This window comes from Hemitrygon akajei, chromosome 5 (assembly GCF_048418815.1).
Source record: "Hemitrygon akajei chromosome 5, sHemAka1.3, whole genome shotgun sequence".
NCBI classification, from domain to species: domain Eukaryota; kingdom Metazoa; phylum Chordata; class Chondrichthyes; order Myliobatiformes; family Dasyatidae; genus Hemitrygon; species Hemitrygon akajei.
In genome coordinates, this window is record NC_133128.1 from 46,752,964 (window position 1) to 46,897,142 (window position 144,179).

General features: G+C 42.7%; 1 protein-coding gene across 1 annotated transcript; it reads right to left on the reverse strand.

Annotated features, from left to right (window-relative positions):
• Positions 1–41,840: 41,840 nt before the first annotated feature.
• On the reverse strand, positions 41,841–103,561 carry LOC140727736 (immunoglobulin superfamily member 3-like). Its single transcript, XM_073045440.1, has 9 exons — positions 103,129–103,561; positions 74,734–75,111; positions 68,489–68,896; positions 65,680–66,060; positions 63,720–64,124; positions 61,952–62,353; positions 60,780–61,190; positions 59,697–60,110; positions 41,841–44,662 (listed from the first exon to the last, which is right to left on the reverse strand). Exons 1-9 carry the CDS (start codon positions 103,196–103,198, stop codon positions 44,445–44,447), a joined length of 3,087 nt encoding a protein of 1,028 aa, XP_072901541.1. The 5' UTR covers positions 103,199–103,561; the 3' UTR covers positions 41,841–44,444.
• Between the last annotated feature and the right edge of the window lie 40,618 nt (positions 103,562–144,179).

Here is a 144,179-nt window from a genome sequence, read left to right on the forward strand (position 1 = left end):
AATAAAGACATTGTTAGTCTTTATTAGGAGAGGCTTTGATTACAGAAGTAGGGAAGTTTAAGGATGCATGGTGAAACGATACCTTGAGTATCATGTACAGATTTGGTTACTTTATCAGAGAAGGAGTAATTACCATCAGGATAGTGTTGGGTAGATTCACCAGACGGATTTCAGGGATGACAGCTTCGCAATGTCACGGAGAACCTGAGCAGAGTGGAACTGTATCCTTTAGATTTTAAAGGAATGAGAAGAAATCTCATTGTAGCTTACAAAATTCTTAAAGGACTTAACTGGCTAGATGTGGAGAGGATATGTCCCAGACTGAAGATCTCGGATTGGGCTTGCATTAGTTTAAGAATAAGGAGAAGTTTGTGTTGGAATGAGACGAGGAGAAATCCTTCACTCAGAAAGTGGCTGATGGCAGAGGGGAAGAAACTGTTCCTAAAATGTTGAGTTTGTCTCTTCAGACTCCTATACCTCTTCCTTGATGGTAGCAATAAGAAGATGGCATACCCTGAGTGATGGGGGTCATTAAGGATGGATTCCACCTTTCTGAGGCATCTCCTTTTGAAGGCGTTTTGATGCTGGGGGAGACTAGTGCTCATGATGGAGCTGGCTGAGTTTACAACTTACTGCAGCATTTTCTGATCCTGTGCAGTGCCTCTCCATACCAGGTGGTGATGCAACCAGTTAGAATGCTCTCCATGGGACATCTGTAGAAATTTGCGAGAGTCTTTGATGACACGCCAGGTCTCCTCAAGCTAATTAAAAATAGCTGCTGTCGTGCCTTCTTTGTAATTTGGAACTCTCTATTCCAGAATGTTGCACAGCACCAGAGCAGGGCTTTCAGCCCATGATGTAAGTGGCAACCATATAAATCCAACCTAATCCAAGTTGTTGGTACATCGTCTAGCTCCCTGACTGCTGAAATATCTGCCTAAAAGTCTCTTAAAGGTTGCTATTGTATCTAATTCCACCACTTCCCCTGGCAGCATGTTCCAGGCACCTATCACTGTCTATCTAATAAATTTGCCTCGCAAATCTCCTGTAAATAGTCCCTCTCTTATGTTCAACTCATATCCATCAGTATTTTTGATACATCCACTTTGAGAAAAAGGCTCTGCTTATGTCTCTCATAGTTTTATATTCTTCCATCAGGACACTCCAAAATCTCCAATGGTCCAGAGAAAATATTCCAAGATTGTCCAAACTCTCCTTATAGTGAATGCTCAAGCCCATGTGATTTACTTACCTTAACGCTCTTGAAGGTTTTGGATACAAGGACTCCACTTGGTTCAGAATGCTGTTGTTGTTGTTGCTCAGTTCTATCATTTGCACGATTTGTTTTGTTTTTTTCTCTTTCTCTGTGGGAACTGGGGTTCATCTTATTTTGTTTCATTGGGTTCTTTTGGGTTCCTTGCCTTGCAACTGCCTGTAAGCAAAAAAATCTCAAGGTTATATAATTTATACATTCTTTGATAATAAATGCACTTTGAATCTTTGCATCCCATTTGCCTGAAGTAAGTCCAATCCTTCAATAGCTTGTCTTCAGTTGTTAATAGCCAAAACCTTAGAAGTCTTTCAAACCGACATCAGACCGCTTTCTGGGATCTATAACTCATCTTGTATTTGTTATGGTTTCTGTGATTTGCTTATGCTTCAATTTCATGCAATTTATATTGGTTCAGTTTTATCTTTTTCTGAATTTATCTCTCTGGCTTTCAACTCACTGCTTTACAATATGCCTGTAAAATAATCTCTCTTCACTTCTTTGTGTACTGCTGCAAATTCCTAAGGTGCATGAAGTGCAAAATCCAGCAGCAGTAAGTTCATTGTTTGGACAATACTTGACCAACTTGTGTCTGTGCAGACACGTGATCAATGCCTTTGAATGCTTACAATAGGAATGTGGTAAATGCCATTTTATAAGCACACTGGTGCATCTGAGATCCTCACGGGCTGAAGTAGACAAACTCTAATGTCTTTGAGCACTCGGTGATGGTTTACCGCTCAGCGCTGCATGTTCAATGGAGCAGAGGCCACATAACCTGATCTTCATTGTTAAAGGAATATCAATTATGTGCTAGCTTGTTTCAGATTGATTTCAAGTGTTTGAGACACCAAGATTCAAATTCCTGCAAAAAAAAAATCTATATAGACAATAGGTGCAGAAGTAGATAATTCGGCCCTTCAAGCCTGCACCGCCATTCTGAGATCATGGCTGATCATCTACTATCAATACCCGGTTCCTGCCTTGTCCCCATATCCCTTGATTCCCCTATCCATAAGATACCTATCTAGCTCCTTCTTGAAAGCATCCAGAGAATTGGCCTCCACTGCCTTCTGAGGCAGTGCATTCCAGACCCCCACAACTCTCTGGGAGAAGAAGTTTTTCCTTAACTCTGTCCTAAATGACCTACCCCTTATTCTCAAACCATGCCCTCTGGTACTGGACTCTCCCAGCATCTGGAACATATTTCCTGACTCTATCTTGTCCAATCCCTTAATAATCTTATATGTTGCAATCAGATCCCCTCTCAATCTCCTTAATTCCAGCATGTACAAGCCCAGTCTCTCTAACCTCTCCGCGTAAGACAGTCCGGACATCCCAGGAATTAACCTTGTGAATCTAAGCTGCACTTCCTCTACAGCCAGGATGTCCTTCCTTAACCCTGGAGACTAAAACTGTACACAATACTCCAGGTATGGTCTCACCAGGGCCCTGTACAAATGCAAAAGGATTTCCTTGCTCTGGTACTCAATTCCCTTTGTAATAAAGGCCAATATTCCATTAGCCTTCTTCACTGCCTGCTGCACTTGCTCATTCACCTTCAATGACTGATGAACAAGGACTCCTAGATCTCTTTGTATTTCTCCCTTACCTAACTCTACACCATTCAGATAATAATCTGCCTTCCTGTTCTTACTCCCAAAGTGGATAACCTCACACTTATTCACATTAAACGTCATCTGCCAAGTATCTGCCCACTCTCCCAGCCTATCCAAGTCACCCTGAATTCTCCTAACATCCTCATCACATGTCACACTGCCACCCAGCTTAGTATCATCAGAAAACTTGCTGATGTTATTCTCAATGCCTTCATCTAAATCGTTGATGTAAATCGTAAACAGCTGTGGTCCCAATACCGCGTCCTGTGGCACCCCACTAGTCACCACCTGCCATTCCGAGAAACACCCATTCACTGCTACCCTTTGCTTTCTATCTGCCAACCAGTTTTCTATCCATGTCAATATCTTCCCCCCAATGCCATGAGCTCTGATTTTACCCACCAATCTCCTATGTGGGACCTTATCAAATGCCTTCTGAAAATTGAGGTACACTACATCCACTGGATCTCCCTTGTCTAACTTCCTGGTTACATCCTTGAAAAAACTCCAATAGATTAGTCATGCATGATTTGCCCTTGGTAAATCCATGCTGGCTCGGCCCAATCCTATCACTGCTATCCAGATATGCCACTATTTCATCTTTAATAATGGACTCTAGCATCTTCCCCACTACTGATGTTAGGCTGACAGGATGATAGTTCTCTGTTTTCTCCCTCCCTCCTTTAAAAAGTGGGATAACATTAGCCATTCTCCAATCCTCAGGAACTGATCCTGAATCTAAGGAACATTGGAAAATGATTACCAATGCATCCGCAATTTCCAGAGCCACCTCCTTTAGTACCCTAGGATGCAGACTATCTGGACCTGGGGATTTGTTAGCCTTCAATCCCATCAGTCTACTCATTACCGTTTCCTTCCTAATGTCAATCTGTTTCATTTCCTCTGTTACCCTATGTCCTTGGCCCATCCATACATCTGGGAGATTGCTTGTGTCTTCCCTAGTGAAGACAGATCTAAAGTACTTATTAAATTCTTCTGCCATTTCTCTGTTTCCCATAACAATTTCACCCAATTCATTCTTCAAGGGCCCAACATTGTTCTTAGCTATCTTCTTTCTCTTCACATACCTAAAAAAGCTTTTGCTATCCTCCTTTATATTCCTGGCTAGCTTGCGTTCGTACCTCATTTTTTCTACCCGTATTGCCTTTTTAGTTAAGTTCTGTTGTTCCTTAAAAATTTCCCAATCATCTGTCCTCCCACTCACCTTAGATCTGTCATACCTTTTTTTTTTTAATGCTATGCAATCTCTGACTTCCTTTGTCAACCACTGTGGCCCCTTTCCCCCCTTTGAATCCTTCCTTCTCCGGGGGATGAATTGATTTTGCACCTTGTGCATTATTCCCAAGAATACCTGCCATTGCTGTTCCACTGTCTTTTCTGCTAGGATATCCATCCATTTAACTTTGGCCAGCTCCTCCCTTATGGCTCCATAGTCTCCTTTGTTCAACTGCAACACTGACACCTCCGATCTGCCCTTATCCTTCTCAAATTGCAGATAAAAACTTATCATATTATGGTCACTACCTCCTAATGGCTCCTTTACTTTAAGATCGCTTATCAAATCCTATTCATTACATAACACTAAATCCAGAATAGCCTTGTCCCTGGTCGGCTCTCGTACAAGCTGTTCCAAGAATGCATCCCGTAGGCACTCTACAAACTCCCTATCCTGGGGTCCAGCACCAACCTGATTCTCCCAGTTCACCTGCATGTTGAAATCCCCCATAACTACAGCGACATTACCTTTGCCACATGCCAATGTTAACTCTATTCAACTTGCACCCAATATCCATGCTACTGTTTGGGGGCCTGTAGACAACACCCATTCTATCCACACAGACTCTACTTCTCCTGATCCTATGTCCCCCCTTGCAAAGGACTGAATCTCATTCCTCACCAACAGGGCCACCCCACCCCCTCTGCCCACATTTCTGTCCCTATGATAGCACGTATACCCTTGTACATTCATTTCCCAGGTCTGATCTCCCTGCAGCCATGTCTCTGTTATCCCAACAACATCATAATTACCCATTCGCACCTGAGCTTCAAGCTCATCCGCCTTATTTCTGACACTTCGTGCATTCAGATATAGAATTTTTAGCCCATTTCTCCTCTCTCTGTTTAAATCGCTGCCTATTGTGCTTAACCCAGCTCCCCGAACTCCCATCGGGCTATACGCCCCTTGAATTTTGTTGTCCTTTCTAAATTTACTTATTCTTTCTGCACATTTAACTCCATGTTCCATCAGACCATCCCTCTGTACATGTGTCCTCCTTATCACTTGTTCCGCCTCACCTTTCTCTACTACACACTTAATATTCAGGAACCGTGTAGTCCCCACCTGTCCTTTATTCTTCATCTTGCTATCCCCTCTCACATTCTGGATCCCTGTCCCCTGCAAATTTAGTTTAAACCCCCCCGAGAAGCACTAGCGAACTTTCCTGCAAGAATGTTAGTACCGCTCCAGTTCAGGTGTAAACCGTCCCGTCGGAACAGATCCCACCTTTCCTGGAACAAAGCCCAATTATCTAAAAACCTGAAGCCCTCCCTCCTGCACCATCCTCTCAGCCACGTAATAATCTGTATAATCCTTCTGTTCCTTGGCTCACTCGCACGTGGCACCCTGGTCAGACCCCTCTTGGAGTACTATGCTGAGTTCTGGTCGCCTCACTACAGGAAGGATGTGGAAACCATAGAAAGTGTGCAGAGGAGATTTACAAGGATGTTGCCTGGATTGGGGAGCATGCCTTATGAGAATAGGTTGAGTGAACTCGGCCTTTTCTCCTTGGAGCAACAGAGGATAGGAGGTGACCTGATAGAGGTGTATAAGATGATGAGAGGCATTGATCGTGTGGATAGTCAGAGGCTTTTTCCAAGGCTAAAATGAATGCCACAAGAGGACACAGGTTTAAGGTGCTGGGGAGTAGGTACAGGGGAGACGTCAGGGAAAAGTTTTTTTTTTAAAACACAGAGTGGTGAGTACATGGAATGGGCTGCCAGTGGCAGTGGTGGAGGCGGATATGATAGGGTCTTTTAAGAGACTTTTAGATAGGTACATGGAGCTTAGAAAAATAGAAGGCTAAAGGTAAGCCTAGTAATTTCTAAGGTAGGGACATGTTCGGCACAGCTTCATGGGCCGAAGGGCCTGTATTGTGCTGTAGGTTTTCTATGTTTCTTTCTATGTTTCAAGGTAGTATATGGCAACATATACATATTTTGATAATACATGAGAATATATCCATACTCCGAACAATTTCTTTTGAGTTTGTAGGGTATGCAGGTGCAGATGGAAACTGTCTGTAATTTTTGCAGCTCTTCCCAGACATTAGTGCTTTAATAGGCATTCTTCTCCCCATGGAGATAGTATGGTGAATGAGGAGAGGACATACGAGCAGAACAAGTGAGACAGAGGAGGAGAGAAGGCTGCAAGCAGTAGTCCACATCTACTATAGGTCTTCCACTGACTATTCATCTGGGTTCGTCTCTATAAGCAACAGACCAGTCTATGTTCTGGTGTGAATGTGCTCACTTTAAGTCTCATGCTGCAGAGTCAAGGGAGGAAGTGTTTGCCAGCAATTGTTAAAGTCAGTAGGCATGGACTGTCACTTGCTGGCCACTGTCCTCTCTGGAACAGGAGTTACAGTGGCATGCAAAAGTTTGGGCACCCTATTACTGCGAATAGCTAAGTGAGTATAAGGTGACCTGATTTCCAAAAGGCATAAAGTTAAAGATGACACATTTCTTTAATATTTTAAGCAAAAAATAACTTTTCCTCCTTTTACAGTTTCAAAATAACAAAAAAGGAAAAGGGCCCAAAGCAAAAGTTTGGGCACCCTGCATGGTCAGTACTTAGTAACATCCCCTTTGGCAAGTACCACAGCTTGTAAACGCTTTCTGTAGCCAGCTAAGAGTCTTTCAATTCTTGTTTGGGGGATTTTCACCCATTCTTCCTTGCAAAGGGCTTCTAGTTCTGTGAGATTCTTGGGCCATTTTGCATGCACTGCTCTGTTGAGGTCTATCCACAGATTTTCAATGATGTTTAGGTTGGGGGACTGTGAGGGCGTGGCAAAGCCTTCAGCTTGCGCCTATTGAGGTAGTCCATTGTGGATTTTGAGGTGTGTGTAGGATCATTATCCTGTTGTAGAAGCCATCCTCTTTTCATCTTCAGATTTTTTTAAAAAAATAGATGGTGTGATGTTTGCTTCCAGAATTTGCTGGTATTTAATTGAATTCATTCTTCCCTCTACCAGTGAAATGTTCCCCGTGCCACTGGCTGCAACACAAGCCCAAAGCATGATCAATCCACCCCTGTGCTTAACAGTTGGAGATGTGCTCTTCTCATGAAATTCTGCACCCTTTTTTCTCCAAACGTACCTTTGCTCATTGCGACCAAGAAGTTCTATTTTAACTTCATCAGTCCACAGGACTTTTTCTGAAATGCATCAGGCTTGTTTAGACATTCCTTTGCAAACTTCTGACGCTGAATTTTGTGGTGAGAATGCAGGAAAGGTTTTCTTCTGATTACTCTTCCATGAAGGTCATATTTGTGCAGGTGTCGCTGCACAGTACATAGAACATAGAATAGTACAGCTCATTACAGGCCCTTTGACCCACAATGTTGTGCTGACCCTCAAACCCTGCCTCACATATGAACCCCCCCCACCTTAAATTCCTCCATATACCTGTCTAGTAGTCTCTTAAACTTCACTAGTGTCTGCCTCCACCACTGACTCAGGCAGAGCATTCCATGCACCAACCACTGAGTGAAAAACCTTCCTCTAATATCCCCCTTGAACTTCCCTCCCCTTATCTTAAAGCCATGTCCTCTTGTACTGAGCAGTGGTGCCCTGGGGAAGAGGCGCTGGCTGTCCACTCTGTCTATTCCTCTTAATATCTTGTACACCTCTATCATGTCTCCTCTCATCCTCCTTCTCTCCAAAGAGTAAAGCCCTAGCTCCCTTAATCTCTGATCATAATCCATACTCTCTAAACCAAGCAGAATCCTGCTAAATTTCCTCTGTACCCTTTCCAATGCTTCCACATCCTTCCTATAGTGACGCGACCAGAACTGGATACTGTACTCCAAGTGTGGCCTAACTAGAGTTTTATAGAGCTGCATCATTACATCGCTTCTCTTAAACTCTATCCCATGACTTATGAAAGCTAACACCCCATAAGCTTTCTTAACTATCCTATCTACCTGTGAGGCAACTTTCAGGGATCTGTGGACATGTACCCCCAGATCCCTCTGCTCCTCCACACTACCAAGTATCCTGCCATTTACTTTGTACTCTGCCTTGGAGTTTGTCCTTCCAAAGTGTACCATCTTACACTTCTCCGGGTTGAACTCCAACTGCCACTTCTCAGCCCACTTCTGCATCCTATCAATGTCTCTCTGCAATCTTTGACAATCCTCTACACTATCTACAACACTAACAATCTTTGTGTCATCTGCAAACTTGCCAACCCACCCTTCTACCCCCACATCCAGGTCGTTAATAAAAATCACAAAAAGTAGAAGTCCCAGAACAGATCCTTGTCACCACTAGTCACAACCCTCCAATCTGAATGTACTTCCTCCACCACGACCCTCTGCCTTCTGCAGGCAAGCCAATTCTGAATCCACCTGGCCAAACTTCCCTGGATCCCATGCCTTCTGACTTTCTGAATAAGCCTACCATGTGGAACCTTGTCAAATGCCTTACTAAAATCCATGTAGATCACATCCACTGCACTACCCTCATCTATATGCCTGGTCACCTCCTCAAAGAACTCTATCAGGCTTGTTAGGCAGGATCTGCCCTTCACAAAGCCATGCTGACTGTCCCTGATCAGACCACGATTCTCTAAATTCTAATGGATCCTATCTCTAAGAATCTTTTCCAACAGCTTTCCCACCACAGACGCAAGGCTCACTGGTCTATAATTACCTGGACTATCCCTTTTTTGAACAAGGGGACAACATTCACCTCCCTCCAATCTTCAGGTACCATTCCTGTGGACAACGAGATCCGAGCCAGAGGCTCAGCAATCTCTTCCCTTGCCTCATGGAGCAGCCTGGGGAATATTCCGTCAGGCCCCGGGGGCTTATCCATCCTAATGTATTTTAACAACTCCAACACCTCCTCTCCCTCAATATCAACATGCTCCAGAACATCAACCTCACTCATATTGTCCTCACCATCATCAAGTTCCCTCTCATTGGTGAATACTGAAGAGAAGTATTCATTGAGGACCTCACTCACTTACACAGCCTCCAGGCACATCTTCCCACTTTTATCTCTAATTGGTCCTACCTCTACTCCTGTCATCCTTTTGTTCTTCACATAATTGAAGCATGCCTTGGGGTTTTCCTTTACCCTACTCGCCAAGGCCTTCTTCTCATGCCCCCTTCTTGCTCTCCTCAGCTCCTTCTTAAGCTCCTTTCTTGCTACCCTATATTCCTTAATAGACCCATCTGATCCTTGCTTCCTAAACCTCATGTATGCTGCCTTCTTCCACCTGATTAGATTTTTCACTTCACTTGTCACCCATGGCTCCTTCATCCTACCATTCTTTATCTTCCTCACCAGGACAAATTTATCCCTAACATCCTGCAAAAGATCCTTAATCATCGACCACATGTCCATAGTACATTTCCCTGCAAAAACATCATCCCAATTCACACCCGCAAGTTCCAGCCTTATAGCCTCATAATTTGCCCTTCCCCAATTAAAAATTTTCCTGTCCACTCTGATTCTATCCTTTTCCATGATATTCCTAAAGGTCAGGGAGCGGTGATCACTGTCCCCCAGATGCTCACCCACTGACAGATCTGTGACCTGACCCAATTTGTTACCTAATACTAGATCTAGTATGGCATTCCCCCTAGTCGGCCTGTCAACATACTGTGACAGGAATCCATCCTGGACACACTTAACAAACTCTGCCTCATCTAAACCATTGGAACTAATCAAGTGCCAATCAATATTAGGGAAGTTAAAGTCACCCATGATAACAACCCTGTTATTTTTGCACCTTTCAAAAAAAAACTGCCTCCCAGTCTGCTCCTCGGTATCTCTGCTGCTACCAAGGGGCCTATAGAATACCCACAGTAGAGTAACTGCTCCATTCCTGTTCCTGACTTCTACCCATACTGACTCAAAAAGAGGATCCTGCTACATTATCTACCCTTTCTGCAGCTGTGATGCACCATCAGTAACTCACTGAGACGTAAGAAGCGAGGTATCGGCTTTTATTGGCTGGAAGAATGAACAACACTACATCCTGGAGAATGAGGCTGGGCATCAGGCCTCAATCGCCTTTATACAGGGGTCTGTGGGAGGAGCCACAGGAGCAGTCCAGACAGGTATATGTAGTTCACCACAAGCTGTAATAGTATCCCTGACTAGTAATGCCACCCCTCCTCCCCTTTCCCCCCCTCTCTATCCCTTTTAAAGCACTGAAATCCAGGAATATTGAGAATCCATTCCTGCCCTGGTGCCAGCCAAGTCTCCGTAATGGCCACTACATCATAATTCCATGTATGTATCCAAGCTCTCAGTTCATCACCTTTGTTCCTGATGCTTCTAGCATTGAAGTACACACACTTTAGCCCTTCTACCTTACTACCTTTACATCCTTTATTCTGCTTCTTTTTCATCAAAGCCTCTCTATATGTTACATCTGGCTTTACTCCATGCACTTCTTTCACTGCTCTATCGCTCTGGGTCCCATCCCCCTTACAAATTAGTTTAAACCGTCCCAAAACATGCTAGCAAACCTACCTGCAAGGATATTGCTCCCCCTCGAGTTCAGGTGCAACCCATCCAATCTGTACAGGTCCCACCTTCCCCAGAAGAGATCCCAATGATCCAAAAATCTAAAATCCTGCACCAACTCCTCAGCCACACATTCAACTGCCATCTCCTCCAATTCTTACCATCACTATCACGTAGTACTGGCAGCAATCCTGAGAAAGCCACCCTTGAGGTCCTGTTCGTCAGCCTTCTGCTTAGTTCAGTAGAACAGTGCACCACCACTCCAGAGTCTGCTAAATCTTTCTGAAGGTCTTTTGCAGTCAAATGGGGGTTTTGATTTGCCTTTCTAGCAAATCTACGAGCAGTTCTCTTGGAAAGTTTTCTCAACTTGACATCCACTGTTCCTGTTAACTGCCATTTCTTAATTACATTATGAACTGAGGAAACGGCTACCTGAAAACACTTTGCTATCTTCTTATAGCCTTCTCCTGCTTTATGGGCATCATTTATTTTAATTTTCAGAGTGCTAGACAGCTGCTAATTGTTGGGACAAAGTTTGAGGAGTCAGGGTATTTATAAAGCTTTGAAATTTGCATCACCTGCCCTTTCCTAACGATGACTGTAAACAAGCCCTAACAAGCTAATTAAGGTCTGAGACCTTGGTAAAAGTTATCTGAGAGCTCAAATTTCTTGGGGTGCCCAAACTTTTGCATGGTGCTCCTTTCCTTTTTTCACTCTAAAATTGTACAAAGCAAAAATAATACACTAATCTTGCTTAAAATGTTTAAAGATAAAATATTCTTTCACTTTATGACTTTTGGAGATCAGTTCATCTTCTACTCACCTAACTATTCACAGTAACAGAAATTTTGACCAGGGGTGCCCAAACTTTTGCATGCCACTGTACATGTGACTGGTCCTGGTTTACCGTGCACTCTTACATGATAGAGTTCAAGAATGGTCTTATTCTGGCAGAGCTGCTCACATATTCTCCCTTGTAAAAGCAGCAGACGGAAACACTTCATGAAAGGAAGAGTTGGACACTTGACGTCAGGGAGTGCATAAAAAGAGCTAGCATTCAATCAGGATGGTGATCGAGATTTTAAAGGCAGAGCTTCTGGACAGTTCCTCTGGGTTGAGGAGCGACCAATCAACAGGAGGCAGGGTGTAAAAAGAGCTACCTTTCAGTCAGGCCCGCGTTCAAGATTTAATAAGCAGAGCTTTGTGGCAGGTTTCTCTAAGTTGGATATCAACGTCAGGGAGCGTGTGGAAGGAGTTACCTTTCTATCAGGAAGGTGATTGAAATATTAAAGACAGAGCTTCAAGACAGTTTTTCCTGAGTTTAGGAATGACCAATCAGCAAGAAGGCTTTATTAAAAAGGACCAATAAAAATAACACAGGTGCAAGTGGAGTGGCCATTCTTGTCAGTGTGCTAGGGTTTAGAGTGGCTTTGGGTCATCAGGCTTGGGTGAGGTAAAGTATTTGGTAAGTTTCTCTTTCTATTCTTCTTTGTTCATTCCTCATCTGCTAGGGTACAATAGTTTAGTGAGAATGGCTCTGGGGCAGTGTTTTGTACTCTGTGTGGGATGTGGGAAGTAATGATAACTTAACGCACCTCATGACCCCTAACACTGGAACTTTCTCCAAACTGCTAGTGTCTTCCATAGTGAATACGGATGCAAAATACTTAATCAGTTTGTCCACCGTTTCCTTGTCCTCCATTACCACCTCTCCAGCATCATTTTCCAGCAGTCTGATATCCAATCTCATGTCTCATTTACACTATGTATCTGAAGGAACTTTTGGTATCCTCTTTAATATTATTGGCTAGCTTACTTTCATATTCCATCTTTACCTTCTTCATGACTTCTTTAGTTGCCTTCTGTTAGTTTTTAATAGCTTGCCAAACCTCTAATTTATCATTATTTTTTGTTCTATTATATGCTTTCTCTGGCTTTTATGTTGGCTTTGACTTTTCTTGTTAGCCATGGTTGTGTCATCTTACCTTTAGAATACATCTTCCTCTTCAGGATGTATACATCTTGTGTCTTCGGATTGCTTCCAGATATTCCAGCCATTTGTTGCTCTGCCATCATCCCTGACAGTGTTCTTTTCCAATCAATTCTGGCCAACTCCTCTCTCATGCCTCTGTAATTCCCTTTACTTCACTGTAATACTGACACATCTGACTTTAGCTTCTTCTCAAATTTCAGGGTGAATTCAATCATATTATGATCACTTACCCTCAAGGGTTCTTTTATCTTAAGCTCTCTAATCAATTCCTGCTCATTCCAGAATAGCTGATACTCTAGTGAGCTCAACTGTGAGCTGCTCAAAAAAGCCATTCTAGAAATTTCCTGTCTTGCACCAATCTAATTTTCTCAATCTACTTGCATATTGAAGTTGCCATTGACTATTATAACATTGTCCTTTTGGCATGCATTTTCTATCTTCCATTGTAATTTGTAGACCACATCTTTACTACACTTTGGGGTCTGCATGCAACTCCCAGCATGGTCTTTTTCCCTTGCAGTTCCTTAGCTCTACCCACAATGATTCAACACCTTCTGATGTCACTTCTTTCTAATGATTTGATTTGATTTTTTTTTACTAACAGAGCCACATCACCCCCTCTGCCTTCCTGCCTGTCCTTTTGATACAATGTGTATCCTTGGACATTAAGCTCGCAGCTATAATCTTCTTTCAGTCATGATTCAGTGACGCCTACAACATCATACCTGCCAAACTGTAACTGTGTGACAAGTTCATCTGCCTTATTACGTAATCTGCGTGCATTCAAATATAACACCTTCAGTCCTGTATTCACCCTTTTCAATTTTACCTGCCTTTACATTGCAACTCATCCCATTGACTGCAATTTTGCCCTGTCATCAATCTCTCCTCACTGCACGTTGCCTCTGTTTGTAAATCAGCTACCTCATCTTCAGCACTATCTCTCCAGTTCTCATCCCCCCCCCCAGCCAAATTAGCTTAAACCCTCCCAAACAACTCTAACCAACCTGCCTGCAAGGATATTGGACCCCCCGTGGTTCAGGTGTAATTCGTCCCTTTTGTACAGGTTGTACCTTCCCCAGAAGAGATCCCAATGATCCATAAATCTCAACCCCTGCCCCTACACCATTTCCTCAGCCATGCCTTCGCCTGCCATATCATCCCATTCCTACCCTCACAGGCACATGGCACAGGTAGCAATCCTTTCTCAGCTTTTTATCTAGCTCCCTAAAAATCTCTCTTCAGTACCACCTCAGCTTTTTACCAGGACTTCTGGCTGCTCATCCTCACCTTCGAGAATGCCATGGACCTGATCCAAGAAATCCCTGATCCTGGCATCAAGGAAGCAACCTACCACCCAGGTGTCTGTATCACACCCACAGAGCCTCGTCTCTGTCCCTCTGACTGGGGAAACTACAGTCAACACTACAGTCCTCTTCATCTCTCTGCTGTTCTGGGCCACATCACCAGACTCAGTGCCAGAGACCCGGTCACTGTGGCTCTCCCCTAATAGGTCATCCCCCTCAATCATATCTAAAGTTGTATCATTATCATTGAGTGGAGTGGTTACAGGTGCCGCGAGAATTCGCAAACGTCATTGTGGTGAATGTGTATGTCCCACCGCGTGCCGACGCAACGGTAGCGTGTGACGTCATCAGCTCCACTGTTGCTAGGCTTCAGACACAGCACCCTGAGGCACTGGTGATAATTACAGGGGACTTCAACCATGTGACTTTGGACAAGACACTACCTGCTTTCTCCCAGTACGTGGATTGCTACACCAGGGGTAATAGGACTATTGACCTACTGTATGCAAACGTAGAGGAGGCATATAGTGCATCCCCACTGCCTTCATTGGGGAAAGCTGATCACAACCTGGTTTTGTTACAGCCCAGATATAAATCAATTGTGATGAGGCATCCCACTACCACACGCTCTTTTAGGAAGTGGACTCCTGAAGCTGAACAGGCCCTGAGAGACTGCTTCGGTACTACTAACTGGGATGTACTGCAAGGGGGGCTCTGTGGGGGCGTTGAGGAGGTCACTGAATGCACAACGGACTATATTAACTTTTGTGTGGATGCAGTTGTCCCTGTTAGAACTGTTCGCTACTATCCCAATAATAAGCCCTGGATCACTAGTCACATCAAAGGCCTCCTAAACCAGAAGAAGAGGGCCTTTAAAGATGGTGATCGGTTGGAGCTTAAAAGAGTTCAGAAGGAACTCAGAGTACAGATAAGGGGGGGCAAAGGAGCAGTATAGGAGGAAGCTAGAACAAAAGCTGCAGAAAAAAAGCATGAAGGAGGTGTGGGATGGGATGAAGATCATCACCGGATGCGGTGCAAAGCGGGGGGCGAACATAAGTGGAGATGTGGAGAAAGCGAACCAGCTGAACAACTTCTTCAACAGGTTCGACAGCTCAATCTCATCCTTACCGCAGAAATCCACACCAGGCTTACTTCCCTCACAGGAAAATAGCCACTCACAGGAGACCTTGCCCACGTCCAGGATTACGGCTGCACAGGTGGAAGGTCAACTGAGGAAGATCTGTACCAGCAAGGCGGCTGGACCGGATGGAGTTTCCCCACGATTACTGAGGGCCTGTGCGACTGAGCTGGGAGAACCACTGCAGCGCATCTTCAACATGAGCCTGGAGCAGAGAAGAGTACCCAGACAGTGGAAAACATCCTGTATTGTCCCGGTACCGAAGAAACCACAACCAAAGGAGTTGAATGACTTCAGACCTGTTGCTTTGACGTCGCACGTGATGAAGACCATGGAGCGGCTGATAATACAGAATCTGAGGCCACAAACCAGGCACGCCCAGGATCCTCTTCAGTTTGCGTATAAGGAGAAGGTGGGAGTGGAGGATGCTATCATGTATTTGCTGCACAAATCACTCTCTCACCTAGATGGGGTCAGTTGTGCTGTGAGGATTACATTCCTTGACTTCTCTAGTGCCTTTAACACCATCCAGCCCAAGATCTTAAGGCACAAACTAACGGAGATGGGAGTAGACTCTCACATGGCGGATTGGATAGTGGACTACTTGACAGATAGACCTCAGTATGTGCGGTTGGGAGACTGTAGGTCTGACACGGTGGTCAGCAGCACAGGAGCGCCGCAGGGAACCGTACTCTCTCCGGTCCTGTTCACCCTGTACACATCAGACTTCCAATATAACTCGGAGTCCTGCCATGTGCAGAAGTTTGCTGATGACACGGCCATAGTGGGGTGTGTCAGGAATGGACAGGAGGAGGAGTATAGGAAACTGATACAGGACTTTGTGATATGGTGCAACTCAAACTACCTGCGTCTCAATATCACCAAGACCAAGGAGATGGTGGTGGACTTCAGGAGATCTAGGCCTCATATGGAGCCAGTGATCATTAATGGAGAATGTGTGGAGCAGGTTAAGACCTACAAGTATCTGGGAGTACAGTTAGACGAGAAGCTAGACTGGACTGCCAACACAGATGCCTTGTGCAGGAAGGCACAGAGTCGACTGAATGACGCCAACCTTCTAAGGAAGTACAATGTCTGTAGTGAGATGCTGAAGATGTTCTATAGGTCAGTTGTGGAGAGCGCCCTCTTCTTTGTGGTGGCGTGTTGGGGAGGAAGCATTAAGAAGAGGGACGCCTCACGTCTTAATAAGCTGGTAAGGAAGGCGGGCTCTGTTGTGGGCAAAGTACTGGAGAGTTTAACATCGGTAGCTGAGCGAAGGGCGCTGAGTAGGCTACGGTCAATTATGGATAACTCTGAACATCCTCTACATAGCACCATCCAGAGACAGAGAAGCAGTTTCAGCGACAGGTTACTATCGATGCAATGCTCCTCAGACAGGATGAAGAGGTCAATACTCCCCAATGCCATTAGGCTTTACAATTCTACCGCCAGGACTTAAGAACTTTTTAAAAGCTATTATTAATGCTTTTTGAGATAGTGATTTAGATGTATATCATATTTTTTACTGAGTTAAGTATTGTATGTAATTAGTTTTGCTACAACAAGTGTATGGGACATTGGAAAAAAAAGTTGAATTTCCCCATGGGGATGAATAAAGTATCTATCTATCTATCTATCTACTCTCACACTGACTGCCCATTTCCCTTCCTTCTGCTGACAGTCACCCTGTTAACTGCCTCCCCCAACCTTGGCGTGTCTACCTCCTTGTAGCATCTCTTGATGCTTACCTGGCAGAGAATCTCACCTTGTCCCTCAACACCAGCTCCGTAGCAAAGAAAGCCCAGCAGCATCTCTACTTTCTGCGAAGGCTGAGGAATGTCCATCTCCCACCCCTCTTCATCCTCATCGCATTCTACAGGGGTTGTACCGAGAGCATCCTGAGCAGCTGCATCACTGCCTGGTTCAGAAATTGCACCATCTCGGATTTCAAGACCCTGCAGAGGATGGTGAGGTCAGCTGAAATCATCGGGGTCTCTCTTCCCGCCATCATGGACATTTACACTACACGCTGCATCCGCAAAGCAAACAGCATTATGAAGGACCCCACGCACCCCTCATACAATCTTTTCTCCCTCCTGCTGTCTGGGAAAAGGCACTGAAGCATTCAGGCTCTCACGATCAATGTAAAAGTTTCTTCCCCCAAGTCATCAGAGTCCTCAATACCCAGAGGCTAAATTGACCCCAACTTACTGCCCTCTACTGTGCCTATTGTCTTGTTTATTATTTATTGTAATGCCTGCACTGTTTTGTGCACTTTATGCAGTCCGGGGTAGGTCTGTAGTCTAGTGTAGTTTTCTCTGTGTTGTTTTTTTACGTAGTTCAGTCTAGTTTTTGTACTGTCATGTAACACCATGGTCCTGAAAAACGTTGTCTCGTTTTTACTGTGTACTGTACCAGCAGTTATGGTCAAAATGACAATAAAAAGTGACTTGACTATCTATCACCTCCTCATTCCCCCGTATGAGCTGAAGGTCATTGAGCTGCAGCTCCAGTTCCTAAATACGTTCCCGGAGGAGCTGCAGCTCAGAGCACCTGGAAAGGAAGGGGAAAGGCACCAGAATAAAAAGGTGAGGGAAAGGGAAAGAGGATAGCTAGAAGGTGATAGGTGAAGCCAGTTGGGTGGAAAAGGGAAAGATCTGGAGAAAAGGAATCTGATAGGACAGGAGAGTGGACCATAGGAGAAAGGGAAGGAGGAGGGGCACTGGGGGAGGTGCTAGGCAGGTGAGAAGAGGTAAAAGGGCAGAGTGGGGAATTGAAGAAGGGGGGGGGGAGGGAAGTTCCGCTTTTGGCAGATGGACTAGAGGTGAGCAACACAGTGGTCCCCCAACTTATGAATGGTCTCACCAGTGTAGATGAGGCCACATTGGGAGCACTGGATAAAACAGATAACCCCAGCAGATTCACAGGTGAAGTGCTGCATCACTGTTTGGAGTCCTGAATGGAAATTTTTAAAAACTCTTTCCTTTAGTAACTGTTTTCTGTCTATTAATCATCCCTGCTTACATTCCCTTTAACTTTGCAAGCCTTTATTATTCTGATGAGTCTTTCATGTCACTCCGCTAAACATCCAAATATCCATATTGCTTTCAATGTAGCACCTGCTTAGCTCCCCCCCATCCCCCAGTCAGGGTCATGTGAAGCCATGGGAGAAGGTGGTGGATGGTCGTATGAGTAGCTGGTGTACATCACAAATCCTGGTTATACAAGCACTGACATACTCTGAAGAGAATTGACAGTGGCTGGTGTCAAGTGTCCTGTAAAAACACTGCCCAGAAGAAGGCAACACTAAACCATTTCTGTAGAAAAATTGCCAAGAACAGTCATGGAAAGACCATGATTGGGTATGTCAGATGACACAGCACATAATGAACTGAATGATTGTGGGTTCTAAACAAGTAACTTTCCAGTTTTAGGTTCCAAGTTCAGGGAAAATAAACGGCAGATGGAATACAGTGCTGGGAAAGGTACGGCCATGCACTTTAGTAGAAGAAATGAAAGGGTTGACTATTTTCTAGATGGAGAGAAAATACAAAGAAGTGAGGAACAAAGGGATTTGGGAATGCTTGTGCAGGATTCCCTAAAGGTTAATTTGCAGGTTGAGTCTATGTTGAGGAAGGCAAATGTATTGTTAGCATTCATTTCATCATGACTAGAATATAAAAGCAAGGATGTAATGTTGAGACTTTATAAAGCATTGGTGAGGCCTCACTTGGAGAAGTGTGAGCAAGTTTGTGCCCCCTATCTTTGAAAGGAAATGCTGAAACTGGAGAGGTTCAAAGGAGACTCACGAAAATGATTCCAGATTTGAATGGCTTGTCATATGAAGAGTGTTTGATGGCTTTGGGCCTGTACTCACTAGAATTCTGAAGAATGAGGGGTGACTAATTGAAACCTATTGAATTGTGAAAGGCCTTGATAGAGTGGATGTGGTGAGGATGTCTCCTATGGTGGGAGAGTCTAAGACTAGAGGACAAAATCTCAGATTAGAGGGACATCCTTTTCAAAGATGAGGAATTTCTTTAGCCAGAGTGTGGTGAATCTGTGGAATTCTTTGCCACAGGCAGCTGTGGAGGCCAAGTCTTTATGTATATTTAAGGCAGAGGTCAACAGATTCTTGATTGGTCAGGACATGAAGGGATATGGGGAGAAGGCCGAGAGGAAAAACGGATCAGCCATGATGAAATGCCCGAACAGACTCAATGGGCCAAATGGCCTGGCCTAATTCTGCTCCGATATCTTGTGTCTTATGGCCTTACAAGGATTCCGAGCTTCTCGTGGACGTAGCTTGGCTCTGACTGCGGTCATATCACACAGAACCCAGAATCTAAATTCAGAATGTGCCACAAGCAGCAGGGATTACTCTGCCTCGTGTCCATCTGGTGTGGCTGTACATGACACTGCTCAGGACTTGCTATGTAAACTGCATTCATGTTTCATTTTGTGATGATCCTCTGTAGCAGTGATATTTGAGAATCTGTAACAATCCTAGCAGCAGCCTGGAGACGCCATGGAAACTCCCTGGACCCCATGTACACATAGGCAGCATGCCTCCTTCAAGGCCTGGCAATGTTACTGTGTAAGCCTTTGGGCTTAAACAAATATACTGGACCAGGTCTTGGTCTGTCGATTCACTGTCATGAAGGCTCTACCCTTATCACAGAAAGAGATAAAATAAGTGGATGTCTTTTAGACAGGCCACTCATGACCAACTAATCCAACTAACCAGGAAATCCCCAGCCATTAACAGCTCTGATATTCCTCTTCCCTCACTCTGTTGTGACAGTCAGATCTATTTGGCCACAAAAACTACCACAGAATAAAAATTTAAATTAAAGCCCAAAATAACCCTGTACATTAAAGCATCTCTTTGTGCCTGTTTTTCTTTAATTTCAAAAATAGACTCTATTCGTGATTTTAAAAATATATTCAAAATGCAGAGTGCAAAAACCTTTACGTTCTAGGTCAGTACAGTACATACTGAAAACTTTGAAAAGAAGCAAAGAACTTGTCAAATATAACACCTTTTCTATGATGTGGCCTCCTGAGATGGTACCCCACTCATTGTTTGAGGGATTTACTCCATAACAGTAGCAGAAGTAGCCTATACTGTTGTCTGCGTGCCTTTTCATGTGTAAGAATTTAGCTCAGAGTTACCATAAGGCCACAAGACATAGGAGCTATTCAGCCCATCAAGTCTGCTCTGTTATTCCATCATGGCTGATTTACTATCCCTCTCAGTACCATTCTCCTGCCTTATGCCCATAACCTTTGACATCATTACTAATCAAGAACCTATCAATCTCCACTTTAAATATACCCAAAGATTTGGCCTCCACAGCTGCCTGTGGCAATGAATTCCATATATTCACCACCCTCTAGCTTGAGAAATTCTTTCTCATTGCTGTCCAAAATAATCATTGGGGTGTTTCAGTGCTCTGATGTCTGTTGTGATGGAAAATAACTGGTTCTTTGAGTCTCAACAGTAGAGGCCTGGACACACACAGTTTTAATAATAAGGAATTTATTTACAAGGGGAAGTCAGGTCAACACAAGCAACTACAATACACAGGGAGCAGTGTGGGGACAGGGTACAGTTACACAAACAAAGAACAAGGGAAAAGCACTACGACAGCTATCCCCCTTGACCTTGGATAGCTACGGCTCCCTTACCAGGACAAACGATAGACCTTCTCAAACATAAATCAATGCACTTACCTTCAATGTGGTGGTCTGTAAGAGAGGGCAAGCCAGGGCCAAGTCTCACCTTTTATAGCATGGGGCTGGGCGAGATAATCCAATTAAGGTGACCAATAATTTAGGTGTGCATTGATTATTTGGGAGGGACCAAATGTTGATTGGCGTGTGGTGTGTCCTCCGACCAGCCAGGTGGCAGTGCATCTGTCACGTGGCCGGTATCTCTGGGGTACAAACCAATGTTCAACTCCATTTTGCCAGTGAAGAGTTTGGGCCGATGGTATGATGCTAAGCTTGAGGACACCGAGCAGTTTAAACAACTGAAAAAAGATACCATCACGTACATAGCTCACATCAACAAGACCTTGCTGCCAGGAAAACTCAAGCTGTGGTGCTTCCAGTTCGGCATACTCCCAAGACTCATGTGGCCTTTAACAGTGTATGAAATCCCCATCAACAAGGTGGAAAAGCTTGAAAGAATGATCAGCACGCACATGTGAAACAGTGGCTTGGATTTCTACGATGCTTAACTCCTGTTGGACTGTGCGGGAACGGCAAATTGGAATTACCAATTACAAGTCTTATGGAAGAATACAAATGCACCAAAGCAAGGTTGGTCATGACCCTCACTGAATCTGAAGATACTGTTATTCGAACAGCGCCCCCCGTGTGGCAACAGGGAGGAAGTGGACCCCATCTGAAGCCATTCAGAGTGCTAGGTCTGCTCTTCACTTCAGGGATGTGGTTGGCCAAGTCCAACTTGGGAGAGCCGGGCTCGGGCTCATCCCAAAGGCTCCTCAATGGCACAAGGCAACATCAGTGCACAAGAGACGGCTCATGGTGGAGGAGGTGAGAAGACAGGAGGAGGCAGAGCGACATGCCAGGGCCATTTCAATGGCCAAGCAGGGCCAATGGACTAATTGGGAGAGCCTGGAAAAGAGGAAACTCAGCTGGCGTGACATCTGGGAGACGGAGGGATCTCGGCTAAGTTTTGTCATCAGAGCCACTTATGACCTCCTACCCACACCCCAGAACCTGAACCAGCGGTGGGGAGAAGACCCTGCTTGCTCTCTTTGTCAAGCACCTGGGTCACTAAGACACATTTTAACAGGATGCACCATGAGCCTCAGCCAGGAGTGGTCTACTTGGTGGCATAATCAAGTTCTCAGACAGCTGGCATCAACCTAGGAACACAGGCGAAGCACCACAAATGTTCTCCCAGAAACATCGGCAAGAAATGTTCACATCACACGATTTGTACCAGCAGGCCAACCTCCAGAGCACCATATAACATCAAGAGAGGTAAGCATTCTTGGTTACTCGGGACTGGAAAATGGACGTAGACTTAGGGAAAAAACCTTGTGTTTCCCCCAGACATTGCGGCTACAACACTCCGGTCAGACATAGTCCTGTGGTCCACAACAGCCAAGCTGGCATATGTTGTGGAATTGACAGTACCATGGGAAGATGGCGTTGAAGAAGCTTATGAAAGGAAGAAGATCAAGTACTCTGAACTGGCAACTGAAGCTGCCCAGAACAGCTGGAAGACCAAGATTTTCCCTGTAGAAGTGGGATGCAGGGGATTCGTGGCTCTACGACCAGTCTATTGAAGAAGATGGGGGTGAGGGGTTATTCATTCCAACAAGCAATCAAGTCCTTGTCAAAAGCAGCAGAAGAAAGCAGTACTGGATTTGGATTAAAAGGGAAGACAACAACTGGGCTGCAAGATTAAGACAGGAGGGTACGGAACTGAGGGGGGTGTATCTGGGATGCCAGGTAGCACCGTTGAGCCCTCTGGAGACATTGTGGGCTTATCAATGAAACGTCAAAGAAGGAGGGTGCCCACCTGATGACTCCGATGAGGTACCTACCCTCCTTGTCACCATTTGGAGCCCACTGCCAACATCGAGAGTGCTGACTTATAGGGATTGAAACATCAAGTCCTATTAGCTCCACTGATCTTCTGGGGAAAACCAGTGACTCCTGTGAAAGTGCAGCTGATGACAAGGGAAAGACCGTGTTTCAGCTGGAACGACAGCTGACAGGAGGAAATAGACCCCAACGGGGCTGTTATGGGCTAGCTACCCATAACAGCAGGCTCCATCACCTTATCAGGGCACAAGAGCCACCTTCACTTGGCTACAGAAAGTTTAAAGAGAAGTATACCCCCAGAGTCTGCGAGAGTGGGGGCACAAGAAGACTCTCTGACTGACCTCCTGGTAACGAACCTTGGCATGGACACGACAATGAATCAAGAAGGTGGCAATACTCTGGAGAAACCAGCAGCTGGACAGGTTCTTCAGACCTGTAGTTGTGGCTGGACTAAAGTAACATCAACTCGTGGTCTTAAAATTCATCAAGGACGGAAGAAATGCCTGAAAATCTCCAACCCAGGGCCCCGCATTGACCAGATTCTGTTAAGAGGAAGGTCAAATCAGTGTGATGAAACTCAGCGGCAGGAAGAAACCCACAGTCCGCAGAGTATCAGCACCCTATGGGATGTTGAAGAAGTTTCAGGCACAAGCAGCAGTCCAAGTCACAGCCAGGCACATCGTAAAGTGGAGAACGTGCAAGGACGTAAGCCGTTGGTGAAATGGCCAAAGTCTAACAGCAGGGAGTGGGAAACCATCAATGCAGACGTGAACCTGATCTTAAGTGGCATCAAGGGATCAGCAGAAACGAAATTGAAGAAGATGGGCGACCTGACCTACAGCTACAGAAAGGAAAAATTTGTAGTGAAGGAACAAGTCAGCAGGAAAGATATGCCTCCTCCCCCCAAATCCCGTCGTCTCCAGGAAATCCAACAACTTGTTAAAGAAAGAAGAGACCTGAGGAAGTCGTGGAAAAAAGCAACAGCAGAAGAAAGGGAGGGCATCAACCTCCTTCAAAGGACCTAAAACAGAGGCTCTCGAAGCTGCATTGAGCAGACAATTTAAGGAAATGTCACACAGAGAAGGAAAAAGCAAGAACAGACTTCTACAAAGACCCCTTTAAATATGTGAAAGGCATTTTCACAAAAGAGAAAAGCGGACCCTTGAAAGTATCAAAAGAAGAGGTAGAAAGGCATCTCGGAACTATCCACACTGATGAGCTAAAAGATGAACCGATACTTGTCCCAGCTGACATTCCACCAATCTCACCCTCACAACATCAATTTAACATCGACCCTCCCAAGCTGAGTGAGGTGAAAGGGGCAGTGAAGAAGGCAAAGTCGGCCTCAGCGCCAGGCCCTAATGGTGTTCCATATTGTCTAAAAGTACGCCCCGGATGTTCTGAAATTTACCCAGGTTTTCTGTGTTTTGGATATGGACTTGACTATAGACTATTTTTCAGCCTAATAGCTTTTTATATTGTGTGTTTTTCATCCGATCTTTCTCAATTTTTGTGTGTGGATGAGGGGGATTTGGTGGTTGATGTGCCCGTTCCATTTCTGTTCAGTTTTTTTTGTGTAGGGAGAAGGGATCTGGGGGTCGATGATCGTGCTGCCATTCTTTGCTTAATTTCCTGGCTACCTGGAGAAGAAGAATTTCAGAGTTGTATACCGTACTTTGATAATAAGTGAACCTTTGGACCTTTTGAGCCTTAAATGGATGTCCCTCTATCTGAGGCTGTGCTCTTTGGTCCTCAACTCTCCCACTTTTGGAAACATCCTCCACACATCAACTTAATATTGGATAAGTTTCATCAAGTCTAACTTGCTGCTGCAGAATGCCTGGTGAAGTGCTGGCACGTTACGGTGGTGGACACTGCAGATGACCTCAAGCTGTTCTGCTTCAAGAAGGCCCTGTTTCAGACCGCACCGCTCGGTGTGAACGGCAGCACTTTGGACTGGCTGACTGACAGCTAACATTAAGGTCAATGATCAAGTCACATCTTGCTTACTGGTATTTGCACAGGTAGGGCGAGGTATGGATACAATGAAAAACCTTGTTTAAGTAGTATCTTTGGCTCATAGGTACGTAAATTATATTGTGCAGTGAAAAAAGGTATGGAATGACAGGAATTTAGTGCAATAACTAGAACGCCACAATGGAAGATGGGTCCATGGTAGTGAAAAGGGAGGTCTCTGGTGCTCCATGGCTCAGGTAAGCTCAGAGTTGTGCAGGTAGGTGGACTTACAGTAGCTGGATCAAGAAAGTTATCACCGTGAGAAAAGACAGGAGATTCATGGAACAATGGAAACTCGCAGCACAGAAGATCTTTAATCTGCTCTTCCCGATGGAACATTTGTACTCCTCAGCAACACTCGTGCAGTTGATGGCACAGGAGTTCTTGTAATCTGGTGGAACATGCCAACACCCCTATGTCTGTAATGTAGACTGCAATCTGAGCTTCCACTCCAGCCACTGTGGTGACTGCATGAATGGCAATGGAAACAGGTACATCAGTTATCAGCCTGGATCTACCAGGATGCTCATGTAGTTAGTGGCCCAGCACTTGCATGCTTGAAGGGATGACTCCAAATTTCCACAAAGCCCTCTGCTGGACAGTTCTGACATTGCACACAGACATGCTTGCACTTCTGCTCATCTTAAAAATCAAAATAAACCATTCATAATGAGAATTATTTGCAAGAGTAAACTGTGCAATGTTACATTCACAGTCAATGCATTTAGTACTCTTCTATTACACACCTTAAAACCAAAGGGACTGTTACCACTCATTGGTCCCCTCTACCATACTCTACCCCCTCTACCATACCATACTCTACCATACTGTTCGAGCTAGATGCTCCTCCTACTCTTCACCAGGTCATCACAGGCATCAAACAGCTAAAACCCAACAAAGCACCAGGGCCTGACGGTATCACGGCTGAGATCTACCTGTATGGTGGTAACACATTGACATCATGCCTGCACCAGCTGTTCACAAAGTTGTGGGGAGCTGCAGAACTACCACAAGACTTCAAAGACGCATCAATTGTGACCATCTACAAGAACAAGGGAGACAAGAGACTGCAATAATTACCGTGGCATCTCTCTTCTTTCAGTTGCGGGAAAATGCCTCACGAAGATCATCCTTAGATGCTTGGTGTCCAACATCAGTTACAACATCCTTCCAGAAAGCCAGTGTGGTTTTCGAACAGGCCGTAGTACAGTGGACATGATCTTCTCACTAAGGCAGCTCCAAGAGAAATGTATTGAGTAGCAGAGAGGTCTCTATATCACATTTGTTGATCTAACCAAAGTGTTTGACACTGTTGGTAGAGATGGCCTATGGAAGCTCCTACCAAAATTCAGTTGCCCCCCATGGCTAACCAACATCATCGGTCAGTTCCACGAAGGCATGGAAGGCCACATCAACATGTGTGGTGAGTTGTCAGAACCATTTCCCATCAGCAACCGTGTAAAACAGGGCTGTGTTTTGGCTCCTACTCTGGACTATTCTTCGCTGCTGTTCTTCAGGATGCCACATCAGACCTGAAGTCAGGAGTCTTCCTACAAACGAGGGCTGATGGTGGGCTCCTCAACCTCGCAAGACTGAGAGCAGAAACAAAAGTCAGGGACATTGTGGCGCATGAGCTACAGTTTGCTGATGACTGTGCACTGGTTGCCCACTCTCTCGAAAACTTACAGGAGATCACCAGTCGCTTTGCCAGTGCAGCCAAAAGCTTCGGACTGACAATCAGCCTGAAAAAGACATTAGTTTTGTACCAACTGGACCTGGCTCAAGCTACAAAGAACCAACTATCCTCATTGATGACACTCGTCTCAATGCTGTCAACAAGTTTTGCTACCTGGGCAGCATAATAACATTGTCAGCTTCTCTGGATGTAGAGATTGAGTGAAGAACCAGTAAAGCCTGTTTTGCCTTTGGTCAGTTGAAAGATCGAGTTTGGTGACAGAACATCAGGTTGACCACCAAGTGCAAGGTATACAGGGCCGTTGTCATATCAGCCTTGCTATACGGATCTGAGACGTGGTGCCCATATCAGAGTCACTTACGCCAGCTTGACCAACTGCAACAGCGTCACCTACGTCCTCTGATGAAGATCACCTGGTGAGGCAAGGTCTCCAATACAGAGGTCCTCTCTCGAGCCGGAATGCCAGCAGTTCCAACCTTGGTGATGTCAGCCCAACTGCACTGGACAGTACGTGTTTTCAGAATGCCTGACGGAAGACTGCCCAAGTGTGGTAAACTATGTATGCCTGTCTGGACATGCCCCTCTGCTGACTGCTCCTGTGGCTCCTCCCACAGACCCCTGTATAAAGGCGATTGGAGGCACTGCTCCTCCCTCAGTCTCCGAGATGTCATGCTCCCTTTTTGCTGCTAATAAAAGCCTATCGTTCACTTCCAGTCTCCGAGAGTTATTGATGGTGCATCAATTTTATTAGCAGCAATTTTAAAACATGGAGAGCATTTTACTACCCGACAGATTGGATCTCGACCCACAATCCCAGGAAGCTGGCGACGCTTTCGAACTGTAGATAGCATGTTTCGAATCGTACCTGGAGGAGATTCATGTGACCGACCCTGCCACGATGCGCAGGGTTCTCCTCTCCAGAGTCAGTGCAAGGGTCTACTCCATGATTAGGGACCAAACGGACTACCGGGGTGCGATGGATGCCCTCAAAAGACAATACCAGCGGCCGGTGAACACTGTCTACGCAAGACATCGCTTAGCGACACGATGGCAGCGGGCCGGAGAGTCGAGCGCTGGGTTTGTCTGGGCCCGACAGACACTCGTGAGGGCCTGCGACTGCAGGGGACTGACGGCGGAACAGCATGCGGAGCTCCTGGTACGAGACGCCTTCGTTACGGGGATCAGGTCAGTGTACGTGCGCCAGCGGCTGATGGAACGCGCTGATCTTACCTTACATTCGGCGATCGAGCTGGCCGACACGCTGGAGGCCGCTCTGCACAACACTGATGCTGTCCAGGCGCGCGATCTCCCACTGGCCTCATGGACGCTGCAGACCCCGCAACCCACTGGCGAGTCAACCACGGCTGCTGCCAGTCGCAAGTCCGCGCAGTGTTACTTCTGCGGACTCGAGAAACACCCCCGAAAACGCTGCCCGGCCCAAGAAGCTACCTGCTCCAGCTGCAGGAAGAAGGGCCACTTCGCCAAGGCCTGTAAGTCCAAACCACGAGCGGGGTCAAGCAGCGCCGTGTGCAAGGCATGGAGGTCGCCATCTTGGTCACCGCCATCTTGCCTGCCCGCCGCGTGCGAGGCATGGGGGTGACCATCTTTGTTGGCGCCACCTCGCCCCACCTCTGACCCACGGGTGCTTACTGTGCACCAAGACGGCGATGCAACTCTGGCCTCCGTGACCCTCGACCAAAGCACTCCACACCAGCTCGCAAGGTCAATGATGGACATCCTGGTGGAGGGGCACAGGACTAGCTGCCTGTTTGACTCGGGCAGCACTGAGAGTTTTATTCACCCGGACACGGTGCAACGCTGTGGACTTGTGACACAGCCGGTAAGCCAGAAGGTCACCATGGCTTCTGGGTCGCATTCCACAGACATCCGGGGGGGTTGTGTAGCAACATTGGTGGGGCAGGGCACAGAATATCGGGACTTTACATTACTGGTCATGCCTCAACTGTGTGCCACTGTGCTATTGGGGCTCGACTTCCAGAGCCACCTGAAAAGTGTGACAATGGAGTATGATGGGTCCCTCCCACCAATCACTGTCAGAAATCCTCAGTTCTGTGGGACTCTGCTACTGACCACACACACACACACACCAACCCTCACATCCCACCCAACACCAAGCCTACAGCCGCGCTATAGTCACTACTTGCAGCCTCTCCACCCTCAAGATCCCTCCCCCACCAATGTTCGCCAACCTGACCCCCGACTGTAAATCTGTGGCAACTAAAAGCAGGAGGTACAGCGTGGGGGACAGGGCCTTTATTCAGTCAGAGGTGCAGCGGCTGCTCGGGGAGGGGATCATTGAGCCAAGCACAAGTCCTTGGAGGGCCCAGGTGGTTGTTGTTCGGACTGGGCAGAAAAATAGGATGGTCGTGGACTATAGTCAAACCATCAATAGGTTCACGCAGCTTGACGCGTACCCCATACCCCGCATCGCGGATATGGTCAATCAGATAGCTCAGTACAAGGTGTACTCGACCATAGACCTGAAATCCGCTTACCATCAGCTCCCCATCCGCCCGGAGGACCGCCCCTACACCGCCTTTGAGGTGGGCAGCAGGCTCTATCACTTCCTGCGCGTCCCCTTCGGTGTCACAAATGGTGTCTCTGTCTTCCAGAGGGAAATGGACTGGATGGTGGACCAGTGCCAACTGAAGGCCACGTTCCCATATCTGGATAACATCACCATCTGCGGTCACGACTGGCCGGATCACAACACCAACCTCCAACGATTTTTCCAAGCGGCCAAAGCTCTTAACCTTACCTATAACAGGGACAAGTGTGTGTTTGGAACCACCCGACTTGCTATCCTTGGGTATGTCGTGGAGAACGGGGTCATTGGCCCTGACCCCGACCGTATGCGCCCCCTGTTGGAACTCCCTCTTCCCACCACCCTCAGAGCCCTCAAACGGTGCCTGGGCTTCTTTTCCTATTACGCCCAATGGGTCCCTCACTACGCGGACAAGGCCCACTCCCCGGTCAAGTCCACCACTTTTCCCCTCTCTGCTGAGGCCTGCACGGCCTTCAGCTGCATTAAAGGGGACATTGCCAAAGCAATGATGCATGCGGTGGACGAGACCATTCCCTTCCAAGTAGAGAGTGACGCCTCCGACTTCGCGCCGGCTGCTACCTTCAATCAGGAAGGAAGGCCGGTAGCATTCTTCTCTCGTACCCTTCAAGGCCCTGAAATTCGGCACTCCGCGGTGGAGAAAGAAGCCCAGGCCATAGTGGAAGCTATTAGGCACTGGGGGCACTATCTCGCCAGCAAAAGGTTCATCTTGCTGACCGACCAGCGCTCAGTTGCATTCATGTTCAGTAACCAACAGCGGGGCAAAATCAAAAATGATAAAATTTTGAGGTGGAGAATAGAACTCTCCACTTACAACTATGATATCCTGTACCGGCCTGGAAGGCTCAATGGCTCAATGCCTTATCCCGGGGAACATGTGCCAGCGCGCAGCTCAACTGGCTATACACCCTCCATGCAGATCTTTGCCACCCGGGGGTCACCCGACTTTACCATTTCGTGAAAGCCCCGGAACCTGCCTTACTCCCTTGAGGAAATCAGGACGATGACCAGGGACTGTCAAGTCTGCGCTGAGTGCAAACCACACTTCTACCGTCCTGAAAAGGCACAACTTATCAAGGCCACCCGCCCCTTTGAGTGACTGAGTGTTGACATTAAGGGCCCCCTTCCCTCCACTGACTGCAATATCTACTTTCTCAACATAATCGACAATTACTCGCGGTTCCCCTTTGCCATCCCCTGCCCCGATACCACTGCCACGCCCGTCATAAAAGCCCTGCGCCAGCTCTTCACTCTGTTCGGATATCCCTGCTATATCCACAGTGATAGAGGGTCCTCCTTTATGAGTGACGAGCTGTGCCAATACCTGCTGGCTAGGGGCATTGCTACTAGTCGGACCACGAGCTATAATCCCCGGGGAAATGGACAGGTGGAGAGGGAGAATGCCACAGTGTGGAAGGCCACACTTTTAGCCCTTAGGTCAAAGGGATTGCCGGTCTCTCGCTGGCAGGAGGTCCTCCCCGAGGCACTCCACTCTATCCGCTCCCTGTTATGCACGTCCATCAATGCCACCCCCCATGAGCGACTCTTTTCCCAGGAAGTCTGCCACTGGGACCACCCTACCGGCTTGGCTGACGTCCCCAGGGCCAGTGATGCTCCGGAAACATGCGAGGAGCAATAAATACTCCCCGCTGGTCGAGAGGGTTGACCAACTTCATGGGAACCCCCAGTATGCCTACGTGGTCTTATGTGATGGGCGGGAGGACACGGTCTCCGTCTGCAACCCGTTGCCTGCAGGAGCACCAGACCCCTACCCCAAACACTCCACGGTGACTATGAACCCCGTACCCACCAATGTATATACCCACGAGACACCGCACACGCCAAGCCCTACACAGACTCCTCACGACATTCCCATACCGGGCGCCACGCACACGCATGACGGGTTACTGACGCCTAACGGGCTGGCACCTCCAGTCAGGCCGGAGCCAGCACAACCACCGTCACCGGTGCTACGTAGATCGCAGTGACAGACTCGACCGCCTGATAGACTTGACCTGTAAATGTACCTGTCAGAAACTTCGCCCCGTGGGGACTCCCTTTTAAAACAAAGGAGGGGTGAATGTAGTAAACTATGTAAACCTGTCTGGACACACCCCGCTGCTAACTGCTCCTGTGGCTCCTCCCACAGACCCCTGTGTAAAGGCGATTGGAGGCACTGCTCCTCCCTCAGTCTCCGAAATGTCGTGCTCCCCTTTTGCTGCTAATAAAAGCCTATCGTTCACTTCCAGTCTCCGAGAGTTATTGATGGTGCATCACCAAGGACATCTTGTACGGCCAACTGTCCAGTGGCACCCGAAAACGAGGAGGCCAGCGACTACGGTACAAGGACGCTCTGCACGGGAGCCTCAAGAAAGCTGACATTGCCCCATCAACATGGGAGGATCTGGCTCAAGATCGCTCAAGTGGAGAGACGCCATCAGAAAAGGTGTGGACGCTGCTGAGAACAAGCTCATAGAGGCAACAGAGGAAAGGCACAGGAAGTGCCACAACAGAGCTTCTGCCCCTGTTGCCCCTCCAGGCCTCAGCTGCCAAGTATGTAGCAAGCGGTGCCTGTCAAGGATCGGTCTGTACAGCCACTCCAGGACGCACATATCAAACCCCACTGACTGACTGAAAGGAACCATCATCATCCTATGGGATGGATAGACTACAATAAATTTAGGGGCTTCCTTATGCAACCCGGCCCCTCGCTCACCGGTAGTAGAAGAACCCTACACTGTGGTCCTTCCTCACTGAGCTCTTGTGGTGGCTGCACCAAGCAGTGCTTCGCTCAGCGCATGCTCCTCCAGCCTGGAATGTTCCAGTTTGCAATATTTGTCCACAGATCTCTCAATGTGCGGGCAGACGAGTGGGTCTAGGTCAGACCAAAGGGTATCTTTCACTGCAGGTAGCACCTGATGTCCATGTCTGGGAGCGGCCCATAGATCGGCGGGACCTTAGTCAGGTAGCTGCTGGGGATGAATGTGACACAGGTCCTCTCCGCACCCTCTTCACAAGCCCAGTCTGAAAAGGGGCAAGCAGCTGATTTGTCCCCATTATAGTCAGCCTGTGGGCAGCGTGCTTTGGCAATGATAGCCCGGGCATGCAGGAAGGATCTGATTGGTAGTGCCCCTCTCACCGCCAGCCAAGCAAGGTCTTGTTGCCTATTTGTGAGTCCTGTCAATGAGGCACAGCTCACTAACGTTCTGCAAGATGGTCTGGACAGTCTGCACAATGAGCCACCCCACTGTGCTCATCAAGTTCTTCTCCTGCAAGGTCTGCAGGCTTTTCCATAGTGACGACTGCCTGATGGAATTGTGGGTCAAAGGTGTTGGTCGGGAAGAACTTTGCAATGAAGGACAGGTAGTGCGGCAATGTCCAATTGTGCAGCAATGGGGCCAGACCTATTCCTCACAACACTGGGAACAGATAGAACCTCAGCACCTAGGTACGTTCACGTACTTGGCTTCCACACACAGTTTGATGCAGCCACACAGCTTCCTTAATTGCCCACATTCACCTATTTGAAGAGCTAAGCAAGCTAATTTTCTTCTCAAAAGTGCATTTGCTTATTTTTTAAAGTTAATATTATGCTGATACAGTCTTCTGAACCCTTGTTTAATGGTATTGTTCCATGGCATAAGACTGGCCATAGGGGTGAGATAAATCTAACTTGGTGGCCATTTCACCATATAAGTACTGAGAAGCAGGTGGAGAGCACTGTTTAGCCACTCTATTAAGGATCAGTATAAAACCTCTGCAAAACCATTGGTCTTAGACAGCACCATCTTGCTTTGTTAAGCATTCACCATTAACTTCTCACTCCAATTTGTGCAGTGCAGTGTTTCTTTTATTTTAAGTGATTACAAAACCATTCTGGGTTTAAAGTAGACTAGATTGGCATTTTCGAGGGAATCTGCAGATGCTGGAAATTCAAACAACACACACAAAATGCTGGTGGAACACAGCAGGCCAGGCAGCATCTATAAGGAGAAGCACTGTCGACGTTTCGGGCCGAGACCCTTCGTCAGGACTAACACTTCGTTAGTGCTTCTCCTTATAGATGCTGCCTGGCCTGCTGTGTTCCACGAGCATTCTGTGTGTGTAGATTGGCATTTTGTTGAATACATGGATTAGCTTAATCCCTGTTATGGCCTGCATGAGAATCCTTAAACATACCTCTTCATAGTGTTACAGAATCTTCTTTAAATATGATTATGCCGTATTCAAGGTAAACTGCGTTTTTACAATCTATCCTCAGGTCTTACATCTGTACAAAAATATGGATTGGGAGAAAGTATACAGCACATGGTCCCTTAAGCACAATCCACCATTCAATCAGGTTGTGACCTAAGTAATGCATCATCCTTTTTAAAAAATCAAGAATCTACCAATCTCTGTTTTAAAAATATTCAAAAATTCTGCTTCCACCATCCATCAAGGATGAAAGTAGAAAAACTTTTGACTTCTGAGAGAGGGGAAAAAAAGTACTTCAATGGGTCTTAATCAAGGCAGCTTAGTTCTAGATCCCAGAGGCTCTGCCACTGATCCCCATAGATCAGTGTTACATCAGAAAAAAGACACATTTATGCCTACTTTGTTTTCTGTTAGATAGTCAATCTTCTCACCGCACTAATATTTACTTCCTATATCATGAACTTCTATTCCCCGATATGGTGCCTTGTCATATGCTTTCTGGAATAGTAACTACAGCACATCCAAAGGTTCACATTTATCTACCAGACATGTTCCGTATTTACAGAACTCCAAATGAGTGGTTAAACATGATTTCCTTTTCATAAAACCCATTTGGACAATTACCTGAATGTTCCTGCGTGCTCGTTCTAACCTATTTAATAATAACTTCTTTATTTCCCTTTAATAGACGTTAAGAAAACTGACCTGCAGCTTCCTGCTTTCAGTCTTCCGTTTTGAATGAAGAAGTTAGATTTTATTAGCCAAAAAGTTCCCCAGATCAGGAGATTCTGAAAAATTAAAGTAAAAACATCATTTATCTCACAAACCACCTTCTGAAAGATCATAGGATGAAGTCCATTGCATTCCAGAGAGCCCCACAACTCTCATGTCCAACAATTTGTCCAACATCTTCTGTGGCAATTGTAATCTTCCCGAGTTCCTCCCTCCCTTCTGGTTCCTGGCACATCCATTTCTGGGGTGTTAGTCATTCAAGACAAATAAAGATAAATAAGTATTTGATTTAACTGTCAAATCATTATTTCCCATTCTTAATTTCCAGGACTCAAGTTTCTAGGGGGCCAGTGCTCAGTTAGTTAACATTTGATCCAGTTTGATTGCCTTTGATTCTCTTCTCAATCACTGGACTAGACACTTGAATTATTGTATGTGCTTTTTCATTTAGTTTGACATCTTGAATTTTTTTAGTTAGCCATGTGAGTCCTTGTGTATCTAACCTGTACACTGTAAGACCCACCCTCCCTCCCCTCCTGCAAACTGACCTTTGTATCTCAGGAGACTGATTCAGGGCATAATATTTGCATGGCGTTCTGCATAGGTATGTTCTATTAAGGCAGGAAAAGGATGGTAGGGTAAAAGAACCATGCTGTACAAAGGATGGAGAAAATCTAGTTAAGAAGAAAAACTTATGAAAGGTTCAAGAAACTAAGTACTGTTAGAGCTCCAGAAAATTACAAGGGTGCCAGGAAGGAGCTTAAGAATGAAATTAGGAGAGGTAGAAGGGGCCATGAGATGGCCTTGGTGAGCAGAGTTAAGGAAAATCCCAAGGCATTATACAAGCAAGAGGATGAGCCATGTGAGAATAGGACCAATCAGGTGCAACAGTGGAAATGTGTGCATGGAGGCTGAGGAGGTAGTGGAGGTACTTAATAAATACTTTGCTTCAATATTCACCAGGGAAAAGGACCTTGGCAACTGTGGGGATGACTTACAACAGACTGAAATGCTTGAGCATATAGACATTAAGAAAGAGGATGTGCTGGAGCTTTTGAAAAGCATTAAGTTAGATAAGTCACCAGGTCCGGACTAGATATACCCTAGGCTACAGTAGGAAGCAAGGGAGGAGATTACTGAGCCTCTGATGATGATCTTTGCATCATCAGTAGGGACAGGAGAAATACCAGAGGATTGGAGGGTTAAAAAATGTTGTTCCCTTGTTCAAGGAAGGGAGTAGAGATAACCCAGGAAATTATAGAGTAGTGAGTCTTACTTCAGTAGTGGGCAAGTTGTTGAAGATCCTGAGAGGCAGGATTTATGAGCATTTGGAGGGATATAATCTGATTAGGGATAATCAACATCACTTTGTCAGGTGGAGGTCCTACCTTACAAGCCTAATTGAATTCTTTGATGTAATAAAACACATTGATGAAGGTAGAGCAGTGGATGTAGTGTATATGGATTTCAGTATGGCATTTGATAAAGTTCTCCATACAAGGCTCATTCAGAAAATAAGGAGGCATGGGATCCAACGAGAACTTGCTTTGTGGATCCAGAATTGGCTTGCCCACAGAAGGCAAAGGGTGGTTGTAGATGGTTTGTATTCTGCATGGAGGTCAGTTACCAGTGGTGTTCCACAGGGACCTTTTCTGGAACCCGTCCTCTTTGTGATTTTTATAAATGACCTGGATGAGGAAGTAGAACGGTGGGTTAGTAAATTTGCTGATAACTCAAAAGTAGGGAGTGTTGTGGATAGTCGAGGGTTGTCAGAGTTTACAGCGGGATATCGATAGGATGCAGAACTGGGCTGAGAAGTGGCAAATGAAGTTCAACCCAGATAAGTGTGAAGTGGTTCATTTTGGTAGGTCAAATTTGAAGACAGAATATAATATTAATGTTAAGACTCTTTAGGCAGTGTGGAGGATCAGAGAGATCTTAGGGTTGGTGTCTATAGGACACTCAAAGCTGCTGCACAGGTTGGCTTTCATCAGCTGTGGGATTGCATTCAAGACTGTGAGGTAGTGTTACATCTATATATAAGACCTTTGTCAGACCCCACTTGGAGTACTGTGTTCAGTTCTGGAACATCACTACAGGAAGGATGTGGATACTATAGAGAGAATTCAAGGGAGATTTACAAGGATGTTACCTGGATTGGAGAGTGTACCTTATGAGAACAGGTTGAGTGAACTTGGCCTTTTTTCCTTGGAGCCATGGAGGATGAGAGGTGACCTGATTGAGGTGTATAGATGATGAGGGGCATTGATTATATGGATAGCCAGAGGCTTTTACCCAAGGCTGAAATGGCTAACAGAAGGAAGCATAGTTTTAAGGTGCTTAGATGTAGTTACAGGGGAGATGTCAGAGGTAACTTTTTCACACAGAGTGGTGAGTGCATGGAATGCACTGCCAGCAATGGTGATGGAGTCGGATACAATAGGGTCTTTAAGAGTCTCTTGGATAGGTACATGGAGCTTAGAAAAATTGAGGGCTATGCAGTAGGGAAATTCTAGGCAGTTTCTAGAGTAGTTTACATGGCCGGCACAACTTTATGGGTTGAAGGGCCTGTAATGTGCTGTAGATTTCTATGTTAATTGATAGAAGCATAGAATCACAGAATGGTATAACACAAAACAAGCTTCTTCAACCCATCTTATCCATTCCTACCTCTGCTAATCTCATTTTACGACATCAGACCCACACCAACTTGCTCCTCTCTTATCAAGTACCTATCCAGTGCCTTTTAAATAATGTAATAGGGAATGCCTCCACTATCACCTCTGGCAGCCCATTCCAGATATTCACCCCTTTCTTTGTAAAAACTTTGCCCTTCAGATGGCCTTTAACTTTTTTCCCTTTTCATCTAAACCTGTGCTCTTTAGCTCTGAACGTCAGCTCCTCTGTGTAAAAGATTTTAACTATCTATCCTATCCTAGCCATCTATCATGCCCATCTTAATTTGTAAGCCTCTGCAAACTTCAGTTTTCTACGTTCTAGTGGAATTAAATCCAGCCAATCCATCTGTCTTTTTAAGTACAGTGTTCCATTCCAGGAAACATCCTGGTGAACCTCCTCTGCACTCTTTCTAATGCCATTACCGGCATGTCCCGCCTACATTATGGCAAGTAGAACTGTACATAATACTTTATGTGCAGTCTCAACAATGCTTCTACAACTGCAACACTATTTCCCAAATCTTCTACTCAATGCCTGGGGCTGTTAAGGTAAACATACCAGATGCCAATTTCTTTAGCCGGTTCTCTTACGTTGCCACTTTCAGGGAGCTGTAGACTTACATTCAAATCCCACTGTATGAAAGATTTCCATGGCCTTTGCCATTTACTCCATTTGTTCCACCAAATTTGACTTCCTGAAGTGAATGAGAACATTGAACAGTACTGGCCCCTCAGCTGATGCTGTCGTGCCAACCTTTTAACCTATTCCAAGATCAACCTAACATTCCTTCCCTCTTACATAGTCCTAAATTTTTTTTTCTTTCTTTCTTTCATCCATATGCCTACCCAAGAGCTGCTTAAATGTCACAAATGTATTTGTTTCTACCGCTACTCCCGGCAGTACATTCCATGCAGTTACTACTGTCTTTCTGAAAAAACAACCTCTGCCATACCCCTGTACTTCCTTCCAATCACCTTAAAAGTATGTCCTGTCACTGGTGATTACCATCCTGTGAAAAAGCCTCTTATCTTCATATATACCTCCATCGGGTTGACTTTCATCCTACATTTCAAAGAGGAAAAACTCAAAGCTCACTCAGCTAAGATATATTCTCCAATTTAGACAACATCCTGGTAAATGTCCTCTGCACTCTCTCAAGCTTTCAAAATGAGGTGACCAGAACTGAATGCTATACTCCAGGTGTGGTCCAAGCAGAATTTTATAGAGCTGTAACATTAACTAGTGGCTCTTTAACTCGTTCCCCTGACTAACAAAGGCCAACACACTTCAAATTACCACTAGTCACCGACTTCCAGGTAGAATGCACTTTATCTTCTACCACCCTTTGCCTTCTGTAAGCAATCCATTTCCAAATCTATGCTGTCATGTTCCCTGGCTTTCTGTATGAGAACTATGGAGAACCTTGTCAGACGCTTTGCTAAAATCCATATAAACCATATACACTGCACTATCTTCATAAATGTGCTTTGTCACTTCCTCAAAGTCCATCAGGCTCATAAAGCAAGACCTGCCCCTCACAAAGCCATACTGACCATCCCTAATCAGACTAATCCTGTCTCTAAGAATCCTCTTCAATAGTTTACCCTCCACTGATAAAAGACTCACTGGTCTATAATTCTCAGCTTTCTCCCTAACACCTTTCTTGAACAAAGGAATAAAATCTGCCATCCTTCAATCTGTGGTACTTCTCCGGTGGCCAGTGAGGACACAAAGATTGTCACCAACAGTGTAGCAATCTCTTTCTTCACTTCTCATGGTAATCTGGGTGTATCCCATCTGCCCCCTGGGAATAATCAATTCTAATGATTTTTCAAAGGTTCCAACACTGCCTTTTTCTTAACCTCAGCATATTCCAGTGCATTAGCCTGTTCTATGCTGGCCTCACATTTGTCAAGGTCCTTCTCACTGAACACTGAAGTATTCATTAAGGATCTCCCATTACCACACACTTGCCTGGATTAAATTCCATCTCCACTGCTCTGCCCAACTTTTCAGTTCACTGTCTATGACCCCACCGATTTCTGTGTCACTTATATATGCTACATTCTCAATTTCATTTGTATTACATATAACAAATGTCCCAGTAGCAAAATCTGTAGTACACTGTTTATTACAGATTTCCAGTCAGAAAATAATCTATCTAGTACTATTCTGTCTCCTATCACCTAAGCAAATTTGGATCGGTAGAGCCACCCCCCTCCGTCTTTTACTAGCATCAAGGTCTTCCTACTCTTCAATATTCTGATCTCAATCTGAACTTATTTTGCAGCCATATCTCGATCATGGTTACCAAATCATATTTACTCTGAAGTTCAAATGCTTTATGCTGCGTCGATTTAGATAAAGTCTTCAGTTGTACTGTGATGCTGTTTTGTAACCTCTTGGTGTCCCTTGAGTTGGGTTTAATCATACAATCACTCACTTGAATCTTGATTTTTATTCATTATGGAGGACCACGCATCCTATTTGTCCCTATGTTCTTAGAGACTCACATTTCAGGAGTTTCTTGTTAATGGCATTCTACTTTTTGTCACATGTATCCTTTTTCAGAACGCCTGGGTCAATTTTCATATTAATGTCTTGTCTTTAACTTTGGACCTCCAAGAGGACCACAGCTTTTTCATGGTTTGGAGGCTAGTGTCTCAATGATCCAGAGAACTATTTCATCTGGAGTCAGGGCTTTATGCTTTAGCTCTTGGTCGAATCACCCACAAAACTGGTCAAAGGGTAGAGGTCAGACTAAGAGTGGTCCACCAGTCCTCCAGGTTCAGGATTCAGCTCAGGACTAACAACGCTGACTGGTAAAACAAAATTGTTACGGAAAAAGCAATGAAGAATCCCTTTACGTCTGAGAGGTTGACAGACAGAAATGGGGACCTTCATTGCTGCCCTAAATGTCTGGCATAACGGGCAGTAAGTAAGTGACTTTAACTTGGACTTCTTTTATTCAATCTCTACTGCTTTTGTGCTAATTAAAGTAAACTCTTTGCATTTCTCAGCCAGCTCAGCTATGTAAACCACACTTCTATATTTTTTTAAATTATCATTATTTATCTTTCATTAGAGCATGATTTCCACAACCAGGGTCTTAGAATGACTACAGTTTCAAACATATAACCTTTCACAAACTCCAATGACACTGAGTTGCAGCATTTCTATGACTTCATTAAATGAGATTTTGATCATCCTATGGGACATAATTATGTCAGTCAATACCTGGCTCGATTTCTACTAATAGGATCATCCCTTGTGTATGGCCTTTTTCCTTGCCCCCACCCTCTAACAACATTATTGGCCCCGAACAGGGCCGAAAGTGACCTAAACTTTCTTAACTGTGTTGGCAGTACTGTAAATATAGCATCAGCCATTTTCTTATGGGCACTTCCAGTCAGCCCATAGTAGCTTACCTTCATCTCTGGTTCTAAAGAGACATTTCCAGCTGAACCTGCCTGGGAATAGGTTCCCATTTTGAACTCTCATCCAGGCTGACAGTTACTTGGTTTGCCTCTATCAGTTCTTGTCACATAGCTGTCTTTGGAAATGGCCAAATAAATTCATTCAGTCCAAGCAGCCATAACAGACGGACAATTCATGCTGTTTTACTAACAACATCCACATTCTGTGAAGGGATAAATAAAAGCTAGCAGATGAAATTCAGTTGTCTGATGCATTAAATTTTGAGCTGATTATATTAATGCTGCTTACATTTCTGGTGACAGAAAGCAGTTGTCTGGTGGAGGTAAGAATGTTGAAGAGGTCGCAGGAGTGCTTATGGAGTGTTGCTAGTAGGATGCTTTGAGCTGTTCTCTGAAAGCACTGCCAGCCGGGGATACAGAAATTCTTCTGCTTCATTTCCTGGTGCCTTGTTGGCAATGGGGATTAGCCCCTCATTATTCCAAAGTTTGGGTACATGTAACAGACAACCTCTAACCTGGATTCCTGCAAAAATCCCCAGCAATGTTTCAGGTAGTCAGACAGTCACTTGAGCGCATCTTTTGTTCATTAACTGATGTTCCTGATGGTAGTTCGCTCTGCCAAAAAAAACATGGCAGCTGTGCTCAAGTTCCTATCAAGGCTGATTACCTACACTTTGACACCCAGAGGTTAACCTGACATCATAGGTAAAGCCCTTCCCACCATTCAGCACATCCACAAGGAATGCCGATGCAGGCAGCATCCATCATCAAGGATCCCCATCACGCTACACAGGTGCTTAAAAAAAAGGCACACTTGCTGGAGATCTGGGGCAGTGGACCACTTGACTTGTTCATCTGTTTTTGAAGTTAATCTGTGTATGGCCAGCCATCTCAATTTTAAGATGTGTTTTCCCATCCTGTTTTATGTCATCACAGACAAAAAATACTGTAGATTGCTGCTTACTGCTGGAGGCTCTTCACCACACTGAAGGCAGAGAACCACAAATGCATCTGCACAGTTTCACAACCTCTTTTACAGCATTGCCTTGTGCAGAAATTGTGTGATCTCCTCTCAGTAAATGGGAAGTTAGAAAAGCAGACGTAGATTGTATTCACCAGCTTCTCCGCAAAAGGACAGTTTTAGTCTGAACTGAATACAAGGCGCCCAAATTATGTTGCATTAATAATCTCCAATAGCGATAATGGCCTCTCAGTGGGTGGAAAGAGGTCAGCACTGATGTGAAGCATTCTTTCTTCCTTTGTTAATTATTTCTACCTCTCGATTTAAAAAATAGATATATCGAATGAAGCACCACAATAATGAGCCAGAATGAAGAACTGGCCTTTTCAGGTTTAAAGCTCATTGCAGATCCCCTGCTTTTCCGGTATGTGATAGGAGACCTACCCTGGCTTCCACCTATCTGCATTGTAAATAGGGGGATTAAAAAAAAATCAGCCATGGTGGGGTAAATTCAATGGGCCAAATGGCTTAATTCTGCTCCTATGTCTGAGGGGGTTGATATTACAAAAGGACCATCATGAAGGGTTATTTGCTATTGCATTCCATTGCCTCACTCTGTTATGTTAAAGAGGTCTTTGTGTTACAGCAATGCAGATTAGATGCAGAGCCTCAGATATTCTGCTTGAGTTTGGATGTTCATTTTGAGTTCACAGTTATTTCCTTTGTCCAATGCATTATATCATAAGTGCATATGTTTTATGTTCATTCCCACATTTCATCATTCACTTGCCTTCCATCAGTTAAAATAATGCCATTCTCTCTAAAATAAGTGACAGAATCAAATTTATTTTATTTACTTTATTTTTGTAAGATTAAATTTTACAGCAGTATATCCTTGAAAACATAAGAATTACAAATTTTAAATTAAAAGGAACATAAAATAAATTGTTTTACTTTGAAAGTCACAGAAGAAGCCCATATATATCAAGTACTGCAGACATATAAAATCAGATGCTAGTCGCAATGGCTGGAGTTCATTTAATATTCTCCTGTAAAAGCAATTTATCTTTCTTCTTGTACATTCTAAAATTATAGACCTACACATTCTGGTCAAAAAGAGGTGCATTAAAGCAGCACCTCCAAGGATGGTGGTGTGAGGTGGGAACACACCAGGGTTAGTACAAGGACATCTAGCACAAATTTCTATTTAATAGCATAGTCAAGTCCACAATTGGATATTCAATATGCACATTGGTAGAGTTCAAAAGTGTGGACAAAATTGGCCTACAGTCTTACTGACTGTTGGAAGTGAAAGAAATATCTTTTAGGTTGCTGGCAGCTTCTGTGACAATGCAGCTTATAGACAGATGTGGAGGACCAAGAACATTGAAACTACATGATGCATAATCACAGGACCCAGGCAAATTTGACAATCTTTCTTAAAAATTAATTATTACTTGGATGAGTTTGCTCATAGACATTTTCTGTGTTTGCTTTGCACCCCACCCCCATCTCTACAACTTATAACATGCTCACTTTTTCCACATTTCCAGTTCTGATGAAGATCTCGACACAAAATGTTGTGACTGTTCCTCTCCCCGTGGATGCTGCCTGACCTGTTGAATGTTTTCATATTTTTATTTGTATCTCTGGAGAATTCTATAGTTTTGTTGCTCCTGAGATAAACTATAACAAAATGCTTGTTTTTTCTCTACACATAATATTTGACAGGTTGCATACCTGCACCAACAACCCTGATCTCTTTAGTGCCAAGAAGACTGGCAAAAACACTAAGAACGTCCCCATAATAAGAGCGGGAAATGTTATCTTTTTCAAATCCCTTTGAGGGTTTCTTTGCACTTAACACTTTTCCTTTGGGCTCAACTAACGGGCAGACAGAGCATTGTTCTCCAATGGGAATTGCCCAAGATACCATTTGTACTTGGTAAAGTCTGCTTAATTACCCGTTTCCATATTTATCACTCTTTCATGTTTAAAGCAATGGGCTAAAAAAAAAGCCAAAGATATCTTAAAAGTAAAAGTGACATTTCTCTATAAAAATACAAAAATACTTAAAAGTAATAAACCTATGTAACTAAAAAAATGTTTAATACAATCCAAGATTTTTGTTTGACCCATTAAGTTCTTCATCCACTCCACTTAAAGTATCTCTCAGCCTGTCATCACAAAGTCATCAACTAAATACAAATGATATTTTCCCATCTAGATCCCTCCTTCTCCAAGTTTTAACTTGTGTCGAATTACACAAGGGTTCATTTTGAATACTGACACAGTGCCTCCGGGACTCTGTGCACTGAATCTGAATTTGTCATTTATCAATTGGAATTTCTTTCTTCTGCTTCCCTTGAACATGAAGGGAATAAAGGGATTGGAAAACTGAGAGGTCTAGGATGTTCAAGCTACAGGATAGGATCTTATGGAATGGTGTGAGTAAGTTCCAGGGACCACATGGGCTATTCCTGCTGGGCTTTTGCCTGGATTGGATTTACCATATTCTATAGGTCTCTTTTCTATATTTCTTCCTGTGTTTTATACATCAAAAATAACATTATCTAGAATATCATCCACCAAGTTATTCTCTATATTTAGAAATATAATTCATGAGTTAACTGTAACTATATGTAATCTATGTGGTTTTGTGTAGGTCTTGTAGCTTTAGTTTTGTCTGATAGGTTTGTAGTTCCTTTCCGGGGAACGTGCTAAGACAGTAGCGCGATATTGATACGCAGCAGCCTCTCCAGACTCTGGATTGGGGATTACCAAACGTTATGTGGTTTTTCTTGTGTGGTCTGTTTTGTGCTTTTTCATGATATCATTCCGGGGAACGTTGCCTCATTTTTTAACTGCATTGTATTTGTGGTTTATAAATGACAATAAATTGAATCTGAATCTGAATAAGCTGAATAAGTCCAGTTATGACATATTGTTTTTCAATTGCTCACCCAACCCAGTACTCCGATTATCTAAAGATGTTTTATTGCCTGAAACTCTAGATTTAGGGCAACGGGGACAAGAATTTCAAAACATGAGAAGGACTGAAAAAAAATTTGCAAAAACATGGCATACACTTCAATTTTAGGAAGGGAAACATGCAAGTAGAAGAACACTTAATACTGGCAATAATAAAATAAACTCAATTAAACAACAGAAGTCCAAGAATCAAAAGTGAAGCTGAACTTTCAAGTCTATTCTGACAATCTGTAAAGTTGTGTTTATACACCTTGCATATGGTAAGAGGTGCTAATGCCAATTAAAAAATAAACATAACTAATAAGAAAACTGGATAGTTTCAGATTTCTTGTTTGTTTTAATGTTCCTTTAGGTTTGGCACTTGTGTGAACTTTTCACTAGCACACATTATTTTGCTGCTATTTGTGACATGATTTCTCCAGCAAAAATGGCATGTTATTAAAATAATTCTATACATCATATTACACTTGCATCTGCTTCATTTTTGGGATCTCTAATGATTGTTTCAATTGGTGTCCATAGACTATTTTGCTGAGGAGTTTTCTGCGGCTTCCTTGGATTCCAGTAAAAATATGCAGCAAGAATTATAAGAGCCACGAAGATTATAAATGGGTAGACAAATAGGAAGTAGAAGAATGATGGTGACGCACAGGCCTTTGAGTAGAGAGTAGGAGCTAGAAATAAAAGAACACAAAATTAGAAATTACATTCTTTAAAACAATAAACCATATAACTTAAAATACTTCCCTTTTACGTTTGTAGTTCCTGAATATATATTTTTATAAGACACATTTTCTACTTAGGATCAGAATTAGTCATTCAGTATTTGGATATTGTACCACTTTCAAAGATTCAAGAACTTTATTGTCATTCTAACCGTACATCAGCTCTGCAAGGCAGAATGAGACAGCGTTTCCCAGGGGCAGTGCAATCATAACATAACAAATGCAACACTAAATAATAAACACAACAATAAATAGTAAAACACAACAGCCACATGTCAGTTAAAATCAAGTTATAAGTGACTAGTGCAAGTTAAAAGTGTCCAAAGCAGAGTCAGGTAGAGCAGCTATTTAGCAGTCTGACTGCCTGTGGGAGGAAGCTGTTTAGTAACCTTGTGGTTTTTATTTTAATGCTCCTGTAATGTTTACCTGATGGCAGAAGAACAAACAGTTTATGGAGAGAGTGTGAGGGGTCTTTAATGATGTACCGTGTCTTCTGGAGGCATCGACTCTGAAAGGGGTCTTGGACAGAAGGTAGGGAGACCCCAATAACCTCTGCTCCCCTAACCACCCTCTGCAAGGCTTTTTTGTCGGCAGCACTGCAGCTGGAGTACCAGGTTGTGATGCAAAAGGTCAGCACTCTCTCAACCACACCTCTGTAGAATGTAGTCAAGATGTTAGTGGGGAGTGATGCTTGTTTAAGCTACCTCAGAAAGTGCAGTCTCTGCTGGGCCCATTTCACAATCCCAGTGGTGTTCCTGGACCAGGTGAGATTGTCCAAGATCTGCACCCCAAGGAACTTGATGTTTTTCACTCTCTCCACTGTGGAGCCGCTGATGCTGAGGGGTGTGTGCTCAGGCTGAGACAGTCTAAAATCGATGATCATCTCCTTGGTTTTGGTGACATTAAGTATCAAGTTGTTGTCACTGCACCAGCTCTCTAGGTGTTTGACCTCCTCCCTGTACATTGTTTCATCATTTTTGCAGATGAGCCCCACCACTGTGGTATCATCAGCAAATTTAATGATCAGGTTCTCCTTGAATCTGGCTGCACAGTCATGTGTTAGCAGTGTAAACAGCAATGGGCTAAGCACACAGCCTTGAGGGGATCCAGTGCTCAGTGTGATGGAGTCAGAGATGTTCCTGCCAGCACGGACTGACTGTGGTTTAACAGTATAGCCCCACACCAGTTTTGAATTGTGCACCTGTCTGAAGTATATCAAACTGTGGGTAAATGCAGACAGTCAATATAATCTTTGAATTGACGGACTGAAGAGAGGAAAGTCACACAAGCACAGCAGTGGTTCAGAGAAGCTGACTGTATGAGAGAGAGGGAGAGGGAGAGGGAGAGGGGGAGGGGGAGAGAGAGAGAGAGAGAGAGAGAGAGAGAGAGAGAGAGAGAGAGAGAGAGAGAGAGAGAGAGAGAGAGAGAGAGAGAGAGAGAGAGAGAGACTGTGTGTGTAAGGCATCCCATCAGATGGAGGCAGAGGAAGAAAGAGGATTAGAAAGCAACGGTTGGCCAAGAGAACTGGCCCTCTGTGTCCTCGTCAAAAGTGTGCACACGTGCCCCTGAAAATTTTATCCACAATTCCACTTAGACCCTCAACAGCCTTAAACTTCGACAGACACTGCTCACGTAATAGAAGCTTCCCCCTGAACTTGAGGCAAGCAGAATGTTTTCAGGAGCTGAAGTTATCTAACCTCTTTTGGGATTTCTGTTCTGCCAGCTCACCCCCCCTCATTCCTTTCATCACCCATCTGCTCATCCATCAATCACTTGAACTAATTTCCCCCAATTCAATAACTGGAAATTCCAATCCCCACTCACTGACCGTCTGACTCTGATAGTCAATGCAATCAAATGCCGAGCCTTCACAGGCCTCAACTGTGCCCAATGCCAGGAGATGACCTATTACCCACCCCCACCTTCATTCTAATGCCGAACTGTGCCTTCACATCTGGTCTTTGTGTCCACAAACCCACTAGTCCCATCCCTGGGCCTTCTGGAATTGTTTTGCACGGAGATAGAGGGTAAAGAAAAGACATTTCCAACTGCAAGGTGGATTCAATAGCTCTGATAACTTTGGCTTACACAACACATGGGAGTACCTTCACCAGAAGGGCTGCACCAACTTCTCAAGGGAGATTCGGGCAGGACGATAAATATTGACCTAGCCGGTAACATCCTGAATGAAAAAAAGTCACCTAAGCAACATTGGTGAATCAGTGGTGCCACAATGTCCAGACAGCCAAATACTATTCTCAAGAGTAAGTGACCCAATGTGTTTCCCAGCAGCAAGGGTTGGTGGTGGTGTAGATGGTGTAGAGGATTGTCGAAGATTGCAGAGAGACATTGATAGGATGCAGATGTGGGCTGAGAAGTGGCAGATGACACAAGGGTTGGTGGTGTTGTAGATGGTGTAGAGGATTGTCGAAGATTGCAGAGAGACATTGATAGGATGCAGATGTGGGCTGAGAAGTGGCAGATGACACAAGGGTTGGTGGTGTTGTAGATGGTGTAGAGGATTGTCGAAGATTGCAGAGAGACATTGATAGGATGCAGATGTGGGCTGAGAAGTGGCAGATGACACAAGGGTTGGTGGTGTTGTAGATGGTGTAGAGGATTGTCGAAGATTGCAGAGAGACATTGATAGGATGCAGAAGTGAGCTGAGAAGTGGTAGATGGAGTTCAACCCGGAGAAGTGTGAGGTGGTACACTTTGGAAGGATAAACTCCAAGGCAGAGTACAAAGTAAATGGCAGGATACTTGGTAGTGTGGAGGAGCACAGAGATCTGGGGGTACATGTCCACAGATCCCTGAAAGTTGCCTCACAGGTAGATAGGGTAGTTAAGAAAGCTTATGGGGTGTTAGCTTTCATAAGTCGAGAGGTAGAGTTTAAGAGAAGCGATGTAATGATGCAGCTCTATAAAACTCTGGTGTGGAAGCATTGGAAAAGGTACAGAGGAGATTTACCAGGATGCTGCCTGGTTTAGAGAGTATGGATTATGATCAGAGATTAAGGGAGCTAGGGCTTTACTCTTTGGAGAGAAGGAGGATGAGAGGAGACATGATAGAGGTGTACAAGATATTAAGAGGAATAGACAGAGTGGACAGCCAGCGCCTCTTCCTCAGGGCACCACTGCTCAGTACAAGAGGACATGGCTTTAAGGTAAGGGGAGGGAAGTTCAAGGGGGATATTAGAGGAAGGTTTTTCACTCAGAGAGTGGTTGGTGTGCGGAATACACTGCCTGAGTCAGTGGTGGAGGCAGATACACTAGTGAAATTTAAGAAACTACTAGACAGGAATATGGAGGAATTTAAGGTGGGGTTTATATGGGAGGCAGGGTTTGAGGGTCGGCACAACATTGTGGGCCGAAGGGCCTGTAATGTGCTGTACTGTTCTATGTTCTATAAAGCTATGGTGGGATCAGATTCAAAGAATGTCTCTCAGAATAACAAGTCAGGTGAACTCAGCTGTTTTACTTCAAGGCCTCAATATGACAGGTAAGCCAGATTTCCCTAGGCAGCTACCAGAGAAGCAGTTTATATTTGCTTTACAAACCCCATCACCTTCAAGTGTGCAAATTCCTTTAATGTGGATCTTGCCCCACCCACAGGTAAGCCTGCTCCTTCCCGAAGCGTAAAACTACAAGGTCAGTTGGGTACAGTTCTTCAGAAGACTCAAAGTGGTAGAACACCAGAAGATCACTGACTCATCAGCAGGCAAGTTTCCACTTCATCTAACTAACCATATTGCAAAACCAAGCTGCTAAAGGCAAACAGAAAGCTCCACACCTTTCCATTCAGCTGTAGTGTACAATAGAAATACTCTTCATAAACTGCTATCCCAACAAATGACCACATTTTTAATGCTAATGATCCCATTCTATCGTACTAAATAGAGCAGGCTCAGTGAGATGTTTAAAGCAAAAGGAAACTACTGAATAATGAAGCATTAGATGGAATAAAGAGCTCTCTGAATGATTATGTGCATTTCAAAGGGAATTATGTAAGAAGTAATTACATTACATGTCAAAAGCCTGTGAGAACACCAGGTCTTGTTTCATGTGTCTGGAGCCCCAAGGCTTTAACAATGTTGACAGTACTTCAATATTGGTACATGGTAACTGATATTGGCACCAGCATCTGTCATACAACTGGCCCTGACGCAGCTAGTAAACAAGCTTTCCTGCAGCATTCAACACCATTGTCCCACCAACCTTGGAGAACAAACTCCTACTTCTCGGTCTAAATACACCACTGCGCAACTGAGTTTTGGACTGCCTAATGAACAGAGCTCACATGGTCAGGATGCACAACCACTCCTCCCTTCCCATCATCCACAACACAGATGCCCCCCAGGGGCATTGCTGTTCATTCTGCTTCCATATCACTGCACAGCCCAACGCCTGAGCAATCACATCACCAAGTTCACCGCTGACACGTCAGTGCAGAGGCTCATCACCAACAACGAGACGGCCTAGTGCAGAGGCTCATCACCAACAACGAGACGGCCTAGTGCAGAGGCTCATCACCAACAACGAGACGGCCTAGTGCAGAGGCTCATCACCAACAACGAGACGGCCCAGTGCAGAGGCTCATCACCAACAACGAGACGGTCCAGTGCAGAGGCTCATCACCAACAACGAGATGGCCCAGTGCAGAGGCTCATCACCAACAACGAGACGGCCCAGTGCAGAGGCTCATCACCAACAACGAGACGGCCCAGTGCAGAGGCTGAAGAGCTCAGGGCCCGGTGCTAGACAAATAGCCTCTTCCTTAATGTCAACAAGACTAAGGAGTTGGTTATCAGCTTCAGGAGAGCTCGCACCCCTTGCAACACCCTTTACATCGGTGACACAGCAGCAGAAACTGCAAGCAGTTTCCAACTCCTGAGAGTGTACATCTCACACAACCTCTCATTGTCCCAGGGCATGAAAACTCACCGGTTCCAAGAGAGCTGGACTGTGTACATCTATACTCACGCCATGCGACAGATGCACAGTAAGAGCATGCTGACAAGCTGCCTCACTACTCGTTACGGTGTCTGCACTGCAGCAGACAGGAAGCCTCCACGACAGCCGGTCTAAAGCACCAGCACACTCACAATCAAGGACAGGCATACAGAAAGGTGCCAGAAGAGGGCCAGTAACATCATGAAGGATCCCACTCACCCTGCTCATGGACTCTTTGTCCGACTCCCATCAGGGAGGAGTCTAAGTAACGTCCACACCAGGACCAACAGGCACAAAAAGTTACTTTCCTAAAGCAGCAAGACTGATCAACACTTTCACCGACTAACTCCACCATCACATTATCATTTCCTGTCAGTCACTTTTCATACAGTCTAGCATCACTTTATAGGCTTACATACAATCTATCTGTATAAGCAATCTTTTGTATCTATATTTATTGTATTTTTATCACTAATTTTTATTGCAACACCAACAAATTACACCAACAAAATACAACCAGTTGCTGATTACATTTTGACTGTTTAACCCGGCCAACCCCATCGCCATCCCCCTCCACCCCTCATCCTCAACCCCCTCTCCACCCCTCTCTCTCTTCCCCCATCCCTCTCCCCTCCACCAACCAACTGCATCATTTACTCTTGCTGATGGTAGTTTCAGGTAGGAAATGTCCAAAAAGCTCTGAAGCCAGTGAGTACTTGAAATATCATGAGGTGGTTTCCAACGCTGGACTACAATCTTCTTAGCTGCAGTTAGGCCTGCCAGCCAGACTTCGCGTGTTTTTCCATAAGGGAAAGGTGCGAGTCATCATTTAGAAGATGTACAGCAGGGTCCATTGGTAATTGTACCCCCACAAACCAAAAAACCCCTGGACATTCCCAAATAACATGTATAAAATAGCCTACGGTTCCGTGGGGGCAAAATGAGCAATATGGGTCAGGAGCCAGTCCCATTTGATGTCTAATTCTTGGTGTTAAATATGCTCTATGACAGAATTTCAAGTGTATATACCAATGATTTGGGTTTTTCGAAGCACCAGCAGCATTATCCCAAATTGCATCCCAGTCTAAGTCCTGTCCCAATTCAGATATGTCCCTATCCCAGGCTTTCATTCCTGATGTGGGCATCTATTTCTGGGAGTTTAATTTATCATAGATATATATTACACTATCTGTCGTGGAGCACTCTGTATCCAACTTAAAATGGGATGGTTCTTTAAATCGGACCCCCAGGGAACCCCGTAGGCTTTACAAGCTGATCTTACTCTAAAGTAGAAGAAAAGAGAGTGTTTATCAATATTATATTGAGATACCAGTTCTTTAAAGCTAAGGATAGTACTTGCCCCATTAATATCTTGAAGAGTAGTAATACCTTTATCCTCCCAAGTTCTGTTAGTGAATGGTTTCCCCCAGACAGAAAATGATTATTATTCCATAATGGAGATGATTTGCATCATATGCTTTTAAATTTTAGGAATGTTTCTGCTGTTCTAAAGACTTGTAGCAGATGGGTTAAAATTGGACCATAATACAAATCACATTCTTTGGTAGACGTACCTATAAGGAGAAAGTCCTTCAGCCTTATTGGTGCTGTTAGCTCTTGTTCTATATTTTTCCATGACAAAACTTTATCCTCCTCCATCCATTAGCTAAGATTTTTAAATACAAATGCCCAGTGATACAGTTTAAAATTTGGACATGCCAATCCCCCATCCAACTTTTTGAATTGTAGAGCTGACCACTATATTTTACCACTTTATAGTTTACCGTTCCAAACACAGCATCGTAGTAAGGAGTCCAGTTTTTGCCAATGTCCTGCTGGAGGCGCAAGTGGGATCATTGAGCTGATAAAATTAATGCGGGGTAAGATGTTCATTTTAATGACCGATATACGGGCTGGGACTGATGCTGGCAGGTGTCTCCATCTATTAATATCTTCTTCTATTTTTTTCAAAATTAAAGAGTAATTTGTTTTAGCCACAGATGATAGGCAAGTATTAACTTTAATACCCAAGTAGAGGACCTCATTTGTAACATTAATCTGGGGAGGGAGAGACACCTTACTTTTATCTGTATTAATCAACATCAGTGCTGATTCTGACAAATTAACTTTGTATCCTGAAAGAAATCCAAATTGCTCCAGTATTTTTAAAACATAGGGGAGAGTTTGTTGAACATTTGCCATATTAACTAGAGCATCGTTCACATAAAGTGATATCGAATGTGATGTTGTACCTATTGTAATAGGGGAGATCTGAGGAGAGTTTCTAATTAAATGTGTAAGCAGTTCAATGGATATAGTAAAAATTAAAGGAGACAGAGGGTCCCCTTGTCATGTGCCCCATCCTATGTCAAATAACTCTGAGAAACCTCCTCTCACGCATACCCGGGATTAGGGATTAGCATAGTGTTTGAATCATATTGATAAATCTATTGCCAAACTTAAATTCTTTTCAAACTCTCCAAAGATATTGCCATTTAAGGCGATCAAACGCTTTTACAGTATCTAGAAATAACAGGTCACAGGAGGGTGGGATTTTATGCGTTGCACTCAGTATGTGTAAGAGCCGGTGAATATTATCAGATGCGAGAAGTCCCCTGATAAAACCCGTTTGATCTGGGTTAATTATTTTCCCAGCTATTGTCTCCAGTCTACTGGCTAAGACTTTGGAAAATATCTTGAGGTCAGCATTTATCAAGGAGATTGGACCGTGACTGGCACACTCCAAGAGGTCCTTACTGGGCTTAAGTACAACTGTGATCAGGGCTGTGTTTAAAGCCCCATTTCCAATAGCATAATTTGACGTTTCTAACCATACTGGTCCAAGAATATCCCAAAGTGCTAGGCAAAGTTCCACAGGTATGCCATCTATACTTGGCGTATGGCCCTTATTTGTAGCTCATCCAGTGTAATAGGAGAGTCTAGAGATTTTGTGTCCTCTAATGACAATGTAGGGAGTTCTAAACCACTAAAAAAACCAGTGAAGTCATTCTCAGAAAGAACTGAGCCACTTGTATACAGTTCTTTAAAGTAATTCTTGAATGTCTCATTTACTTCCTCTGCTGAAGATACCACTCCATGTTTAGCACATCTAACTGCTGGTATAGACCTTTTAGCTTCCTGTTGTTTGAGCGTTAGTGCCAAAAGATGGCTCGGTCTGCTGCCTTCTGCATAATACTTATGTTTGGTTATATGGATCGTATATTCTGCCCTGCTTCTTAATAAGTCATTTAATTCTGCTTGTTTTGTTCTGAGCTCGTTTTCTTTTGTTATAGTGTATCTCCTTTTGAGATCATTCTCCAAAACCTTACATTGTTCTTCTAGGGTGAAAATCTTTTGAAGCCGGCTTTTATGTAGGTGGGAACTGAACCATATGGCATTATTTCGTAAGAAACGCTTGATGGAGGCCCAAACCACTGTCACATCCGAGACACTATTTTATTTAAATTTATAAATTCCATCAGTTTTGTTCTCAGTTGTGTTAGAAATTCGTCGTTTTTTCAGAAGGGTGGAGTTAAACCTCCACCCAGTAGCCTTATTTTTGATTTTGCCATAATTAAATGTAGATATAATTGGGTTGTGATCAGATAGATTCTATTGAGTGTACCAAAGGCAGCAAACGAGAGGATATAAGAATGTAATCTATCCAAGAGAAAGTTTTATGTCTTGTGGAGAAGAAGTTATAGTCTTTAGCAGATGGATTATGCACCCTCCACACATCAGTTAAATTTACTGTAAATCCATTAGAAAGAGGTTAAGTGCTTTGGAAGCAGATTCTTGAGAGCTGGATATAACTGAGGAAGATTTATCGAGGTTAATGTTTACCAAAGCATTCATGTCCGAACCAACATATAGTTGGTCGTCACTTAACTTCAGTAATTGTGAGGAAATTGAGGGAAAAAATTCAGCCTTGAATATAGTTGGGGCATATAGGCTAATAAATGCAACCTTTTTTTTTACCCTGAATGGATGTACAGCAAAAAGCTAGACGTCCTTCATTGTCGGAGCCAGTCCTTTCAATTGATACATTAACACTACGTCTCATTAATATCATAACTCCTTTCGTATAAGTACCATCAGCTGATGCCACAACGGGTTTATAAAAGTGGTTTTGAACCCTGGGAGTGTCATTAGGTTTAAGATGTGTTTCCTGTAACAGCGCGATATCTATTTTCTTACTGCGTAAGAAATCTAGAACCTTTGAACACTTGTAGGGAGAGCTTAGTACTCTAACATTAAATGAACCAATAGTAGGATTTTCTCATCTTCCCCTGGATCTGTTGTTGTAAGTTGGTGGTGGAGCCCTTGAGTTACCCCCTTCCCACCCCCCTTCCTATCACCCCTCCCATTCAACCCTTTACTTTGTAACATCTGTGAGTGTCACTTAGCAATGTCAGACACTGAACATTAACCGCCCCCCTCTAGCACCAACACATCAGAAAAGTAAAGCGGTTCTCATAGACAATCATATCAAAGAGACAAGAAAAAAAAACCCATTAACCCATATAATTAAAACCATTCCCGCCTCAAATATAGCATAACACATAATCAGGACCCCAACAGCTCTCTGCAGGAGACTGCTGCTTTAATAGACCATCGCTTAGTGATGACGCTAGGGACGTCTTATCTGGCACCTAAGAATGTAAACAAGTCTCCTGGAGACATAACCCAAAATGAACATGTACAACTAAAGTTATTCAGAACAAACTGCTGTTTTTCAGCTTCCTTCTTGATGAAGTATGACACTTGGGTGTGTTGAATATCACCTTCGAAAGTAAAAGATAAAAAGTATATTCTAGATGGACTTATATCACATTACTATGTTATCCTTGTACTAACAAGTTAACTGAGCCATTGCCTTAAAACTCTGACCTGAAATACTCAGAAACAAACTGGCCCTATAATTATCTAAATACAAAAGAGCATTGAATGACTTTCCAATAAAAGAATAACCAGAAAACTCTACACCTAGGGTGCTAACTTGCCCGTGCCTGTTAGATTGCGCATACAGGCTGGTCCGAGCTCTTAATGCAGTTCCGTCTCCTCCTGAGGGGAGTGTGGACTTTGCCCAGGGTCTTCTTCCATATCGCCTAGCACCGATGATTTCAGGGCTTCTTTCGCTTCCTCTGCCGAGTTAAACGACATCTTCATTCCCTTGATATTTGCTCTCAAAATCGCTGGATATAAGAGGAACGAGTTGATCCCCTTCTGTTGAAGCTTAGCGCAAACTCCTTGTATCTCTGCCGTTCCTGCATCATTCCAGGGCTGTAGTTGGCAAAGAACTGCAGCTGGGTGCCATCAGGGAGAGTAGGTTTGGCTTTCCTCGTGCCCTCCAGGACAGCCTACCGGTCGGTGTACCATAGAAGCATAAAAACCATGGTCCGTGGTCTTGAGGTGTTGTTGGAAAAGATCCTATGTGCTCTATGGATCTCCAGTGGAGTGCTGTGGGAGTTCTTGAGTGCTGGAATCCAATTAGGGAGCATCTCCTGGAGGTAGCCTCTCGGATCGTTGCCCCCAGCGCCTGTCGGTAGGTTGACCAGCCGCACATTGTTTCTCATGGACCTATCCTCCAAGTTGTTTAACTTCTTCCGTATCTTAGTCACCTCTGCAAGACAGGAGCCAATACCTTTCTCATTCTTGTGTAAGCTAACCTGAATGTTGGCTAAATTTTTTAGCACGAATGTCCGCTTGCTCCTTTAACGACCGGAGAATGTTGCCATTCTCTGTCATATGCTTCTGTATGGGGTCGAGAGCCTTTTCCAGCAACTTCTTTAGCATGTGGGCTACAGTTTCTTGCAGCGATTCCATCTCCATTGCCATTGTTTGCTTAATCAGCATAGCTATTTCCTCGGATGCATTGCTAGCTTGGTGTCCTCTGCTGGTATCTTGTTCCTTGGATGAATTTGGATCTTTTATTGAGGTCATGTCTTTAGTTAGATCTTTCTCCAACTCAAACTTGGAATAAGATCGTCTATGAGCCCTAAAGAACGTGAAAAGGAGGGTAATATGTCCACGCTCAGCGCTGTGCTGCCATCTTGCCTCATGCGTCACCGGAAGTCCTATTTATTGTATTTTTAATTATTATTGTGTTCCTCAACTTCTGTGTGTGTTTTTTTTGTGCCACATAGGGTCCAGAGTAACAATTATTTCATTCTCCTTTAACACATGTACAGGAAATTACATTAACCAATCTTGGATCTTGAACATAGCTACATCACTAATAAAAGTTAATCTAGTATTTGATGTATTTTCAGTCTGTAAATAAATTAGAAAAGATGATTAAAAAGAAAACTAGAATAATTGCAAGAGATTTCAGCTACCTGAAATTAATTGTTAGAAGCACTGGCCAAAGAGCTAGGGAAATCAAGTTCCTACAATAGTTATAGAGTTCCTTTTCACCAGAAGACCAACACTCTTCCAACTTGTGCAATCACCCCACTAGTAACTTTATATCTTTGCTATCACAGACCTTCCTTTATATGCTTTCCTCTGTCTGCATCCTAAAGCCTTGTTTTCTAACCCTCTCCTGGTGTGATGAAAGGTCTTGACTGGAATATTGATTCTATTTTCATTTCTACACAGATGTCCCTTGTCTTGATGAATATTATCAGTATTTAAATTTTTTTTTAATGTAAGAATTCTGGATGATTCACTCTTGGATCACGCCATAGAGAATGAGGAGAAAACAGAAGTAAAAGTAAGTAAACATTTCAGCAATAGCAACACACACAAAATGCTGGAGGAACTCAGCAGGCCAGGCAGCATCTATGGAAAAAAGTACAGTCGACGTTTCGGGCCAAGACCCTTCGGCAGGACTGGAGAGGAAAAGCGGAGGAGTAGATCAAAAAAGGTGGGGGGTGTGGGGAAAAAGAGAAACAGCAGGTAATCTCTCCCCCTTCAGGTTTCACCCTATCATGCTGTGTTTCTCTCTCCCCTACCCCCATTTTTAAAAATCTATTCCTTAACTCGGATTTCCAGCATTTGCAGATTTTCTCTTGTTTGTGATTTAAGCAATAGTGACATTATAAGCTCTTTAAGATAATTATGGAGGACATAGGCAAGATAAAGACTGGAGAGTACACAATGCCGAGGGGATAAGAATAGAACCAGGTCGTAAACATGTAAAATATTATTAGCAAAGAACAAGATAGCACAACAATGGGGAGTATTTAAATTAGTCCAGGAAAATATACACTGCTTGGAAAAAAACAAGAAGAAACTACATTTCAATGAAGCACCACTGATGAACAAAGATGCAAGAGGAAATAAATTAGCAGATGGAAAGAGTCAAATTATATACATGAGCAGCAGGGGAGGGCATGACAAAACATCAGGAGAGAATTTTTTAAAAAATCAATTAGGATGACAAAACAACAGCAGGGATTAAATTGTCAACAGATGAAAATTCTAACAATGGAAGGTTCTCCAACATCAATAAATAAAGTTGCAATACCAGTGAGACCTTTTCTTCAACACACACAAAATGCTGGTGGAACACAGCAGGCCAGGCAGCATCTATAAGGAGAAGCACTGTCGACGTTTCAGGCCAAGTCCTGACGAAGGGTCTCGGCCCGAAACGTCAACAGTGCTTCTTATAGATGCTGCATTCCAGCAGCATTTTGTGTGTGTTGTTTGAATTTCCAGCATCTGCAGATTTCCTCGTGTGAGACCTTTTCTTCGATGTTTATCAGGGAAGATGATCAGTCAAAAATGACATCAAAACACAAGATTAAAATTACATAACTACATTTAAAATAAAAAGAGAAACATGAAATAAACTGGTCAAATGAAGAGAATCAAAGCCTTAATGTGAACAGATTACTCTACTGTATGAAAAGAATCCAGGGAACAGTAACCAGAGACATAATTACACAAATATAACCATTAGTTTAAAAAAGAGGGCCTAAACGCTAGCTCGACTAATGTGATATTTGAAAAGGGAAGTAGAGAATGTCCAGGCAGCAATAGTCCTATTAGTTTAATTTCAGTGATAGGCAAAGTCGTGGAATCTCTTTGGAAGAACATTGAGGTGAAAGAACGATGATGGCTGATTCTTTGCTTGCAGGATCAGGAGGGAAAACTCCGTCGCTGTAGGACTTTTCTTCCTGCATGCGTTGCGTGGGTTTATAGTGAGGATCGGTGCGCGTGGACCGATTCCGTTCCTTAGGCTGGGGCACATTCCACAATGGCACAGCGAGCTGTGGTGACTGTGGCGACCACAAGGCTGCAGGTTGAGTATCGGAGTTTTCCTTCTCCTAGACAGATTGCCTGACAAGGGAAACCAGTCCAATCTACCCAAGTTTGGAATCAATAGTTGTCCTTCTCTTAGGCTGGCTGCCAACCGAGGCTCAGGAGCCCAGCCAGTTATACTGCTGGACACTCTGTCACGCCATGACATAGTTAAGAACAGGGACGCCATGTGAAGGCGTTGCTATGGGCACAGTAGTGTAGGAGGGGCTATACACGAGTAACCTCCTGCATGTCAAGCTAAACAGTGGTCCTGTCGCAATGACTACACCTGGAAAGCAGAGGCTACGGAAGATGCTTCACCTTCCTTAAGTGAGCAGGAGCAGGACATCCAGCCCAGGACTCACCTGTCAGTGCTAATGTCACAGCACAGAATTAGATTCTACCTCAATGGATTCACTGAAAATGTAGAAGAGAAGGCTGCCACCATCGTTGCATGTTATCTAGATCTCCACTAGCTTCTGAAATGGTTCCAACATTGAAACTAAAAGAGTAGTGCATGTGGAATTAGGGGGATGTGAAGCAAATAGATAAAGGGTAAAGGGTAGAGGAAGACAAGACAGTGAGTGTTTTGACTTTGGAGTTATCAATATAATTGTTAAGTTCAGTGATGACACAATGCTATTGAGCTAGGTCTCAGTGAGGGGAATGCAACAGGATATAAACCATCTTGTAAAGTAGGCATATAATTGGCACAAGTGAATTTCTACACATAGTCATAGAAAAGTACAGAGCAGAAACAGTCCCTTTGGCCCATCTAGTCCATGCCGACCCATTTAATCTGCCTAGTCGCATCGACCAGTACCTAGACCATAGCCCTCCGTTGCTCTGCCACCCATATATGATTCATTTTCATTTCCTCCTGAAGGGAGATGACTGATTATTTGTGGAACTGAACAGGAAGGACTAGGAGATTTTGCAATACAAATGCTCAAATCATAATCTCTGTCAAAAAGTGAACTAAGCTTATGTATTTATTTACTTCTGCGGAGACATAAATAGAGAAGTTATGCTAAACACATATTGAAACTTAGATTACATTTGGCGCTCTATATACAAGTCCAACTGGAAAATAAATCCCCAACATTGACCAGCTGTGTCAAATGGCCCACTTCTGTGCTTTTGAATGCTAAAGGGAACATCTGTTTTTCAAATATATATAAGGATTTTGAATCTAAGAAACTAAAATTATTCTAAGAAAGATTTTGCTCATCCAAAGCATACCTTAATTTATTCCATGTTCAGCTAAAATTCGAAAGCTTTTGAAAGATGAGATTAAATAAGAGAGTTGGAGAGGAAAAACTATGGTGTTTGATGATCCTGTTGCAATGGCGAGGACAATGAAAAGAAAGGAAGAAATGCATCTGCAAAGCTCTCAGCGGCTTTATAATTTGCCAAAGTACTTCATGGACAATTAAATACTTCTATAGAACTTAATTGTATTTACAGAAAGAACTAAAGTTCTTTTAACTCGGATGTCAAATGTAGATGAAGATAGATCCAAAGCAAACATTTGCAAACGCTGGAAATCCAAACTGAAATACAAAATGTTGGAAACATTAGGTAGTCAGACATCATCTGTGGAAAGAGAAAGTTATTTTTTCCCAAGTCAAAGATCCTTCATTATAACTAGGAAAGTGTGAAAACAATTGAGATGGAACTCTTTTAGATGTGGTGAGATATCTCCACAAGCAGACCCAAAAAAAGGGGGAGAATAATGAAGAAGGAAAAACTATTGGATCTGTTAAAATAGTTGCACTTGTTACCTGATGTTAGGATGTGAAGGGTTGTTTTTCCAGACTGATCACTTCCTTGAGAAACCCATTGATTCTGGGGACTCAGGATCCATTCTTCCACTTCGCAAAAGTAAACACCACTGTCATTGGCTGCTGTATTCCATATGATCAGCTTGTAGTTATTGTTGGAAACCTTTGCACTTTGGAATTTTAACCTCTGAAAATCTGTCTGCAAGCTGTCGTGGTACTGAAGGATGTTATTGCGATCAGCTTGCAGGAGCTTCTTCAGTGAGGGCTTTAAATCATTCTCGTTTTGGAAATACCACGTAACTGAAAACTGTGAATGTGCCTGTGTCTGATTGACAATACGGCATCCCAGTTCAAAAACAACACCCTCAGTGATCGACACATTTTCGTTTTCATCAAAAACCTGTAGATTTGCATCTGCAGAACCAACAAAAGACAAAAAAAGCAGTGAAGCTTGACTTGCAGAAATAGAAACTACACTGCATGTTGGGGTTAAATTTAAGGAGAATATAAACAGACTAAGTTAAAGCACAATTATCTTCAGAATTCAACTACAAGAACAGCTTCGAAAATACTTACATAGAAGATAGAATAGTACAGCACAGGAACAGACCCTTCAGCCACGATGTCTGTGCCAAATATGATGCCAAATTAAACTAACCCCATCTGCCTACACATAGTTCATACCATTCCATTCCCTGCACATTCATATGCCCCTTAAACATTGCCATGGCATCTACTGACAACGCTTCAATTGGCAACTCATCCAATTAGGAAAATGATTAACTTCTACATAAAAAGGAAATTTCTGATCACTTGGGTTTATCTTAGAAAGCCAGTTTAAAAGAACACTGCTATGATTTCCCGGGCTTTAAGTCAGAAAACTAGTACTTTCCGGACCAGTCCAGCATTAACCATGAGGAAGACTAAAGATAAAGGATCATTCCTCTTGAATCTGGGTTATATTTTTCTCCTCTGAGGTCAGGAGTACAATTTTCTCCTAGTTAGAGGGACAGAAACCATGCGTAGTCTTAAAATCAGGGGCATTAGTTTAAGCTAAGAGAAATTTTCTAAAAACTTGCTTACCTGGTGTATGAACTTGAACATACATTAATGCAGATGCAGCCTCCCCCACTTGATACCAAATATAGTTAGGATCCAAAAGCCATTCTGTAACATTGCAATAGTAATTCCCTTGATTGGTTACATCAGTTTTCTCTATAATTAGTTGGTAAAGATCATTTGAAGGCTTTTCAATCCGGAATTTCATCCTCTTTTCATCATTGGTATGCAACTCGCCATAGTACTGAATGATATTATTGCGATTAATGTTCAGAAGAGCTTCCTCCTTTTCTCCCTGTGACTTACTGAAGAACCAGGTAACGGAGAACTCAGAATCATTCTGCGTTCGAGCAAAAATTCTACAATCGAGTTCAGTGATGTCACTAATCCTCTTTTGTATGGTTGCAAATTCCTTCTCAAGTTGCAAGAGGCTTACTACAAAAATAGAAAATACTGTATCAATATAAATCTCTTTATATTTCTTTGCACCATTTTAGCTCATGGCAAATCACAATAAAATAAATTCATATTGTTCTAGTTGCATAGCAGAGAAGAGCAACAATAAGTTTTCAACTTATCAGGGTATAAACCTAGGGCAAAGTCTAATCACGATTGGCAATAACAGAGGAGACGGGAAGCTAGTTATTCTGTTTTGCTGATGATTCAATGATAAGGACCATTCTAATCATTGCAGTTGAAATCATTAGATTATAAAGAAAGAACCAAATATGAAAAAACCTGGCAAACTGGACCTTAATGCAGATCACAGAGAGTTTTGGCATCTATTGTACTGATCTGGAATTATCAATCCTGTTCACACCATGCAACTCCGCCATGGATGGTCCCAAGCCCGACTGCCAAAGGAGGAGGGTTGGCCATGGGAAGAACAATCCCACCCCAGAGCTACATAAACCCCAGAGCTACATAAACGTCAACAGAAGCTCTAGCGACATCATCCCTGGAAAAGGAAGGATCGTTGAAGATGGGCTACCACTGAGCACCACTTGAAAGACTGGCCCAGAACAGAGCACTCTGCTGAGCGGCTGTCCGCAACCTGTGCACCAGTAGGGGTGATGGGGGCTCACACTGTGCAGTATCATTATACAGTATAATCTTCAAATTCTATTTCTGTTACTTGCAATAAATAGTAAGCTAGACTATGAACATGTAAAGACTGAAAACAACCATTATCTTACCTGGGGGTTTAACCTTCACTTGCAGGATGTTTGACGTTGCACTGGCTTTCATGACCCATTGATCTGCATGGGTCCTTTGCCATAATTCTGCAGTGCATAAAAACTTCCCAGCTTCCAGCTTGCTGGCTCTAGAGACACGCAGCCGGACAGAATTGGATTCTGTTTTCGTTACTATCATTTTCCCTTTGAAATTCACTCCCTCCTCTCCCCACATAATCGCAGTGTCACGGTTGAAAGTAACAAGGTGGTAGCTGTCATTCGAATGAGTAGGTTGGAATTTCCAGGATATGGTGGTTGGCAGGTGACTGAGGAATAAAGGCCGAATTATACACTGAAGTTCAAATGTACCGTTATATACTGCAGTTGGTGTGCGGGTCACGGCAGTAACTTTAAAGTTGCTACCTGTAAACATTAAAAAAGATAAATTAATGGAGATGTTGAAAACAATAGACAGACAATAGACAGTAGGTGCAGGAGTAGGCCATTCGGCCCTTCTAGCTAGCACCGTCATTCACTGTGATCATGGCTGATCATACACAATCAGTACCCCGTTCCTGCCCTCTCCCGATATCCCTTGACCCCGCTATCTATAAGAGCTCTATCTAACTCTCTCTTGAATGCGTCCAGAGACTTGGCCTCCACTGCCTTCTGGGGCAGAGCATTCCACATATCCACCACTCTCTGGGTGAAAAAGTTTTTCCGCATCTCTGTTCTAAATGGCCTACCCCTTATTCTTAAACTGTGGCCTCTAGTTCTGGACTCACCCATCAGCGGAAACATGCTTCCTCCCTACAGTGTGTCCAATCCCTTAATAATCTTATATGTTTCAATCAGATCCCTTCTCATCCTTCTAAATTCCAGTGTATACAAGCCCAGTCGCTCCAATCTTTCAACATATGACAGTCCCGCCATTCCGGGAATTAACCTTGTGAACCTATGCTGCACTCCCTCAATAGCAAGAATGTCCTTCCTCAAATTTGGAGACCAAAACTGCACACAATACTCCAGGTGGGGTCTCACCAGGGCCCTGTACAGCTGCAGAAGGACCTCTTTACACCTATACTCAATTCCTCTTGTTATAAAAGCCAGCATTAGTGAAAACACTTAGTGAATCCTGAACTGAATTGGTCCAGAATAAAGCAGGTGTTTCCAAAGTGGACAATAACTGTTTAAGATACCATGACATTGGTTTCCTTGGTTCAGAACTTGCTGAAGCAGCAAGCCACTGTACCTGGCCAGTGAGGAGAGGTCCCACTACCTCTGCCAGGAAAACATGACAATGACCCTGGTGCTCAGCCAATGCTGGGAACTCAACAAATGCCATGACTGAAGCTTTGAGAACAAGCCCTTCCAAAAAAAACACTGAAGAGATTTTGACTGTGGCAACAATCTGCCTAGCGTATTCAGTGGGTTGTGCACCAGTGGGGGGAGAGAGCTTGCAGGGAACTAATTGTTTAATCCAATGAATTCTGCGATTTCACCCCAACAAACTTTCACTTCCTTAACTGAGAAATTACCTGTTAAAATGCACATAAAGCCTAATAAGGATTTTTTCTGTGTCAAAAATCATTCATTTTCTACCAATAATCAATTATTTAATCTGATTCCCCAAAGCTAGAGAAATTCTTATTTTTCAATGTACCATGGTCTGCCTCAGCCACCTACAAGACTTATCCAATTAAAAAAAACATTCTAGGCCCAGCTGAAAGCCCAGCAATTCATTTTGTTATAATCAACTATCATAGATACGTGATATGGAATAGCTTACCCAGAGATTTAATAGTCACTGCCTTAACACTGCTTTCGTACTCTCCAATTAAACGCCAGTTTTGGTCAGACTTTATTTCCCACTCTGTAACTTTGCAAGAATACGGTCCTTCATCCGAAGTGCGTGCATTATAAATTCCCAAAGTGAAAACATCCGATTCCACTCTTGCCATCCTGATATCACCATGAATGAGGCGCTCACGATAGGGCTCAGCTGCAACTTGAACACCATTCCTGTTCATTTCGATTATGTCACTCTTTACGTTCTGTTTGTTTTTGAACTGCCAAACAATAGAGAGCTGCCCATGGCCTGCTGCTTCTGAATGAATATTGCAGGTAAACTGAAGAAAGCCACCTTCCAAAATATCAATGGCATTACTGGTGATCGTCACATTAAGATTGGCTTCTGTGAAATAACAGAAGACGCTGTTAATGTTTGCAGTACTTCAGACAATGATAGAGTAAAACAAATTCCAAGATTTTATTGAAAATGATAACATAAAGATCAAAATATTACTTACTTTACTACTGATACATCTTCCAACATCCTACTTATAATAAAACATATACATTTCTGTCTCTCTTACTGTTACTCAGATATTGAATAACAGTTCAATAAATAGGTGAAGGAGGAATAAGAACAACAGTAAAGAAGGCATCAGGTATCTCTCCCATTGTTGAATTATGAACATTTCACTGTCTACCAGAGAACGCAAGATGTTGTTATACTGTACATTACAACTTTGTAGAAATTCTAAAGATTACCAAAAGTGTAACTTTATTTCCACAGTCTGCATTAACGCCTGGTAGCACTGAGTAGATGTTGGTCTCTCCCTGTTGGACCCCTTTACATTTGCATAATAATTGTCACAACCCCTGTTGTGACAAGCCGCTGGTTTATTAAAGGAGAGCAGCAGCAATTTATCTTTAGTAGTTTGTACTTCTCAAAGTGAGAGAAAGTAAAAATTATTTTATACATGTCCACCAATCTCTCATGGTCCCAGAAAGCAATCAAGAAAGCCCATCAACTGCCTCTGTTTTCTGAGGAGGCTGAAGAGAGCTGGACTGTGCACATCAATAATCATGGCCTTCTACAGGTGTACAGTAGAGAGCATCCTAGCATGCTGCATCACAGTATGGCATGGAAACCGTTCTGCAGCGGACAGGAAGGCTCTAATCGAGTAATCAAAACTGTCCAATGCACCACCGTCACCAGCCTACCCACCAAAGGACATATATGCAGAAGGGTGCCAGAAAAGGGCTGGTAATGTCATGAAGGATTCCATGCACCCTGCTTAAGGACTGTTTGTCCCACTCCCATCAGGGAGAAGGCTATGTAGCATCCACGCTAAGACCACCAGACAGAAAAACAATTACTTTCCCATGCAGCAAGGCTGATCAGCACCTCCACCCACTAACCCAGCCCACCGCACTCCCACCACCACTATTTCATCATTTCCTGTCAGAGTCCCCTCATGTGCAGACACTGCTGTACCCATGTCTCTTCATGGACATACAATTAATCTATATATAAGCTATTAATTTATATTAATTATGTTTTTGTTACTGTTTTCTTTCTCTTATTGTGTTTTTTGTGCTGCATCAAATCCAGAGTAACAATCATTTCATTCTCCTTTACATTTGTGTCATGGTACGTACATTAAGAAAACTTCAAATGCTATCAAACACTCCCAAATGAGCTTTGAGTGAATTAAGTCTAATTTTAAGGCTTTTTTCAGTAGACCCTTATCTCTAACCTTGTCAAATCATCAGCTGTGATAACCCAAGGACATTGAGCAATTTTTCATTTTGCCTCATTGGGCGAGATAGATGCATAACCCATTGCTCCTATATGGTCATTGACTGGAGATCTTATTAGGATCAAAATGTGTTTTTTCCTATACTGTATCCTAATTACTACAAAAATAAAAAAAAGAGATGTTAATTTTCATGCTTCGTACCTGGCCGTTGAACAGTGATTTCAATCTCTTCGGACTTGTTGGAAGAGAACGCTCCTGTTGCAGCTGCCTCGCTCTCCTCCACCAGGCAGTGATATTTCCCACCGTCATCCACTTGAACCTGATAAAGTTTCAGAACGTATTCCCCTTTAGTTTTCTTTCTGACAGCCACCATTCCAGAATTTTCTCTCGTTCCATATTCTCCATGAAAAGTCAGAACTGCATTTGGTCCAATACGAACTATCTCATTATTGTTCAAGAACCAGGTCACTGAGAAGAAACGCTGTGCAATATTCTGAGCTTCAACTGTACAGGCTATCTCCAGTGAGCCTCCTACATTAATATTGACATTGGCAGCTTTAATCTGAGCAATAAACTCTTTACCTGCAAGGAAATTAAACGAATGCGGGTTAGTATATTGAATGTGGCCAAAAGTAAACTGAGTAAATTTGCCATAACTTTAGTTTGATGGAAGACCAACATTTCACTGCCAAATCTGAGTATGGTGAAAATGGGTCCAAATGTAACCAACGCAAATATTCAGAGTCATGGCTTATAGTGTTCCATGGACCAGAAAGAACAGGACTATTTGTAGCCCACGATGTGCAAAAGGGTCAGAAACAGGCCCTTTTGGCCCATTATCTCCATGCCAGCTATCAAGCACTGACAATAATAATCCCATTTACCTGCACTCCTTGAAGCATTCTGGTTTGGTTTTAGAAGAAGGAATAATGGAGACTATTGAGGTATATAAAACTTTACTGGGTCCCCAGGGACTCTTCTTAGCTCAAACAGATGCCTCTTTATAAATAAGTTCTGTGCATTTCAGTCACTTGAAGTCCACAGATAAATTCAAATTAATCCATTACTCATCATTGTTTGACTAGAAATAGTGAGGTAATATAAGCAGCACATTTTAATCATAGAGGGGGAGAACAGAACTTGGAGACAGATTTAGGGATCAAGAAGGCAAGGAAGGAATGGATGCAAATTTTAAACATTACAATTTTCTGTCATCTCTCCCATCAGAATTTAAAGACCATCAGCAGCTCAATATTGGCAGCTATCCAATCTGAGTTAACAAGTGCGTATATAAAGCTTACTTTTGAAAGGCATAGCCTGGAGCTTAAACGTTATAGTACTTTAAAAATTCAGCATACTCCTTCTGGTTAAACTAGAAAGTACCATTGAAGATGAAACTGATCACAGCAGCAGCTGAAGTCTGCTGAGGTTTAATAGCAGTGAATCACACTCCATTAATATAATACTTGTGTTTCATCAAAGGTCATTGTTTCTAACATCAACAGAAAATCTACATCCAAGACCACTTCCTCTATAATTAACCTGTCTGATGTATTGTTGTTCCTTATGATCTTCAGCCACTCCCATTATTAGTCAGAGTCACTGCAAGCTGGTCGCTGGTTGCTATCCAAAGGAGCAATTCAGCCACAAACAGGGAACAATAGGAAACGTTTAGAATGTAGCTGAATAAATAAATATAAAAATATAGTTAATGATGTCAACACAGTCTTCAAGGTAACTGCTCATGGCTGCTTTTACTGGTCTCCAGAATGACATCCAATAGAACTAACATATCTACATTCTTATTTATGACCTGCTTTGTTGTAATTTAGCAAAAGATCAAAGGGGAAAGCTTTGATTGAACTGATAAGTGTGGCTGCCTGTCCAGGTGACCAATTCACATTTTCAAATAACAAATTTCTGATTTATGTTATCTGAAAAAAGAACATTTGTTGGAAAAAGCTGATGGAGATTTGGTGTAAGAACTGCAGGACAGGTTCAGTATAAATAATCAGGTACTAATGAGGTTAGTAAAACTATGCACCAAGACTCTCTTCTGTAAATCCTCAAAGATATCCAAGGATTGGTGAAGCATCATATCATACTGAATATGATCCAAGGGTCTGATCTGAAAAACAGACACTCTATGAGTGCGTTTCTTGAGTTGCTAACCACTTCATAATGGACTACCATTATGAATCAGTATGCAAGGCTGTACATAGTTGATCCCTGATGCCTTTAGCTCTGTTCAAATATCATAGTCGAACAGCCAGAGGGTTTCCCTTTTATTTCCAGAATCCAGCTTTGTGGGTAGGTAGGAAACAATAAAGTAAGGTCAGTTTCCTCTTGGGTAGCTACAAATTCAATAGGAATCGCTTTTGAGATGAACATCCTCTCCAAAAATAAACATAAAAGGGAGAAACATCAAGTGGAGGGTCTTGGAAGAAATAGAACAAATAAGAAGGAATGAGAGAAATTAGGAGATAGTAGTTGGGGGGAGGCGGGTTCAGGGGTGATAGTGTAGGGGGGGAGATCCAATTCTTGGTGCAGGAAGGTTAGGAAGCTCAAACAGGATTTATAAATGTTGTACCAACCCCAGATGCAATTTAAGCTGGTGTAGCTTAAATCTGGGCCTTAAATCCTGCAGCCAAACCTGACCTCTTGCCCTGTAGTGAGTGCGGTCCCCATTAGAGGGATCAGCAGTGCTGGTATCTCACCAGAATCTACTAATAACCCTATTGCTAGATTTATAAGAAACATAATTGCTTTCCTTATATGGCCTGAGCTTGAACTGCTCACAGATTTTCATCCTGGTGTCAAAATTTTCTTCCAGTGATGAATTTTGAAGTTAATAACTGAAAATGAACTGAGACTTGGTAGTCATAAAGTCTTTCACAGTATGATTTTACCATGCTGAGATCATATTGGAACATCATCATGTACTGCAAAGAGCTTAACCACACATCTATCACTTCACAAAACTGTTGTTGTAAAAGGAAATTATCCTTACCCATGCTTTTAACATTCACTGTGGTACTTTTGGTTTGTATTTCAGTCAGTTCCTGCCAGGACTTGTCTGGGTCTTGGATCCACTCTGTAGTGTGGCAGTAAAACTGCCCCTGCTCAGACTTCTGTAGCTTGTGGATAGTGAGCCTGTACGAAGTGGCCCCGACCTTGTCCAGTTGTACATCTCCCAGTGCCCATCTTTGCTTATATAATTCTCCAGCACTTAGAATTAAATCTCTTGTCAGAGAGATAACTCTGATATTCTGACCATCTTTTTGTAGGTACCATGTGACGGACACATGTGTGTGGACCGTTGTTTCTTTAGATACTTCACAGACCAGTTCCAGAGGATCACCTTCTACTTTATTTATGACTTGAGGTACCAATGTTGCACTGAGCGTGTCTGGAATAACTATAAAAATTCACATTTTAGCATGGTTTACAGACTCCACACAGAGAAGACAAAGTTCACATACAATAATTCAACAGTTCCACAATCTTCTCTCTCTCTCACTTAGAGGCATTGATAAACCAGCCAGTTTTTCCATTTTGTAACATTCTAAATTGAGACATGAATCCTACCCTTGGAATTCTGAGGATTCGGAATGTGTGCAAGTGGGGAGATGATGGGAAAGTGTGTGTGGCAAAAGTTTAACTATGGTTGAATAGTATACCAATGCTGTTGAGCTAACTTTTCCACTAATGCCATTCAGGAAGAAAAACCAGCTCACATGAATTTTCTTGACCTGAAGCTTTCCTCAGCAGGTCCACTGAACTACTAATAAATGTTTCAGGAAACCTATGGCAACATTCTCAGGTTTCTGATAATGCTTTTAACTGCAAACAATTTCTTACAATTCCCATTAAATTCAGGCACACAACATTTGGTGGGGCCATTTCAGACAACTTCCACTCCAACCTGGGAACAAGGAAACTAAGAGACCTCAGCAACAAAGAAATTGCTGGAGGAACTAAGCAAGTCAAGCGTCTTCTGGATGTCTGTGGGTGGGGAGGGAGAATAGATAGCTGATGTTGTAAGTCAAGGCTCTGCATCTGGACTGAAAGAGGGGAGATAGTCAGTATGAAGAGGTGGAGCAAGAGCTGGCAAGTGATAGGTGGAATCAGATGAGGAAGGGTGATAGGTAGATGGAGAAGGAAAGAGTGGAAATAATGCCTGAGGCTGGGAAGAGTTAACCAGAGGCAGGAAAGGGCTTCAGATGACGGAATCTAGTGAGAAAGGAAGGTGCAGCAGGGAGTCAAACTAGGTAGGTGTGGTGTTCATATAGGAATAGTGAGGGGAAGGGGACCCTGTGGGAGGAGTGTGTGAGTGACAGGTAGATAGAGTTGGTGATAGAAAGGAAAGTAACAGGGTGATTTGGAGACTGGGTGTAAGAAGAACTGGATAGATCTGGAGAAGAGAGATAATGAATGTGGCGGTGGGGTGGGGGGGGTGGGGGGGAGGAATACCAGAATTTGGCAACTTCAACGTTCACGCCATTTGGATGTAGACTACCAGACAGAATATGCATGAGGGTTAGGGCGGTGGGCGAGCAGCGGTCAGTAAGTCTCCTAACCAGTTAGAAAATAGAAGTGAAGGATGAAGATTGCAGAATATCTACCAACAATTTTATAGATCAGGATTTCCCAACCTTTTTTTAATTCCATAGACCCCTAGTATTAACCGAGGGGGTTCATGGACCCCAGGCTGGAAACCCCTGATACAGAAAATATAGCAGTTCTAAAATAGGGACTGATGCCAAAGAACTGGTGAATTGCAAGCACTATTACTCTGTCCTTAAACAAAAAGAATCAATGCATTAGAAGCTGACCAGCCTAACATTAGTGGTGAATAAATCTCAAGATGTTGGAAGCAATTGGGTTAAAAACAAAATCCAGAATGGATTCTTAACAGAAGATTGCACTTGACTTCAAATTTTTGGACAAAAGTGTGGTACGGATAGTGTGGCTAACCTTGTGTAAATGGAGTTTCTAAAAGCATTTATTAAAGTCTCACAAATAAGATTTAAAGGGAAGTAGTTACATGGATATAAAATTGAGTAAGCTGTAAAAAAAAACGGAAGTAGAAGTCAAATGCTGCTTTTCAGAATGGAGGGTCATCGGTCATTGCTCTCCCAGCATTCATAGTTGGAACCATTGTTTCATTGGTATGTATAATCACCTGGCCTTGGGTATAACTAATGTAAATAAAAACTAGAATTTTGCAGTTATACTCCATATCAATAACACAAAATATTTGATCAAGGATGAGGGTAAGGGCAAACTGGTGAAATAGGCAGGGACATAGCAAATAAAATTCAAGGGGGAGAATTATGAATTGAATCTCTTGAGAGAATAAATGAGGAGTGTTACAGTTTAAAAAGGAATGTTTGGAGAGGACACCAGTGAATGTTCGTGCATTGATTTTTGCGGGGTGCTAGGAATGGCATATGAGATCCTGACCCAGGAGATGGATTAATAAGATTGTTGCTGGGAATATGGAATATGGACCTTGGATGTGGGAAGTAAGTAAACACCTATCATAAAAGATCCCCATCACCCAGCACATGCTCCCTTCTCATTGTTGCTGTCAAGAAAGAGGAAGTACAGAAACCCGAAGGCACACTCTCAGTGTTTCAGGAACAGCTTCTTCCCCTCTGCCATCAGATTTCTGAATGAACAATGAACCCATGTACACTACCTCACTCTATTTTTCCCTCCCTTTTTGAAATAACTTATTTAATTTTTAAATATATTTCTTATTTGAACTTAGTTTTTATTATTATGTATTACACTGTACTGCTGCTGCAAAACAACAAATTTCACGACACATACCAGTGATGTTAATCCTGATTTTGATTCTGTCCTTGAAAATTCCAGATACTTGGCTTCTTGATTCCCTGAGGAAGGTCCATGGAGCAGTATGTCTCAACCAATCTCTGGACTTGGAACTATATCACTAGTCCATCATCATTTCAGGGTCTAATTTCCTCCCTAACAGGACTGTAGGAGCACTTTCAGCAGGAGAAATGAAATGGTTCAGGATCAAAATTTTCTTATGGGCAATTGGGATTGGTAGTAAATTGCTAACTTGTCAACAACACCCAGAATCCAGAAAAAAGAAAATAAAAATGATGAACTGCCTCTTCATGAAGTGCATTTTGGTGCTGAAACATTACAGAAGTGTCATCGATGATTGACATTATTGATGTGGCCCCAAGTCAGCATGAAACATTTAGTCAGTACATGGAGGACCACACTCAGTATTTCAAAATGTAGAGCATGCCCAACCCTAACACTGATCATTTTTCAGACTTACAAATTAAAATGGGATGGTGCTTGTAGATCACAAGCAAGAGAAAATCTGCAGATGCTGGAAATCCAAGCACAGACACAAAATGCTGGAGCAACTCAATAGGCCAGGCAGCACGTATGGAAAAGAGTAAACGGTTGTCGCTTCGGGCCGAGACCCTTCATCAGGACTGGAGAAAAAAAGATGAGGAGACAGAGTTAGAAGGTGGGGGGGGGAGGAGAGGAAGAAATACAAGGTAATAGGCAATAGGTGAAACTGGGAGAGGGGACGGCTGAAGTAAAGAGCTGGGAAGTCAAATGGTGAAAGAGCTAAAAGGCTGGAGAAAAGGGAATCTGATAGAAGAGGACTGAAGGCCACGGAAGAAAGGGAAGGGGGAGGAGCACCAGAGGGAGGTGATGGACAGGTGATGGTAAGGAGATAGGAATAGGAATGGAGACTAGGGAATGATAAAGGGGGGGGGGGCATTACTGGAAGTTCCAGAAATCAATGTTCACGCCATCAGGTTGGAGGCTACACAGACGGATTATAACATGTTGCTCCTCAAACCTGAGTGTGGCCTGATCACGACAGTAGAGGAGGCCATGGACTGACATGTCAGAATGGGAATAAGAAATGGAATTAAAATGGGCGGCCACTGGGAGATCTTGCTTTTTCTGGTGGACACAGCGTACTGCTTGGCGAAGCGGTCTCCCAGTCTACGTCAGGGATCACTGATATACAGGAGGCCACACTGGGAGAACTGGATACAGTGGATGACCCCAACAGACTCACAGGTGAAGTGTTGCCTCACCTGGAAGGACTGCTTGGGACGCTGAATGGTAGCAAGCGAGGTCATGTATGGACAGGTGTAGCACTTGTTCCACTTGCAAGGATAAGTGCCAGGAGGGAGATCAGTGGGGAGGGACGAGTGGACGAGGGAGTCACATAGGGAGTGATCACTGTGGAAAGCAGAAGGGAGGGGAGTGGTGAAGGAAAGATGCCATTGTAGTGGGATCTCATTAGAGATGGCAGATGTTATGGAGGATTATGTGCTGGATGCCAAGGTGGTGGGGTGGTAGGTGAGGACAAGAGGAACCCAATCCCTGGTGGAGTGGTGGGACGATGGGGTGAGGGTAGATGTGTGTGAAGTGGAAGAGATGCAGTTGAGGGCAGCATTGATGCTGGATGAAGGGAAGCCCCTGTCTTTGAAGAAGGAGGACATCTCCTTCATCCTGGAATGGAAAGCCTCATCCAGAGAGCAGATGCGGCAGAGATGGAGGAATTGAAAGAATGGGTGGCATTTTTACAAGTACCAGGGTGGGAAGAGGTATAGTCCACGTAGCTGTGACAGTCAGTGGGATTATAAAAGATATCAGTAGATAAGCTATTTCCAGAGACAAACAGAGGGAAATTGAGAGAGGGGAGAGATGTCAGAAATGGAGCAGGTAAATTTGGGGGCAGGGTGGAAGTTGGAGGCAAAATTGTTGAAGTCAATGAGCTCTGCATGGGTGCAGGAAGCAGCACCAATGCAGTCATTGATGTAGCGTAGGAAAAGGTGCAGAGCGATACCAGTGTAGGCTTGGAACATAGACTGCTCCATGAAGCTGACAAAAAGGCAGGCATGGCTGCGACCCCTGCAGGTACCCACGGCTACACCTTTTGTTTGAAGGAGGTGGGAGGAGCCGAAGGAGAAATTATTGGGAGTTCTACCAGACAGAAGAGAGTGGTGGTCAAGGGCAACTCTTTGGGTCTGGTGTCCAGAAAGAAACAGAAAACTTTTTGAGGCCTTCCTGAAGAGGGAATGGAGGTGTATAGGGACTGGGCATTCATAGTGAAAATAAAATGATCGGGGCCAAAGAACTTGAAATCATTAAAAAGATCAAGAGCATGTGAAATGTCACGGTCGTAGGTAGGAAAGGACAGAATCAGGGGGGATAAAACAGAGTCAAGGTCCGCAGATCTAAGTTTGGTGGGCAGGAACAAGCAGGCAGGTTTGTGGATCTTGAGTAGGAGGTTGAAACGGGAGATGCGGGGTGAGGTCTGTGGCAGTGGATGGGAGATCACCAGAGTAGTGAGGTCAGTGATGGTGTGGAACACAATGGCCTGGTGCTCCTTAGTGGGGTCCTGTTCAAGGGGTAATAAGAGTAGGTGTCTGACAGTTGTCACCTGGCCTCAACAGAATAGGGGTCAGTCAGTTTGCCGGACCACGACAGCACCCCCCTTATCTGCAGGCTTGATGGTGAGGTGCAGGTAGATGTTGCCTCATGCAATGGTCTTTCTAGTCTACTATCCCTGGGGCTTAATCCTACTGTGGCCTTTACCATCACTCCCTGGGACAAGGAGAGCTGCATTCAACAACAAAGGATAATCCCATTCTTATTTTGCTTGAGATGTCTACTTATTTGATTTAGTGATCAGTGAATGTACTTGTTTTTTCTACATTTCCTCAGAACTCATCAATAAATCATACTTCCTTATTAGCAACTGACCTGCATTTTACATGATGTATTGCTTCTTGCTTAATGGGATTTAAAACATTTAATAGAATTACCCAGCGTTGCACTTTAACATGCTGACAGTTTTTGTAATAATAAATTGTGCCTCGTTATGAAGCTCTGATTTAAAAGTTCTGATTTACAGATTATAAGCACATTCGCAGATGCTGCCTGGCCTACTGAATGTTCTTCAGCATTTTCCCATTTAATTTCATTATGAAATATTGGATTTTATGCTTTTTTAATTCTGTACATGAGAACACTTCATGGAGTGTATTGCAGTTAGTGCTTAAAACGATGTTTATAACCCCGTATTATTTGCATTAAAATAGGATTTGTTATGATGTGCTAAAATTTGGATTTATTTTATTTCAGTTATACATTGATGCATATTTAATTGGATGCAACTGTCTTGCTGAATGGGATGGTTATTTATAGTACAGCTGGAGAAAAAGTAGAACTCACCTGTCAAATTCATTAATGCACTATAGGTTCCCCAGTAAATATTGTCGGTGTTGGGAGTGTAACACATGTACTCTCCTTCATCAGTTTTCTGCAGATTTGTTATATGTAACTGTGCAGAGTCAATTCCAATTTTCTCTACGTAGATCTCCTTAGCCACCACTCTGTCTTTATAAACGGCATAAGGGAAGTCGGGATCCTGAGTGCTGATAATCTGGATTTCAAATTTAGGTTTATTTGGAAGGGTGATAGACCACTCAAAGTTCTGCTCTTGAGACTGCTGCATTCCGCTCACATTGCACTGAATCGTTATGTGATGTCCTTCAGCTCGAATTAGGGGTCCTTCCTGTAATTTCACCAGCCTTTGAGCAGTGCACAGATCTGTACCAAGAAATAAATGAGAGGTAACTCAGCTCATTTCTTCTCAAAGCTTTGACAAAATCTTTCAAAAACAAGTAGAATTTTATTCTAATAAGCCAGAGAATGAATTACCCAATACAGTTTGATAAAATTATTACTTTGAATAAATTCTGAAACAATTAAATGAACTCAGGTTCAAACAATCAGGAATAACCTCTCTGACCCCCAGCCCCTCACATGCGTATTACCTCCCCCCCACCCCCCCCCCCGACCAACCAGCTCTTGCTCCAGCCCTTCCTGCCACCGGCTTTCTACTTCCAGTCCTGATGAAGGGTCTCAACCCAAAATGTCAACAGCCCATTTCCCCCCACAGGTGTTGCCTGATACACCAAGCTCTTTCACCTGCAAGAGAGAATCTGCAGATGCTGGAAATCTAAGCAACACACACAAAATGCTGGAGGAACTCAGCAGGCCAGGCAGCATCTATGGAAAAAAGCACAGTCGACGTCTCGGCCCATGGATGCTGCTTGGCCTGTTGAGTTCCTCAGCATTTTGTGTGTGTTGTTTGGATTTCCTCCACCTTCCCTGTTTTGATCCAGATTTCTAGCATCTGTAGACTCTTGTATGTGCACAATTGATTTTATAGCTGAACACTAAATATGCACCTGTGCAGTGGTATTGTTGAGCATCCAACAAAGATTAACTTAAACTGGAGTGAAAAGTTCTTATTTTATAACAGCTATTTTTAAGCAAGCATTAATATATGGTGACAAATAATTTTGCTATTTGAGTGGACTTGAGAAATTGAGTTTGTTCAAGACTTTGGAGAAATATGGGAGAAGTCTTACATGATGAAAATACAGAGAAATTGAAGGGGTGGTAAACAAGGATACAGGTAAAAGAACCACTGACTACATGAAGAAAAATATCTTGCGTTACAAGTGATCAGGTTTTACAATCAACTGCACAAGGTAGTGAATAATGATTCAACAGTACTTGTTGAAAGGGAATTCGATAAGTACATTATAGATTAAGAATTATGGTGATATAAGAATGATAAGGGGAAAAAAAAGTATTTGGGATTCTCTTCAAAAGTCCTGCTCAGATTGATGAAGTGAACAGACCTCTTTTGTGCTGCATTTAATGCACTTGTATGATTTCATCATACGCTGTAATAACAATATCTTTCAATTTGTGTATTGGAAAATTGACCAATGGCTGTTAAAAATTGGCCTCAGCCTGAAACATCAGCTATTTACTCTTTTCTTTAGATGCCACTGGCCTGCTGAGTTCCTCCAGCATTTTGTGAAATGTTTTAACTGACGTGCAAAAAAATCACAGAAGGGAATTTTGTCAACCAGTTGTTGGAAACTGCAGACATGATACGGAGCATATCTTGTGGTTTGTGACTAAACAGGCCAGCTGGCTGATTCAGGGCTTACTAAGGACCCTTACTGAGTAGATCAGGGTGAGACAGCTCATTGGCCTATTGTGTGTAAGATGTGCTGAAACTGGAATTTCCTGCCACAAGAGCAGGCTGACTGACACATTAATTAAGCTTAGGAGAGGAAGTAGCCGTCAAGAAGCTAACACGCATTGACTGAAGTGACAGAAAAATCTTAAATGCTTATATTGCTGAGGTCAAAAATTTACAAAGAAGAAAATGATGGAAAGTTATATCACAACATTCAGGGATAGACTGTAATTAAAACTTGGCAATAACCAGTATCATTTAAAGTACGGTAGCAAAACGTCAAATGTACTTTTATTCATATATAGCCCTGATGTTTCCTTCCTTGAAACAGATTTTCTGGATAAACATCATGCACACAGAAGCATCATGTATAGGTAAATGATAGCATTTACCGGTACTAAGTGAAAGTCAAGTTGAATTATTTAGAATTAATTGACATTGATGGGTCTGGGGTTAAACATTGTACTTTCCTCAATGGTCTACTGATCTCAGGCGGAGGCGAGGTTGCTGAAGTCTTGCAGCTGAGGTTTAGCATCTGATCTGCCTTTTGAGTGGTACACTTAGAAACCACTTCCCATTCCAGCAACTGTCAGCTTATTGAATAACTGCACTAACTACCGTACATCTAACAGAAATTGAAGCAAAGTTCTGTCTGTCATTAACGCAAGAGATTCTGCAGATGCTGGAAATCCAGAACAACAGATGCAAAATGTTGGAAGAACTCAATAGGTCAGGTATCATCAATGGAAAGGAATAAACAGTTGACGTTTTTGGCTGAGACCCTTTCTTCAGGACTGGAAAGTGAGGTGTCAAAGCCAAAATAAAAAGGTTGGGGGGAGTGGGGAGGAATACCAGCTAAGTGGTGATGGGTGGTCAGGTGGATGGGGGAGTGGAATGAAATGAGAAGCTGGGAGGTGATAGGTGGAAAGGGTAAAGGGCTGAAGAAGAAATCTAATAGGAGACGAGAGTGGGAGAAAGGGACAGAGAAGAGGCACCAGCAGGAGGTGATAAGCAGATGAGAATTAGAAAAGAGGTAAGGGGGAGCCAGAGTGGGGAATGGGAGGGTTGGGGGAAAACTATTAGAAGTTAGCAAAAACAAGGAAATCTGCAGATGCTAGAAATTCAAGCAACACACACACAAAATGCTGGTGGAACGCAGCAGGCCAGACAGCATCTATAGGGAGAAGCACTGTCGACGTTTCGGGTCTCGGCCCGAAATGTCGACTATGCTTCTCCCTATGGATACTGCCTGGCCTGCTGCGTTCCACCAGCATTTTGTGTGTGTTGCCAGAAGTTAGCAAAAGCAATGTTCATGCCATCAGATTGGAGGCTATCCAGATGGAATATAAGGTGTTGCTCTTCCATCTTGAGATTGGCCTCGTTGTGGTAGTACAGGATGCCATGAGCTGGCATGTTGCAATGGAAAAGGGGATCGGAATTAAAATGTTTGGCCACTGGGAAATCCTCCTTGTTGTGGATGGAGCAAAGGTGCTCAACAAAGTTGTCCCCCAATTTATGTTGTGTCTGATATAGAGGAGGCCACATTGGGAGGCTGAATTCTGTCGATCATTGCTGACATTCAATTGCTGTTCATCAAGAGATAATTATATAGAATTAAGTAATTTAATAAGCATATAAAATTTTGAAACTAAAATGTGTATATTAAAACAAATCTAGCTGACATAAAATCAACAAAATTAATTAAATAAAGAATGAAAAAAAATCTACATACATTTTATCAAGCACATAAATGGTGTCAGAGTTAACATACCAGCCAAGTCTAACATGAAGATACAGACCCCTGCCTCAGCTAGAATGACAGCTCCACCACTGGCCTCAGCACCACGGCCCATGGCAGTGGAAGGTCAGATGTGCCTCCATCTAACCTTGGGCACATTCTGGTTGATGCCCTGCAATTGCACAGGTTGACTCTCAAGCACTGACTCTCAAAGAGGACCTCACCACCCCTTCTCCTCCGAACTGTCAATAAAAGCTAAATATCTTTGGTCCTTTTGTACAAAGGGAGAATGGTACAACTAAAAGCACCCAGTAATACAACTCCATGCTTAAAAGAAAGAACCCAAGCCAATCCCAAGATTTTCAAAACTAATCTGGCAATGTGAATAACACAGAAATTTTTCAGGAGTATGTTAGGCTATCAATTTTAACTGAATTGCTGCGTGTCAAATGCATTTGATGAAGACTGAGGAGAATAATTTATATAAACTCCTTTGATATTTAATAAATGAACAGCGTTAGAAATCCAGTCAATTAGATTGGCGCTAGCATCCCACTGGTACCCTAAGTTATTATGAGCCTCATCATTATGAGCTCATTGAGCTGGTTGCTCACCTTTTTCTGAGTTCACTTCTGGGATGTTTGATTGATAAGGTTCATTTGCTACAGGGGGATGTTCATTCCTCTGAGCTCCCTCTTCTGCTCTCTGGTAAATTTACTTTATACATTGTGGATTAGCGATCTTAAATAATACCTTTATAAGAAACGGGAACATGTGTCGACCATATGTTCCTTTAGCCTGCTTTGCCAATTAATATTACCATAGCTGTTACGATCTTGATTTCAGCAATACCTTCCTGCCAGTTCCTAATAATCCTTGGCTCCCCTGTGTTGAAAGATCTGCCAGTCTCAGTCTTGAAATATATTTCAGCAACTCTGCTACCTCAGCTCTCAAGGAAGGGTTTCCAAAGACTTACAAGCCTTGGAGAAAAATAAATTCTTCCTTATCTGTCTTAAGTGGTGACTCTTCATTCTGAAATGGAGCTCCCAATACACCAATGATAGGAGCATCCAATCAGTATCTGTCGCATCAGCACCTTTCAGAATCTTGTACTTTTCATTATTAGCTCTCATTCTTTTAAACTGATGAGTACACACCCATGCTGCTCAACCTTTCTGTGTATGACAACTCTTTCTCTGTACAGCCTTTAAATTCTGTTTAACCAGAGAGACCAGAACAAAAGGTCAGATGTGGTCTTGTCAATCTGCTGTTCAGTGGCAGTAGGATTTCCCTAGGTTTATACTCCATTCCACTTGTAACAAAAGCCAATGTGACCCTTTCCGTCCTAATTGTGGTAACCTGCTAACTTTCTGTGCAAGGTCAGCTAAACCCAATGTGCAGCTGCAGTGAACAATGCTCCTCAATACTTTCTACCAACGTGGATAACCTTCAAATTCCCCACTATTATACCTCATTTACTAAATTTGTCCCTCCCACTTAAACTGCCTATATCCCTTTGTGTACCCTTCTGTGCTCTCTTCACAACTTCTTTCCCACCTTGATTTCAAAGAGTTGTATATTAAGATGACACAGGAGGCAGGAGGGAGGGAGAATTTTAAATTTTAATGACAACGAACTATGACTCCATACCAAAGCATATGTACCTGATACACTTGTTCGCCAATCTCACTCACCACAGTCTGCTCCTCATCCATGACCTTTCACCCCAATGTTCCACTTGCTGCCTTCCTGGTTAATGCAATTCTTTCTGAATAAACAATAACATCAAGCACCACCTGGAACCTGAAGGACTCTACCACCCAAATGACAGAATCCTTCTCAGGTACTAGTTCAACAAGTAGAGGGATTTTATCCACGCTGATATATTATATTTTTCCCATCAATCTTTGAAGGATCAAGTTGTCTTCACTGACATTTGTGCAGCTCCTTCCCAATTAGAATAATCTCCTATTCTAAATATTCAGGCTGACTGATTGACCATCAAACATCTAAAACATCCTTTTGATAACCTAATGGCATAGTCTTGAGCATAATTTCAATGTCTGCAGATCTCCTCAACAGTGAGTTGGATATCAAAATATTTCATGGAAACATAGGAGAAATTATAGATTAATTTTAACACAGAAGTACAGTAGGTGGCATGATCAATTTTGATAGGAAAAATAAGGAGAAGCAATATACACTGTGTCACTTTATTAGGTACACCTGTACACCTGCTCATTAATGCAAATATCTAATTAGCCAATCATGTGGCAACAACTCAATGCAAAAGCATTCAGACATGGTCAAGAGATTCAGTTGTTGCTCAAACCAAACATCAAAATGGGGATGAAATGTGATCTAGAGACTTTTACTGTAAAATGAATGTTCGCACCAGACAGGGAGGTTTGGAGTATCTCAGAAAACACTGATCTCCTGAGATTTTCACACATAACATTCTCTAGAGTTTACAGACAATGGTGTGAAAATTCTAAAAACAGCAGCAGTTCTGTGGGTGAAAATGACCTGTTAATGAGAGAGGCCAGAGGAGAATGGCCAGACTGGTTCAAGCTGACAGGAGGTTGACAGTAATTCTGATAACTCCAACAGTGGTGTGCAGAAGACCATCTCTGAATTGACAACACATTGAGCCTCCAGGTGCAGCAGAAGACCATAAACATACACTCAATGGCCACTTTATTAGCTACAGGAGGCACAAGATAAAGTGGCCACTGTGTGTAGATCAAACTGTACAATTTCAAATGGGGCACAGGAACAGAGACTTCTGGAATGTTACACAAAACTGTGAAGATGGTAGGACAAAAGGAGGAGGTAAATGGAAAGACATAAAAATCATTTGCTCTTTAAATATTTGTTTTCTATATGCTATCTTGACCATGATTGTTCTTGGCAAATTTTTCTACAGAACTGGCTTGCCATTTCCTTCTTCTGGGCAGTATCTTTACAAGATGGGCAATGTCAACCATTATCAATACTCTTTAGCAACAGTGTGCCTGGCATCAGGGGTCACATAACCACGACATGATATGACCAGCTGCTCATGCAAACATCCTCTCCTGCTCCCATAGCTTCCCTTCATCCTGAACGAGGGGCTAAGCAGGCGCTACACCTTGTCCAAAGGTAAACTGCAGGCTGGTGAAGGGAAGGAGCACCTTACACCTCCTTTGGTAAAGATGTATCCCCACCCAGCCACCCATTAAATATTGGTACAGAATATAAAATCAAGGAAGTTATGTTAAGCATTTATAAAAATATTTGGCTGGTCCCCCACTAAGACTTTGAATATCTAATGCAGGATGGCTGGCAAGTCTTGGAAAATGCTTACAGCAGTTTCGGCATTCGTAACAGACCAGAGACAGTTATAGGAAAATTTAATTTTGATGTTCAAAGCTTTCATAGGCTTTAATAGCTCCCAGTGGCAGAGTGTTCATAACCAAAGGGTATGGATGTAATTCTGGAAACCAGAAACTGTTAAAACATACTTTAAAAATGTAGCTTAACTGAGAATCTTCAACAGAGTTAGTACAACCTGACAGGCTGATGGGTCAGTATCCATACATTATCATTATATGCTCAATAAGCACTCATAATTCTTAGTACAAACTTTGCTTTCAACTGTGGTAACAGAGCACCAGAAGGCAGGATGGTTTAACTATCAAACTAGAAGCACTGGCACAATATAGCATGGTGTACCGCCATTTCTCAAGTTAAATGGTGCATTCCTGGAAAACGTTCCCTTAAGTGGAATTCTGTAAATCAATAAGGCTGAACAGAACACATCAGGGATATTTTGGTATAGAGCATTGCCATGGGCAGAGAATGGCGCAGTATTTGCTATAGTGAAAAATAGATTTGTAAATCAAAGGCTCACTTCTCAAAGAATCAATGGCATTTGAGCAAAAATTCATAAATCAAACTCTTTCATGTTGAGGAAAGCTTACAACAGTTTGAAAGCAGCTTTCATGGAGCGTATTGATGTTAAAGTAACTATGGTGTGGAACTATGGAGCTGTTCTAATTCTGAGTTTTGTAGAAAGTGATCATTCAATGGGAGCTTTAGCAATATCCCTTCAAATATTTTTAAAAGTAGCCTTGTGCATCCAAAAAAAATTCTTAATGTAAAACAGAGCTGTCACAGGGATTATTATTAGTTGAATTTGTTTCAATTTTTATCGTTTCATTTCTTCTTAAAGTACCATGGAATATTTTAGGTATTAAACATATATACAGTAAGTGTAACTTTCTGTTACATTGAATAGCACAGTTTAATGCTTACAACAACCATCCAATAATTAAAGCACGGAAACAGGCCATCTCGGCCCTTCTAGTCCGTGCCGAACACTTACTCTCACCTAGTCCCACCGACCTGCACTAAGCCCATAACCCTCCATTCCTTTCCTGTCCATACACCTATCCAATTTTTTAAAAATGACAAAATCGAACGTGCTTCTACCACTTCTATAGGAAGCTTGTTCCACACAGCTACCACTCTCTGAGTAAAGAAGTTCCACCTTGTGTTACCCCTAAACTTTTGCCCCTTAACTCTCAACTCACAATTCACAGCTTCCACAGTTAGTAAAAATATTGCATATGACATTCAGCACTTCTTGCTGAGATGCAAATTTTTATAAATTGTACCTGTAATTTTTAACTTTTCAATGTGACTTATTCCTTCCTGGTCTTTGATCTTTGGCATAAAAAAAAGTTTTATGGAACTGCTCCATTTAAATTTTAATACAGTATTAAAGTTGTTTTTTTCTCTATTTGGGGTCTTTCAAATGCTGTTGTCCCCAAAGTGAAGTTCGCAAGAGAAAGCATGCTTGAAAATTCTGCCACAAGTTGAATTTTATATGAAACGTAGTAGAAAGAGGAGAATAACAAAAAAAAATCATGAGGAATCCTGATGGTGTGAATAAGGAATAAACATTTTCTCTTGTTTGGGAAGAACAGCAAAGAATCTTCAATTTCAAATTGTCAATGACCATTGAGGATGGCTGGTGAATTGATGTTTGCACTGAATACAAATGACCATCAGTGGAATGTGCTACGGAACTTTGGGAGATGATAGAGATACATGGAGGGTTGTGGGGATGGGAGTACAGAGACTGTTGTGATTGGTAAGTGCTTCGATTGCACTCTCCCTGTGCCAAGTGAAGCTGGTGCATCTTACTCCTCTGCTCACCACTGTAAACTGTGGGTGTCTGTGTCTGTCAGGTCCCAGAGGCCCCTTCCTAGTCCTTGGGAGGGTGGGGGGGGAAGATTGTCTAGCTGAGCCTTGGGCAGCATTGTTGGTTGCCAACGGCTCACCAATTTATTTTAAAGCCTGCTCATCCCAGTTCTTCAATAAAGCGCTTTTAATAAACATCATAGTGAGCTGGTTTCCTGCATTCTCTTTAAATGGCATTGATTTAGCTGTTAAGCCCTGAGAAAATTGGCAGCAGTCTGCTGTCAGGCTCCAAAGAATTTTGTAATGAGCACTGACATCCCTGTTTGCATTTGTCAAATGTAAATTTCATGCTTGGATTTGAAATGCAAATACAGGAGCCTTTAGCAATGTAGGTTGGACTATTGCTTACTCAGTAATATGCAGTGTGTGGAACTCGCATTCAAAATGTTGCTCGACATCCACCTCTGTGTGGGACACATAAACTCTTATTTCAGGAGTGTAAAGTGAGACAGGGCCAATGAGAACGCATCATTTTCTATGCCTTTTTGAAATAGTAGTGGACAAGTGTGTTACCATAAGATCATCACAGTCTTTCCCAAACAGAAGCCCTGGATAAATCAAAAAATCCAGTCTGCTGAGGGCCTGATCAAAGTCCAAAGTGAATTGACTATTGAAGTGTGCATACTTCATATTACCCTAAGATTTGTCTCCTTACTAGCAGCCAGGAAATAAAGAACCCCCATTAACAAAAGCAGACCATCGAACACCCGTTGTGCAGAGAGAGAGAGGAAAAAACAAATTGTGCAAACAATGAAGTAAGCAAACCTCACTCAGAACTGAGGTTCACAATGCCAGGCATCACTGCAGCTGGTTCAGAAGGCCTCAGTCCAGCACAGAGTCCAGCAAAACCCATAGAGCACCAAGCGAAACCTGTCCATCCCTTGCCTCCGACCCCGGCACCCAGACCATTTCAATCTGGCCTGCCGCTTAAATCATCCAAATCTTGGGTCACTAAGACCATAAGATACAGGAGCAGAATTAGGCCTCTGGTGACACTCCCACCATATGAAACATTCTCTCCATATCCACCCTTTCACCATTCGATAGCTTTCAATTAGGTCACCCCTCATTATTCTAAATTCCAGTGAATATCAGGCACCAAATGCTCTTCAAATGACAAGTTGTTTAATCAATGAAATCATTTTTGTGAACCTCCTTTGAACCCTCTTTCTAAGACGAGGGGCCCGAAACTGCACACAGTACCCCAGGCGAGGCCTCAACGGTGCTTTATAAAGTCTCCACATTACATTTCGTGTCCTTGGGCTTGAGCTCTGTGGCCAGTACTCGATCTTTCCAATTCAGCTCAGCTCAGCTCTTAAATCGACCAAACCCTGTATCTTTCCTCTCTTTGCTACGCTTTGCCTCCACCTCGTTGAATTACCCAAGCTTTCCAATTCAGCTTGGCTCTTAAATCAATCAAACCTCAGATCTTCCTATGCCTTGGTACCACTGCATCAAATTACCTCCAAGTTCACTCCAACAACTCCAGCAACTCCAACTCCAACATACTGCAAATGTCCTGCCCCAGCGAGACTCCAGTCCCACCCCGAAAATGCATCAGTGGCACTCAGGCCTGGTGATCAACCAAAATACAAGAGGACCAGGTAAATTATTGGAAAGCCATCTCACATGCAAAGTGGCATTTCCTGACCAAACCTGAATCATTGAAGAATGCTCGACATTTGTGGTAGGACATGAATGCTATCACCTTCTACAAAGTGAAACCAAGTGACATGGGTGACAACAGGGCTTTGCTCCCAGATGAGCTCAATGCCTTCTATGCTCTCTTTGACTGTCAAAACACGGAGTCACTTTCGCAAGCTCCCACAGCCCCCAATGACTTTGTGATTTCAGTCTCTGAAGCTGACCTGAGAGCATCCTTCAGGAGGGTGAACCTACGGAAAGCATCCAGCCCAGACGGGGTACCTGGCCAAGTACTAAGGCCTGTATTGATCAACTGGCTGAAGTGTTCACTGAGATCTTTAACCGCTCATTTTGGCAGTCTGAGGTACGTAGCTGTTTAAAACAGGCCTCGATTATACTGGTGCCTAAGAAGAATGTGATAATCTGCCTCAGTGACTATCATCCAGTAGCACTCACATCCACTGTGATGAAGTGCTTTGAGAGATTGATAATGAAACATATCAACTGTCACTGGAGAAGTAACTGGAGTTTCCACTAATTTGCAACAGATCAAGAGCGCATACTATGTCATTGGCTCTTCACTGGACCCTGGAACATCTGGATAGCAAAGATGCATGCATCAGGATGCTCTTCATCGACTACAGCTCAGCATTCAGTACTATCTTTCCCTCAAAACCAATCATTAAGCTTCAAGAGCTCAATACTTGCTTGTATAACTGGATCCCCAGAACTCTCACTTGCAGACCCAGGGCTGTGTGTTAACCCCTTTGCTCTTCACACATTATAATTATGGCTGTGAAGCTAAGCACAGCTCCAATGCCATATTGCTGACGACAGCGCTGCCATTGGCTGAATCAAAGGTGGTGAACAACCAGCATATAGGAGGCAGATTGAAAATCTGGCTGAGAGGTGCCACAGTAACAATCTCTCAGTCAATGTCATCAAGAGCAATGAGATGACTATTGGCTTTAGGAACAGAAAACTGGAGGCCCAAGAGTGAGTCCTCATCGAGAGATCAGAGGTGGAAGGAATCAGCAACCTTAAATTCTTCGGTATGCTGCTTGAGGATCTGTCCTGGGTCCAGTACAGCAGCGATGGAGTTTGCAAAAACTCAGCATGACATCTAAACCTTTGACAAACTCTATAGGTATGTGATGGAGAGTACATTTACTGGTTGCATTATGGCCTGGTATGGAAACATCAATGCCCTTGAACAGAAAATCCTGCTAAAAGTAGTGGACACAACCCAGTTCATCCTGGGTAAACCCCTCCCGAGCACATCCTCACTGAGAGCTATCGCAGGAAAGCAGCACCCATCATCCAGGACCCCCACCATTCAGGTCATGCTCTCTTCTCACTGCTGCCAGCCGAAAGGTAGAGATTCAAAAAGAGTTATTACCCCTCAACCATCAAGCTGTTAAACCAGAGGGAATAACGTCACTCGCCCCATCACTGAACTGTTCCCACAATCTATGGACTCAGTTCAAGGACACTTCATCTCATGTTCTCCATATTTATTTATTGTTATTACCTTTTATTTTTTTCTTGGCCCAAGCTGGAAAAATCTGAGCTACTGGCATAGCCAAGCACACTCACTTCTCAATTGCCAGGAAGTGTCGGACTATTCTAGTGGTGTTTAGTATTGTGGCTTTCTGGAGATTTACATCCATCTCCAGAAAGCCACAATACTACATAGCAATGTTTATTTACATAAATATTGCCATGTAGGCCTACTTGTTTAATGCTATTACTATTGCGACAATGTATACCTTGTTACTGATAGCACTATTGCAACAATCTACTGTATATCCCGTTCATGTTCCATAGTCTTTCAATTTCCTCTTTTAATTCAGCATATTTCTGGTGCTTTTCACATTGATTTCTGAATGTTATGTCTGTTTGGAACGGCTCTATCTATTATGTTGTTGTTGCTTGTTTATCCTGTAATATTATATCTGGGTGGTTATTATGGATTGTCCTATCTGTAATAACGGACCAGTTGTAATACAATTTTTGGACCCTGACTCTAAATCTGGATCAGGCTCATATGGTGCGGAGTCTTTTATGAATTTGTGCTTTAAAGCAACATTTTAGTGAATGATGCTTGCCACTTGATTGTGCCTTTGTAAGTCATCAGATTGAGTTAAACTGCTACAGGATCCTGTAATGTGTTAGATTGTTTCTGGTTTCTCTAGGCATTTTCATAAATTTGTTGGTCTTCCACTAGATAGTTTTGATAATGTTTTGTGTTAATCACTTGGTTCTGCATTGCTCTACCATATCCATAGTGTTCCTGTCCCATAATGTCTACAGGGCATTCCATGCCCACCAGTGCATGTTGGACGAGTGGTCAAAGGTGTTTTATTTGGAAGTACTCTTCAAAAGGACAGATATTGCAGCAATGTCCTGCAGACTGGGACATTGTGTGGTAACAGGACCACACCTACCTTCCTGCAGCACAAAGGACAGGTAGGACCTTTACACACAGTGACCTTGGTCCACATGTTGCCTAATACAGCTTCATGTGAAGGTGGTCCTCAGGATGAGCACAACGTTGTGACACTTTTTCTGAGACACAATCAATGCAATCGATAGACTGTAATTTTCATTTCAGAGTTGAGCCTTTCAACCACCTATGTAACTTGGCCTTCTCGCGGTGTGAACTGAAGTCTTGAGGGTGCAGGACAGTTGTGGGGTGGCAAGCACATGCTGAAGGGAGGCAGCAGCACCCAGGCCCCAGAGCAGAGAACAAACCAATGTTCAGCCATTGTTGGAACGGACTTGGAGGTGATTCGACATGACAGAACCAAGGTGAGGCAGAGAATCAGAACCAGGTTTAATATCACCGACAGATGTCGTGAAATTTGTTGTGATATGGCAATAGTACATTACAATGCATAATAATAGACTCTGAAAATTACAGTAAGTATGAATATATTTAAAAGTTAAATTAATTAGAGAAAAAAAGTAGTGGTGTAGTGTTCATGGGTTCAATTCAGAAATCTGATGGCAGAGTGGAAGAAGGTATTCCTGAAACATTGAATGTGTGCCTTCAGGCTCCTGTATCGCCTCCCTGATTGTAGCAGTGAGAAGAAGGCATGTCCTAGGTGATGGGGGTCCTTAATAATAGATGCCGCCTTTTTGAGGCATTCCTCCTTGAAGATGTCCTGGATGCTGGGAGGCTAGTGGCTGTGATGAGCTGACTGAGTTCACAGCTTTCCGCAGTTCACTTTGATCCTGTGTAGTGCCTCCCAACCCCCCCATACAGATGGTGATACTGCCAGTTAGAATGCTCTCCGCAGTACAACTGTAGAAATTTGCAGGTGTCATTAGTGATACATCAAATCTCCAAAAACTATAGAAATATAGCCACTGCTGCGCCTTCTTTGTAACTGCATCGATATGTTGGGCCTAGGAGAGATCTTCAGAGATGCTGACACACAGGAACGCGCACCCTTTCCACTTCTGATCCGTTGATGAGGATTGGTGTGTGTTCCCTCTTCTTACCCTTTCTAAAGTCCACAATCAATTCTTTGGTCTCAATGACATTGAGTGCAGGGTTGTTCTGCAAAACCACTCAACCAGCTCCTGTACGCCTTCTCTTCACCATCTTAAAGTCTGCCAAAAATAGTTGTGTCATTAGCAAATTTAGAGATGGCATTTGAGCTGTGCCGAGCCGCACAGCCGTGGGTGTAGAGAGGATAGAGCAGTGGGCCAAGCACACATCCTTGAGGTGCACCAGTGTGATTATTAGCAAGGTAAATTTGTTATTTCTGATCTGCTCAGACCGTGGTCTTCCGGTGAGGAAACTGAGGATCCATTTGCAGAGTGAAGTGGAGAGCTGCAGGCTTTGGAGCTTTGTAGGAATGTTTGGTTAAATGCTGAGCTGAAGTCAATAAACAGCAGCCTGATGGAAGTATTAATATCGTCCACATGATCCAAGGCCATGTGAAGAGCCAATAAGATTGCATCCGCAGTGGCGATAGGCACATTGCAGTGAGCCAAGGTCCCTGCTTAGGAAGGAACTGATTCTAGCCATGACCAAACTCTCAAAGTTCTTCATCAGCATGGATGCATTGTAAGTACTACAGTTGTTAAGGTCTACTCCTACTGGACACTGGTATGATTGATGCCCTTATGAAGCAGAGTTGAGGTGGTGGAGCCCAGGTCTGGGCCTGAGAACAAGGAAAGATCTGTTGTTTAGACAATTTAAGCATCGGCCAGATTGGAAAGGAGGGGTATGGGTCGAATTAAGCAGTGGGGACCAGGCCCGAGAGCATATTGAAGCAGCAGGGCCTGGGTCCAAGAGCTAGGAACGAGATGAGATTTGGCCAATTTAAGCACCAGGTCAGATTGAATAGGTCAGGATATCTGGCCAGAGGAGAGGTATGGGCTGTCATTCAGCTCAATGCTCTGTAAGGTTTTCACGTCCCTGCGCTAATCTGCGGCTGTGGCCTGCAACTAAGAGGCTCCTGGACTGGCTGCAGTGACGACTGTCTTCACGGCTGTGGATTCACTTCCATGAATTTCAGTTCTGTATGGTATTTTCTTACTTCATTGTTCGTAAGATTTCTTTTCTCTGCGTGTTGGAGATCAATGGGTTTCTTTGTTTTGTGACTGCTTGTAAGGAGATGAATCTCAAGGTTGTACATAGTATACATAATTTGATAATAAATGTACTTTGAACCTTAAAGGAAAAGAACGGCTGTAAAAGTTTCTACCTTATCATGCACGCAACTGCATCACCTTATAATAAAATATAGTTAGATTAATGGAACATCTTTATCAGCAGTAACAAAATAGTTTGTGGTTTAAAACAGTTGCAGGAAAGATGCACAATTAATACTGCCTACCTCTTTTCAACCACAATGATGTTTCTGACAGATGATGACTCAGACACCTGACAAGCCTCCAATCTACTCCAAGGCCCCTGTCCTTGAATCAATGTGAACAATGGAAGTGATCCTTACTTATTCTGTAGAGAAACCCCAACCTTTGATCTGGCTCCACAGTAGAACAGTCAGGATCCTGAAACTTGCTGAGGACTTATTTTATGACTGCATGCCCTCCTCTACCCTATTGCAAGTTTTAATAACATCCATTCTTGGTTGCATACTATGAATCCTTGTAATGCCAAGTTGTCAAGAAAGTGTAGTGATGTAGATCTGCCTTCAACACTAAAAAAAGTGAAGGAAATGGTCATGGAACCCACTGTACTTCTGATCCATTTTCTTGTGGTATGCTGTCATGGACTTGATTTTAGCTTGACATTTACCACAAGGAACTATACCACAGATACAAACACACCAGCTTACTGTTTGTCCAATATATTCAACAAATCCATAGATAACATCATTGAAATTACTTTCAACCATTGCTTTGGTACACCAACCAATCATAATTTTACTAATGTCATGATATTAATTTAGCTGTCCTGAAGTGGAAAACTTAAATAACAATGGCTATTGGGGCCAGCTGGTGGCATAGTGGTGTACAATGTCCTGTGTATGTTACTCAAAATGGGGTCTTTGGTTAGTTACGAGTAGGAATGCTTCTTTGTCTGATAAATGTTTCTCTCGCCGTTGTTTCGCTTTAGAATGGCTGATATGGTAATTGTATTCATTTGTTAATCAATGGGGAATGTTATTGTGTTTTGTGAGGCTGGGAACTTGGGGGAGGGGTTGCGCGGGCTGGGAGTGTGAAGAGAGTCGGGAGGGAGAGCCGAGGAAGGTGGACGTGTGCTCGGAAGACCACCGGGGAGTCCGAGGTGGAAGACGTTGAAGTCGGAGGCAAGCGACGAGGGGTCGAATCGTTCGCTGGTTGAGCTCCAACGAGTGCACTACCCTGACTGAACTTTGATAAGTTGGCGCCTTTTGTTTTTTTCCTTGTATATATATATTGTATTGCCTAATACTCTTTTAATTTTAGTAAACTCTTTAAAGTGTATTTCATAACGGTATTTGTTGTGGGTTTGATACTGTCGGCGGGAGCGAGGGATAAACTCGATTCTCACAGCACCTGCGTGTACGGGAGGCGGGGTTGGTGTGTGGCTGGATCTCCTTTTCCCCTAGACATATACCAGCCTTTTTGGGTAAGTGTTACAGTGGCATCAGCGCTGGACTTTGGGGCGAGAGATCCAGAGTTCGAATCCCGCTGGCTCCCGTTAAGAGCTGGTGATCTGCTAAAAAAAACTCACCTGGCAGAAGGCAATGGTAAACCATTGCTATAACTTGCCTAGTACGCAATTTCCCAATACTGGGAACCCAGATCACTAAGCAATCCAAGACAAAATAAAGCCACAAACAAAGGATTCTAGCATAGTTATATTATTAATTCCAGTATTATTGGCCTGTAATATGCAGATTTAATTAGTTACTAACACCTAAAATATGTATTATGATTGGTACTTAAGGACTGCACAAGATTTCTATTGGATAAATATTTGTATATAACTAGTAAATTTTTGTTTTAAAAATTGCATTCTTTTGTTCAAACTTCAGAGCAGTGTGGTTACAGGAGAAGTACTGTTCTTCCTGTGCACAAGTAAATACAGTGTGATTGAGGAACCTGTGCAAGTTGTCAGTGTCTAGTTCATCAGCAACAACAGATGATCTACTATCCTACGGAATTGGAGTGGCACCTCTAAAGTTAAACTGGTTGTTATCTTCCAAAATGTGATTGATTCAGAAATGGTTCCTACAGACTTAAAGGAAAGAAACGTAACCTAGCTATTTAGGACTGGTCGGAGAGAGGAACCAGAACTATAGATGAGTAAGTCAGAAGTCTATAGTAAATACAATAGCCTGTTATTATGGCAGGGCTCTGTCAGCCAGAAGGAACTACAGTCTATAAATTAGCGGTTTCAATTAATCAAGGACAGGGAAAGCAGACAAACCAATTGTCTCTGTTTCCCCCCATCTTGTGGATTCTCAATTGATTCTTGCTCTGGGATAACCCAATCAGAGCAACTGAATGTGGACACAAGGAGCTTCAGGTAACGACCTGCTAAACCGGAGACCATTCTCAGACAAGCAGCTATTCATTACGTAAAATGCCAGACCTACTAAAGAGGCAATCTGTAATCGCATTATAATCTATCTGGGTCACCTAGTTTCGCTGGTTTGCATCAGTCAGAGTTGAAAGACTCATGCATCAAACTGGGGGTGGGGCAAAACCATGAAACAATGTTGGTTGTAGCCCTGGACTAGAACCACTGAGAAGGCGACCCAGGTAGGTGAGGTGACCTTAAGCCCGTGGGATGAAGATCCACCAGTTCAACAGATGAGGAACACCCTAGGAGTCAGGAGCTCCAAATACATAGCAGCTTTAACTCTCCAGCAACCAGAGACCAACCACTGTGGATAAGTAGCACCCTATGGACACATGGAGATCGGGACTATGAGGAACGCCTGGCCACTGTAGACTCATTTCCTGGGTAATATCTTCTGTCTTCATTGACTGTTATTGGAGAGTCAGGGATTCTAGTGGTCGTGCACACAAGTAGTTAGTTTGTGAACCCGTGTGCTTTTTAGTTGTGACAATAAAAGTTACTTGTTGGTAAATCCAGATTTCCTGTGCCTCACTGATTATTATTACAAGGAGTGATTTGTGGAACAGAATATTGGCGTCCCTGTTGGGAACTCAAGGATAAATCTCTTTGTTCAGTGGGAGACTGAACTTGAGTTGGTCCACATGGTGAGGTACAGAGAGATCTGGAGCTGGGTAGTTAGCAGGTACTAACCCAGGATGAGGAATTCAGGAAATTCTGCAAATCCAAAGGATTTGGAATGTTTTGATTGTAAGAGATAACTCCAGGAATATGTGTTGGGGAACTGGCCGCAATATGAGGAGTTTGTTGTGAATGGAAAACTGCTGGAGATCCCCCTTGTCAAACTGTTCAAGGGAAGCAGTCAGGTAGTAAGTTTAAACAATTACAAACACCAGTGGCAGTTTGCTGCAATACATACAAAATGCTGGAGGAACTCAGCAGGCCAAAGAGTCAACGTTCTGGGCAAAGACCCTTCATCAGGACTGGAGAAAAAAGACGAGGAGTCTGTGTAAGAAGGTGGGGGGAGAGGTGAAGTAAAGAGCTGGGAAATTGATTGGTGAAAGAGTTACAGGGCTGGAGAAGGGGGAATCTGATTAGAGAGGATGGAAGACCATAGAAGAAAGGGAAGGTGGAGGAGCACCAGAGGGAGGAGATAAGGTGAGAGAGGGAATGAGGAATGGTGAAGGGGGTGCATTACTGGAAGTTTGAGAAAACTATGTTCATGCCGTCAGGTTGGAGGCTAGCCAGATGGAATATAAGGTGTTGTTCCTCCAACCCAAGTGTGGCCTCATTGTGGCAGTAGAGGAGGCCACGGATTGACGTGTTGGGATGGGAATGGGAAGTGGAATTAAAATGGGCCGACACTAGGATAGCCTGCTTTTTCTGGCAGATGCGGTCTCAATCTACATCGGGTCTTACTGATATACAGGAGGCCACACTATGAGCACCAGATACAGTAGATGACCCTAATAGACTCATTGGTGAAGTGTTGCCTCAACTGGAAAGACTATTTGGGGCCCTGATTGTAGTGAGCGAAGAGGTGTAGGGGCAGGTGTAGCACTTATTCCACTTGCAAAGGTAAGTGCCAGGAGGGATGAATGGACAAAGGAGTGGTGTAGGAAGCGATCCCTGCAGAAAGCAGAAAATGGGGAGGGGGGAAGGGAGGGAAGGATGTGGGATCCCTTTGGTGATAAGTTCTGGAGAATTATGTGCTGGATGCAGAGGCTACTGTTGAGGTAGGTGAGGACAAGAGGAACCCTATCCCTGGTGAGGTGGTGAGAGGATGGGGCAAGGGCAGACGTGTACAAAATGAAAGCGAGGCAGTTGATGGCAGTGTTGATGGTGGAGGAAGGGAATCCCCTTTCTTTGAAGAAGGAGTACATCTTCTCCAACCTGATGGCATGAACATCGATTTCTCAAACTTCTGGTAATGCCCCAGCCCCTCTTCCGCTATTGCCCGTTCCTGTCTCCCTCTCTCACCTTATCTGTTCATCGCTTCCCTCTGGTGCTCCTCCCCCTTTTCTTGCTTCCATGGCCTTCTGTCCTCTCCTATTAGATTCCCCCTTCTCCAGCACTTTATCTCTTTCACCAGTCAATGTCCTATCTGTTCACTGCACCCCTCCCTCCCCTTCCCACTTTCACCATCACCTTATGTTTCTTCCTCCCCTCCCCCACCTTCTAACTCTGACTCCTCATCTTTTTTCCTCTAGTCTTGATGAAAAGTCTCAGCCCTGAATGTCAACTGTACTCTTTTCCAAAGATGCTGCCTGGCCTGCTGAGTTCCACCAACATATTTTGTGAATTGCTTGGATTTCCAGCATCTGCAGACTTCCTCTTGTTTGTGATTGTAGCAGTTGGCTGTTTAATTGAAGATTTGATAGGATTAAGACAGAATGGTAAGGCAAAATGGCACAGATTAGAAACGGAAAACGAATGTCGGCATAAAGCAGAAGCCGGGGCTGAGCGAGATAGGTTACAACAGGAATTCGTAGAATATCAGCAAAAGGCAGAAGCCAAGGGAGAGAGGTTAGAAAGAGAACACAAAAGGCTCCAGAAAGAGGTAGAAACGTTTAGAGAAATGGTTACTGACTTACAGGGTCAGAGAGATATGGACTTGATTCATATAAACCAATTTCAATTGAAGTGTGAGAAATTACTTAAAGAAAAAGTTAAGCAAGGGGAAGCAGCTGAAGGATGAAGTGGAAGGATTAAGGAAACAGTGCGGTGATTTAAAGACGGCTATGAATGTGATTCGGAAATCAGCACAGGAAAGGAAGAGTAACACTGCTGATCATGCCCTGTTTAAAAGCAGATGCAAAAGCTGCAGGACCAATTTGCTGCACAGCGAGGAATGGTGTGTGCTTTTGATCTGAAGGAGGAGAGGAAGGTATTGATTGCCGTGATAATTCAGATGAAGCTACTAGACATGGTTACGAGGAACTCCATTTCCCAAGGAACTCCCACTGACACACTCCCAACAGGAGCCGGTGCATGATTGCGCCCCTAGTTACTATCAGAGAGGGGGCGGGGGAGTCAGGGGAGGAAATCAAAATCGAATATAGCAGACACCACACTGTACAGGGGTACCAGCACGTGCAGGTAATTGTTTTATCTAACTGAAATGGTGCCTGAATGGTGCTCACCTACGACGAAACGATTATTTACTCACCTTCTTGGGAGACAACTAAGCAGGAAGTGAGCTTAAGCCAATCAAAAATAGAAGGTAAAGAGGAATATTGGAATAAGTGGGAGCAGGTTATGCCTCAGGGGTAGCAACAGTCAACACCCTAGATATAGTAGAATTTAAAAAAAACCAGATACAGCCTCTCCAGCAAAAACACTGGATATTACTGGAAAACATTATCAAGATCAGGTACAAACTGATCAGATTGGTCGAGATGCATCCTTGGTAACTCTGGATGCAGTTAAATTTCTGAAGCCCCTTCAAGATACAACAAATCTGATTATTGACTTCATGTCTAATGAAAGGCATAAAACTGAGATCTGTGGTACATATGCTAGTTGGTTGCTTACCATGATTGGCAGTGATTTATTACAACTCGATACAAATCAAGTACCAAATTTGGTATCAGATTAGCAGCTAAAAGAACGGGTTGGTGAATGGGTACTATTGAGTCATATTAGAAGTCTTACAATAACCAACAGAGTACTGGGTACCTGTGATGAAGGTAAAGGAAGGTTTTATGTCGGAGCAGTATTCCACATTCCCTGGCGTGAAAATAATTTAACCTACCCTTTGAAAGGGTTCACAGCATTGGTAAATACAACGAGAATACATGGATATCCTTAAGTAACCCACCAACACATGCTATTGTTATGAATGGTAATGGGAAAAGGATAGATTTATTAAGATGCCATTAAGGGGAGACCATTGGTCTTGTCCAGAAGAAATGACAAAGCAGAAGCTTACAAATTGTAGTTTCAGTACTTAATGAAAATTGTTCATTGTCTATTTTGTTTGTGAATAATCAGTCTATCTTACAATATGTATTGTTGGGACAGGCATATAGTAACAGCAACCGCAAGTTATACCAAGGGGTGGAATCATACCCTTTGGAAAGTCACAATGTCGCCATAGGAAATGTGACATTAGATCTGGCCTTTGGGGGACCAACTTTGCCTCAGCCAGCAGGAGACGCAGTAATGACAGAGAATTTCAAGATCCAACACACTGATACAGATGAATATCTGTGAGACAATATTGTCACAGAGTTGCCACCAATTCTTCACTTAACCGCAGACTGGACACGTGTTGTGGAGGAGGCAAGGGAGATAATCCAACAATGGACTAACCACACTAAAGAAATTAAACACCAGCTGGCAAGGCAAATAAAATATTGAGTAACCCAGGCTAGTGGAGTAAGTTTTGGAATTGGGGAACAAATGTTTAAATACATCCGTGGGCGAGAGTAGTATCACATGCTGCTGTAATACTAATTTTATATACCCTGATAATTGTAATGTTTAATGTACATCAACTGAAAAGGTGGAAACCTGAAACAATGAAAAAATAGAGGATAATGTTTTTATGAAACAGCAGAGACAATTGTCAGTATAAAGTACATGAATTTGGTTAGTAAATGTTAGTTTTATTTATAGAATGTAGGGGTTAAGTGGCAGTACTACAGGCAGTCAACTGAATGAGAGGAGGATAATGATCCTAAGATCCTAATGATCTTTGGATCAAGAGGAGGAGATGTTGGCCAGAAGGAACTGCAGTCCACAAATTGGTGGATTTGATGAATCATGGACAGGGGAAGCAAACAAAGTAATTGTCCCTGTTTCCCTCCATTTTGTGGATTCTGAATTATCCTTGCTCTGGGATAACCCAAACAGAGCAACTGAATGTGAACACAAGGAGCATCGGGTAAACCGGAGACCATTCTCAGACGAGTAGCTATACATTATGTAAAATGTCAGGCCTACCAAAGAAGCCATCTGTAATCTTGTTAGACTCTGTCTGGGTTGCCTTGTTTAACTTGTTTAGACCAGTCAGTGTTGAAACACACAAGGCTGGGGGGTGGGGGGGGGGGGTAGGGCAGGGGCAGAACCATGAAACAATGTTGGTTGTAGCCCTGGACTAGAAGCAGTATGAAGGTGACCCAGGTAGATGAGGTGACCTTGAGCCAATGGGTAGGAGATCCACCAGTTCAGCTGATGAGGAACACTCTAAGAGTCAGGAGCTCCGAATGCGAAGGGCCAATAACTCTCCAGAAACCAAAGACCAACCATTCCAGATAAGGAGGACCGCATGGACATGTGGAGATCAGGACCATGAGGAATGCCTGGCCAACATAGATTCCTTTCCTGGGTAATACCTTTTCTCTTCATTGACTGTTATTGGAGGGTCAGGGATTCTAGTGGGGTGCACACAGGTAGTTAGTGTGTGAAACCAGATGCATTTTATTTGAGACAATAAAAATTACTTGGTCTGTGCCTCACTTATTATTACAAGAGGTGATTCTTGTAACAACTCTTTGAAGGTAAAAGTACGATTAGGCAGAGTTAATGTAAATAATGAAAAGGTAAATAATTTTTGATAAATCAGTTAAGAAATAATCTGAGGTTGCATTTGATGGAATAGCTTGGACTTTCAGAAAGCCTTCCAAAGGATATCACTCAAGAGATTATTTAACAAAATTAAAGCACATTGGATTAATATTAATGAACTAGCACAGTCTGAAGATTGGACGGTATAACTGAAGTCCCAGTTGTTCACAATCTATATTTGACTTCAGCGAGACTTTTTAGTGTAATACATGCAGATTTACTGACAAAATCCAATGTGGATCAAAAGGATCTTGACAGGCTATGTGAATGGGTGACTAGAAAACAGAATCAGAATCAGGTTTATTATCACCAACGTGTGTTGTGAAATTTGTTAACTTAGTAGCAGCAGTTAAATACAATAAATAATATAGAAGAAAAATAAATAAAAGTATATGTATATTGAATAGATTAAAAATCGTGCAAAAACCAAAATAGTATATTAAAAGAGTGAGGGAGTGTTCACGAGTTCAATGTCCATTTAGGAATTGGATCGTAGAGAGGAAGAAGCTGTTCCTGAATTGCTGAGTTTGTGCTTTCAGGCTTCTGTTTTTTCCTAACCTGATGGTAACAGTGAGAAAAGGGCATGCCCTGGGTGCTGGGGGTCCTTAATAATGGACGCTGCCTTTCTGAAACACTGCTCCTTGAAGATGTTCCAGGTACTTTGTAAGCTCGTACCAAGGATGTAGCCGACTAAATTTATGACTCTCTGCAGCTTCTTTTAGTCCTGTGCAGTAGTGCCCCCCCCCACCCATAGCAGACAATGATGCAGCCTGTCAGAATGCTCTCCATGGTACATCTATAGAGGTTTTTGGGTGTTTTTGTTGACATAGCAAATCTCTTCAAACTCCTAATGAAGTACAGTCACTGTCTTGGCTTCTTTATCGCTGCATCGATATTTTGGGATGAGGTTAGGTCCTCAGAGATCTTGACACCCAGGAACTTGAAGCTGCTCACTCTCTCCATTTCTGATCCCTCTATGAGGATTGGTATGTGTTCCTTCGTCTTACCCTTCCTGAAGTCCACAATCAGCTCTTTCGTCTTACTGACATGAAGTGCAAGGTCATTGCAGCAACACTACCCCAATAGTTGGTATTTCTCATTCCTATATGCCCTCTTGTCTCCAGCTGAGATTCTACCAACAATGGTTGTATCGTCAGCAAGTTTATAGGTGGTATTTCAGCTATGCCTAGCTACACAGTCATGTGTATAGAGAGAGTAGAGCAGTAGGCCAAGCACAGACCTCTGAGGTGCACCAATGTTGATTGTCAGTGAGGAGAAGATATTATCGCCAATCCGCACAGATTGTGGTCTTCCGGTTAGGAAGTTGAGGATCCAATTGCAGAGTGAGGTACAGAGGCCCAGGTCCTGTAACTTATCAATCAGGATTGTGGGAATAATGGTGTTAAATGCTGAGCTATAGTCGATGAACAGCATCCTGACAGAGGTGTTCGTATTGTCCAGCATGTCTAAGGCCACATGAAGAGCCATTGAGATTATGCCTACCATTGACCTATTGTGGCGATAGGCAAATTGCAGTGGGTCCAGGTCCTTACTGAGGCAGGAGTTCATTCTAGTCATTGCTGTAGATGTGAGTGCCATGTAGATGGAATACAGTGCAGGAAAAAGCGAAGGCATTTGCTTTGGTAAAACAAATGAAGGAAATTAATACTTTTAAAATCAATTTAGACAGCCCTCAGGTTTGATTATTATTTCATTTCACTGCATTTATGAGAAATAAAAGTTATCGGTACCAAAATTTAATATGGAGTAGCCATCATTTATGAGACACCACAGGGTCTTGACAGGGTAGGATCTTTTCTATTTAGTAGGATTTCACTATAACACATTTAGTTAAAGAAGTACAAATATATTTCATTGCTGAAAGGATAACGGTAGTATGGTTTGGTTCCTTAATGAAAACCTTTGTCAGAGACAATATACTGTATATTTTTATACAATAAGATTGACAGAAGTAACTTTGCAGATGCCATTTACTAAACAAATATTGCTACCACTATGTTTTAGTTGAATTGCCAGATGCACTGGAAGGAAAAAAATTAATATTATTGGGAAAAGAATGACCAGCAAAGTCATTAGAGAAAACAGGGGCAATCTGCACATGAGGACAGAAGATATAGGTGAGATCCTGAAAGAATTTTTAAAAACTGTATTCACAAAGGAAATAGTTGGAGAATTCAGTGAAGGGATAAGTGACAACATATTGCAGATCTCCATAAATAGACAAGATGTTCTTAATGCCTTTGCAGACTTAAAGATGGATAACCTTGAAAACATTTTGAAGGACACCTTCAAAAGGCGATGACTCAAAAAAGCAGCATCCATCTTTAAGGACCCCCATCACCCTGGACATAACCTCTTCTCATTGCTACCATGAAAGAGAAGGTACAAGAGCCTGAAGATGCATTCTCAACATTTCAGAAACAGCTCCTTCCCCTCCACCATTAGACTTCTGAATGGACAATGAACCCATGAATACTACCTCAGTATTTTTCCTCTTTTTTGGCACTACTTATTTAATTTAATTATATATATACTTATTGTAATTTATAGCTTTCATTATTATGTATTGTAAAGTACTGCTGCTGCAAAACAACAAACTTCACCACTTATGGGAATGATATTAAACCTGATTCTGATTGTGATAAATCCCTAGAACTACCTTGTATCTCTTCCTCTGATCACCTAGCATTCTGCTGTTAGAGCTCAGAGTAGAACATCTCTTTCACAAACTGAGTCTACAAATGCTATTGCGTAGTCATCAGAACTAATTGAGGTACTTTCATCACAGTTATAAGGATGTTGATATTTGTTTGCTTACCCTACCACTAGAGGATTTTACACAGGCACCATTACTAATATCCCCCATGCCCCTCCCCCCAGTGTTTTGATGTACCCACTCTATGTGGTCCATGTCAGAGAAGGATTGAGGAGGGCAACAGTCACTACTGCCTGATAGACCACGAACCTTGTTTGGGGTTAAAGGTCCTGATCTTCAAACATTGTCTTCCTCAGATAGCCAGACGCTGTGTTGACACACTACGGAAGCAATGCATCATTATCAGCAAATTTCATGAATGCGTGCTTTTGTTGAGAGCTGTCTCTCAAGACAGAGTATGCATTTTGCACACTTTCCAGGATTTGTTGCAAATCTTTATTGTTGAAGGACAGAGCTGTCCAGCTGTCCAGTATGGCATCGAGATTTTTCAAATATTAAAGAGATTTCTCTAGCTTAGTAAACAAGACTTGTATATCCAAGCAGAGAGTGCACACGGTGACTCAGAGTTGGAGCACTGGCAATCAAGGAACAATGTCTTTTTATTCCATGGATTTACTCCACTCCATTGGGAAGCTAGCTGGAGGCTAGGTTCAATAGCAATACCATGAGAACAACTACGAAACACTGGGCCAATGACAAAACTTGCTGAACAGGAATCTGCACTAAGATTACATCTGCTATAATGCATCGCTTAAATTCACAGTTTGAAGTGCCATCAAGAAGCAGATGCGACATGGAGGTAAATAGGTGTAAATGTTCAATTGGAGAAGGAAATTCCACTAGGAAGCAGTCTTTATCATAAGAACACAAAGATGAAGACATCATACTGCAATATAAAGTCACTGAGTATTATGAAATAGTCTGTACTACCCAAAGAAAATACACTAACATATAGCAAGTGCAACAATGTTTCACCAGAATGGGACAAAGCACAAGAGACTACAAATGTTAGAATCTGGAGCAGAGACCTGCTGGAGGGTCGTCACTCAAAAATGTTGACCATCCCCCAGCCCCCCCAGGTGCTGCCTGATCTGCTGATTTCAATCAGATCAGGAGGGATGTTCTGTGAGATGCAGTTTGGCAGACTGGACCTATATGCTCTTGAGTTTAAAATAATGGGAGACAATCTTACAAAAAGCATATTCAGGGGTTGTCAGATGACATACAGGGATAATGTTTTCCTTGGGTATGTTGTCTACAACCAGGAGCCACTGTCACAAAAGACAGACTCCGCCATTCAGGATTGAGATGAAAAAAAACTCTTCACCAGGGTAGTGAATCATTTCAATCCTCGGAACTTGTGGAGACCCAGTCACAAATCTACTCAGGACCAAAGATCAATAGATTTTTGGACATTAAGAGAATCAATGGATTAGTGCAGAGAGGAGGCACTGAAGTAAGAGGTTAGCCATAATCTTATTGAATAGAGGAGCGGGAAAGAGGAGCCAAATAACTTCTATTTCTAATGTTCTTACTAATGATTTAAATTCATGAGATCTAATCCATAAATAATTACTGATAAATCTTTAACAGCATACCTTTATGTCATGGATGTAAATAACAAACATTTTCTAAAGCACTTCATTCAAAATGTTCTATTGCGGTGATTAGAGTAGCTGTTGTGAATTAATTGACCTACTGAGCACCGTATGGAGAATTTCCTTTATTTTTTTGCCAGATTAAAGGAAGACTAAAAATTTATCCAAGTGTACACAACAACAGTAACATTGTGAATTTTGGAATAGATTGGCAAGCCAGTCTATATTTTCTAAGGGCACTAGTGTGAATTTCAGAACAAGGTTTACAATCGTATTTCTAAAGACATTCTGAATAACTGCTGGCTCTTTTACCACGTTTCTCTGTCGGTGGTTGTGTCACACTTGCTAAATTGTTTCCACAGTTTTCAGGTTTTATTTGCAATTGCAAATGTTTAATAACGCAGCGCTTGGGATGCACGGTGACGGCCACCTATCACATACTTTGTTCTGGGAAGCTCGTTTGAATGAAGTGGGATAATTCAAACGCCACTGCCAGTGTAACTCCCAGGGAAGAGTGCCCATGCTGCACATCATTAAAGACTGGCACTGCACTGTTAAATGCAATTCTACTTTCTCAGAAACGTGTGAAGGAACACAAGGTACTGCATTGCCAAACACCCCCAAATGTGACCAGGCCTATATTTATAACTCAACTATTTTTGCTGAAACATTGTATAAAGTACAATGGTGCCTTGAAGTAGTTCATGCAGTGTGAATACCCGAAACATGAAAGACATTATACAAATCCAAGCCCGTCTCTCTGAAATGTTAATAATTACCATAATGAGAAGATTTTACTGTTTTTTTTTGCAGCCGCTCTCTGATTTAGGATCGTTAATTGAGCGGTTCCAAAAAGGTGCGGCTTTCAGTGCCGTAATTTTCAGGCAGAGCTGAATGTTGGTGTGACATTTGGTCATACGGAAAACAGGAGCGCCTAATCCACACGGCAAATAAGTTACAACTGCAGAACTCACTACTCACCAAATTGGAGAATCAAATAAAACAGAAGGAAAGCTTCGATCTTCACAAATGCCAGTCGGGGCTGCTCCATCGCACTCTGAACTCAGGCGGCTGTCTGACCTGCACTCAGCTGAAAAGGAAGTTTCAGAAGCAACTGGCAGACTCTGTTAACCACGAGTATGAGCGGTAGTTCCATGTAAACCCTCTAAAACCACCGAGGACCAGCAGTACTAACATCTGTAGAAGTTCACCGAGGAACTAAATTCATTAGTTCCTCCAAATATGTTGTGTCCGAGAAATCAGGTACTAAATAAATAAGGGGAGCCGCCTTGGGGTGTGAATTGTGTCACACTTGTCCTCATTAAAACTTAAGCGCTTCCGAAGGGCGGCGGGTCACTATCACGGCGGCTGTGGTTCAAATGGGCAGATGTCAAAGGATGGGGGTTGGCTGTCTGGTTTGTCAGGGAGTGTAAGTCAGTACTAATGTGAGCAATCACCTGCGGGGAGAGATTGAGTAATAATGATGATGTGAATGTGTGTGTACGAGGCGGAGAGTGCACAATCGGTGTACGTGAAATGGAGGGGATGTCGAGTTTGCTGGAGAAGAGGAAGTGAACAGTGTGTAGAGGTGTGTGTGAATCGGAGGGGCGGAGTGAACATTCCGTTTGTGTCTGGGTGGGAACAGGCTATGGGATTGATGAACAGCCTTTTGAGGTGATGGAAACAGAAATACAGACATCCCCCTGCAGCCCATGTGCAAAAGTCTTGGGCACATATAGCCTGGGAGGCATCAGATGTTTGCACGGTACTCCATTTGTCACATGGAACGGTGAGCAAGTTTGCAAACCTGGCGGGAGCAAAGGATGTTGGGAATGGCGGGGGTGGAGCGCCGTGGGGAGGGTGTGGACAGGTAGCAGAGAAGAAATGCCGGGGGTGGAAGATTGTGCGAGTGCAGGCAATGGCAACAAGTGCTTATTGATCATTACAGAATGTCTCTCTGGTGCTCCTCCTCCTCCCCCTTCTATCTCTTTCCCTTTCCCCAAACAGGATTCCCCTCTCCCTGCCCCAGTCTACAATAGAGACCCAGCTCAGAATCAGTTTTATCATCACCCTCATGTCATGATTTTTTTTTGCAGTAGCAGTACAGTGCAATACATAAAATTACTACAGCACTGTACAAAGATCTTCGGCACCCTAGCTATATGTGCCTAAGTCTTTCTCACAGTACTGTCAAAAATAATGTTCAATTGGAAAGTACCTGTATTAATGTTCCTAAAGCAGAAAAGTAATAAATAATTTTTGAACAGGGAAAAAGGTCACAGTCCTTGACGGGGGACATGATCAGGTAAAGCAAAAATCCCAAAACTAAAAGCGAGATTTTGGAAGGGTCTTAAGAGGGTGGTCTAGGAAGGGAAAAGCTGAACTTGTGGATTGGAGCCCTTACCCAACAGGAAGGAAGAATGTATTTGGGAATGAAAAATGTGTAAAAAGCTACAAAGGAATACAAAACTCAGGAGAGGGTTTGTTGAGCTGGAGGACACAGTAGAGAACTGAATGGGCAATGTAGGTGGAAATGAAAGTCAAGGATCAAGAGAATGATGAGCCAGAGAGAACTCTGGATGCCTGGAATAATGCGGTGTTCATGTATGCAGGTCTCAGTATTGGAATGGGAGATTTCCAGAGATGCACTGAAGTTACAGGGGGTGGGGAATCAAATTTCTTAAATGTGAAATGGAAATGGAGGCAACAATTAGCTCTAAAATATTATTCAATCTTTATCTATTTTACATTCACACAATTATCAGGGACAGATACAAACTTGCATGGGTTGTGGGAGAGGCTGAAATTAATGACTTAAGTATTTTGAAACTTAAACCATCCAACAGATTACATCTTCAACAGCTTATCCAAACACAAGTACTGACTTCAGTTTATTTCACCCAACCTACCCTCTCTCCAAAATAAGACTAATTTTCATTTCTTTTGCAGTTCTGACGAAGGATTTTTATTTCAGCCTGAGACATTTAACTCTGATCATTCCATATTTCTGTGTGATTTACAAGGCAATCCGACTTGTTGAGTGCTTGCTGACACTCAGAGCAGTCCCATTCCCTCACATACCTGATTGTAACTCACTCCCTCATGCATCAGATAACATCCCAGCCACGCCCAACTCCCCCACTGCCCATTGTACATGAACACTATTTACACTGAACCTACCCAGCAGCAAGTCTCTGATGTGGGAGGAAACCAGAACACCGTCATCAGGATCGCCGATGACAGGACCGTGGTGGGGCTCATCAGCAAGAACGACGAGTCAGCTTACAGAGAGGAGGTGCAGCAGCTAACAGACTGGTGCAGAGCCAACAACCTGTCTCTGAATGTGAACAAAAGAGATGGTTGTTGACTTCAGGAGGGCACGGAGCGACCACTCCTGGCCGAACATCAATGGCTCCTCGGTAGGGATCGTAAAGAGCACCAGATTTCTTGGTGTTCACCTGACGGAGAATCTCACCTGGTCCCTCAACACCAGCTCCATAGCAAAGAAAGCCCAGCAGCGTCTACTTTCTGCGAAGGCTGAGGAAAGTCCATCTCCCACCCGCCATCCTCATCACATTCTTACAGGGGTTGTATTGCGAGCATCCTGAGCAGCTGCATCACTGCCTGGTTCAGAAATTGCACCACCTCGGATCGCAAGACCCTGCAGCGGATAGTGAGGTCAGCTGAGAAGATCATCAGGGTCTTTCTTCCCGCTATTACAGACATTTACACTACATGCCGCATCCGCAAAGGAAACAGCATTATGAAGGACCCCACGCACCCCTCATACAAACTCATCTCCCTCCTGCTGTCTGGGAAAAGGCATCGAAGCATTCGGGCTCTCACGACCAGACTATGTAACAGCTTCTTCCCCCAAGCTAGCAGACTCCTCAATACCCAGAGCCTGGACTGACACCTTACTGCCCTATTGTCTTGTTTATTATTTATTGTAATGCCTGCACTGTTTTGTGCACTCTATGCAGTCCTGGGTAGGTCTGTAGTCTAGTGTAGATTTTTTCAGTGTTGTTTTTACATAGTTCAGTCTAGTTTTTGTACTGTTTCTTGTAACACCACGGTCCTGAAAAAAGGTTGTCTCATTTTTACCATGTACTATACCAGCAGTTATGGTCGAAATGACAATAAAAAGTGACTTGATTTGACTTGAACACCCGTGTCGGATGTGCAGGCAGACTCCACACGGAGAGCACCCGAGGTCAGAATCCAACCAGGATGCTGAATTTATGAGTTAATTGCACCACATGAAGCACCACTCTGCTGTTACTGTCACCCCTGATGAGTGCTTGCAGTATTTTATCTTAACATTTACCCATTTGAAGGCAAAATAGACTATTGTTCTGTACAGTGTAGGACTAAAGTCTTTCTCTGTCCTCTACATTTAAAGTAGGCCAGTAATATAATTATCACAAGTTATGCAAGAGTCCTGATAAGGGATTTTTTTAAATGTAAATGATAATAAACCAGACTTCCCTAATCTGTAGTGAAATGTTTTTACACATGGTTGGAAGATTACAGCAAACATAATGGAACAGCTGACTCTGGAATCTCCTTCTGCAAGCTAAGCTACATGCAAAACTCGTGACCATTTGTCTAACAATCCCAAAAATGATCAGTTCACCTTCTTCCTGACCACATTTACTTGTGACTGAAATGTAACTTTATGATAAAATCCTGTTGCCACAAACAATGGAAACAGCAGCTGACCCTTTGCGTTATGTTACTGTCCCAATGCCCGCTCCCGGCTCGAGCAAACAGTACATTGGTTCGTTTCCCCCATTCCTTTCTGGTAACTTTGCCTGTGTTTGATATGATTTTAATGGGGTACATTTTGAATAAGGCAATGAAAACTTTGAATGTACCTATCAGCTGCTTTCAGTGGTTGAAACCAAACTAAATCCTTGCCAGGCTCGTGTGTAGATAACTCCTGTTCATCAGTATTTCCTGTTGTTTTTAAGACAAAATTCAGACGCAAGGAGCATCTGTCTAGAGAGTATTGAAGATATTAGCTCTGCGGATTATCAAAAAAAACCTACAAAAGGTCAGGCAGCTGACTCCTCGCCCTCACTGTCATGTAGCTGTTCTGCTGTCACAGTCAGTATATGCAAGAACAGCTTTTCTAGCACATTATGGGATGTTGCACTTTTTTGTCAAGCTCTGAATTGTGCTCAGAATTTATTTTTTAAAACAACAGTCTAAGCTGTGGATCACACCCTTCTTTGGCAAACAGTACCAGCTGTAGGTACAATCAGTCACTTTCCCTGCAGGTGTTACTACAGCATCAGAAATTTGTGTGCTGGATGTGCACCTTTCACTTCCTGCTGAGAGTGTTTCACAACTACAGGAAAAAAGCGTTCCCCCAATTACCAGCGGCCAACCACAGTATCTTGAAATATGCATTGCGTGCAAGTCACAGCCTCAGTGTGGTTTCGAAGGGCAACTCTGATAAGCTGCTGGACTCCTGGGTGGGAAAGAAAGAGACTTGATGAGGGGCTGTCTGTCACTGCATGTTTTGAGCTGGTTCACAACACAAAGGTGCTTCACAGGTAACTGGTGTGTTGCATTACCTGCTTGATCATGGTCTGTTTCTCCTCTCTCTCCCCGTAAATCAGAAAGAGAAATTCCACAGGAAAACCCAGTGGTGAAGGGCCAGAACAGCCAGAACAAGAATGCAAAAGGTGAAAACCCAAATATCAGTAAAAATAGAAGTGGGATTGGAAAGTTGAATATGCTTCCTCCATTGATTGTCAGCTTTAAGTAGTTTAGCTATCATTGCTTGGCAACCTTAGAAAATTATAAAGGCATGACTAACTCAGTCTACCACCATTACTTAATTATTCTCTGCCATTCACCTTACGTACAGTACTACTGTCACTTTATGTACATATAATCAATCTAAAGTATGTATATAAGCTACCTTATGTATTTATTTAGGGTATTTTTTATTATTGTGCTCTTTTTCTTAGTTTGTTTGTATAACATCAGATCTGGAGTACCAGTTATTTCATTTTCCTTTATACTTGTACACTAGAAATGACATTAAACAATCTTGAATCTTGATTTTATATCTGCATCGTATGTGTTAGAAAATTGTGTGCTGGAGAGCTTTGGCTAGTAATTAATCTTCACATTTGGTTCTCTTTGTTTAAGGCAGGATTTTCCCATGTCAGCAGATATTAAAGTAGGACAAGAGTTTGGCATAAACATGGATGGAAATACAGTGCGATGGATGTCTTGTCTACTTTCAATTCCCACCACTTGATCGTGTTGCAATTCAGGTAGCAGTCTATGGAGAGGCTTCCCGAATTTGAAACGAAAGAGAAGATTGATGTCTCGGGTTGGCTACTTGTTTGTAGTGTTGTTCGCTGAGCCGGGAGGTTAGGTCTCAAACGTTTCACTAGTCAAGGTGACATCATTAGTGCGCAACTGAGTGTTGTTTCTGTGGAGTGCTCGCGTTTATGTTGGTCTGACTTATTCTGATTGGTTGGCTTTTGCACTGGCCGCTAGTCACTGCTGGGTCCCAGCCAACCAGATAGCTGGGTAATCTTAACTGGCCCCTATCCCTGGCTGTTGGTCATTGGGAGCTTTGGTTCCTAAGGTGTCCGTGGCTCCCCCCTTGGCCCCGATCCCACGGACGCACAGGTTTGTAAATTGTGTCCAGTTCAATACGTTTGTTAATAGAGTCTTCTGTTGAGAACCAAACTTCTAAGAACTCTCTTGATTTATTGTGCTTCTGCCAGGATTTCTGTAGCTCCAGATGAACTTGTGTTCTTCTTCCTCCTCATGTACTGAGATGAGTGAGAGAAAATCAGGACTTTTTACGGCTGGCTGATGTTAATGTAGTCTCGTGGATACTTTTCTCCCCAAACATAGTGTTCGGGGCAGTCTCCACATTGGATTGGTAGAGTATGTTTCTTTTCTCCGTGTGTGCTGTTGGATCTTGGGGCTCGAGATGAGCCTTTTGATGGTCGTGCAGAAATGCTGCACAATAAAAGGCCTTCATCCACCAAGCCTGTACTGACTATTAACTACCCATTTACACTAATCCTACATGAATTCCAAATTTTTCTTCTCCACACATTTTCATCAACTCTGCCTCAGATTCTATCACTCAGCTATAACTAGAGCCAATTTGCCATGGCCAGTAAATGTATCAGCAAGCATGGCTTTGATATGTGTGAGGAAACTGTGATGACCAGTGGAACCAAATGAAGTCACATGGAGACCATGAAAACTTCACACATACGGCAGGATAAGGTCAGGATTGAACCTGGATCTCAAGCTCTGAGATAGCAACTCTATTAACTGTGTCACCATGTTGTTTTTGAAATCAAAAACTGAAATGCTACAAATGTTGGAAATCTGAAATGAAAACAATAAATGCTGGAAGAACACAGCAGATCAGACAACATCTGGAAAACAAAACTGAGTTAAAGTTTCAGACTGAAGCCCCTTTTCAGAACTGGAAAAGTCAGAAAACAAATTAATGTTAAGTTACGAAGAAAGTGGGGAAACGATGGGTGGGAAAATGTCTCTAGAGTACTTTCTTTGATCCTTAACCACAGCTTCTCCTCTACCATGTCCAGCATGTCATCCCCTCTAACCACAGCCAAGTTAAAGATCGGAGTTCCCTGATTCTTGCTTTCCGCCCACCAGATCTTGCATTCAGTAGATCATCCATCATAATTTCCACCACTTTTAACAAGGTTCCATAACCATAATTCGACAAGGAGAGGAGACTGCCTGGTCAACTTATCCTTCCCCACCAACCACCCACTTTCTCACAGCACTTTCTTGTGCAACCACAGGAGATGAAATACTTACCCTTGTACCTTTTCCCCTTCCCATTATCCAGCAACCCAAACAGTCTTTCCTGATGAAACAGTAATTCATTTGCGCTTCTTCTCAACCCAGTAAATTGCATTCAATGCTTACTTTGGATTTTCTTCTCAATAATGGAAAAATCCAATGCAGATTGTGCAATTGATCAGCAAATTATCAGAATAGAATCTGCAGAAGCATCACAGTAGTGTAGCAGTTACAATAATGCCATTATGGTAAGGTGGCACTGGTAAGTAGTGACTTTGTGTGCAGCTCCAGTAGGAATCATCAGATATTCCTGTTTAGGACTACTAAGCTGAAATCCACAGTCATAGCATGTACTTCATTTTAAGATGTTTAAAAAATCTATCAATACTCAAAATCAGATTTGGGTTGCTAATGTAGCTTCCCTTTAAGGAAACAAAAGTGGGTACAGCACACTGGTCTACTGGTACGATTGAAGCGCAGTTGCCTTAAACCCTCAGTCCCAACTATCCTACTGGCAAATGCACAGTCTCAGGAAAGTAAAACTGAAGACCTCAGAACAAGATTGCTGTACAAGAGGGATATCAGGGACTGCTGTATACTTTGCTTCATGGAAACATGGCTATTCCCCCTCATTTTGATACAGCACTGCAACCCAATGGCTTCACCATTCTCTGCAAAAGACAGGTCAGCTTAGTCTTACAAGGGTAGAGGAAGTGGAGTATGCTTCATGATTAACTCATCATGGTGCACAGACATAGCATTTCTGTCTCAATCCTGCTCATCTGACCTAAAACATCTAGCAGTCAAATGTTATACTATCCTATCTGCTGAGGGAGCTTCCACCATCATCCCGGTAGTAGTGTACAGTCCACCTCAGCCAAAGTTGGGCTGGCACTGGAGGAGCAGGCACAAAGTAGTGCTCCCTTATGCCTCCATTGTGGGGGATTTGAACAAGTCAAGCTTGAAGAAGTCTCTGAACAACTACCACCAGTGAGGAGCCAACACACGACCACTGTTATACCACCATCAAGAAGACTTACCATGCCATCCCATGCCCAGACTTTGCAAAGTTTGATCATCAGGCTGAATTTCTACTCCCAGTGTATAGACAAAGACTGAAGTGGTAAGGATGACCAAGGTATGGTCGGGGGGTGGGGGGGGGGGGGGGGGTGGAGGAGTGCTTACAGGTCTGCTTTGAGTTGGTGGACTGGACAATATTCAGGGAGTCATTTTCAAATCTGCAGAAATACACTATAGTAGTCAACGACTTCATCAATACCTGTATAGATGAGCATGTGCCTTTGAGAACATACCAGACATACCCAAACCAAGCCTTGGATGAACCAGAAGATTCATAGTCTGCTGAGGGCCTGATCTGTGCATTCAAGTTCAGTGATGCAGAACTATACAAGATGTCCAGGTACAAGCTACGGAAGGCTAATTTATGATCAAAAAATCAGTTCTGAGTGAGGTTAGAGATGGAAATGGATGCATGCCAGCTCTGGCTCTGACAGGGTTTGCAGACCATTATGTTGGCCAGGAAGAACTGCAGTCTGCAAATTGGTGAATTCAAATGAATCAAGGACAGTGGAAGCAGACAGACCAATTGCCGTTATTCCTGCCATGTGCTTGGAGATGCAGGCTGCCATTTTGTGGAACTGTTTTACGTCCTCCATTTTGTGAGATGAAATTGCTTGGCTTGATCAGTGTTTTAAAGTAGACACAATGATGCCTCAGGTATCTGCTAAACTATTTCAAAATAAGAAGTTATTTGTGACATGTTCTTTGGTTGGATATAACATGCAGGTTTGTCAATGTTGGTCTGTGTGATTCAAGCTGAGAACAAAGATCCATAAATTTCCAATTGTCACTTGCTGGGAAGAAGGCCATAAATGGATGCTGGCCTAGAGCAGAGCTAATAAAAAGGTGTTAAAAGTCAAGACACATGATCTACAGCCAATGGCACTGGAATGCAATATTTGAATTGATAAGAAATGAATATAAAGGCAGCCTCTTCAAGTGTGCTGGCAGCAGTAACTGTGTCGGGGAACAACTTTCGCGGATGTGAGGTGCTCCGTGGACATGTGGAGGTTTAAAACGGGACTAGGAAAAACAAGTGGCCAGCAGCAGAAATTCCTTTTTAACTGGTGGTTTATCTTTTTCTGTTCGTGGAAGGACAGGAGAACTTAGTTGGTGTGCACACAAAATATTTAGTGTATGAATTCACGTACTTGTTAGTTTAGACAATAAACGTACTTGTTGGTAAATACAGATCTCTCTATGCCTCTCTGATCATTATTTCAAGGGGTGATACTTGTAACAGTATTAGCAACTCTGGGTGGAATAAAGTTTAAATCGCTCCATCAATGGAAGGCTCGAGTTGGACCACGTGGGTGAGAAACAGAGAGATCTGGGGGCTGGGTAGTTTGTTAGTACAAACCCAGGATAAAGAATTCAGGGAATTCTGCAAGTCCAGAGGACTTGGATTGATTGGAAGGAATTCCTCCAGAAGTACATATTGGGGAAATGGACACAATATGGGGAGTATGCTGGACACATCAGCGGTGAAGGCAGCAATTTTAAAATTGCCAAAGGAAGATTGTCAAACAAGGAATTTAAGCAGCTACTAAAGCCAGTAACAGTGGCCTGCCTCACTGAGATTTTCAAAGGATATCGGCAAAAAGCTGATGCCAATTGAGATAGATTACAGCAGGAAATGCTCCAATGTCAGCGAGACACTAAGGTAGAGCAGTGTTACGAACCCCGTAACTGGGTCACTTACCAGCAAAGATGGAGACGTCCGTTGAAGTCTGATGATACTATTTTTAACAGTATTTATTAGTAAAAATACACAAAAATAATATCAATGCAAATATACAGATAATATGTCGTCAATACTAAATCTAAAAGTGCAGGTATAATAATAATAAGAAATAAGTTCTATCGTTGTCTAGGGGATAATGTATTGTCCGATGGAAATATAAAGTTCACTCAGTTCATGCAGGCTGCAGCCGTTGGGGACCGCTGTGTTGCAATGGTTGGAGAGAGAGAGAGATTTGGAGAAAAACTTGCCAACTTTCCTTTTATGATTTCGATCCGTCAGGAGTCTCGTTGTCGTGGCCTTTCACTTGTGGCCTCTCCTTTAGCTAAGCCGTTCTTCCGTGATGAGCCCGCCACCCTGGCAAGGGAGGACGCACACGAGCCCCCACCGGCTGTCGCTATTAAACACTGTCACGGGATCTCTAGCGTTTCTCCTGGTGCGTCTAAAGGGGTTGTTCCCCAGACCCCTCTTTTATCCTTACTCACGGGGTCTCAGATGTCAATCAGGTTGGGATAATGCAATCCCTCAACCAGACCAATCTGGTTGTCCCCTGAGGGGCTTCAATGAATAGTACAGTACTCAATACACAATTCCGTCTCCAAGTGACAATGGCCGTTATCAGTGGTTCCGTTTCGCTGAGTTCAGGACACATTCCAAACCTTGTGGATTCTGGACGTCTCTCTCTCATTTCCTGAGTCCCAGACCCGAATTAATAGCGATCTTGCGATTCTCAAAAAGGAGGGGGCGACTTTGTACCCTTCGGCCCCTCAGAGTTGCTTCACATTCATAACAGCAGGTAGAAACACTCAAAGGAAAAGTTATTGATTTGCAGGGACAGAGAAGTATAGATTTGGTGCATATGAACCAATTTCAGCCAAGGTGTGAGAAACTGGTTAAAGAAAAGAGTAAAAAGGAAGAAGAAACTAATTTAGTTAAGAGTCAGCTGGAGGAGTTAAAGAAACAGTACAGTGATTTAAAAGCAGCTATAAATGTGATACAGAAATCAGTTTCTGAAAAGAGAAGTAAGACTAGTGATCATACGAAGTGTTTAAAAAAGATCAAAAGCTGAAGGACCAATTTGCTGCACAGAAAGGAATAATCTGTGCTTTTGGATCTGAAAGAGGGAAGGAGGATGAATATGGAGATACTGATTGGCATGATTTAGCAGATAAGGTGACCAGATCTTGCCGTGAAGAGCCTCTATTCCAGGGCAGTCAAAAGAAGCCTGGCTCCCCTAGTTACTATCAGAGAGGGAAGAGCCTGGGCAGGAAACCAAAACCAGAATATAACTGTGGTGAACTACATATACCTGTCTGGACACGCCCCCCCTGCTGACTGCTCCTGTGGCTCCTGCCACGGACCCCGGTATAAAGGCGATTGGAGACACAGCCCCAGCCTCAGTCTCCAGGATGTAGTGTGGTGGTCATTTACTGTTTGTTCTTACTTCCAGCCAATAAAAGCCTATATCTCGCCTCACGTCTCAGAGAGAGTTATTGATGGTGCATCAATAACACATTACACCGTTTGAAGTTCAGTGAGTTAGAGATATGGCTAACAATATTGGGACACATATCCCCTGGGATGGTCCCCGGGGATGGTTCCAAGCAATTAGTTACCAGAAAGCCGAAAGGTGGACTAAAAGGTGCCGAACAAAAAAGATTGAGTATAATGTGCTTGCGTGCGAATATACATTCTGCTTTGCCAGAAACACAGCAATATGCTGGGGGAAACAGATGAGGAGTTAAAGAATGTGATACTGACAATTATGGGTAATAATAGTGAGGACCCAAAAGATGAGTTACAATAAATGTTACCAGAAGAAAGGAGAACACGCCAGTGCATTTGCATCCCGTCTGTGGATGCTTTTCCAAGGGGGGGGGGGTATGGATTAATATTAGATCACAATCATTTAGAGCCAGAGCCCACAAGTAGATGCTTAAGAACATTAATGTCTCATAGCACTGACGAATCTGAAATGTTGAAACTGTTTGATCCTGGTGACCCAACTCGTACTAAGAAAAATGTTTAGAGCATGGGAGAAGGAAGTGCAGGAGCTAGGTTTTACCTTTAGGAGTACTCCAGAGGTAGCTGAAGTGTTTTCCCTTCAAGAAATTACCTGGGATGTCGGGTGGGGAAATGCGGGTCAGGACAGAACCCAGCACAGAGATTGTAGAAGGGAAGTAACGCCGCGCTGGAATGCGCCTTCGCCCAGTCAACTCTCCGATCTGCTGTTTCAGATGTGCTCATATGGGTCATTATACCAAGAAATGTACAGTGGAAAATTAATGTAATTTAAATCCTAACAAAATCAGAGAATGGAATTTCCAAAGGGTCAGAATATGTTGGAATTTTGGTTAATGTGGGGATTTCATGCTTTAAACTTGTTGAATGTTGTTTAGTTGTGCATGATGAATAATTTTCAACATTTATTTGTTTTAAAGTCTTAGAGTAACGCTTTTCCTCAGTGTTATTGGATTGTTACTGAATATTTTGGAAATGATTTAAACTACAGCAACAAGAAATTTTCTGGAATGGTTTAAAGTGTGAATGGCTTGTGTGTTTTAATTGTGTAAAATGTGGCCATGTGTGAGTGCACTTGAAAGTGTGTGTGTGTGTGTATGAGAGAGAGAGAGAGAGAGAGAGAGAGAGAGAGAGAGAGAGAGAGAGAGAGAGAGAGAGAGAGAGAGAGAGAGAGAGAGAGAGAGAGAGAGAGAGAGAGAGAGCTGTTTTAAGATGCTGTGTCTTTAAGAGATTGCATCAATCTGTTAATGTTTCAGGGGCCCCTGCCAAACTTCTATTTGCTCTCCTTGTTTCTTTGGAAAATGTATTAAAGTTTTTCATGGTTAGAATTAACTCTTTGGGGTGCAGGAATTGTTAGGATTGGACTTGTCAGAAGCTGAATTAGATGGGTTTGTTTCAGAAAAGTAGGTACAATAATTGGTAGAGGTAGTGAAAGAGGCCAATTATGTGGCATCCCATCAACTACAAAAGACAAGGCAACAGAGCAAAGCTTACTTTGACTCAAAAGTCAGTCCCACAGAATTAAGCCTAAGACAAAGAGTGATACTTATAATACACCAACCCACCTCATTTTTAAATCCATGGTTTGCAGGGGCCCTATGAAATCATAAACAAAGCAAGCCCATCAGAAATCAGGGTACTGATTTCACCGGATAAAAGTGGATAGTTCAAAGGTTCATTATTATCAAAGTATGTATGCAGAATACAACTCTGAATTTTGTCTTCTCCAGATAGTGATAGAATACAGAAAATCCTATAGGTAGAAAGAAAAACATCAATCTCCCTCTGCATGAAAAGAAAAAGAAACAAGAACTGGCAAATCCCAAACACCCCATCCCCTCCTTCACACAAAAAATTAATAGATCACCCAAAATCAGCACCAAGAGTAAATGTCAGCATCTAAGAGTAAACCTAGCAATTATAAGCCTGTAAGTTTGATGTCAGTGGTGGGTAAATTAATGGAAAGTATTCTTAGAGATGGTATGTATAATTATCTTGATAGACAGGGTCTGATTAAGAACAGTCAACATGGATTTGTGCGTGGAAGGTCATGTTTGACAGATCTTATTGTGTTTTTTGAAGACAAGTTTAAAACTAGGAAAGTTGACGAGGGTAAAGCAGTGGATGTTGACTATATGGACTTCAGTAAGGCCTTTGACAAGGTTCCACATGGGAGGTTAGTTAGGAAGGTTCAATCGTTAGGTATTAATATTGAAGTAGTAAAATGGATTCAACAGTGACTGGATGGGAGATGCCAGAGAGTAGTGGTGGATAACTGGTTGTCAGGTTGGAGGCCGGTGACTAGTGGTGTGCCTCAGGAATCTGTACTGGGTCCAATATTGTTTGTCATATACATTAATGATCTGGATGATGGGGTGGGAAATTGGATTAGTAAGTATGCAGATGATATTAAGATAGGTGGCGTTGTGGATAATGAAGTAGGTTTTCAAAGCTTGCAGAGAGATTTAGGCCGGTTAGAAGAGTGGGCTGAAGGATGAAGATGGCAGATGGAGTTTAATGCTGATAAGTGTGAGGTGCTACATTTTGGTAGGACTAATCAAAATAGGACATACATGGTAAATGTAGGGCATTGAGGAATGCAGTAGAACAGAGTGATCTAGGAATAATGGTGCATAGTTCCCTGAAAGTGGAATCTCATGTGGATAGGGTGGTGAAGAAAGCTTTTGGTATGCTGGCCTTTATATATCAGAGCATTGAGTATAGGAGTTGGGATGTAATGTTAAAATTGTACAAGGCATTGGTGAGGCTGAATTTGGAGTATTGTGTACAGTTCTGGTCACCAAATTATAGGAAAGATGTCAACAAAATAGAGAGAGTACCAGAGGGGGTTTACTAGAATGTTACCTGGGTTTCAGCACCTAAGTTACAGAGAAAGGTTGAACAAGTTAGGTATTTATTCTTTGGAGCGTAGAAGGTTGAGGGGGGACGATAGAGGTATTTAAAATTATGAGGGGGATATATAGAGTTAATGTGGATAGGCTTTTTCCATTGAGAGTAGGGGAGATTTGAACAAGAGGACATGAGTTGAGAGTTAAGGGGCAAAAGTTTAGGGGTAACATGACGGGGAACTTCTTTACTCAGAGAGTGGTAGCTGTATGGAATGAGCTTCCAGTAGAAGTGGTAGAGGCAGGTTCGATTTTGTCATTTTTAAAAAATTGGATTGGTATAGGGACAAGAAAGGAATGGAAAGGCATATCAAGACCCTGCTGCCTCCCTCACTGGACCCCCTTGCAGTTTGTGTACCGTCCCAACTGCTCAACAGATGATGCCATTGCCACCACCCTCCACCTGGCCCTAACATACCTGGACAAAAAAGACACATATGTTCTGATGCTGTTCATAGACTTCAGTTCAGAGTTCAACACAATCATCCCTCAGAAACTGATTGGAAAGCTGAGCCTACCGGGCCTGAACACCTCCCTCTGTAACTGGATCCTAGACTTCCTGACTGGGAGATCTCAGTCAGTCCAGATCGGGAGCAGCATCTCCAACACCAACACGCTGAGCACGGGGGCCCCCCCAGGGCTGTGTGCTCAGTCCACTGCTGTTCACTCTGCTGACCCACAACTGTGCTGCAACACACAGCTCGAACCAAGTCATCAAGTTTGCCGATGACATGGTTGTGGTGGGTCTCATCAGCAAGAACGACGATTCAACTTACAGAGAGGAGGTGCAGCGGCTAACGGACTGGTGCAGAGCCAACAACCTGTCTCTGAATGTGAACAAAACAAAAGAGATGGTTGTTGACTTCAGGAGGGCATGTAGCGACCACTCCCCACTGAACATTGACGGCTTCTCGGTAGAGAACGTTAGGAGCACCAAATGTCTTTGTGTTCACCTGGCGGAGAATCTCACCTGATCCCTCAGCACCAGCTCCATAGCAAAGAAAGCCCAGCAGCGTCTCTACTTTCTGTGAAGGCTGAGGAAAGTCCATCTCCCACCCCACCCCCCATCCTCATCACATTCTACAGGGGTTGTATTGAGAGTATCCTGAGCAGCTGCATCACTGCCTGGTTCAGGAATTGCACCATCTCGGATCGCAAGACCCTGCAGTGGATAGTGAGGTCAGCTGAGAAGATCATCTTCCCACCATCACGGACATTTACACTATACGCTGCATCCGCAAAGCAAACAGCATTATGAAGGCTCCCACGCACCCCTCATACGAACTCTTCTCCCTCCTGCCATCTGGGAAAAGGCACCGAAGCATTCGGGCTCTCACGACCAGACTATGTAACAGTTTCTTCCCCCAAGCTATTAGACTCCTCAATACCCAGAGCCTGGACTGACACCTTACTGCCCTATTGTCCTGTTTATTATTTATTGTAATGCCTGCACTGTTTTGTGCACTTTATGCAGTCCACTGTAGGTCTGTAGTCTAGTGTAGTTGTTGTGTGTTTTTTTCTCTCTGTGTTTTTTTAGATAGTTCAGTCTAGTTTTTCAATTAGACTGTGTCAAGTAACACCATGGTCCTGAAAAATGTTATCTCATTTTTATTAGCACATCGAGAGCATCGTGACCCAGCAGCCCATCCAACAGCAGCAACTCAAACCAACTGCCCCTCTGATTGCAGTGACTCAAACATGCGGTTCCTCCAAGGAAAGTGACACAAACCAGTGGCCTCTCTGGTGACCACTTCACCCAGTTGAAACTGGTGGGAGAGAAACATGAATACTATCATGATTGGCACATAACAATTGATGTACACAATGGTCTCAATTTTGGAGACTTTACAATTAACGTATATAGTAATCCTCATTTGGGTTTGGCAAGAAGGTGGCAATGGATCTGACCAAGGAGTTATTTTTCTGTTTTCTTATTTTGAGAATAAGGGGACTTTTGTCACGAAAATAAAGAAAAAAAATAACATGTTGGTTCCTGCCTCCCCTATCTTGAAATGGAATTGGGTGAAAAAAGGATGGATGGTTTGAGTCCAAAGACATTTGGGAGCCTGGATTGGATGGGCTGGAAAACAGATAGAAAATATGGACTTAAAATGATTTACCATTGAACCTTGAAACTGGAATTAAGTGCAGAAATTACACTTGTGCGTTACAGGTTTAATTCAATACGATGAGAATAATGTAAAATTGACCACCAACAACCTCAGGTAGCTGGAATTAAACCGGAGTCTAAATGTAGTGAAACCCAGTGTAACACAAAGGAGTAGGATCAGGAATAGAAGATTTGGCACCTGAGTACCAGCAAGTGCAGGTAATTTTTAATCTAACTGAAATAATGGTGCTTGTCAACAACGAGGCAGTCATTTACTCATTTTCCTGGGATACAACTAAGCAGAAATGAGTTTAAGTCGGTCAAAAATAGAAAGCAGAGATGACTAATGGAATTAGTGGAAGTATGTTTTACATGAAAGTTTGCATTGGTCAATACCTTAGATATAAGAGAGCTAGGAAACCAGATGTAGTCCCTTCAGCAGAAAATGCGGGATATTACAGGAAAAAATTATCGCGATCAGATACAGACTACTGAGATTGGTCAGAGTGCATCACAGGTAATTCTAGATTCAGTTACATTTCTAAAGCCCTTCAGGATACTATGAACTTGATAATTGACCACATAGATCTCATATCTAAGGGAATGTATAAAGCTGAGATCTGTGCTGCATATACTAGTTGCTTGCCATGGTTGGTACAAATTTATTACAACGTGATGCACGTTGAGTGCCAAATCGGATATCAGATGAGCAACAAAAACAAGGGTTTGTGGAAAAGTGCCCTTGTGTTATATTAAAAGTCTTATACTAACCAACAGAGAACTGGGTACTTGTGATGATGGTAAAGGAAGGTTTTATGTCGGTTTTGTATCCCATATTCCCCGACATGGAAATAATTTAACCTGCTTTTTGAAAAGACTTCACAATGTGGGTAAAGACTTGGATATTCTTAAGTAACCACAAGCACATGCAATTGTTATGAATGGTGGCAGGAAAGGGATAGATTTATCAAGATGACATAAAAGGGGAAAACCACTGGGCTTGTCCAGAAGAGATGACAAAACAAAAACTTGTGTTTTGTGGCTTCAGTGCTTATGAGAATTGTTCATTGTCTATTCTGCCTGTAAGTAATGAGTTCCTCTTCCAATATGTATTGGTGGAGCAGACATATAAGATAGCAACAGCAACCACGAGCTATACCGAGGGGTAGAAAGAGTGTCCTTTGGAAAGTCATGATGTTGCAGTTGGGAGTGTGACTTTGCATTTGACTATTGGAGGGTGGATTTTGCCTCAGCCAGCAATGAAGGAGAACCTTTCAATCCAACGGACTGATACAAATTGCTACTTGGAGGACTATTTTGTTACAGAATTGGCACTGATTTGTTACAGAAATGCACTGCATTTGAGTGCAGACGGGACACGGGTTGTGAGGGAGGTAAAGCAGATAATCCATCAATGGGCTAAACACTCTAAAGTTATTAAGAAAATGCTGGAGGAACTCAGCAGGCCAGGCAGCATCTGTGGAAAAGAGTACAGTCGATGGTTCGGGCAAGACCCTTTAGTCGGAAGTTCCCACCCGCTTCAAAAGGGTGACAATTATACCAGTATCCACAAAGAGAAGGATGAGCTATTTCAATGCCTGTGGGCCAGTTGCACTCATATCGACTGGTGAAGTGCTTTGAGAGGTTGGTCATGGTTTGAATCAACTCCTGCCAAAGCAAGGATCTGGACCCACTGCAATTTGCCTATCGCCACAATAGGTCTACAGCAGATGCAATCTCACTGGGTCTCCTCCCGGCCTTGGCTCACCTGGACAATAGTAATACCTACATCAGGCTGCTGTTAATTGATTACAACTCAGTTCTAATCAAAAAGCTCCAAAACCTGGGCTTCTGTATTTCCCTGTGCAACTGAATCCTTGAACTCTTCTCCTGCCTCTAACCTTCCTCCTCTTCTTGGACACCCCACTCTGGTTCTCTGCCTGCTCTGGACCTTTTCACCCTGAACTGCTGACAAGGCATCAACCCTTCTTCAATTTCAGCACTCCTCTCTCCTCCTTGAATGTTACTCCCTCTGAACACACTGCCTTCCTCTCTCTATGCACCAATCCCAACCTTACTCTCCAAACCATAGACAAAGGAGATGCTGTTGTAGTCGGGCACACTCTACCTTGCTGAGGCCGGGTGGAAACTCAGACGCCTCCTTACGCCTAACCCTTGGTGAGGACTCCATTCTGGACCGTCAAAAATCTGTCTCTAACATCATCACTAACCTCATCAACCCTGGAGAACTCCCATCCACTGCCACCAAACACAGTTCCCTTACCCTGCACTGTTCATTGCTACCTTCTACCTAAGATCTAGAAGCCCGACTGTCCGAATTGGCCTATTGTCTCTGTCTGCTCCTGCCCTATTGAACTTGTGCCCTCGTACCTAAATATCATTCTATTGCCCTCTGTTCAGTGCCTTCCTACCTATAACCATGGCATTTCTCATGCTCTTAATTGCATCAGGAATGTTCAATTCCCACACTGGCTGCTTTATTTTCACCATGGATGTTCAGTACCTACTATTCCCCATGAGAACACATCAAAGCTCTTAACTGAAGAACCAACTTATTTCCTTCCACAACCACCCTCCTCCCTGGCAGAACTGTTCTTCACCCTCAACAATGTTTCCTTAGGCTCCTCCCACTTTCTCCAGACTTGAGTGGCAGCCATGGACACCTGCATAGGGCCCAGCTATGCCTGCCTCTCTGTTGGCTACATAGGACAGTCTATGCTCGAAGTTTTCTCTGGTAATACCCCCAACTCTTCCTACGTTGCATTGACAACTGCATTGGTGCTGCTTCATGCCCCACGTGAGCTCGTCAATTTCATTAACTTTGCCTTTTAGCTTCCACCCTGCCCTTAAATTCACTTGGTCCATTTCTGACACCTCCGTCTCCTTTCTGGATCTTTGGAGACAAACTCTCAATTGACATCTTTTACAAATATACTGATTCCCACGGCTATTTTGACTACACCTCTTCGACCCCATCTCTTGTAAAAATGCTATTCCCCTTTCTCAGTTCCTTTGCCTCCGCCACATCTGTTCCCAGGACGCAGCTTTGTTTCCCAGGACACCTGAAATGTCGTCCTCCTTAAAAGAATGGAGTTTCCCTTCCTTCACCATTGATGCTGCCCTCACCCGCACCTCCATTTCCTGAACATCTATGCTCACCCCATCTTCCAGCCGGCTTCACAGTGATACAATTCCTCTTGTCCTTACCTACCACCCGATCAATCTCCACATCCAACACATCATCCTCTGCAACTGCTGTCATTTCCAAAGGAATGCCACCATTAAAATATCATTACCGACCCCTCATATCCTGCAGGAATCAATCCCTCCGTGATTCCCTTGTTATTCGTCCCACCCCACTAATAGCCCTCTCGGAATTTACCCCTGCAAGCAGCCAAAGTGCTCCATCTGCCCACTCACCTCCTCCCTCACCTCCATTCAGAGCCCCAAACAGTCCTTCCACGTGAGGCAACACTTCACCTGTGAATCTGTGGGGTCACCTATTGTGTCCGGTGCTCCTGATATGGCCTGTTGTAAATTGGGAGACTGCTTCATCGAGCACCTCCGCTCCATCGCCAAAAGTAGAACTTCCTGGTGGCCAAACATTTTAATTCCAATTCCCATTCCTGTTCCGACATGTCAGTCCATGGCTTCCTCTGCCAAGATGACACCACCCTCAGGGTGAAGGAGCAACACTTTATATTCCATCTGGGTAGCCTCCAAAACTGATGGCATGAATATCAATAATTCCTTCTGGTAATTTTTCCCCTCCCCTTGCCTTCTTCCATTTCCCACTCTGGCCTTTTAAATCTCCTCACCTGTCTATCACCTTCCCCTGGGTCCTGTCCTCCTTCCCTTTCTCCTATGGTCCACTCTCCTCCCCTATCAGATTGTTTCATCTCCAGCCCTTTACCATTCCCACCCACCTGGCTTCACCTTCTAGCTAACCTCCTTCCCCTTCCCATGTTCTTTTTATTATGGAGTTTTCCCCCTTTCTTTCTAGTCCTGAAGAAGGATCTTGTCCTGAAACATTGACTGTTTATTCATGTGCCTGACCTGTTGAGTTCCTTCAGAACGTTTGTGAGTTGCTTTGGTTTTCCAGCATCTGCAGACTTTTTTGTGTTTATAATTATCCTTGACTTCCTCCCCTGGAGACCACAGTCAGTGCAGATCAGAAATAACATCTCCTCAGTGCTGACAATCAACAATGGTCCACCTGAAGGATGCATGCTTAGCCCACTATAATTTTTCTACACCCATAACTGCGTCTGGCATCTATAAATTTGCTGATGACTTAACTATTGGCAGTATTTCAGATGGTGACAAGGAGGCATTCAGAAATAAAATACATCAGCTAGTTGAGTGGTTTTGCAAAAACAACCATGCACTTAAAATCAGTAAGACCAAGGAATTGATTGTGGATTTCAGGAAGGAGAAGTCGAGGGAACAAACACCAGTCCTCATCGAGGGATCAGAAGTGGAATGAGTGAACAGTTTTAAGCTCCTGGGTGTCGACATCTCTGAAGATCTATCCTGGGCCCGGCATACTGATACAGTTACAAAGAAGGCATGACTGCAGCTGTTTTTCAAAAGGGGTCTGAGGAGACTTGGTATATCAACAAAGGAACTTAAACATTTCTACAGATGTACTGTGGAACGCATTCTAACTGGTTGCATCGCTGTCTGGTAGGGAGGGGCCACTGCACAGGATGAGAAAAAGCTGCAGGAAGTTAGCCAGCTTCAGGACACCTTCAAAAGCTGGCATACATCATTAAGCACTCCCATCACCCAAGACATGCCCTCTCCTCACTGCTACCATCAGGGAGGTGGTGCAGGAGCTTGAAGACACACATTCAATGTTTCCGGAACAGCTTCTTCCCCTCAGCCATTAGGGTGTCACGAAATATTCCTCAATACTTCTTACCTCTCTTTTTGCACTACTTACTTAATTTACACAATATATATATATTGTGTGTGTGTGTGTAGATATCTATATATATATATAGTGTGTGTGTACATATGTATGTAATTTATAGTTTTTATTACTATTTACTGCTGCTGCAAAACAGCAAATTTCACAACATATTCCAGTGATATTATACCTGATTCTGATTCTGATCGAGGCCCTCCACTGGTTGGAATTGACCATAGATATTGCATCCTAGATGTTTATGTAATACGCAAGCCAGGGCAGTACGGTATGGAGAACAAGCTGTTGCTCGTGCGGCAGGCTCCCCCTCTCTATGCAGCTGATGATTCTGAAAGGAACGGCGGAGACCGATACAGTCTGGCACCTGTGGCATCATAAGGGTTGCCAGTCAGCATTGAACTCAACATAGGACTGCCTTAGGGACTCAAAGTCTGGATTTTTCCCTGGGATTTACTCCCGAAGCCTTACCCATGAGTGGATATATCCACAAGGTAGTGGAGGTACGAGGTCAGAGTTTTCCTTTCCCCAGATGAGCTGCTAACCATGGCTGACGAGCCCTATCTGCCCAGAGCAACTGTTTTTAAGGCACCAGTAACCTACCTTTGCCCTTTTTCTTACCAGTAGAAATGGTTCCACCGTGCTTGGTAGCTGAGCCACATGTGAAAGCCGGGAGCTGGACTTGGTTGTCAGAGGCTATTTGAGATGCATGCCATCGAGAGCATTTAATAGATAATGGGAGTTTGTTCCCACTGCCTCCCATGGCTATGACAACCATTATGAACCAAGATCTGATTCTGATTACATTGCCAGCAACCCAGTTTCAATTCTGTCTCTATCTGTCAGGAGTTTGTACCTTCTCCCTATGACCGTGTGGATGCATCAGCACCCTCCCACATTCCAAAGACTTCCAGGTCAGTGGGTTAATTGGTCACGTGGTTGAAATTAGACAGCCCGGGCTTCTTGGGCTGGAGGGGCCTATTACCATGCAGGATCTCTCAGTAAATAAGTAAGTTCTGAGATTCCAGTCTGCATGAAACCATGATCTTCTAACTTGCAGGTTTGAACTCTGATCCTATTGGCATCAACATTTATTTACTGAGATAAGGCACAGAACAGGATCTTTGAGGCACGCCACTCAGCAACTCTTGATTTACCCCTAGCCGGATTTCGGGACAATTTACAATTTCCAACCGGTAAGTCTTTGGACTGCAGGAGGAGACCAGAGCAGCCAGAGGAAACCCACGTGGTCACAGGAAGAATGAACAAACTCCTTACAGGCAGCAGCGGGAATTGAACCTGGGTTGTCAGTACTGAAAAGTGTTGTGCTTACCACTATGCCACCATGTAAGGAAAAGTAAAGACAAAGTGGAAAAGTTTAATGTGAAACAAACATAAAATAAGTTAGACCATTTAATCCCTCATCTGCCACAGGTTCATGGCTGATTATGTACTTCAGCTCTACTTACCTGCACTAACCTTCTCCACCTTGATTCCCTTGCACGTATTTGTATAATAGATAAGGAAAATGGAACTGGTGGAGGTAAGTTCCATAAAAATTGCATAACTCAAAGTTCAGGTGGGGGAGTATTTTAAAGTCATTTGCAGTTCGTAAAGACACGTTGGTTTCCAGATCAATTTGATGTATGGGATATTGATCAATAAATGTTTTGATTCATTCTTGGTTCAGGTCATACAGAATACATAATAAATGAAGAAATTTGTCAAAGTCTTTATCTTCTGGTTGCAGCCATGATGTTTGATAAGGTATTCCACCCAAAATTGTGGTAAAGAACTAATAGAAAACACAAATAAGATCAGTTAATAGCATTATAAAGGCACTTTATTCAAAACATTACATAGATGTACCTTGAAATGAACTAGTGATAAAACCTCAAATTATTTTGCCTATGATAATTTTACAATTGAGCTGTATTTCCATATATTTTATTTCAATTGCCAATGATGAAGCAATGTTATGATGAATGTATTTCCTTTTAACTCTTCTCTGACTATACTGCCAGCATGCAGCCTTACAGCCTACGTTAGCTAATGTTAGATATACTATTTATTTTAGAAGTGCATGTTGGTATCAAGGTCACTTTAAACACCTGTAACTTACAGTTATGAGTGTGAATGTGAAAGCTAATACATCATTTGCAATTAGTAAAAATGTCTCTGCCTTACACAAGGCCAACGTAATTTCTTTTGTTGTGCTACATTATACAACCAAAGAAATGACTAAAGTATCTTGAGTTAAGCATTGTATGGAATTGATATTTATACAAACAGGAGAGATTCTGCAGATGCTATAAATCTAGAGTAATACACACAAAATTGCTGGAGCAATTCAGCAGGTCAGGCAGCATCTATAAAAAGGAAAAAACATTGATGCTTTGGGGGGAGACCTTTCATCATGTTTTACTTATATAAACAGTATATTTTAATAGTGTTTTATATTGTATTGGTTTTATATGATGAAATAGAATGGACTCAACTATATCAATTGGCTTAAAAATGGGATTTTGGCATGCTAAGAACATGGTGTACATGGAACTGGCATTCATTTGTTTTCCGAACAAAAGTTTGCGAAATATAACAATATTTTCTTAAAAGCAGCACGTTATAGACACGAAAATGTGCCCTAAAGCTAGAATTGGGTGTTTCCTAACAGGACCACATCCAAAACACTCCAGCTGTGCACAACTTGCTACACACTGCCTCTGAAGGGGGCTGAAGAGAGCTGGACTTCGCACACCCATACTCACGCCATTCTACAGATGTGTAGCAGAGAGCATCCTAACGAACTCCATCACTGCTTGGTACAGAAGCTGCACTGTGGCAGACAGGAAGACTCTACAATGGGTAGTCAAAACTGCCCAATGCATCACTGGCACCAGCCTACCCACTGTCAAGGACATATATAGAGAAAGGTGCTGGAAGAGGAGCAGTAACCTCATGAAGAATCCTTCCTACAGTGCTCATGGACTGTTTGTCTCACTCCGATCAGGGAGGAGGCTGCGTAATATCCATGCCAAGGCCACCAGACTCATAAACTGTTGCTTTCCCCAAGCTATAAGGCTGATCAACACCAGCCCCCACTCCACACCAGCACTACTTCATTAGTTCCCGTCAATCACCTTATGTTCAAAGTTCAACAGTTGAAAGTAAGTTTATTATCAAAGTACAAGACTCAATTTTTCACAGACATACCTATAATAGAATAATAACCATAATAGAATCAAAGAACGACTGCCCCAATCTAGCAGCATTTTATGGACATACCATCAATCTGTGCGTATAAGCTATCTTATGTATTTATATTTATTGTTTTGTAACATTATTTTGTTCTGTATCTTTTGTGGCTGTGTTTTTTTTGGTTGCATTGGACCCAGAATAACAATTAGTTCGTTCTCCTTCCACTTGTGCACAGGAAATGACATTGAACAATCTTGAGGGGTATCTGTGCTTAATATACATAATATCTCTCACTGAGGGAGAAAGGCTGCAGGAAAAACATCTGAGATTTTCAGCAAGGGGTTATCAAAATATTGGGGAGTAAATAAATAGATATAGAGTGATCCACTGCAAAATATAGAGCCCAGGAGACCCACTGCAAGATCAAGAGATGTGACATGACATCTTACACTTTGATAAACTATTATAGATGAGTGGTGGAGGGGTATTGAGTGGCTGCATCATGGCCTGGTATGGAAATGCCAATGCCTTGATATGGAAAATTCTACTAAAGGTGGTGGATTTGGCCCAGTTCATCACTGGTAAAGCCCCTCCACACTGACATGAAATGCTGTCGTAGGAAAGCTGCATCCGTTATCAAAGATCACCACCACCCAGGCCATGCTCTTTCCTCACTGCTGCCATCAGATAGAAGATGCAAGCACCTCAGGACTCACACCAGGTTCAAGAACAGTTACCGTCCCACAACCATCAGGCTCACTACACTAACTTGCCCATCATTGATCACCAATGATCTCACTTTGAGGACATTTTATCTTGTTATCTCTGGTTCTTGTTATTTGTTGCTGTTTATTTATATTTGCATTTGCAGAGTTTATTGTCTTCAATCTAGATGATCTGTCATTGATCCTGTCATAGCTACTATTCTATACAATTGCTGAGCATGCCTGTAGAAAAATGACTCAGCGTTGTTTATGGTGACATACTGTATATGTACTCTGACAATAAAAATTGCTTTGAACTTTGATTGATCTATCAGCCAGGAGTGAGAATAATCATACAAGGGTGCACTGCCAAGAGAAATTTCATGTTCTTACAGAATATGTCAAGGTGAGGTTTACACAAGAAATCCATTTTTTTGTTCTTGTTTACTTAGAGACAGACAGATTGTTAGTCACACAAAATATTAATCTATCCCTAATCCCCACATCCATCTGTTCTACACCACACCCTTCCCTTGACCTCCTACTCCTTACACCACCCACATTGAACTCAGGTCTTTCTAGGCAGGATAATGACTCAACATCCTTCATCTCCTCCTTTCAGACTAAGGCAGAGAGGAATGGCCAGCCATTTGAAAAGGGGCCATCTGGTGTGGAGCAGATCTCTAGGCTAGAGGAGACCATCTTGTCTCTGAGAGGCTGAGGAGCAATAGACCCAGACCACTGGAGCAGATGCTACATGGATCACAGTGATGCTTTCTGATCAACAGTAGAAAACCTCGCTCCCATGTACGCTGCCGTATCAAAGATAATTTGGTTCCATCTTACAAAACCAATCACTTGTGTTTCATCTCTAATGACTTGCATAAAAGGCTCCAGTTTCCTTTTCCCAGTATTCCCAACAATTGGAGCAGGAGCAGCAGGAAAAGATCCTTCCGTAAGAGGATGAGGTGAGGGATGGTGATGAAGATGATGAACATCACAAACACCCAACAGCACTGTCTCGGTAACTGAAGCCACAGGGAATGAAAAAACTGTGCTTCAAGGTGGTACTCTCAACACAAAAAGGCTGAAAGCAATATATCTGCTGGCACCAGAAATAGAAAATAAAAGAGAAACAATCAGCAGCTCAAACAGAAACTGTGAGGAAAAAGAAATACAGTTAGCATCTCAGGTCCAAGATCTTATATGAAAATCCACTCAGTTTAGAAGCATGAGAGATAATCTCATTAGAAAATAAGTATAGAGCTCCACAAAGTGGATGCATGGGAGATTGTTTCCCTTGGCTGATGAGTCTAGAACCAGGAGTTACATTTATTACTTACACGAGGGTAAATTTCTTCATGCAGACCGTGGTGAAGCTCTGAAGTCCTCTTGTCCAAAGAGCTTTGGCAGTTCAATTCATGAGTGAATCCAAAACAGAGACAGAGGCAGATTTCTGAGTGTTGAGGAAGTATTAGACAGCAGAGGAAAAGGGGGTTGAGGTGGAAAACTCGCCATGTTCTAGATGAACAGTCACGTCTTGCTCCTACTTCCAACGCTCTGTGTAGGAAGATGTGAGAAATTACTATACATCACCAAGGGTCTTCTCGCCCAATAATGGTGAAATGGTTTTGAAGTGTGGAAGGGGTCAATTGGTCTGGAAAGGAATTTTGAAGGCATCTTAGGAGAAGAGTCATTCAATAGGGAGCACTTTTTTGCCTGCCTAGTTAAATTCTTCCTCCTCCAACCTGCTTGGAGATGAAGCTGGTGGCTTACCCTCTGCTGGTCTTTGTCCCGCCGCTGTAATTTTACAGCATGTTATGTGTTCCTATAGGACTGGAACTAATTGCCTGAAGGGGTGGCAGAAGCAGAAATGCTCACCACGTTTAAACAGTATTAGATGTTGGCTTTTGCTGGTATCTTTGCATGGAGAGGTCATGAAGCATATAGCATGAATGATGAATCCTCCACATTCCGGAGAATGCCTCACAACATCCTGAGTTGTATAAAGCACAACATAGGCACAAGCCTTTTTCTTTCTTTATGTGGAAATGCAAAATAAAAAGTAACTGAGCAATCTCTGGAAGTACCCATGAAGTCAATTGGAATAAATATACAAGACAAGGGTTTGTTTTTCAGGTCAGGATACGTCAAGAGATTATAGATGACCAAGATTCAGAAAAAGATAGAAAAATATTAAAGAATCACAGTACATCGTCCTTTGCATAGTGGTCAAAAACACAGAGTACTGGAAGTCGCTGCCTGAAAGTGTGGTACAGGTAGAAATTCTTGCAACTTTCTTGAAGTCCTTTGATCTGCATTGCAAGAGCTGTGGTGTACTGCACTGATGGCCCATCCTCCGGTGGGTGGAAATAGGCTGCCTAGCTCTTTTGTAATAGACAGTATGGGCTGAATGGCTGCCTTCTTGTGTTTTAAGCTTGCTAAGATTTTTATTTACAATTATTTACCTGAGACTCAAACAATTGATTTGCACATCTGAAAAATCAATAAACATCAGTATTTCCAAGCAGCAGCTAATCTGAAACTAACTCATATGCAGACAATGAGCCTACACATGGAGGCTACTGAGTTTCTAACAGTCCTCTCAGCCACTGACCTCAACTAACATCATTGTTTCAAGAACAAAACATGGGTATAGGCTGGGAAACTGTGTGGGTGTTTACCACAATCTTCCTCCGCTTTCCACGCAAAGCACAACCTTTGATCAATTGAGAAGGGCATTTGAAGGTCATAAACTCAAACCTTACACTAAGATCACTGTCTACCGGGCAACACTGATTCCCATGCTGCAACACACGATACTTCAGAGATCTGCATACCTAGTGCAGACAACTGAAGACTCTGGAAAAATAGAAATTCCGCAGAGTTCTCCAAATCCACATGAAGGGAAAGCAGACCAGTCTTTTCCCAGGCCAACATCTCGTTTTGAGGCTTTAATTACCCTGAGTCATCTAGGCTGGCCTGCGCCTGTTTTGGTTTGAAAATGTCCTCATAGCCTTCTGGAAGAAATGCAATGCCCCCCCCCCCCCCCATTGACTCTGGCCATAACTACTCAAGGCAGGGAATGAGCAATATATTGAGAACCTCAAGGTTCCACTCACCTGTCCCATCAACCACTACCTGCCCCATCTATGGAAGGATCTGCAGTTTCCATATTGGCTTCACTAGCTGATCCTATTGGGAGCATGACGCCAGGTGTGAACGTAAGTTAGGAAGTTGTCTTTACACAGACCAGTGTTGTGGAATTCAATAGTGAAAAGCCAAAGAATATTCACAATGGACCTTCATGATCAAGGTATGACCATCATCTTTCCATAATCAAGATATGACCACCATCTTTCTTTTAGAGGAGGTTAAACTTCTCTGATGCTCATCTTGGGAGTGCACCAACCCATCTGGATTCCTAATCGCCGACCAGGGAAGGGGGTGCCACCTCCAGATTTGGCCTCTCAAAACACGTCCAGCTACATGAAGTGCCGGTTCCTACTGAGAATATTTGCTTTTAAGAGTTCCTACCTTGTAAGTTTACACATTGTAAGTAAATTTTGAAACTGTGCCTACTTCCTGAGGATGACTTCTGGTATAACGCATTTGCATGAAACAAAAATTTCTCTCCCAAGAAATGGCAATCCACTTTCAGCAAGGATTCCAAGCAGTATGCAGTGACTAGCCCCTCATGTACTTGAACAAAACGCTTTAGAGTTCATTTATTTGAAAGCTATAACATACCATATAACTTAAAAAAGCACAAAAATGTCATTTCGAACACAATTGTCCATTAGTGGTAGTGTGATCGCTCACACTAAGCAATGATGTTCTCCAAGGGGGTTTTCTATTGGTGGGTCCTCAGGTGGCTGTCGAAGCCAATCCTGGATTCACATTTCCAGGATATTAAAGTGGATTTCCTTAATGGAAAATGCCTGTGTGTGACTTTGTTTAATGTGGGGAGGCTGATGTGCAGGCATTCACCCCATACTCCCTGACAAATTGGGGTCAGGGTCCAGTGACATGGAGGGCAAGATGACTGGGGACCTTTTGCTACTCTTGTACACTATCCACATTTTACCTGACCCTTTAGTTATTCTTATGAAGATCCCCGGCTCTCTTTATTTGCAAATAATTTGATAATACACTTCTTGGAAGAAATATTTTTAAATTAATGAAAACAGTATTGTATAAAGTTTATTTTAGGTTTGTATACCAGCAAACAGCCAACTGGATTTAGTTTTGGAAACTCTAAGCTCACTTAAATCCTCTCCTGCCATTGCAGTAAGCAGAATGCCAGTGGCTGGAATCTGTTCTATTGGTGTTATGCAATATGAATGATCTATACAGTCTACTTAGCCCTGTATTATTTGCTGATTAAAATCACAAGTAAAAAAAATTATTGTCATTGTCTTATTAGCAAGACCTGCTCACACTGCAATGGGGAATTGGCATTGTAGGTAAGAACACAGAGGCATTTTCACACAAAGTTCAGGTTTCCTCATGTATTGGATGTTGCATGGGAAAATTCTCACAAAGAGATGAGTATTGACCCCTTTCTCTTAAAGTAATTTATTTGTAATTAACTATTTAGCAGTCATGCTTGCATCTATCTAATTCAGGACTGTTTTGTTTTTCTTTTCTGACAGATGGAAAGCAGAAGCCTTGATTAAAATCCAGGAGATATTCCTCTAATGGGTACAGTGATGCCCTGAACAAAAGAGAGTAAGGGTATTTGGAGGGAAGCATTTACAATATGTCAGCCCAACTCTCTAGCCAGAGGAAAAAAAATCTAGTCATTTGCTTCAGCTTTGTCTGGATGTTTGATGTTGCTTTAAAGTTCAATGTTCAAGGTAAATTTATTATCCAATTATGTATATGTTACCATCTACTACCTTGAGATTTATTTTGTTGCACACATTTATAGCAAGAAACATACAATAGAATTTTCTGAAAACTATACATGAACAGGGAAAGACTGACAAACACTAGTGTGCAAATGAAGACAGAATGTGCAAATAAAACCAATATTGAGAAGATGAGTTGTAAATTGTCTTTGAGAGTCTTTGTACGTTGCAGAATCATTTCAGGGTAGTGGTGAATGAAGTTATCCACACTGCTTCAGGAGCCTGATGACTGTACAGTTCCTGAAGCTGGTGTGTGGCACATCAGGATTCTGTACCTCCTGTCCTGCCTGAGAAGAGGGCATGGTGGAGGACAATAATGATGGATGCTGTTTTCTTGTAGTGCTCCATGTAAATGTACTCAGTGGTGGAGAGGGCTTTGCTTGTGATGGACTGGGCTGTATCCACCACTTTCTGCAGCCTTTTCTGTTCCAAGCTAGTCCATGATGTAACCAGTTAGGACAGTCTGTTCTGTGTGTTTATAGAAATTTGTCAAAGATTTTGGTGACATGTTGAACCTACTCAAACTCTTAAGAAAGTAGAGGCACTGCTGTGCTTTCTTTGTGATGACACTTACTTGTTGGTCCCAGGACAGATCCTGTGAAATGTTGACACTAAGGAATTTAAAGCCTCTGACCCTCTACACCTCAGATCCCCAAGTGAGGACTGGTTTATCAACCTCTGGCTTCTTCCTCCTGTAGTCGATAATCAGCTCTTTGGTTTTGCTGACGTGAGTGAGAGATTGTTGTTGTGGCACAATACGACCAGATATCCAATGTCCCTCATAAATGCTGATCTGTCACTACATTTGATACAGCCAATAACAGTGGTGTCATTAGCAAACTTAAATATGGCAGAGCCTGTAGCAGCAAAACAAAACCAATTGCCGCTAGCCTGCGACCACTACGGAGCTGTTATACTTGTGTGATGTGCCCCCAACTCCAGTGATTGCTCCAAAAGTCAAATCCTTTATTTGATCCTTTATTAAGAATTAGCAAACATACAATCTAGGAGCAATGAAACTTAAATATACCCAAGTGCAAGCTCAGTTCTGTTCAGCAATATTAAGCATCTCAGCGGTCAGCAAAAGGTATGACATCCACCAATCTCAAGCTACAAACTGCTTCAAGAATATGTAACTTATTCCTTCCACTTTTGCAATGCCCAACTCATGTGGCTAGTTATCATAATAAATGCACAACACAAAGTACAAAGCAGATAGAGAACGGATACATGGTTCCTACATCGCAGCCTCCTAGTTATTTTACTGAAATAATTACAACTACACGCCTCTCGAAGTCTAACCCTATGACCCCGTCATGAAAGGTGGAAATGGATAAGGCCGGCCAACCGGTGAAGCTGTACAGGCCAATCCCCAATACAGTGGATACAATGGATTACAGGAACATCGATGAACTCCGACCATACCGTCGGTTTTGGACAATGGAGATGGCAGGTCATCAATGACCTATGCTCCACTAGGAGCTAAGGGCCCAAGAAGAAGAAGAAGAAGAAGAAATTCGACTATATGCTGCCAAGACACAGGAGACATAAAATCTCAATTTTTACCCAAATTTTCTCTTTTGGTAAACACTCTATCCTGGATTGTGATCTTCTGCCAAACCAGGTTGTCCTTCTTGACCCCATTCAGAAACATCTGTCTTGAATTGCTGCTGTGAAACTCATTTAACTGTCCCATTAACTGTCAGCTCTGACTGAGCATAGTATCTTCCACCATCACGGTATCCATTCAATGGGCTGTTAAAAGTCCACCCAGCATTGTTCTGATTGCATAAGGCCCGTCATTAACACTGCAAATCACTGCAACGTCTCCAATGCCTTAGGTACATTCACTCCTATCAGCAGCTCAATTTCCATCAAATGAATATGCTTCAGGTAAGACCATTGCTGAAGATCTCTCAGACTGGGAATACTCCCTTTGTAGACAGGCATATGTTCCGATGTTAGGCAGTTCACGGAAGTTTCATTATTTAAGCCAGCCGCTGTGAATCCTGTGACGCTCCCAGCCTCCTCCTGACCCATGGTGCATAAGAAAATGTGTGCTCTTTTTACTGTCAGGTTGAGCTTGCTCATGAGGCTCACTGTGCAGAACACCACGGTACTCCCCTGCTCTAGGAAAGCAGAAGTAATCACTTACTTGTTACTCTCCATAGACTTCACCTGAAGTGGAATTATAGTAAGTTTTATAGTAATTATAGTAATGATCACCGGCCCCTGTGTGACCATTAGATACCAGGGTGGAACTTGCTGCTCTGTTTGCTTCAGTCATGGCACCCTTTCCGTCAGCTCTGGGCCCAGTTTCAGCTTCACTTTCCCGAGTAGCCACGGTAATGGCAAAGCTGCTTGCTTTAGCTTGAGAACAAGTTGATGATCCTGTTTTGTTCACGCCTTTACTTCCTGCAGGCGATGCAGCATTGTATTGTTTTCCAAACACTGGGTGTGTAGCAATCTTCAATTCCCTTTCAATAAAATCAACTAAGTCAGTGAAAGTAACCTTACGGTTGTGCATTTCTTGCGGTTTATACACCACCAATCTCCATTCTTTCCGAAGTTCACTGGGCAACTTTTTTAATGTCAGTCCTCATATTAGCAGGTACATTCAAATTACGCATGTCTTGCACATCTTCCATGGCATTGCAACAGCCTCTAAGAAAAAAGAATGTAATCTTGAAGATCTTCCATGTCTTCTGGTTTGATACCTGGCCAAGAATGAGCCTTTTCCATGTAGGCTGCGGCAACTTTGTGCTCAGCACCAAAATGTTCCTGTAGCAAAGCTTTGGCCTTCAGCTATCCTTCCCCCATGCTGGCTCGGTGCCAACTTTTGTCAAGCTCTCTAAGGTAACCTCCAGAGAACAGTTCGAGAGAATAGAGATAGTCACCATAATTATCAGTCCTGCCTTCAATGCTATCCTCATAAATGAGTGATGCTACAATGGATCACCATTGAAGATTTAAATCTCTCTTCTCGGCAAAGATGTGATGTGTTGTTGTTGCCTCACTATGCTTGCATTCTTATGCCTCCAGCACAGCATTTCGACTATCAAGTGAAACACGAGTGTTACTATAATGTAAACATCCTCAGAAACACCTTCTGTTATTGGATATGGCATAAGTTCAGAGTGCCTCCTTGGCGCAGACTGAGAGTAAATGCCCCGAACTACTCTTTGGGTTTCAAACTCATTACTCAGACATTTGTTCCTCAAATGTATCCATGTTGACATTGAGTATGCTGGATTTTCTCTGTTCCATGGCAACATAGGAACTCTCGTTGGAGAACTGCTCTGCTGGAGCGCGTTTAGCACCTACAGCACTTTAACTGTGGTCATCCTGGCTGCAATTTCTTCCTGCAAGTTAAGCTGCTCCATCTTCTCCCAAGTTGCTCTTCCGTCTGTTCCTGGTTTCTCCAGAGCTCCTCCATCTGTTCTTCCTGGTCACTTCAAAGCTGCTCTTTGTCTCTGAAGCTGTTCCGTATTTTCTTCCTAGTTTCTTTGAAGCTGCTCCGCCTCCTCTTCCGAGGCATGCTTGTCCCTCCGTACTTGTTGTCTTGTGAACAACTCAGCTAAATCAGCCTCCATTCTAATGTGTGCTGATGAAGTATCAGACGCAGGAATCATTTTGCTAGCAATAGAAAGGCTGTATGCACATTAGACACACTGTCTTCAGTGCGTATGTCATCCTGTAACTCATCACCCTTACAGCCTGTTCTTCGGCTTTATAAATATTTTCCATCTCCACCACCATCGCATATTTGTTTAATTTCTCTCTTGGCCTTGGCTTCAAGATCACTGCTTCCAGCCTGACTCACGTTGTTTTCCATGCGCTCAAACCAAACAAAATAATAGCAAATTCAATTCAGCTTTCAACAATGGATGCAATTCACTTGTTCAGCTTTTCAACAGAGCCAAGTGGTCGAACTCTTCAGGCAAACAGTCCTATACAGTTTTCAGCTATTTTAGCTAGTAAATGGACATGGCAGTACTGACCATTCAAAATTGTGTTTCAAGTCCAAGCACACAGCATGAACTAACTGAAGGTCATTACTTGCGACAAGTGGCTCCAGGCTGCAGTGCTCCTATTTGTACAGACATGTCCGACTGCACGTTCATTTGGTATACTGTCAAAAAACTTTTGCTGACAGGATGTAGCAGCAAAACCAAACCAAAAACCGAAACAAAGCAATTGCTGCTAGCCTGCGATCACTATGGAGCTGTTATACCTACAAGACTTGCCCCCTAGCTCCAATGATTGCTCCAAAAGTCAAATCCTTTATTGGCAATTTGCAAACATACAATCTTGGAGCAATGAAACTTAAGCACACCCAAGTGTAAGCTAAGCGCTATTCAGTGATATTAAGCATTATCTCAGTGGTTAGCAAAAGATATGACATCTGCCGGTCCCAAGCTACAAACTGGCCCAAAATAAGCAAAAATATGCAATCTATTCCTTTTGCTTTTACCATGCCCCCACTCATGTGACTAATTATCATAATAAACTTAATAAACATGCAACACAGAATAAAAAGCAGATAGAGAACAGATACATGACTCCTACTGAGCTGTATCTAGCCATCTCATCATAGGTATACAGTGTGTAAAGCAGGAGGTTTAAGCACACAGCCTTGTGGTGCATCTGCAGTGATAGTGAGTGCGGAGGAGATGTTGCCAGCCCATACTGACTGGGGCCTGCATGTGATGAAATCAAGGATCCAGTTGCACAGGGAGGCTCAGGTCTTGGAGCTTAGTGATGAGTCGAGGGGATGATAGTGTAGTCAATGAAGAGCATCCTGCCACGAGCGGCTGTGGGGGCCAAGTCATTGGGTGCATTTAAGGCAGAGATAGATAGGTTCTTTCTTTCTTTTTCAATCTTTTTATTATTATTATCAACATATATTGGGATTACAAACTTACAAATTTATACTAAACATGAAAGGATACACAAGCAATAGTTACGATATAATTAAGTCTTCCCAAATCATGAATGATACAAATAACATATAAACAAAGCAAAACTAGGTTACATCATAATATATATAAAAAAACAAAAAAGAGAAAAAGAAAAAAAAAATTATGCTAGAAAAAACTAATCTAACAACCTAATAACTAATAAAGAGAAAAAAAGAAGGAAAAGAGAGAAAAAAATAATTTTAAAAAATGGGCTGTTTATAATATCTATTAAAAAATACAAAATCATCAGTGTCGCCAACTCCAATCCTCTCAACATATGTATAATCAAAACTGGAAAAACAAATAGGTTTGGAACAGGGTCTCATTACATCATATGAAAATATTGAATAAATGGTCTCCATGTCTTTTCAAATTTAATAGAAGGTTCAAATACAACGCTTCTAATTTTCTCCAAAATTAGACATAACATAGTTTGAGAAAGCCAATAAAATATGGTAGGGGGATTAATTTCTTTCCAATTCAACAAAATAGATCTTCTAGCCATTAATGTAAGAAATGCAATCATTCGACAAGCAGAAGAAGATAAATGGATTGAGTACATCATTGGTAAACCAAAAATTGCAGTAATAGGATGAGGTTGTAAATCAATGTTCAATACCGTGGAAATAATATCAATAATGTCTTTCCAATATTTTTTCAAAAGCGGACATGACCAAAACATATGAGTTAAAGACGCTATCTCAGAATGACATCTGTCACAAATAGGATTTATGTAGGAATAAAAATGAGCCAATTTATCCTTAGACATATGAGCCCTATGCACAACTTTAAACTGTATTCATGAATGTTTAGCACATATAGATGATAAATTGACTAATTGAAGAATTTTATCCCAATTCTCAATAGGGATAGTAAGGTTAAGTTCTCTTTCCCAATCATTTTTAATCTTACAGAAGGGCTCTGAATGTATTTTCATAATTATATTGTAGAGTTTTGATATTACACCTTTCTGAGAAGGATTTAGTTCTAACAAATTCTCCAAAATACCCGAAGACTCAAGATTTGGAAAGGTAGGAAGTACAGTATTTAAGAAATTCCTAATCTGTAAATATCTAAAAAAATGAAATCTAGGCAAATTATATTTATTAGATAATTGTTCAAAAGACTTAAAACAAATATCCAAAAATAAATCGGAAAATCGTAGTAATCCTTTAGTCTTCCAAGCTGAATAAACTTGGTCTATAATAGAAGGATAAAAAAAGAAATTGGATACAATAGGAATAGTTAAAACAAACTGATTCAACCCAAAAAATTTCCGAAATTGAAACCATATACGTAAAGTATGTTTAACTATCGGATTGTCAATTTGTTTCTGCAATTTAGAAAGAGCAAAGGGAAGAGAAGACCCTAAAATAGAACCCAATGAAAATCCTTGTACAGATTTAGTTTCCAGGTTCACCCAATGAGGGCTAAAAGATAAATCCCAATCCTTTAACCAACATATCAAATATCGGATATTAACTGCCCAATAATAAAATCTAAAATTAGGCAATGCCAATCCACCTTCCTTCCTTGCCTTCTGTAAATATTTTTTACCTAATCTAGGATTTTTATTCTGCCATTTATATAAAGAAATTTTTGAATCAACATTAGCAAAAAAAGATTTCATAATAAAAATTGGTATCGCTTGAAATATATATAAAAACTTGGGTAAAATAATCATCTTAATATCATTAATCTGACCTATCAGAGATAAAGATAATGGTGACCATTTAGTGAACAAACATTTAATCTGATCAATTAAGGGTAAAAAATTAACCTTAAATAACTCCATATAATTTTTAGTAATTTTAATCCCTAAGTATATAAAAGAGTCATTAACTAATTTAAAAGGTAAATTTCCATAAATTGGAACCTGTCTATTTAAAGGAAACAATTCACTCTTATTAAGATTTAATTTATACCCGGAAAAATTACTAAATTGAGCCAACAATGATATAACTGCAGGAATGGATTTCTCAGGATCAGAAATAAATAATAATAAATCATCTGCGTATAATGATAACTTACGTATATCCATCCCACGAGTAATGCCAAAAATGTTCGGTGATTCTCTAATAGCAATTGCCAAAGGTTCTAAAGCAATATCAAATAATAATGGACTAAGAGGACAGCCTTGCCTAGTATCCCGAAATAAACGAAAAAAGGGAGATCTCTGATTGTTAGTAAAAACCGAGGCTACTGGAGTATGATATATCAGTTTAATCCAGGAAATGAATGTCGGACTAAAATTAAACTTCTCAAGCACAGTAAATAAGTATGGCCATTCAACTCTATCAAATGCTTTCTCCGCATCTAATGAAATGACACATTCTGAGGTGCTATGTGAAGGAGTATAAACAATATTCAATAATCTCCTAATATTGTAAAAAGAATAGCGATTTTTAATAAAACCAGTTTGATCTACCGAGATAATTTGAGGTAATACCTTCTCCACCCTGGATGCCAGTAACTTGGAAAAGATCTTGGAATCTACATTCAATAAGGAAATTGGTCTATAGGATGCACAGTCAGTAGGGTCTTTATCTTTTTTCAATATTAAAGAAATGGAAGCTCTATAAAAAGATTGTGGCAGTTTACCCAATCTAATTGCTTCTTCAAAAACCCTGCATAACCAAGAAGAAAGAGTAGAGGAAAAACACTTAAAAAATTCCACTGTATACCCATCTGGACCTGGTGCTTTCCCAGAATTCATAGAGGAAATAACCCCTTTAATTTCTGCATCCGTAATAGGAGTTTCTAATATTGAAAGATCATCTGATGATAATTTTGGAAAATTCAATTTCCCAAGAAAATCATACATGGTATTATGATCATGAGGGAATTCAGAATGATACAGGGAGGTATAAAAATCTTGAAAAGATTTGTTTATCTCATCATGGTTAACTGTCAATTCACCATTCTGTTGACGAATCTTAATAATTTGACGTTTAACCAAAGCATTTTTCAATTGATTAGCTAACAGTTTACCCGATTTATCACTATGTATATAAAAATCAGATCTGGTTTTCATTAATTGATTTTCAATCGAAGATGTAAGTAATAAACTGTGTTCCATTTGAAGTTCAACCCTTTGTTTGTAAAGCTCCTTACTAGGTGCAGTCGAATATTTCTTGTCAATTTCTTTAATTTTATCAACCAATAAAAGAGTTTCCTTGTTAATACGTTTTCTCAAACCAACAGAATAGGAGATAATCTGTCCACGTATATATGCTTTAGACGTGTCCCAAAGTGTTCCGCAAGAAATATCACCCGTTGAATTAGTTGAAAAGAAGAAATCGATCTGTTCCTTCATAAATTTAATGAAATCTGGATCTTGCAGTAAGGTAGAATCAAATCGCCATTGCCTAACACTAGAAGCTGTATCCATAAATTTAATAGAAAGTTTCAATGGAGCATGATCAGAGATGGCTATAATATAACCATATAACATATAACCATATAACAATCACAGCACGGAAACAGGCCATTCCGGCCCTCCTAGTCCGCGCCGAACTCTTAATCTCACCTAGTCCCACCTACCCGCACTCAGCCCATAACCCTCCACTCCTTTCCTATCCATATACCTATCCAATTTTACCTTAAATGACACAACTGAACTGGCCTCTACTACTTCTACAGGAAGCTCATTCCACACAGCTATCACTCTCTGAGTAAAGAAATACCCCCTCGTGTTTCCCTTAAACTTTTGCCCCCTAACTCTCAAATCATGTCCTCTCGTTTGAATCTCCCCTACTCTCAATGGAAACAGCCTATTCACGTCAACTCTATCTATCCCTCTCAACATTTTAAATACCTCGATCAAATCCCCCCTCAACCTTCTACGCTCCAATGAATAGAGACCTAACTTGTTCAACCTTTCTCTGTAACTTAAGTGCTGAAACCCAGGTAACATCCTAGTAAATCGTCTCTGCACTCTCTCTAATTTATTGATATCTTTCCTATAATTCGGTGACCAGAACTGTACACAATATTCCAAATTTGGCCTTACCAATGCCTTGTACAATTTTAACATTACATCCCAACTTCTGTACTCAATGCTCTGATTTATAAAGGCCAGCGTTCCAAAAGCCTTCTTCACCACCCTATCTACATGAGACTCCACCTTCAGGGAACTATGCACTGTTATTCCTAGATCTCTCTGTTCCACTGCATTCCTCAATGCCCTACCATTTACCCTGTATGTTCTATTTGGATTATTCCTGCCAAAATGTAGAACCTCACACTTCTCAGCATTAAACTCCATCTGCCAACGTTCAGCCCATTCTTCTAACCGGCATAAATCTCCCTGCAAGCTTTGAAAACCCACCTCATTATCCACAACACCTCCTACCTTAGTATCATCAGCATACTTACTAATCCAATTTACCACCCCATCATCCAGATCATTTATGTATATTACAAACAACATTGGGCCCAAAACAGATCCCTGAGGCACCCCGCTAGTCACCGGCCTCCATCCCGATAAACAATTATCCACCACTACTCTCTGGCATCTCCCATCTAGCCACTGTTGAATCCATTTTATTACTCCAGCATTAATACCTAACGACTGAACCTTCTTAACTAACCTTCCATGTGGAACTTTGTCAAAGGCCTTGCTGAAGTCCATATAGACTACATCCACTGCCTTACCCTCGTCAACATTCCTCGTAACTACTTCAAAAAATTCAATAAGGTTTGTCAAACATGACCTTCCACGCACAAATCCATGCTGGCTACTCCTAATCAGATCCTGTCTATCCAGATAATTATAAATACTATCTCTAAGAATACTTTCCATTAATTTACCCACCACTGATGTCAAACTGACAGGTCTATAATTGCCAGGCTTACTTCTAGAACCCTTTTTAAACAATGGAACCACATGAGCAATACGCCAATCCTCCGGCACAATCCCTGTTTCTAATGACATCTGAAAGATCTCCGTCAGAGCTCCTGCTATCTCTACACAAACTTCCCTCAAGGTCCTGGGGAATATCCGGTCAGGACCCGGAGATTTATCCACTTTTAAATTTCTTAAAAGCGCCAGTACTTCCACCTCTTTAATTGTCATAGGTTCCATAACTTCCTTACTTGTTTCCCACACCTTACACCATTCAATATCCTTCTCCTTAGTGAATACCGAAGAGAAGAAATCGTTCAAAATCTCTCCCATCTCCCTCGGCTCCACACATAGCTGACCACCCTGATTCTCTAAGGGACCAATTTTATCCCTCACTATCCTCTTGCTTTTAATATAACTGTAGAAGCCTTTCGGATTTACTTCCACCTTATTTGCCAAACCAAACTCGTAACTTCTTTTAGCTTTTCTAATCTCTTTCTTAAGTTTCCTTTTACATTCTTTATATTCCTCGAGCAATTCCTTTACTCCATGCTGCCTATATCTATTGTAGACATCCCTCTTTTTTCGAACCAAGTTTCTAATATCCCTTGAAAACCATGGCGCTTTCAAACCTTTACCCTTTCCTTTCAACCGAACAGGAACATAAAGATTCTGTACCCTCATAATTTCACCCTTAAATGACCTCCATTTCTCTATTACATCCTTCCCATAAAACAACTTGACCCATTCCACTCTCTCTAAATCCCTGCGCATCTCCTCAAAGTTAGCCTTTCTCCAATCAAAAATCTCAACTCTAGGTCCAGTCCTGTCCTTCTCCATAATTATATTGAAGCTAATGCTATTGTGATCACTGGACCCGAAGTGCTCCCCAACACATACATCTGTCAGCTGACCTATCGCATTCCCTAACAGGAGATCCAACACTGCCCCATCTCTAGTCGGTACTTCTATGTATTGTTGCAAAAAGCTATCCTGCACACATTTCACAAACTCTAAACCATCCAGCCCTTTTACAGAATGAGCTTCCCAATCTATGTGTGGAAAATTAAAATCTCCCACAATCACCACCTTGTGTTTACTACAAATATCTGCTATCTCCTTACACATTTGCTCTTCCAACTCACGCTCCCCATTAGGTGGCCTATAATACACTCCTATCAGTGTTACTACACCTTTCCCATTCCTCAATTCCACCCAAATAGCCTCCCTAGAGGAGCTCTGTAATCTATCCTTCCAAAGCACCGCCATAAGATTTTCTC

What these genes read in the sequence shown, in the direction of transcription:
- LOC140727736 (XM_073045440.1), bottom strand. Translation starts at nt 103,198, where the DNA reads ATGGAGCAGCCCCGACTGGCATTTGTGAAGATCGAAGCTTTCCTTCTG. An exon ending in TTATTTGATTCTCCAATTTG is followed by an intron (nt 75,112 to 103,128) that starts GTGAGTAGTGAG and finishes TTCTTGGTACAG; the next exon opens with ATCTGTGCACTGCTCAAAGG. An exon ending in AGTGACTATTAAATCTCTGG is followed by an intron (nt 62,354 to 63,719) that starts GTAAGCTATTCC and finishes TAATGTTTACAG; the next exon opens with GTAGCAACTTTAAAGTTACT.